General features: G+C 35.9%; 1 protein-coding gene and 1 long non-coding RNA gene across 3 annotated transcripts; one reads left to right on the top strand and one right to left on the bottom strand.

Moving 5' to 3' along the window:
• Window positions 1-11,767: 11,767 nt before the first annotated feature.
• On the bottom strand, window positions 11,768-74,590 carry LOC133525842 (uncharacterized). The gene is made up of 3 exons (XR_009800640.1): window positions 73,750-74,590; window positions 58,446-58,559; window positions 11,768-11,949 (listed from the first exon to the last, which is right to left on the bottom strand). It is a non-coding gene; the product is annotated as an uncharacterized LOC133525842 (long non-coding RNA).
• Window positions 25,740-27,253, top strand: LOC133525801 (uncharacterized). Of its 2 annotated transcripts, XM_061862190.1 has the most exons (3): window positions 25,740-26,165; window positions 26,264-26,442; window positions 26,613-27,253. In XM_061862190.1, exons 2-3 carry the CDS (start codon window positions 26,412-26,414, stop codon window positions 27,251-27,253), a joined length of 672 nt encoding a protein of 223 aa, XP_061718174.1. In that variant the 5' UTR covers window positions 25,740-26,165; window positions 26,264-26,411. The 2 variants fall into 2 exon arrangements, with proteins under 2 accessions (XP_061718174.1, XP_061718173.1); XM_061862189.1 differs by having other exon boundaries at window positions 25,740-26,442.
• Window positions 74,591-126,978: the final 52,388 nt, after the last annotated feature.

Here is a 126,978-nt window from a genome sequence, read left to right as displayed (position 1 = left end):
TGGGGATGTTTTTGTGTCTAAAATACATAATAGGTATATTCCTATCATAAAAAAATACATCTAGAATACTACTGTCTCACGGTTACGGAAAATTATCGACGTTGTTGAAGTTGTTTTGTTTACCAATACCTTAATCAACTTTCTTGAGTCATAATTTTCTATTTTTTTTTATTTGACGTACAGCCTTAATATTTCCTGCTAATTATAATTTGCTAAGCAAAATTATTTAATAGCGCCAGCCTATCCTGACCCAAATATTGAATAGCGAACAACTTTTATCGACAACAAAACTATCGATAACCCCCCCAACTCGAGACACCATCATCAACACCGCATTCGGAAAATCTACACTTAACCGAAGAGCCAGCCCACCCATTTATCCTTACACTCGTCCTGGGGGGAGGGGGGCTGACTAATTCGGGGGGCAAAGGGCAACGCAAGCTAAGCGATGTAGCTCTTATTGCCTCTTTGTGAGATTTTTGTACGATTTACATATTTGTTTTGAACTTTGATTACAAGAGCGGGATAATTAAAAGAAGAGTCAGTTTTCGTAGTAATATCATAATAAGGTATCATACGAAAGTTTTTGTATTTTCTAATTGCTTAATATAAAAATAACGATAGCTATGTGCGAAATTAAATATTCAAATTGCCATTTTTAAAGTATGTTCGCTTATTTAAGGGTTAAATAATCGCTTGATGTACAATTTAAAAAATCTAACCTTACCCAACTAAATACTAAATAATATTAGAAAACAGAAAAACTGGGTTTAAAATAATACAGACCAGTTTTTTTTAACCAATTGACCACGGTCATTTAAGTTTATAATAATAGGCTACCAACTCTCACAGCGCAGCGTTGGCTACCTTCTTTATATAATCATTTTAGTAGACGAACCAAAGTTAACCCAACACCCTCTGTTTTTAACCGTCAAAGGTCCACGGCTCTCAAAGTAAGGTTCGAAATAAATTACAATCAGCCTTCATACATACCCCCCCTCCCCCCAGTAGGAGGGGGTTCCGGGCCATCAGTTTGGCCACGGCAATTCAGATGATGAATTAATCCACCAAATGTGACGGTATCACTTAGCCCTAATGTACGGGTATAATGTTACCCGAAAATTTCGCCCAACCGGGCCTTTAAAATCCCGGTTTAATGTTGTCTTTTGTTTTCTTTATGTGGCACCTTGTGCATTGTTTTAGTTTAGTTTGAACCGGATTTTTCAGGGCGATTAAGAGGCTTAGAGTGACCAGTATAAATTACTTTCTAACATACTTACATAATTTCAAATTAGACTTAATGTTAGACGTAAATCTGTTTCTGGTAAATTATTCAAAATGTTTTGTTTTACAACTCAGAACACAAATCCAAGATATACGCCAATAAAATCCATGTTTTACCTTACTGACTTCTCATGTGGACTAATACCTACATAGGTACCTATAAAAAAACCTCAGACAAGATTTTTTTTATATTAGTTTGTAAAATTCTAACAACAAAATGATGAGTGTTAATATTATACACTTTGAGTAATTTATACAGATGACATGTCTAATTCTACCAAAAAATGTATTTTTCCCTAAAATAGGTCAAAAATCCCTAAAACAGAACATCTCCATCGCGGCACAGTAACAGCGAAGTGTTCAGAATAAAGGTGTTGTTTTAATTACATTATCAGCGCGGCACACGCGTGGGGGTGGACCCTACTCACGGGCTGAAAGACATTCAAATAATAGTCTTTGGAGAAAAGTGGGACGTGAGGGTGGTAGCGGTAGGAACTGGTATTTTGAGGAGTTTTTAGTTAGGTAATTATGAGTATGTGTAAGACTTTAACACTTTCGGTGCCGGGCGTCCCTGCTTCCAGTAGGTACAAAATTAACACACATACGTGTTCTTAGCAGTGAATGTGTTGGAAATAGGAAAAGGTTTACTTTACCCAACAAAATATAACAATTAAAACAATCATCATCATCACCATCATTTCAGTCGAAAGACGTCCACTGCTGGACATACCCCTCCCCAAGGATATCCACAACGAACGGTCATTTGCTGCCCTCAAACAACGGTTTCCCGCGACTTTACCCAGATCGTCGATCCATCTAGTCTGGGGCCCTGCGCCTTCCGGTACGTAGTCGCAACTCGAGAACCTTTCTGCCCCATCGGCCATTGGTTCTGAAAGCAATGTGACCGGCCCACAAACATAAAGAATACAGTTTAATTATTAAAATATAAGAAAACTGCAACTTAAAATACCGGGAGTTTCCTGTAACAGGAGCAATAAATTAAACTGTAGGCTGTACTCCTCAAACTGACCAACATTTGTCTAACAACTTTGAAAAATAACTTACCTAAATATATGTTTTGATTTTTATTACACATTGATGTTAATTCTAAGACGCAATGTATTGCGAATTTTGTTATGTTTAAAGCGTGACAAGCAACGTCAAACACACTGATGTCAGCGTCCATTGAAAATAATATAAAAGTTGTAGAAAAAGTTATATCGTTTTAAGAGTAGAATATATGGTTTAATTATTTGCTCGTGTTACAGGAAAGACCCGGTATATCAATAACTTTTATTGCTGCGCTACTGTGTTCGTAGCAAGTAGTAGCTACGACGGCTACAGATAAAAAAACAGCAGCCAAATAACACTAGACCCTACTCATAGTGTTGTGTTCCTGCCGGTGAGTAAGGTTGCCAGAGCTCAACTAGGGGGGGCGGGTTTAGGGTCGCCAACGCGCATACGTAACTCCTCTGGAGTTCCAGGCGTACATAGGCTACGGTGACTGCTTACCATCAGGCGGGCCGTATGCTTGTTTGCCACCGACGTAGTATAAAAAAAAACTCCATAAATTATTATACACATTGATAATTTTCTTAAAATTAATTTAAAAGCTACATTCGAAGTATGTTATGAACTTATTTATTAGACAATACAATATATAGTTCGTGTCATCCACGATAACGCGCAGATTTGTCAATCTAACCTTTAATAACATGACAATACGATTCAACGCACGCGTCTTCGTGAATGGCACGATATATACCTACCTAGAAATAAGCGACTTCATTATTAATAAATATATTTTTATTATGGTTATAACAGAAATCCCAAGTAATACAAGTATTTTATTACACAAAAATACTATTCCTAAATACTTATCCTAACCAGTATTTCGTACGGAAGACCGCCCAACAAGTATTTCGTACGCTCAACCCTTCCACACAAATGTCGGGTACGCAAAGGAAGTTTTGATTGCGCCGACTGTCACGGTTGACGTGCCCGATGAATTGGTACCTTCGCGAGTTCTGGACACTTTTAATAATGTACCCGACTGTACGTACCCACTTAGTGTCGGGGTATTGATGGGCGCACAATGTTTTGCTAATGTTACCTATCTATCAGTTATTACACAACTGAGTGATACACGGTGTTTTAAAAATCCTACCTTTTTATGATCTTAAGCGAAAGGATGGAATTTTTAGAATACTTTCCAACCTACTTTCCCTTTGAATGGATGAATTGACGGTTTATGAGAAAAATAAAAGAAAAATCCATGAGAATGTTTTTTTTTACGATTCTTTTTTGTGACAGAGCAACATGTTATTTAAACACATGTAATAATTATTATTTACATTACAACATACAAAAAGGATTAAAATATCATTAATAGCGATGCGGTCAAACTTACCAACAACTAATAGAATAAGGAAATAAAAAATATAATATTCCACAGTCACCTTACAAAAGCACTTCATCAACGTTCACACACACAACCTTACTCACACTACCACAAAAGTAGGGGTCGCGTTGACCAATCGCATGCATTTAACCCTTTTATGAGGATTAGGCGAGCATTGTTTCAAATCTCCGAGTTTCCCAACGTCTGAATTCGGAGCGGCCGCCATTTTGTTCATTTAAAATGGACGCTGTAACAATGAGTCGCCATTGTGCCCGGATTGAACGAATGTAACCATTGTTTTAGTTTTCTAATGCTTGCATTTTTTATTTCGCAGGGTCTTTCATTCGTGTTTTCATCTGTTAATTCTTTTATCACGAAGTGTTTAATGGTAAGTGGAGGTGTTATTTTTCCTTTAACGAGTTGTCTACATAGAAACGATGTTGCTAGAGTCTGTTCGGAAAGTGAAGAGTCGTGGAATGTATGGGGCCCAATACATTCCACGACTCTTCTCTTTCCGAACAGACTCTAAGCGCATTTAAAGCTAATATTTTTTTATTTTGCCGATGGGCAATATGAAAATAGCCATAGAAGATAGAAGTTATTTGTAAGTTGTAAGTTGTTATGTTGATACCTACATCATACATATTGGTTTAATTTATTTTCTGTTATATTAATAAATGATGTCACTATAAAATTAATGTCACAGTAAATGTTGTATTGACTTATTCAAGAGCCCTTAAGAGTACTTAGCCCAAGAGTACTTACAGGATTAATTTTTGAATTTAGAATTTTTTAATTGAGGTTGAAAAGATGGTGTCTATTTTTTATAAAGATTGCGTAGTTGGCGTCGAAAGGCGCTCACAAATATCTGAATACGAAAATTTTTTTGTACTATTATTTTATTAATTAAATTTAGAAGCTTTACGGAAACAAAAAAAGACAACACTTATTTTTTTTTTTGTATATTAAATCCAAAAGTTTCTAAAAAAATACTTAGTTCACTACATTGTAACCAAATTACTTACCTTTCACCATTTAATTTCATTCTATTACATTATTATAGAACCCTAAATACAAACCAGAAATTCTAGTTCTCATTGTCACCTTTCAAAGCGGCCTGGGGTCACAGAACTAGATCATTCCATTGAAACGAGCGACCAACTGCGCGGTAGGCCAACAAAAAAAAAAATTACCCGATTTGGGCCAATATTGTCTAATTTTCGGTAATAAAGTTTTGTCAACACGAGGCGCGATGGGTCGCGAGCAGTGGAGGGTTAAATTTGACAAATTATTACTGGCCAGTGTTGATGTTTGGGTTTTTGAATCATCGATCATTATTTTGTTTATGTCATCCGTTAATTTTTGTCATGTATTCAATGTGATGTTTTGAAATTACCTTTCTTCTATTTTATCGCTTCTGACCAATACGGTCTGCCATTTTTATTTTATGATTTGTTTCTTCAATACGGGGTTTTGATCTATTTTAATCAAACAATAATGAATTTAATTCACATAATACATAAAACAAATCAATTTAGATTTTATATCGCATGTGTTTATGTCTGAATTATTTGTTTAAATATATAATTAATTTAATCACTAAAATAAGTATGATTCACCCTATTCATTAAAAAAATATACTGAAATAAAACTTTACTCAATATGTATGTAAAAAGTTTTCATTTTTTTATTTATATTTAGCCATCGCAAATTGTGGACATTCAAGCGTGCTAAATCGGCCAACAATCATATCAAACAAACTTACCATTTAAAAGAAAATAAGACTGTAATAATAAAATTACCCATCTTTACTGAAGCGATGACCCATCCCCAAAGACATCTGTGGCCAAAGCATTCGTGTAATGGTCATATTAGTATGGAGATTGGGCTCAGGTGCGGCAAGCTCGCCTCAAAGCAACTATATGACTAGAAAATTACGTCGAGCGGGTAGGTGGTACTCACTTATACAAACACATCGTTAGGTACATTAAAAAAATCACGTAAATAGGTAGGTACTCACATTTTATGATGACTTGTTTTTTAATGAAACAAAAATTAGGTTCTTGAATTTGCTATAGTTTGTCATTGTCGTTCGAATTATAAAATTGTTATTTGTAAAAACTACATTTTCGCAAAGATTTTGAATGATAACACTTAACGCCAGTAATTAAATATTATTTAAATCCATCGTCATATCACGTATGAATCACGAAACAATACTCAGCATGTACATATACATAAAAACCCCTGCGACGCCGAAAATATATTCCTATGATTCTTAGATTTATCAACGTTTAAGTTAAAACGATATTATTGTCGGACTGACGCGACAAAGCATGGAGTGTCATAATAAACGTCACACAGTGTGTTAAAAACCATAATTTTGTCGCAATCCGCTTTTATTTGAAAAATTCATGGTTCTCATCGTCTTAAGCAGCACACAAAAACTGCGGCTTGCCACAGCCTTCTAGTTTTTATGTTATCAAATATCAAAGTTAACCTCCTAAGACCCTGAGTACAAATTTTTATACATATTCCAAAATGTATTTTGAAGTTTTATTATGTAACTAAGGGTTCCAAATTCAAAAACAAAACAATTGCTTCTGGGTCTCAGGAGGTTTAAGCATATTATTTATATAATACAAATTATATACAAATATGACGCGTTATATTTTCATAGGCATTTTGACGATTACACATTTGATGCTGATACTTTCACACTTGCTTGAAGCATTTTCTATCACATATCTACGTAGGTACTTTAGCTTTAAACACAATAGTTACACATACAGCTACATTGTAATTGAGAACATTTACCTACAAGCTTCAGGCTCGGAAGCTGCATTGAAGCCTCCCTTTGAATTTTTACCCCGTGTGCCTTTCATCTCACGTGATGAGAGATGACGTTGATTAGAAATGCGCTCTCATGCGTACCGATAGCTGTTGTAATAAGTATAGGTTTATCAACATTTTATTTACAATAACAATTTCCATAATGGATATACACAGAGGATTACTGTAACTAGCTTAAATCTAAAATGGACCTTTGGGGCATTGTACTAAGGATGCTGGTGGCATTTCCTTGTTGTATCGCAATTCTGATACGATGTGCGAGGAAGCTCTTCGAACACGCTCTTGTCAACCAGACGCTTCGCAATTTCTGCGAAAAACTTGTGCGTAGTGTTACCCCATGGACCTAGTTTCAACGCCAGACAGCCGTATTTAATTGTTTATATATATATTTGTTCCGTATGTTTAGGTACTTGAAAATCGTGTCATAGGTATTGCACCTTATTATTATATCAGGGGCCAAACGTTAGTCGGAAAGTAAAATATATCAGTATCCCTAGTGTAAATAAATTCGATTTCGAAACGTGACGTACGCGTTTGCGTTTAGTCTCATTTTGTATTGGATTTAGAAAGAGCGCGCCAAGCGGGACGTTTTGGAAACTCAAAATCCTATACAAAATGAGACTTAACGCAAACGCGTTCGTCACGTTATGATGTCGATCAAATTTACACTAGGGGTACTGTACCCCTAGTGTAAATAAATTCGATTTTGAAACGTGACGTACGCGTTTGCGTTTAGTCTCATTTTGTATTGGATTTAGAAAGAGCGCGCCAAGCGGGACGTTTTGGAAACTCAAAATCCTATACAAAATGAGACTTAACGCAAACGCGTTCGTCACGTTATGATGTCGATAAAATTTACACTAGGGGTACGGATAACAAATGTTATTTCAGATATTAATTAAGTTTCGATTGGCGTTTCCTACAAACCATTGTCACTTGGCTAGGCTTCCTAGTATTAAAATTTCCCAAAAATAATTTCTATAAAGTATTATCTTTCTGGATATTAATCAAGAGGGGAAAATGGGGACTACGTTCGTAAGGAGAAGAGGCCACTTGACTTCGTCCCTTTTCGAATCAATTGTAATCTCAGAAGCGTGTCTAAAAATACGTGAGTTAAACCTTAAAACTAGTTTAATGTTAGCATGACTCACGACAGTTTAAATTCCATTATACTCGTAACATCGTTCTTTGGCTTGTTGTCTTATGTTAATCATAACGATAATTATATTAATACATATAGTTAGTTAAAATTCTAACGATTAGGGCTAAGAGCGACCAATTTTACCACAGATATTTTGGCACTGAAAAGTCCGCAGAAAGCTCGGCCGAATTTCACCTTCACGTACAAATGGAGTTTCGTTCTAATTTTAAAACTGCGTGTTGGATTGTAATGAAACATTGCACATACAATGATATGAGGTATATTTATGCTAATAATTAGTTTATATAGCTCCAGCTTATAAAACAAAGGAAAAAGAGCAGAAACAAGTTTTGTATGAAAAACATAAATTCGCTTTATTTTTTTAACTGTTATATCTGACATACATAGTTATGGCTACATAAAATAATTACAGGTATTCTTATTCCATTGTAAGTGCAAAGTTTCAGAGCAATCTAGGGAGTCGTTTTAAAATGAGAGCATAACTACTTTTGTAAGGAGAACCGATCTTGCTTCGGACTCTAACTTTTATGTTTTTATTTAAAAATTCTTAAACATACTCCTATACCTATTTTAAAATTTAATGTCTGACGTAACATGATAGTTTCAGCGGAACCCCAAACAACTATCATTAGTAAGCCCCACTAGTTGTAAGGGCTTAATTAGCGCCAAGAGCAGCCCTAGATTGCCACTTCGCGTCACGTGTTGCCGATGCCAATTACGATCGCTATTGTAGCCTTTTGAAAAAGTGACGCGAGTGACGCGGTGACGCAAATGACGATGTGACGCGACGCGATGCAGCACTTGGCCCTGTAGCGTCATTGAAATGTTTTGAGTGGGCGTTTCTAGTATTCATCGGTTTGTATAACTCTGGTTATAGTAGTAGTTATATTAGGTTGTATTTTATACATTAATTAGAACACAATGTTATATAAGTCTCCGTAGCCTATGTACGCCTGCAACTCAAGTGACATGCGCCCCTCGTTGAGCTCTAACAACCTTGCTCACCGGCAGGAACACAACACTATGAGTACATAAACTACGGAGACTACTTACCATTAGGCGGGCCGTGTGCTTGTTTGCCACCTTCGTAGTATAAAAAAGTCCCTAAGTAATACACAATTACTTATTATTATTACGTATATATGTACACCCCTATAATGGAACAGGCAAAAGTAATGTGATGGTATAGACAAATCCTGTAAAACAAGTATTTACAATCAGTTTATAATCGCTGGTAACATTTTACCATTAACAAGAGACAAAGAGCTGCTTAAGTTTAATTTTTCATTGATATTTGTTATTTTGAAAAAGAATGGCGCCATACATCCCATGACTGGAGCAAAAAACCAGTTTGAATTGGTTAATAATATTAAAACCAATTGCAGTAGCTTTCATTTAATACATAGAAAATAAAAAGGACAAATTGGACATTCAACTTTTAAACCGTTAAGCGGTAGAAACACACACACACAGGGGTACATATACAGGGGTCGATGAAATATCAAAACACTCCAAAATTTCCCTTAAATGTTCCATAATTGGTGCCGTTAACATATATGTTACATAGTGACGGATTGGTTTGAATAAAAATATTGAATCTTTTTAGCTCATGGGTTTGGTGTTATCTACTTAAAAGTCGAAGGTACCTAAGCAAATAAAAATATTTATTTACAATAAAAATACTCGTATAGTCGAATTGTTGTTTTGGTAAAAATACTTTTAATTAAAACGTTTTTTTAATGATTGCATATTCCTAGAATATTTTTACTATTCAAGTAATGGTGGTAAGTAAGTGATGATGATGTATGTAAAATGAGATAACTATTTTTTCTCAAATTAATAGAAATAGAAATTATTTATTGACTGAATAATAAATAAATTAAATGACATATAATTTACTACCTATATGACAACTAGTATAATAAATAAATTAAATGAGATATAATTTACTACCTATATGACAACTAGTAATTTAGATATTACATATTTATATTCGTTTTAAATTATAACATGATTTATAGAACCCTTTTAGCCGGAAAAATCAAACCATGCCGAAAAAAAAAATCAATTTATCATATTTCCAGAAAGCATTATAAAAACAATAAGTATGCTAAAAAGTCCACTAGGTATTCTTAAAAGAACGGAGATTTGCTTGGCATTTGATTTGCAGAAAGCGTCTGAATATAACATGAGAGCAATCATCGGGAACATTGATCGAAGTATTGTTCCGGCGGTTGTCGATAAAACCACCTATGGTTTTAAGAAGAGAAGCACTTACTGGGACGGTGTTATGCGAGAATTGACTCTGTGTAAAATATTAACTGGCATTTTAATGACAGTGTAAGTAAGTTCAACCGAGATACATATGGATGCATATGGGGTTATTGCGTCAATTTGTTATTTCTCGAATACGATTACACTTTATTTCCGAGTACTGTAGTAGTAGCTCCTGATTTTAGCATTTCAGGACGGGAGCTCTCGTAATTCATGTTGCTGTTATTAAAATAATAACACAAATAGAAACAATAACCCCATAGTCGCATTTATCCCGATCGCCCTTAACCGATTTAATTTCACAATAACGAACTACTTATCACAGACGACCGGTTTGGCCTAGTGGGTAGTGACCCTGCCTACGAAGCTGATGGTCCCGGGTTCAAATCCTGGTAAGGGCATTTATTCGTGTGATGAGCATGGATATTTGTTCCTGAGTCATGGGGGTTTTCTATGTATTTAAGTATTTATAAATATTTATATATTATATATATCGTTGTCTAAGTACCCTCAACACAAGCCTTATTGAGCTTACTGTGGGACTTAGTCAATTTGTGTAATAATGTTCTATAATGTTCTATAATATTTATACATCTAACTGTTTTAATTTAAAAGGTTTACTTTAGAAATATTATTTCCAAAATACTGTTGATTCTGTGTATTGAAGAGTCCCGAGTTTTAATATAATAATAATAATAAATTTTCTTTATTCAGATAACTAGGATCCATTGTGGTTAGGTACATAGTGACTTAAAATCTATTGTTAATATTTTAAATAATAAATTAATTAAATTAATTAAATAAGAATCCGCAATAAATTAGATTAACGGTCACAGTAAATAAATAAATTAAATTTAAATTCACAATAATATAAATAAATTAACTTGAAATGCACAATAAAATAACTAAATTAAATTAAAATGCACGCAATTAAACTACCCATGATCATTAATTTATTAATATGTTTGTGCATGGGAGAATCAGGCTTTCCTACAAACATTTTCAGGATGCCGTTAGAACTGCTCCGCATCCTACTCACTAGCGAGGCAGTTCTTTTGCGTATGATGGCGTGAAACCCGTCTGTGCGCGCCTCCGCAAACATTTTTGAAGCACTACATAAGAAATATAAGAATATAGGCAAACCTTTTGTGATGATCCATACTTTTTAAAATTCGTATGTCTATGATGTATGCGTATAGGTTACCTAAATGAAAAAAAAATGGGAACCATTTATCTGTACCCTATCAAAATCAATAATGCCTACGTCTTCATTGTTCTAAATAGCTATGAAAATTGAAAATACAATTACTGAGAAATGAAGTAGGTACATTTTTATCTTTTCGTCCTCCTCTCATCATCATCCTCTTTACAAGTTTGCATTCATTTGTAACTTATACACGTTACACTGTGTATTTTTAATTTGATTAACCAGACACTTAAACTAGACGTAGTTTTTAGTGCTATAAAACGACTCTGAAAGTTTTTTGTAGCATAATTATTTTTGGAATTTTTTTCAATTTTTCAGTTGTGTTGTGAAGTCGCGTCATTTCAAGCAACGTTTCGAGTTAAAACAAAGTATATTTTATATGAAAAAAAAAGTCGTCTATTTCTTTTATAAAACCTATGAAAGTGTTTTCAATAAAGCCTGAACTAACTACCCTTTGATTATGCGGTCATATCAAAAATACAAGCTGTACCTGACATTTTTTGTATCTATTTTAAAAATTATTAACATTTTAATCTTTATCCTAATTGACATTGTAATTTTTATTTCATTTAATTCTGAATTAACTTTTCCTTAAGTGACATATATGCCAATGACAATGTATGATTATTACTGAACAAATGATATGATATATATTAAAATTAAAATAGTATTGTTGAATCCGTATTGCAGACAGCAGTCATCGCCGGAGGCAGGCGGTCGTCATTAAAAGGCTTTTAATTTTTGATGCAGCCCCAACCCATCTGGAATCTGGAACAAATACAAAATATTACAATGACTACATATACAAACTAGTCGAATATGCCGAATTACTTGTTAATTATTGATTGGTGTGATCGGATATCATAATAATATATACATAGAGGCTACTGCAGTATTGCATGTAATTGTTATTAATATCTTAACAATGAGACTTTTCAAAGTATGTTCTCATATAGCAACAATAAACTTAATTACTTAGTTTAAATTCGGATGAGTTTTACCATCTTTTATACGTGTGCTTATAACAGATGGATGGTTTTCCAAAAAAAAACCAACCGCGAAGCCCAACAAGCATTATAAGTGCGCACGGCTTTTCCGTTTTAAAACCTAATATAGTAAAAAAAAAGAAATTAAAAACAAGTACACATAAAAATACAAATACAAATACTTTATTCGTCGAACATAGGTGTATACAACATGATATTGCATATGATGGTTATACATTTGCTTGTTTCACTATGTCGTACCCGGGCATACGAAATTAGGTTTCATTGATAATATCAATTAGCATGCAACATGCACTAAATTACAACAGAATTAAATGTCCACAAAATACAATTAACACTTATCAACAATTTTAACTAACAATTAATTAAAACTTCCAGCAATGTCACTATAAAATAATAAGAATTAAAAAAAAATACAATTTCCAAATAAAATAATAATAGTTTATGTATTAGTCAGTCAAAGTTTCCAGTAAGAAATTCATTACAGGAGTAGAAAGCCATCCTGGACAAAAATTCTTTTACAGATTTTTTAAATATAGTTATATCACACATTCTCCTTATATGTTCAGGTAATTTGTTGTACACTCTGGGAGCCATACCGAGAACGCTTTTTGACAATAGAGCAGTTCTTGCCGGATGAGCACAGACCATGTGTTGCAAACGTTGACTGTGCAAGGGTCGAAAGATATCAGGATGAATTTTTACAAAAACTACTAATTCATAGATATACATACAAGGAAGTGTTAATATTTTTAAATTTACAAAATATGACTTGCACGATACCGTGGGCAGCAGATGATGAGTCGCTCTAAGACATTTTTTCTGAGCTTTGAAAGCCAAATACCAGTCAGTCGAATAACCCCAGAAAATAATGCCATATCTAAGAGTAGAAGACACGTATGCATGATAAGCGGTTAATACAACGGACTGGCTAGCAACTTTTTTTAACATAAACAGTGCATAAGAGTAACGGCTCAGCTTTTTACAAACATTGTCAATTTGACCTTTCCAGTTCATGTTTATGTCTAAAACTAGTCCCAAAAATGTTGTGTTGGAGACTTCTTTAATTTGTTGTCCATTATATTTGACATCCAACTGTTCTAATTTGTTCTTCCTTTGTCTAAAATTCATAATCTTTATTTTTTCAATATTAATTATTAAGTTGTTTACATTAAGCCAATTTACAATACATTCTAAAGCATAATTCATTTCATAATTAATGTCAATCTCATCATTATTTAAACATGTCCCAGTAAAAATGGCGGTGCTATCATCCGCAAAGAGAACCATTGGATTCTTAGTAACTTTGGGAAGATCATTTATATATATAATAAATAGCAGAGGTCCTAGAACGCTCCCTTGCGGAACCCCATAAAATGAATCTCTTAACCCTGACATGTAAGTGATTTCTGTTTTAGATTTATGACAAAGCTTCGTTACTACTGTATACTGCTTCCTATCACTAATATATGACTCAATTAGATTTAGTACGTTACCTCTAACACCATATTTTTCAAGCTTATATTATTAAGATCTTGGGATGCACACAGTCAAACGCTTTCGTTAAGTCCATATATATTGCAGTTACAGGCATTCGTTTGTCCATGCCAACTACAACTTTAGACACCAGTTCATATATCGCTTCGTCAATGGAGCGGTTTTTACGAAAACCCTTTTGTTCTGAAGCAAATAATCCTTTTGTTTCAAAGTAATAGTAGATATTTGTATAAATCACCTTCTCGAAAATTTTCGATATAATTGATAACAATGCTATTGGTCTATAATTCCCTAGGTCATTTTTGTCACCTTTTTTATAAAGTGGGACTATTTTAGTTATTTTTAGGTTATCAGGGAAAACTACATTTAATATGCATAGGTTCATTATATAACTAATAACTGATGCAACTATGTAACCAACGCTTTTCAGAATCTTAGTGTCAATATCATCGTAACCAGTGCTTCTTGTATTTTTTAATGAATTGATTATTCTAAGGATGTCAATTGAAGTCACCGGTGGCATAAATAATGATATTCCCCCCTGCTTCACCTGCAATTTGATAATTTGGGTCCTAATATAATTAATTATCAGTATCTTTTCGACAAACGGTGTTGAAGAAATGCAGACAACATACAATAATCATATTTAAAAGCAACCCTTATTAGTGATAATAATAAGCCTAGCCTTGTCAAATCCAATGAGACGCTTATCACATTAGAGATGCGAGTATATTTTCTCTTTGAAAACCAAGTACGTAAAGGCTTTTGTTGGCTTGCAACAGTGACATGCATTCACTCAGGAATCAGCTCATTACGCTAGGGGCTTCCTTTGGACCATATTTCAATCCTTGATCTAGCGTTTTGTTAAGAAATGCCTCGTTATGTTGTTGAATAAACTAAAAGGGAATGGTTGGGAGTATTGTTGTAGCTGGTTGTATTTTTTGTAAGAATAAATTAAAATTTTGGGACACACCCTTACCTACTCGTAAAACATTTACTTAGAGTTACTGTACGAACGCTAGTTAATAAGTACTTGGGTAAAGGTTTTTATCGTGTTTTTGCAAAATATGTTTAAAATATAATATTATAATATAAAGCAGTAAGTATTTATATCCAATTTACTATGGAGGTAAACGTCGTACTACGTCAGTTGACATAGAAAATTAATTCAATATTAGACAGAATAATCAGAATTCCTTCACGATTTTTTAAGTTATATTTTTATTTTATTTAAACTAATATATTCCAGTGGCTCGTGTGGTGTCCTCATATTATTATTGTTGCTAGCGTTGCAGACATACGGGTCATTTAAGTAATAAAGGTGTCAATCTACCTTAATCACTAGTTAAGTACTTAGAGAACTGAATTTCTACATAAGTCCGATTATACAATTTATTTATTATTGTTAAAGTGCATTTTCAATTAACTTAATGCCCGCCGTTTTAAACGCTGCAGCTACGAATCATTTCCAAACATAAAAGTTAAACTCGACCAACATAACCTCAAAAGTAAAAAGCGCGGGAAAGCAACCCTAACCACAGATACGACAACAAACAGCCGCTCCCGTTCCGTTAGACGACACTTTGTACCTCGCTTTTTAATTAGCACATTTTTCTTTGTGCGGCTTCGCGCAAATTAGCCTGTGATGTGAGCTCCAAAGACACGCGAGGCGTGCGGTATTGTGCCAAGTTTTTGTACCTGCTTTTTCGTGCATTTGCCGATTACGGTTTTTTAGGGAAAAAGCCAATTGGCGTTCGTGCGTGTAATGCTCGTGGCACATGACTGTAGGTTTTAAAAGTAGCTCATGTAAAATAATATATATTCTTTGCATTATTTCTCTGTTTACTTAGGATCAATTCCGAAACAAAATGTGGTCAGTCATATTCATATTATTTACTTTTTTTAGGGTTCCGTAGTCAACTAGGAACCCTTATAGTTTCGCCATGTCCGTCTGTCTGTCTGTCTGTCCGAGGCTTTGCTCCGTGGTCGTTAATGCTAGAAAGCTGAAATTTGGCATGAATATATAAATCAATAAAGCCGACAAAGTCGTACAATAAAATCTAAAAATATAATTCTTTTTAGGATACCTCCCCTACACCTAAAGTGGGGGTGAAATTTTTTTTTCGCTTCAACCCTAGAGTGTGGGGTATCGTTGGAAATGTCTTTCAAAACTAATACGGGTTTTCAAGAAACATTTTTTGATTAAGTGAATATATTCGGAGATAATCGCTCCGAAAGAAAAAAATATGTGTCCCATACCATAGGTCCAAAAAATATGAAAAAAATCGTGGAAGTAGAGCTTAAGAAAGATATTAAATGAAAACTATAGCGGACATGATCAGTTTAGCTCGTTTTTGAGTTATCGCAAAAAGTTTTCCCTTCATAGTAAAAAGACTTACTTTAATTAGGTACTGATTATGCAAATTTGCCTATTTGTTTAACTCGGGTGAAAGGTACCGTTTCATCCCTTGGTTAACAATTTACTATACTTTAAGCTCCAGTTTAGCTTATTGTTTATTTATTTAAACACGTTTTTATGAATGACGTATATACTATATTATAAGCCTATATGGTGTCCCACTGCTGGGCAAAGGCCTCCCCCTTCGATTTCCACTCGTCTCGATTTAGAACAATTTCCAGCCAGTCGTTAAGATATGCGTCCAGGTCGTCCCGCCATATCTCCGTCTGGGCCTACCCGATCCTTGCCCTTCTTGCGGCACCCATACCGTGACTTATATGACTTAATAACTGTGGGTCATTTCATAATATTCCATTAAACTTCCACATAACTAAAATTATAAATTAATTGAAACTAAAGTCATATTTAGACTGTGACTTTTATAATATATATGTATGTTTATTTTATTGGTAAATATGAAATAAGCAATTCATTAATTTTAGACGACTGGTCTGCCTAGACTAATGGGTTGTGACCCTGTGCCTATGAAGCCGATGGTCCGGGATTTGAATTATTTATTTATTTATATTCTGATTATATTGCGATCCCGTAAATGCAAATATGCGAGTATAATCAGTGTAAGTTTGATATTGATACTCTAGAAAATCTATTTTGTTAGTAGAAAAGTCACGAATTTTTATTTTATGGGGGAACAATTAACCCTCTGCGAATGCATTTATCTACTGACGGATATGTTTTATAAGAGTATATTTGCATAGACTTTGACCAATGGAATACCATTATATCTACATATTATACTACCTCATCTTACTTTATTACGACAGTTAATCATTATTTGTGACGTTCTCAAGCAAAAGGTACCATATTTTCGCTTACCATAAGGGCGAAATTTGCTCGTATCTTTATAAGAATAACCTGTCAGAGCCTCCTTGTGGCAAGCGACAATGTGGTACCTACCTTTTGATTGAGAACGTCACATTTTTGACCAGATTTTTTAACACTTTGTCACAATGTCAATATTGCTAATACGAGTAAGCAGGTACCGTCGAGTTATTTCTCTTAAATTATTTTATACGCCCGCTGGCGCTTAATTCAATTTCAACGAAACTCCTTATCTTTTAATTTGTTTATTTAATTAATTTTCACGTAATATCATAACTCTCCCTTAATTTATGAGAGTCAAAATTCGAGCCAAAGTGGCACACCAACTGTAACTAACACAAATTAACGAACACTACCCAAAGGAATTCCACATACACAATTTTAAGTTTCATGCGAAGATTAACAAAATCCTAATCACGGGAGATTTGCATTCTCATACCAAAGTTTGCCACCCCTGGCGAGCAGGACAAAAGATGTACCCAGCTATATGTTAGAGTGGGATGGGTGTGAAGTGTGAGGGTTGGCAGTACATGGGTCTGACATAATGATGTATTAATTTCTGTCGCGTACTTCCATTGTTTTGGTAGGTATTTTGCTTGACGTATGGTCATTAGGTTTTCATAGTTGTATAAAGGCTGAGTTTGTATGGTGCTGCTGATGGCAAGGTTTGCGTTTAATGGCGGAATAACATCATCTTGATAAATTGAGCTGTGGGAGGGAAGTCATTCTGAGATGGATTGTTTCGGTTACCATTGTAGGTTATACGGATATGGATACACAATACATATAAGTAATATATTGTTTTATGTAAGTATATACTTTCACGTCCTGTTCATTTGTGTCGTGTTTTGCAAACATGGATCACTCAATTGTTCAGAAATTATCTAAGTGAAGGTTGGAGACCTTCACAGTCTCTTGATAGATAACTGGCAACGATTATTTGAATTCAGAACTATCGCCCTGCTGAAGGAATAAAGATTTGCAGGCGATTTCATTCGGAAAAGGGCAAGCATCTGAGTTAGTCGATATTGCTGTAACTCGTTGTTGAAGAAAAAAATATAATATAAGTAAAATAAGAAATCTACTTCGAGCGTTTAAATTCCCCACCTCAGATAGACCGTATGTCTTTTAAAGTACGCTACAAGACTGAAGATAATATCCAACAACATAGTGTTTTTCTGGATTTCCACAGTAACAAACACTATTAATAGAGTTAGGAAATTCGACTATAGGTACGTATATCTATTTTACTATTTGAAAATTAAATTTATGTAGAAATAGCAAAATATGTACTCTGTAATCGGATCTCTAATACAGAAAATGAGAAAGGATATTTTCATCAAAATGTTAAATTAAAAAAAAACTGCACAGTTCTTGGATACGCCTGAACAAAGCACTTGAATTAAATATGCGTATGTAGTACTTGGTTAACAATCTCTGTTGATTATCAATATTGTTAGTTAGCAATTGACAGTTTACCCCACCCATCATAATAGTTCTTATTTCATATATATATATATAGTAAACACCCCTATAATGGAACAGGCTCCAGTAATGGGATGGTATAGACAAAACCTGTAAAACAAGTATTTACCATCAGTTTTTAATCGCTGGCAACATTTTACTATAAACAAGAGCCAAAGAGCTGCTTAAGTTTAATTTTTCATTGATATTTGATAGTTTGAAAATGAATGGCGTCAAACATCCCATGACTGGAGCACAAAAAATACATTTTTATTTGGTTAGTAATATTAAAACCAATTGCAGTAGCTTTCATTAAATACATAGAAAACATAAAGGATGAATTGGATATTCAACTTTTAAACCGTAAAGCGGTAGAAATTTTACAGGGGTCAGTGAAATATCAAAAATACTCCTTTCTCTTAAATGTCCCATCATTGGTGCCGTTAACATAGTGCGAATTTGAAAGTGCGAGTATCTAGCAATTTTTTTTATATTTTCTCCGTTTGAGAGACCAAACGTGTAGTATTGGTTTTTAAAAATAAAAAAAATTGCTTGTGTAAAAATATTGACAATTCTTTTCGTATGGTGCAACCATATAAGTACCTAGTATAGTTTGTGTCATCCATGATGACGCGCAGATTTGTCAAATCTAACCTTTAATAACATGATGAATACGAGTGACTGACACGATTTATACCTACTAAATTAACATTGTTTAAGTGTCCGAATGTTATCTAAAAGCTTTTCGCGGACTCTAAAAAAATCTGGATTTACCTAAAGGGCATTTTATGAACATTTTTTTTTATTGCATAGGTATAAAGTGGTAATAATTTTTCTAAGGAAAGTGTGCCATTACGGCTAGATAATAAATATATGCTCCATCATTAATTATACGACGTTGAATAATTAAGGACAGCAGTATCGCTATCAAAGCCGATGCCTCGTTAGCGCAACACATTAGCACATTATGTATAAGTACATATTATACTAAAATATTATGTGCTTTTATCGTGCTATACAGGCTTGCCTGATTTCAAGTAGATCGTATGTCCAGAGAAATTCAAACCATTGTATTTTTTTTAATAGTTGTCAGCGTTAGCGGTTTTTTAGCAGACATGGTGATATGAGATATTTTCAACCAAAAGGATACTTATTGTCGGTTGTCAATAAGGCGCTATTTCCATAAAGCTTCAATTTTATATTTCAAAAATACATAAATACCATTTTACATTTACGTGTATTATTTTATCACATATTTTGGTACACACGTAACATATAATTGAAGAAAGAAATATGAGTCCTCTGACGCATGCACTATAAAAACACTTAGGTATTAAAATTTAATATCTGTAGTAGTAGCATTAGTAAGTATAATTATTTATTTTTAATAAATTACCCCATCTTAGATTTTTAGGGTTTATTAAAAATAGTAAGTTTTTAAATAAAAAAATAACCGGCCAAGAGCATGTCGGGCCACGCTCAGTGTAGGGTTCCGTAGTTACTCTTCCGTCACAATAAGCTAAACTGGAGCTTAAAGTATAGTAAATTGTTAACCAAGGGATGAAACGGTACCTTTCACCCGAGTAAGTACCCTAATTAAAGTAAGTCTTTTTACTATGAAGGGAAAACTTTTTGCGATAACTCAAAAACAGCTAAACTGATCATGTCTGCTATAGTTTTCATTTAATGTCTTTGTTAAGCTCTACTTCCACGATTTTTTTCATATTTTTTGGACCTATGGTTCAAAAGTTAGAGGGGGGGGGGGACATTTTTTTTTCTTTCGGAGCGATTATCTCCGAATATATTCACTTTATCAAAAAATGTTTCTTGAAAACCCCTATTAGTTTTGAAAGACCTTTCCAACGATACCCCACACTCTAGGGTTGAAGCGAAAAAAAAATTCACCCCCACTTTACGTGTAGGGGGAGGTACCCTAAAAAAAATAATTTTAGATTTTATTGTACGACTTTGTCGGCTTTATTGAATTATATATCCATGCCAAATTTCAGCTTTCTAGCACTAACGACCACGGAGCAAAGCCTCGGACAGACAGACAGACAGACAGACGGACATGGCGAAACTATAAGGGTTCCGTTTTATGCCATTTGGCTACGGAACCCTAAAAAGTAGTTAGGTAGGTAGGTATGGATGTATTTTTACTAAGGACAATCATTGACAATTTGAAAAACTTACCAGTAAGCAGGCAGTCGAAGCTGCGGTAAAGCTAGTTTTTATATTGTGGTTTTAATTTATTGATAGGTTATCATGTCATAAGTCACCGGGAGCGGACGGTATTAGGGTCGAGGATGTCAAATGTTTTAAGGTACAGTTGAGTCCAATTATTGCTGCATTTATTAATATGTGCGTGTCGAGGGGTGTTTACCCAGAAGAGCTTAAGCTCGCTCTAATTAGGCCTATTTTTAAACAAGGGTGTCATTTAGATTTTACCAATTACAGGCCGATTGCTATTCTTTCTGTCATTAATAAGATTACAGAAAAAATAGTAGTCCGCCAGATAACAGATTTTTTGGAAAAACACAACATCATTTCTGATGCGCAACACGGCTTCAGACGTGGCCGGAGCACCGCCACTGCACTTGCAGAGTTCACAGACTATATAAACGAGTGCCTAAATGAGAAAAAGCAGTTGGTGGCGGTGTTTATCGACTTCAAAAAAGCATTTGACACCCTCGACCACTCTCAGCTCCTGCAGGCTATGCACGAGTGTGGCGTGCGGGGCCCGCTGCTGGCGTGGCTGCGCGCCTACCTGGCGGCGCGCGCGCTGCGCACGGTGGTGTGCGGCCGGGCCAGCGAGTGCGCCTCCGTGCGCTACGGCGTGCCCACCGGCTCGGTCTATGGTCCTGTCGGCTACATCATGCACGTAAATAGTCTATGTAATGTGGTAAGTGACTGTAAAATGTATATGTATGCGGACGATACGTGCATGTTGTATGCAGACAAAGACGTAACGGTTGCAATGCAAAAAGTTCAGAAGGATTTAGAAAACGTAATTAAGTGGGCTCACGATAATGGCATTATTATAAACCTTAGCAAAACTAAATGCATGTATATACGCTCGCCATATTGTAGAACAGAAAAGGCTCAGCTAAGTGTGATTGGGCATGATTATGATTGTTTACATAAAGCGGGGCGGGATTGCAGGTGCAACGAAATCGACTTTGTAGAAAGCTATAAGTACCGTGGGTTGACAGTAGACTGTCACATGTCTTGGTCAGCGCACGTAAATAACGTATGTGACAAACTTAGATCTGTGCTCGGAAAATTCTATCATCTACGAAGTATAGCAAACAGGGCCACATTGTATACATTATATCACGCACTTGTAGATTCCATATTATCTTACGGTCTAAGCAGTTACGGTCGGACTTTCTCCTCGTACCTAGACAGAATTAAAGCAATTCAGATCAGATTTTTAAAATTCTTAGTAGACAAAAAAACAAAACGGTCATGTAAAAACAGTTACGATAGACTTTTTTCGATTTGTAATGTATTACCAGTACATGAAAAATGCTCACTACTCATAGCCTTAGAACAATATAGACGTGACGAGTTCAAAAAACCATTAAATCACAAACTACAAACAAGAAGCGTTACCAAGGAACTAACTCATCGTAAACTATTGATTCCAAAAACTTGTAACTATTTTGGGAAACGGACTAGGAAATACTTGGTGCCCATGATCTTAAATAATGTTACCGATCAAGTTAGATCCTGTCATGATGTGTCTAAAGTTGTGTATAAAAAGAGGCTAAAGAAATCACTATTGGACAGGTTCGAGCAGAATTCTTGACTCGCTTATGTTATCTTAACTAAGTCACTAAGTATATATACTTAACTAAGTAATATAGATCTTTTTTATGTAAGAAAAATGTCACTTCTGTGGACAATATTACTAAGGAAAAGGATTAGGATTACTAAGAGTAACTAATCAGATGGATCCCAGACCCGGTGTGGAGCCTTTCCACATTAAAAACGTCATTAGCATAACGTATATTTAAAAAAGTTAAGATTACTACGACAATTTCTGTGGGAATGTTCTGTGGTGGGTCTATGGACAGGCTTGTTTCGCTTATATGTGTAAAATCATTTATTGACAAGGGTTCTACAGCGACTAAACTAAACCAATAACTAGCTTAAACTTAGCAGTTATTTTAATTTAGGTACAATGTTAATGTTAGCTTGAATTACATAATACAATGACCTGTGATCAATAACAGTATGTGATAACCACTCTGTAGTTTAAGTTTTAACATACCAAGGTTTCAATATACATACGTATGCAAAAGCGGCTATAGTTATTAATATTTACAATACTAGTTGATGGAGGGTAGATTTAGTTTTTTTTTTTCTGCCAACAAACTGTACTGCATTTTGGCAGATTAGTAGTTTAAGGCTTTTTGTAATCTTCTTTTGATTCAAATAAATTAAAAAAAAAATTTAGCTTGTCAACTTAGCTGATTGTAATTTGTTTTTAAAAGCTCTCGTATTTGTCTTTATTTTGTTTGTGCAAAACGCGATATTTATGCATTTTCTGCCAATCAACTAGATAAAAATAATAAAAAGCTGGCCCGAAATATGCGGATGTAAGCTGATGCAGTAGAAAATTTATATTTATCTACAATACGTTCCTTAGTTACGTAAAGTAAAATCAATGTATTCCTTAGTAAAGTTCCATTACTAAGAAACACTACGACGTAGTAGAACTATCCATAAAACTGTTTTCCGACCCATCCCAACCCTTTTAACAACAGTTTCAAATTTCCAACCAATCAAGGGAACCCGTTAGTAAAACTCATCAGGACCTTCATTCCAAGCAGTTCCACCGATAGTATATATCAGCCAGTCTAAATATGACCCCGAATTACTTATAGTAGCTATGGATCTCGAGTTTAGAGTTGAATTGGTTTTGCAGAAGTGCGATGGGATTATGGACACAGGGACTGTAGGCCCGAACTATGATGATTAGCGAGTCTAATCCATCCCTTGCCATATGGTGGTCTTACATCAAAAATAATGATCGTTTTTGGCATGTTCAGGCTTTGAGGTATCGGGTTAAATAATTATTTTTAATTATTATTGTACGTTTTTTTTAGTAGCAATGGCAATTAACAATATTCGACCACGTGCATTAATTAATGGAGGCTGTATTGTAATATTTTAAATTGTAATGTTAAAACTGCATTTTGTAAGCCAAATAAATAAAACAATTTTTTTTTTGCATGGCTTAATGATGTCCCGATAGATATCGTTAGGTGATATTGAAGTGCCGATAAAAAATAATAATTAAATTTTATCATATAATACATATAAAACTTAAAATCTAAATCTAAATAAAACTAATCTTAAAATAAATAATTAAAAACATCCCCCTGCGGCATGGTGCCGTAGATGCTGGCAGCATTTCCTCGTTATATCGCAATACTTATTCTCTGTGCGAGGAAGCTGCCAGCTCTACGATCACCGGTAGCGTCTTCTATTTTTTGGCTACATCCTTAAATAGTGTAGATGCATTCGGACCCCACGGGCCAAGGGTCTCGACGCTAAAAGGTACGAAATCGTATTCGGGGCCAAGACCCCTATATTTGATCTTTTTTAATTTTTCGGCCGCCTCTGCCGCCGCGCCGGGTTTTGCAGTTGTGCCGTGGAGATGAGACGGGGCTAGAGTGTCTACACATGTGGCGTCCCACACCAGCACCCGTCCCATCTTCCACGGAATTAGTGACATTCCGTCCGGTCTCTTACCATCGATTAGATTTTAGAACTTTTTTTATAAGATGGTTAAGTCTCCTCGACTCTCCATAAGATTGCCTATCATTTATTTTTAATCGAAAAAACGGATTAAATAATTGTTTATTGGACGCATTAACGCACGCCCGGGTGCGGCGAAATTTCACCTTCTCCGATGAGAACCAGCCGGGCCCCCCGCGTCGCGTCTTTGTCAATGAGCGCCTGACACGCACGAACCGCCAGTTGTTCCACAAAGTTCGTGAGCTGTGTAGGCAGCAGCAGTGGAGGTTCTCGTGGACAAGGCGAGGCAGAATTTATGCCCGACAAGGTGAAGGAAAATCGGCTTTCCCCATTCGCTCTGAAGCTGACTTGGTGCGTGTTTTTGGAGCAAGCTCCGTCTGAGGTCTGGGTGGCCGTGTGTAGTTTAGCTTTTACTAGTTTATTTTTTTCTTGTTTCGTATCTCCACTATGGCACTCCAATGTATGTTTATTCTTTTTAGATAATTCTTGTTGGTATATGATATATAAGTCGTTTATAATCTGCAGACTATGCTACTTATTAATATGTCAATCTGGTTCTCTTAATAATGTTATTATTATACTTAGTTCTGTCAGTGTAGTGTCAACTGTCGGGTGGTCTGGTATATATCGCTATTATAGTACTCGTAAATAAAACACTAAGAATTGGTTTGTACAATGCAGGTTCTCTTGGAACAAATCATGACAATTTTATAGCGGCTACTGCTCGGCAAGATGTTGATGTGCTGGCGATCAACGAATCATGGTTAAGGGCGGGTGAAGAAGGTCGGGCACCAACACTTCCTGGATACAATTTCCGGCATATTCCTAGACCGCAGGGCGACCGGTCGCGAGGTGGAGGCGTAGGATTTTATATCAAGCGACACCTCAACGCTCGGACCTGGCCTCATCCCGTTGACCCGTTGCATAAGCTAGTGGAGCAGATGTGGATCACTTTTGTTCTCAACGGAAGGAAGCTGGCAATTGGTACGGCATACCGTCCACCCTGGATGGATGTTCAACTGTTTTTAGATGCTGTAAGTGACTCAATTAGTTCAATGCGCAGCTACGATAACTTAGTTTTACTAGGTGATTTTAATATAAATTTACTGAATAGCGGCGACACAAAAACTACACAATTTAATAATTTTATAACTTGTTTTGGTTTAACACAAGTAGGGAGGATATGCCGATTCCAGCTCACTTTAGGTATTTATCTCCCCCTCCCCCCCCCTCCCCCCCTCACCCCCCCTCAACCCCCTCACCCCCCTCCTCACCCCCCCCCTCACCCCCTCCCCCCCTCTCCCCCCTCCCCCTCCCCCCTCAACCCCCCTCCCCCCCTCCCCCCCCACCTTCCCCGCCGCCGCCTCCCCGCCCTCCCCCCCCCCCGCCCCCCCTCCCCGCCGCTGCCCCTGGCCTGCGCCACTTGGTAGTTCGGCAAAGATCCGTTAGATGGCGCCACTAGCCCCCCCCCCTTCCCCGCCGCCTCCCCGCCCCTCCCCCCCCCCGCCCCCCTCCCCGCCGCTGCCCCCTGGCCCCTGCGCCCCTTGGTAGTTGTGCATATATCCTCGCCAGTTGGCGCTACTTTCTATGTTTAAGGTATTTATCTCCCGAGGGAAAACTTCGCTAAAATAGATGGCACCACTTTGTACGTGTACGACAAACAAAAAGTGACGAGGTGGCCTCCAGTGGCGAAGGTCGGATTCGAACCAGCGTCTTTAGCTAACCGGGGCGTCTTTAGCCAGTTAACGTCATGAACCCCTAGGCCACCCCGTCACGGTGAAACTGGTCCTAATTTCTCGACTATATATGCAATCGTAATGAGACTAGGCGTTATGTGAAATTCGCATGTATCGATGCCAATTTCCTATAGCTCGTTGAGCAATAATGTAAATGACTACATTTGACCTCGCTCGACAAAGATGGTTCAGTTTGCACCGAAAGTTGAGGTAAGTACATATATTTATATTTTAATTATTACAAAATAATGTAGTTTCGTTTCCTGTACGATAACTTAACAAACAAATCTTTTCCTCTTTTCATATAGTTCATGAGAACCGTTTCACACGTTTCTTTACCACATGCGCCCCGCCCGCCCGTCTACACCCCACCCCTCAACTGAATTTTTCTGCTATAAAAGAGCATGTTGAACCATATTCCCACTACAGTGTCACAACGAATATTGCGTTGAAATCATGGATCCGCAAGCTTCATCACATACCAAATGTAAGTATAGTTGTATTATACTCACATTAACATTTGAGTATTTCACCTCTGTTCTGTCTTTGTAGTTTAAATAATCTATCACTTTCGACCTATCCCCTATGTTCTCAATTAGGAATACTTGCTTACTTTTAATATAAATAATAACAATATTTTTATTATATTTTCCCCAGCCGACAACAATACCATCACCACTTGGTGCTGCCAGTGCTGGTTGTCCACCACCACAAGCGGCGGCGGCGGCTGTGACGGTGGCTGTAGCAGCTCCACTTCGCCATCGTCACCCGGACCACAACCGATGGCAACAGCAAAGGCACTGTTAAAACAAGACGATGGGGACAAGGGAAAAACAAACTGCCTAGAGAGCGCTTCTGAGAGCGATACGAGCGATGAAATGAAATCTTTTTATCAAGGATGTAAAAGCAAGTGGATAAAAGCGTTCCAAAACAATACTCTGATTAATAGATGGCGCCTCCCCATGCCATTTCACACATTTAGAGCGGAAGTAGCGAGATTGTTAAAACGATTGTATATCGAAGGTCACCATGACGATTGTCATATTTACCCGTTAATTGTAATGTGGGACGATTTAAACGATGACGTAGAAGAGATAGTGGGAGATGCTCAAATCAACTATCAAGACTGGATTGCGTTATTAGGTGGCGTTACAGCGGAACTATTTTCACGCGTGGTGTTCAATACTAAATCTTTTAATTATTTAATCAATGTAATATTTTGTGTGCTAGGTCCAAACATAATAGCTGCCGGTGATTATGAATGTGAACCTAAATGTAAGAATGCTCGTACATATTAAGGTGATGATGCATTTATTCCTTGTCATTGTTTAATTTTAAATTGTTAGCTCGCTGCGAATGTAAATGTTTTAATGTACAAGTATTAATAATAAATTCATATTACTGAATATAGGAATGTTTTATTGAGTGAAACCTCATTGATTTGGAGTAAATGAATATTTATTGAGTAAAATAGTTACACAATGTTATCTTTTTCTATCCAACTTTTTTCATTTAAGCCAAGCCATTTTACATACACTTTATTTCCACGACGCTTTAAAACTTTTTCCACTAGATAAATGTCATTGTGTTTAGTTTTCTGCAACTCTTGTTCATAAAAACATCCAGAGATGGGTTGGTGATTAGCGTCTTGAAGTAAATAGGTCACTGGATTAGTAGTTTGCACTTTAGTTATTGTAAATATTTCCGTAGTCCAATTGCCGGTGTAGCCTTTGGCGAAAGTGGATTTATATTTACTAATTCTCACATGTTGACCGACCTTGAACTTGGCACGTGGTTTGACTTTAATGTGATTGTAGACTTTATGTAACAACTGTTTAGAGTTGTTTTTATTCACACTCGCCGGTGCCATACCGATAGTACGATGCAGTTTGTTATTGTAATATTGTTCCACTTCACTTGTCAGCTGTATCCATTTGTAGGAACCATTCATGCTAAATTGTTTCCAAATCCAATGTTTTAAGGTTCTAATTAGCCTTTCCACTATGGAAGCTTTCATGACACTATAGGTAGAGTAGTGATTGATATGATGATGTTTCATGAGCGATTTAAATTTGACATTGAAAAACTCTTTTCCATCATCTGATTGAATATTCTTGGGCTTTCTCCCGTTTTCACTCAAAATTCTGCTCATTGCCTTTGTAACATCTTCAGCGCTCTTAGACTTTAGCGGTTGCATCCAAGCGTATTTGGAAAAGGTATCGATACACACTAGAATATACTTGTAGTTGTTATTATCCTTGGAGTACTTTTGCATATCAATTAGATCAATCTGCCATGTGTCATCGAGCCCCCTCTGAATGAATCGACGACGTGGAAATGTTTTTCTCGCATACCTGTGTATCTCGTTGACCACTTGAGCTTTACTCATTTTTCTTCAATCGCTTTCCTGGAGCTATTGCCGTTGCTGATGGTGTTTGGGCTGGTTGTGGTGCGTGTGTTTGTGTAGTAATTCTAGCTGATAATTGTTCAACCTTTACCCGTAAATCTTTTATATCTTTAATATTTGCCTTTAGCTTTGTGTTTAAAAATACTACTTGTTCATCCAATTCAGCCCTACAAATAGCATCAGTTTTAAGAAAAGATTTATGAATTCCTGCCACCCGTCTATTTTCAAAATTTACTAAATCTCGTTCCACTTTCAAGTCGTCACGGATTGTAGACTCGCTACCCAAGTATTGTCCAAACTTGTTAAGAGGCATTGTGAAAGTGAACGATGGGGGAGGCCTCATCGGTATTTATAACAAGGTAGCAAGGGGGGAGAGGCTTAGTTACAAAACATGTCTGTTTTATTAGATAACAGCTCAGAACAGGTTTAAAAACAGCTAACAGAAGAGGGTCTGTTTTCTTACTTTAAAATTATACCGCTCTCAGTCAGTTCCTCAACGATTGCATTGATCTCGTTCGAATGAGAGGTGTTGCCAGCATTCTGTGATGCTATCAAAAGCTGTAAACGGCTCACCAGTTCGTTGGGATCATCCCAATAGATATAATCAGTTTTAGGATAAAAAGTTTTAGTTGTTAATACATCTCTTCTACCAGAGTTCAAACATCCACCTTCTTTATGTTTCTTTGATTCTTGTGGTTGTTTAATGTAACATTGATATTTTACACTTCTATCTCCACTCAATTGGCCGTTTGGCGAGAATCCTCTACGATGAGCGTTTGTAATGTCTAAAATATTATTGTAATCCTCTACATCTTTTCTCAAAACTATATTCTTGTTTGGTATTCTTTTAAAGATAAGTTCCAACAGTCCAGGAGTTAGGTTGAATCGTGAATCTTTAATATGTAACACGTCATCAATGATTTTAACCCGACTATTACCAATATGCATTTTATTATCCTTGAGATAAACACCAAATGGTATTTTTGATGTTTTTAAAAGATGTTTCATATATTTATTTTGTAGATCATCAATACTACTATTACCACTACCACCACCACCTTCATCAAATTCAAGAGCCGACTTCATATCTTCAGCATCGCTAAACTCTTCATCTCCCTCTGTTTTTCTTTCATCATCATCATCATTATCAGCATCATCATTAGAATCATCTTCATCATCATCATCATCAGCAGCATCATCAAACTGTTGTGTTTTTGTAAAAAGATTATTACTCCACTTAATCAGTTTACTATTGGGTTCTTCGGTTTTAATCAGATATTTCCTTTTACGTGAATGTTTTGACAATGGTGTGGAGGTCTTTATCAAAGGGAGCTGGGGGTTATTCATTACTGCTGGTTTAGCATTGTCATCATTATTATTATTACCTTTAGATTCTAAAGCTTTAGTCATTAAAACATTGAGCGGTTTTGTAATTGGTTCAAAGGTTTGAGCTAGCGAAGTGTCAAGCAAAGTTTTATCTGCTCGCAACGCTTTTACTTTTCTCTTTACACTCTCAATGGAATCTACGAGTTTCCGTTTCAACTTTTTATTACCAAACATATTTTATTTTATAGTGTATGTGCTGATGCTGCTTTTGCTGCTGCTGCTTTTGGTACGGCCGTTGCTAATACGTAGATAGGATATAAATTAAACGACGTTGTTCTTCAGTAGCTGACAACATAAAACTGATAATAAACCGGAGATGACACTAAATTTTATACAATAATGAAAACGTCAAATCCTTTACGATATCGACCCTTATTAATGTCTCTCTCCTTGTCGATTGTTAAAAAAGTGTACTTTTTCTGCCAACACTCGCGACAAATTTCCTTAAACTGTTCCCAACCCATATCGGTATTCACGTGATCGTCATAGGCATGTTTTAAATTCAACTCGTCCTGTTTGAATAGCAATATAAGATTGGCATTATCACGTACCAACTGTTTAGGTATCCTACTATATGTCTGGCATAAGTAGAAACAATCTAACCAACGATGACGTCCCATTGCAAAGTACTGACGAATGGCATCTTGATCTTCCAAAGCCACATCGTCAAATACAATGACGCTGTCCTCCGCAGCTTCCTCCGGTGGGACGACTTGACTCTTATCATTGTACGTGTGAAACGGTATGTCACCCGCTTGCTCTAAAACGTCACTCAGAAACTTGTATTTAGGTTGATTCAATGATTTCGAATAAAGATAAACATTATGAAACTTTACACCGTTCGGATGTAAGAGCAGAGACAACAGAACATTTGTCTTGCCACAGTTGGAAGGTCCACAGATGAGACATCTAATGTTATTCGCCAGCAACGAGCCATGTTTAAGGGAGCGATGAGTCATTGCTGGTTTCACATTATCATCTAGCACAACACTCCAATCTTTAATAGCCAGTGACGTGTTTTGTTTTTTAAGCTTCATTTCACTGTGATGTATCAAATCGTTAGGACATGTATTTTATACTCACACATACACACATACATGATCAAATTTCAAAGGTTTAAATATTATATAGATATATAGGCCAACTTTATACTCACGTACACAGTCAAGTATAGATACTTGAGATGATAACACACATTGGCGGGGTTAGTGTTAAGCATAATCCCAAACGACCTAGACGACTGCGATCTCATAGTAGCGGTGGGGGTATTATAAATAATTTAATTAATAATCTACCATTCGAAGCGCACATACCCGGTTACAATTATTGCGGTCCCGGTACTAGATTGAAGGAGAGATTGGCTCGCAACGATCCCGGTGTGAATCCGCTTGACGAAGCTTGTAAATTACACGATATTGCCTACTCACGTGATAAAACATTGGAGGGACGTCATCAAGCAGATTTGCGATTGGCCCAAGCTGCTGAAAATCGTTGGCGTGGTAACAATTCAATTGGTGAACGTATTGCCGCGTTAGCGGTAGATAAGATTATGAAATATAAAGTTAAACACGGTATGGGTATGATTCCCATATCTAAAGTCATTAAAGCAAGTCGTGATGCTGTAAAAAAACACATTGCGAAAAAGAAGGATACAGCTACTAATACACTACTAAAAGTGGGTGTAAAAGCTGCTAAACATTTTGTTAAAGGGAAAATTGTTAAGGGACAACAGAAACAGCGAGTCATTCCAATACCTAAGAAAGGCGGTTTCCTACCAGCTTTGATACCGCTACTGGGTGCTTTAGCAGCCACGGGAACTTTGGCCGGCGGTGTTACCACTGCTGCTAAAAATATTTATGAAATGGTCAGGAATAGAAATAATAATAATAACAATGAAAGCAAGATTGTCGGTAGAGGTTTATATTTAGCACCTTATAAACGTGGAATGGGACTCTACATTACACCGGCTAATAACGCAGCAGCAGCAGCAGCAGCAGCAGCAACAGTAACGGCAACTGCAAAAGTGGCGAAAAAAAAAAAAAACAAGAAATTAGATTTACCTCCGATTGGTCAAGCTCTCACCGATGTGGACATTGTGAGATTTGCACGTAGAGAGAAAATCCCCTACTTTAGGGGTGTTTTCATGCGAGATAATCTCCCAAAGAAACCTCACTATTATGAAACTGGTATTATCAATTTAGACTCTCAGCAGGGTGAAGGTACACATTGGTGTGCCTATGCGAAAAAGGGTAATTATTGTCTATATTTTGATAGCTTTGGTGATTTGAGACCACCTCGAGAGTTTATTGATTATATAAATGATTCCGCTAGTACCAAACAACAGCGCAACATGCGAGTAGAGTATAATTACAATCGATTACAGAAATTTAATACTGTAAATTGTGGACACTTATGTTTGGCCTTCCTGTGTACCAATGCTAAGCGTTTGTTTTAAATAAATATAATGAGCATTACATGCGTAGTTTCATTCTTACATTAATCGTCTACCCGTCAGTATCATGTCTATGACATCATTCACAATAAGTCTGAGCGGTAACGAGCCTGTGTTGAATGTAGACTTTCAACCGGCTCTAGAATTGGACAATGATGGTTTTTACGAGTGTGCTCTCGTGTACTTTAAGACTTTCAACACTATTCCTAATGTTGATAAGAGCAATAATATGTTTCACTATGGGGATGATGTAATCGCAATTCCTGAAGGTTCATACGAGCTCTCCAGTATAATACACCTCTTGAACGAGGAAATGACAAAGAGGGCTAAAGGTGATGGTGAAAAATTGGTGGATATCTTTGTAAATAACAATACCTCCAAGTGTATGATATTCTCGCCAAAGTATGATATTCGCTTTGACAAACCAAACAGCATAGGGTCATTGTTTGGTTATTCAGCGAAAAAGCTTAAAGCAAAAACATCACATTGGTCGGATAAAACAATTAACATAATCATTACAAACACTATAAGAATAGAGTGCAATATTGTGGAGGGCTCATTCGTAAACAACAAGCCGTCACATGTTTTACACGAGTTTTCACCTGACGTCCCGCCCGGCTACCAAATTATTGAACAACCTACCAATATTATATATCTACCCGTCAAGAAGAGTAACAATCGCATACAAAACATTGAATTGCGCATTGTAAACGAGCACGGTAATACGGTAAATTTCCGAGGTGAAAGCATTGCACTTCGTTTGCATATTCGTAAAAAGTAAAAAAAAAATGATTATACATAACAATAAAAGCCTTGGTAACAACACCTTCACAACTAGTCGAGATCTTGCTCTCGTCGAGAGAACTACTACAACTCGTCGTATTAACGAGAGACAGCGGCAGTCACTACAAAAACAACAACAACCAAGGAAATTGACTAGAGAAAACAGTACATTTTTACAGAGTATCGGTTTCAAAGTATGTCCTCGTCATCTATCTTAAACATTGGTGAGAAGGTGTTATTCGATGACAGTATAGAAAGTATAGAATTTCACCCATACACTCCGTATAATGACTCTTTCAAAAACAACGATAACATCCACATATGTATCAACCGTCAAGATCTAATTCTACTACCGAGTCAAAGTCAAATATTAGTGGAAGGCACTGTGGAGAAAGGCTGTCTACTGGTCAACAATGGTGCTGCTTTTTTATTTCAAGACATTCGTTATGAATTGAACGGTGTGGAGATTGATCGAGCGAGAAACTGCGGCATCACATCCACCATTAAGGGACTAATCTCATACACCAAGGAAATGGACCATAGTCTTCAGACAGCGGGGTGGGAAGTTGGTGCTAAAAAGATACATGACAAGTTTACATTAACCATACCACTATCTCATTTCTTGGGTTTCGCCGAGGATTACAAGAAGGTAATAATGAATGGGAAACACGAGTTGATATTAAATCGCGCCAGTATAGATGTAAACTGTTTAGATTTAGCACCCGTTGATCCGAATACGGTACCAAAACCGCCGACTCCAAATGGTGAGATTGAAATCACTCGTGTCACATGGAGGATGCCAGTCATAAAAGTATCTGATAAGGAGAAACTGCGCTTAATGTCGTATGTTGAGGGCAGCATACCAGTTCAGATAGCGTTCCGCACGTGGGAACTGTATGAATATCCCATACTACCTTCCTCAGAACGTCATATTTGGTGCATCAAGACTAGTACTCAGCTGGAGAAACCTCGCTATCTCATTGTTGGTTTCCAAACGGCACGCAGGAACGACAAGACCAAAGATATGAGTATATTCGACCATTGTAATCTTACCAATTGCAGGGTGTATTTGAACGCACAGTATTATCCATACGATCCTTTTTCGGCTGAATTTAAAACAAACAACTATGCGCTCTTATATGACGCATTTACCAATTTCCAACGATCGTACTACAGCCGTGATCATACCAGCCCTCAAGTAAATTATGCTCATTACAAGACACACTCTCCATTAATAGTCATTGACACGTCCAGACAGTGTGACAGCTTCAACTCGGGAGCTGGTGCTATTGATATTAAATTGGAAATGGAGTTTAAAGAGAATGTACCTGCCAACACCACGGCATACTGTCTCATTATCAATGATTCACTGTTTGAGTACAACGCTCTCACCAGTGCCACACGTAAAATCATTCAGTAGAGCATTGACCACCCTCAATTGTAAACGTGTCTTGGAACTTTGAAAATACGTTTAAAAAATGAATTATTCAAACATTTTTTTACCTTCTTACACACCGTCGATTGATTGTTCCGGTGCTGGTGATGGTTGCTGTGAGCTGAGCAAGAGTGTCTACAATCTCAAACGCTGTCCTGCTGGTGCAAGTGCTCCGATTGCAAATATCCATGTATACTTGAAGTTGCAGTTTATTCAAGCTAAAATCAGATTACATACCTGTGTCAGTTTTAATGGCCATTATGAACTCACCTGTGAAGAATGGAATGCAATGTTTGCGGAAAAAGTTGACGTCATTGGAAACTTCTTTCATAGCCCAATGTGTGTTTCACCAGAGCTGATTCAGTGCGATCGTCTTCGGATGTGTATCTCTCCTGTACCGTTACTTTTACTCAGCTGTGACAATGAACCGGTGATGAACACACACCCCTTGGTGATAAACCACATGGAATGGAGTCATATCGAATGTGTTATGGAGTGTATTAACGCACGTATCGGATACTTGAACAAAATAAAGTCTACCTACGAAAACCGTCTCAACTTCTTCAAGAAACATTTCAAGATATATCACCCCGCTAATGTTCAACATGCACGCAATATTATAGGTAGTTTGTGCAATGTAAACGATATTGTCGACTCTGAAATCAAGTGTTATGCCACCGATATTTTGTGTAATACCTATATTTTCAATTGAAACGGTTAAAGTTTCATGAAAATAAAAATAAAAAACAATAACTAACCTATTTATTATTTATTTTAACATAGAACCCTTATCTTTCTTCCTCCCCTACACCAATGCAATTGTAGGCTGTACAGTAATAACGCGCAGTAATAATTGAATATTACGTCTTTTTTTTCTACTCACAAAGTGGGTTCACCAGAGTATACTTGAAGATATGTAATCATTCACTTGTGTTTGGTCGACGGGAAATCCCCGTTTTCTCTAACCATTCTCAGTCAAGCCCGATGATGCAATAATGAGTCACTCTGTGTCGACACGTGCAAATCATGTGTGGGCGTCGCATGGCGCGTCGCCGGCCAGGCTCCCCTTCCCCGCTTCGCCGCGCACCGCAGACGTCAGCGCATGGCATGATGCAACTCACTTAGTTGCCCGCAGCCCGCCTCACGGCACGACCGTACCGTTGTCTGAGCGAGTGAATTGAAGCATCACCATGGCGTTGTTACATCATTGCAACTTTTGTAACGAAGATGTATTATCAAACTGTTTGATATCTCATTCGGAAAGTGACCGCCACATCCTGCTTTGTGCACAAGAAAAGTCTGCCGACGGTGCTGTTTACATTGTTGACAGTGCCTTCAAGTGCAGAATAATTACATACCGGATTAATGGGAGTGCAGACATTTTGGATCCTAAAATGTATTTGTTGAATATTGGAGAAACGCTTGAAAAGCTGATTACCATTGAACTAAAAACACATAAACATGTAAAAATAAATGTTGAACTCTTTGGTACTTTTGTGAAAACCAATGCTGAAGGTGAAGTGATACGTGATCTAAAGTCATTCAACACAAAAAACGTGGCTCTGCATAAAGACTGTATGGATTTTCCATCGTATTTTGAACAAATATCCTTGTGTATTTCCAAAAAATGTGAAGATTTCGACGAAAGGGACAGCGGTTGGGGTCTCGAGAAGATTGAGTTTCTCAACGTCAACGTTAACAAATATCAACCACTCAAAGGATCTACATATATACCACTGCCACCCGAGGTGCAATCGAAGAATGCATGTGTTAACGTGAAAAATCGTGATAACAAGTGTTTTTATTGGGCCATCATTAGTGCTCTCTATCCAGTTGATAAAAACAGTGATCGTCCCTCATCGTACCCACATTATACAGACATTTTTAACGTGACAGGTATAAAAGATCCGGTTTGTCTCTCGGACATTAAAAAGTTTGAAAAATTAAATAAAATCAGTGTTAATGTATATGGTATTGATACAGATAAGAAAAGGGATGACAGGGGTCTGACTATTGTACCTCTACGTATTTCGAAAATGTCTTGCGAAAATCATGTAAATTTGTTATATTTTGAGAGAGGTGATGTTTCACATTATTGTTGGATTAAAAATTTGTCTCGTTTAGTGAGTTCGCAAATTAGTAAGCATGGAAAAACAACATGGATATGTGATGGGTGTTTACACCCCTTTGCAAATAAAAATAAACTAGATCGACACCGAGCAATTGGTTGTGGGGAGACACTTGTAGAGCTACCTAAGCCTAATAATAAATACTTACGTTTCAAAAATTATAAAAATAAAATGAAAGTGCCATTTGTAATTTATGGTGACTTTGAATCGATTTTAGTTCCGTTAGATAATGAAAAGTCTACTACTACAAGTGCTACTTGTAACACCCATAAACATGTGCCATGTAGTTTTTCCTATTATATTCATTGTGAATATGACAATAATTTATCCAAATTTGTTATCTATCGCGGTGAAGATTGTGTGGAGAAATTTATACAGAGCATTCGTGAAGACGCTGATAGAATCATAAAAATCTTGCAAAAAGTCGTACCACCAAAAAAAAATTACAGCGACAGCACCGGTGCTAACACATCCTCCAATATATGTCATATTTGCAAGAAAAAAATTGGAGATGATGAAGCTTATGTAATTGATCATTGTCATTTAACGGGTAATATTAGAGGCAAAACACACAATTCATGTAATTTGAATTACCAATTACCAAAGTTTATACCAGTCGTCTTTCACAATTTGAGCGGTTACGATTGTCATCTATTCATTAAGGAATTAGCCAAGATTAAGGGAAAGTTAACCTGCATTCCCATTAACAAGGAAAAATATATTTCATTCGATTTAAGGATTGACGAATACAGTCTAAGGTTTGTCGACTCGTATAAATTCATGTCAAGTAGCTTGGATAAACTAGTTTCAAACCTTTCACAGGACCAATTCAAAATACTACCAAATTTCTTACCACCATCCGATAATTGTTACGAACGTGAGAAATATATGAAGTTACATACGCGTAAGGGAGTTTTCCCTTACGAGTATGTAAGTGACTGGAGGCGGCTTGAGGAAACTGCGCTACCCCCTCAGGCCGCCTTCTATAGCAGCCTCACGGACTTAAATATTTCCGATGAGGATTACCAACATGCAAAAGATGTTTGGGATGCGTTCAATATTACAACTCTGGGTGAATACTGTGACTTATATTTAAAGACAGACGTTCTATTATTGGCTGAAGTGTTTGAAAACTTTAGACAAGTGTGTATAGGTGCGTATGAATTAGATCCGTGTCAATATGTCACTGCACCCGGTTTGAGTTGGGACGCCATGTTGAAACATACCGAAGTATGCCTAGAATTGTTTACGGACTATGAAATGATTCAATTTATAAAGAAAGGTATAAGAGGTGGTGTCTGTCAAGCGTCAAACCGCTATGCTAAGGCCAATAATATATTCATGCATGATTATGACGTGAATCAGGACAGCAGTTTTATCATCTATTTGGATATAAATAATCTTTACGGTGATGCCATGCGACGCCCGCTTCCAATCGATAACTTTAGGTGGATGAGTGAAGACGAGGTTAAACTGTTTGATATATCAACACAACGGATAGACTCTGATGTTGGATATATATTGGAAGTAGATTTGGAGTATCCACATAGCTTACATGACTTGCATAATGATTACCCTTTCTGTGCTGAAACCAAACTACCAATTGAGGGTAAAATTAAAAAGTTATTGCTAACATTCGATAACAAAACCAATTATGTTGTGCACTATGCTAACCTCAAACTATATATTGAAAAAGGGTTAATTTGTAAGAAAATTCATAGAATTCTCACTTTCAATCAATCATCTTGGCTAAAATCATATATTGACTTAAATTCGCAAATGAGAGTCCAAGCTAAAAACAGTTTTGAAAAAGATTTCTTTAAACTCATGAATAACTCCATATTCGGGAAAACTATTGAAAATGTCGAGAAAAGGGTTGATGTCAAGTTGTGTAAACAGTGGGATACTTTGCACAGCGAACATAAGCAACGAACAAAACCTACATATGGTCTCGATCGTTACATTTCCAGACCAAATTTCCACAGTGCCTCTATTTTCTCTGAAGAACTGGTAGCTGTGCAAATGAACAAAACCATAATTGTATACGACAAACCTATTTATGTAGGTTTTAGTGTATTAGATTTGAGTAAACAAATCATGTACAACTTCCACTATGATTACATGTTAAATAAATACGGTGATAATGTAAGCCTTTTATACACGGACACCGACTCTTTTGTTTATCATATCAAAACAGATAACTTTTACGAAGACATTAAACCTGACTTGCAAAGCAGATTTGACACTTCAGATTTGCCTCAAAACAACGTATATAATTTACCACAAGTCAATAAAAAGGTTGTGGGCATGATGAAGGACGAAAACAATGGAAGAATAATACGAGAATTTGTTGGGTTAAGGGCAAAAATGTATGCGTATATATTAGACTCGGATGACAATAACGAAATTAAATGTATAAAAAAAAACAAAGGTGTTAACGCCGCTGCTGTACGTAGGTTAAATTTTAATAAATACTATACCTGTTTAGACTTGAGTAAAACTCTCTATGATAACATGTATAATTTGATTAGTGATAAGCACAATATGTACACTCAAATTAGAAGAAAGAAAATTCTCTGTGGTAAAGATGAAAAGAGATTCATTTTGAACAATGGTAATAAAACCCTTGCATGGGGACATTGTAAAATAGCTAAATTATTGGTAAATAAATAATTACTCATTCACTTTTAAACTTTTTTTTTTATTTCAGTATACCTATCTATCTACACACCTGCGCATACATGATCATTTCTCCACATTATTGTTCAACGAGCTATAGGAAATTTCCCATTCCCAATTCAAAAAGCAGTGTATAGGTTTTTAAAGTGTTGGCAATGCGCGTGTAACAATTCTAAAGGTGCAGGCATCCATAGGCTACGGTGACAGTTTATCATCAGGCGGACAGTATTTGCCACCGACGTGGTATAAATAAGTTCACCAGTACCAGGAATCGGAATTAGGTCAGCTAAAAAATACCTATTACATAATATAGAGTGGTTACAACCGGATATAAAAATGTATTTTTCTTGAATACCTGGATATTCGATATTTATCTATTATTCACATACAGATATACTCGACTTTGCTAGTTAACGACATACTTAGGTTTAGAAACTCCCTTTTCTAAAAAGTGTGATGTAAATGTTACCAGATGTAACTAGAAATAGTTACAACTTTTAGATTAACATGAAACATCCCGTAATGTAAGTAAAAACATGTATGTTTAACATTACGACTAGTACCTGGATAAATATCGAATACCCAGGTATTCAAGAAAATATACATTTTTCTATCCGGTTGTAACCACTCTATATTATGTGCTCTTGCAAATATGCCCGTATGCATATTTTAAAACAAACTTATTGGGCAGTTGGAAAAGTACAAAGTCCATATATTTGTTGACCACAAGCTCCAAAACCAACCGCACCTGGAGCAAGCCGATGCCATCGACCTGGACCTTGACGCGTACACGTGCTCTGTGGCGTCAGATACATACAAAGTAGCGCCAATATATAAACATATAAATATATATATGCATATTTTAAATCTAACTTATTCTCTCTCTTATCTCGATCGACCTCGACGCCCACGTAGGAATTTGCAGGTGGCCGTCGGCGCCACGGTGGCGGCTGATGCAACACGTCGGGAGATAAATACCTAAATTGAGCCAGTAACGAGAAATTAGGACCAGTTTCACCGTGACGGGGTGGCCTAGGGGTTCATGACGTTAACTGGCTAAAGACGCCCCGGTCAGCTAAAGACGCTGGTTCGAATCCGACCTTCGCCACTGGAGGCCACCTCGTCACTTTTTGTTTGTCGTACACGTACAAAGTGGTGCCATCTATTTTAGCGAAGTTTTCCCTCGGGAGATAAATACCTTAAACATAGAAAGTAGCGCCAACTGGCGAGGATATATGCACAACTACCAAGGGGCGCAGGGCCAGGGGCAGCGGCGGGGAGGGGGCGGGGGAGGGCGGGGAGGCGGCGGGGAAGGGGGCTAGTGGCGCCCTCTAACGGATCTTTGCCGAACTACCAAGTGGCGCAGGCCAGGGGCAGCGGCGGGGAGGGGGGGAGGGGGGTGAGGGGGAGGGGGTGAGGGGGAGGGGGGAGGGGGGAGGGGGAGGGGGGGAGGGGGAGAGGGGGGAGGGGGGTGAGGGGGTTGAGGGGGGAGGGGGGGGAGGGGGGTGAGGGGGGGGGGGGTGAGGGGGGTGAGGGGGGGTGAGGGGGGGAGGGGGGGAGGGGGGGGAGGGGGAGATAAATACCTAAAGTGAGCTGGAATCGGCATATCCTCCCTACTAACACAATTAGTGTCTCAGCCTACGCATTTCACTGATACCAGCCAGACACTCATCGATGTTGTCTGTACGGACATGCAGGCTAACAGTACAGCAATTGATCACGTGGGTTCCCTGTATGGTCATTGCCTTGTTGTCTGCAATTTCAATGTTAAGCGCGAGAAAGTAAAGCCTTACCACGTTACGTACAGGCCTTTTAAAAATATCTGCGACAAAGTTCTAGATGTGGACTTGCGGAGCGTGAGGTGGAACTTGATAACAAACCTTGGAAATGTCAATGACATGGTAACAGCCTTTAATCAACAAGTTGTTAATCTATTTAATGTACATGCCCCTCTCAAGACAACCGTGATTAAAGCTCAATCATACCCCTGGATTACTGACACCGTCAAATTCATGATGAGGTTGCGTGACAGTGCTGCGGCAGATTTTCACAAAAACCAGAGTGATGTCAAAAAGCAATACTACAAAGACCTTAAGTCTATAGTAAATAAAGCTCTGTATTTTGAAAAGGTAGCATATTTCAAACATAATATAAATAATAAAATTAATGAACCCAAAACTTTATGGAAAAACTTAAAAAATACAGTGTTGCCTAGAAAGAATAATGAATTACCTATTATATTTAATAATCCTGATACCTTGAACAAACACTTCCTAGATCTACCAGGAACTTCAGGTGTCGCTATATCACAGTTGACCTATTTTGAGTTTCACAAGTTCAATGACTCTGTTTTCCACCTAGATACTATTAGTTCTAATCAAATAATTAAAGTAATTAAATGCATAAAATCTAATGCTGAGGGTATTGATGGAATAAATCTAAACATGCTTATTTTAACCTTTCCATACACAATTGATTTTATTACAAGCGTAATAAATACCTCCATTCTTACATCCACCTTTCCGGATATCTGGAAATTAGCAGTAGTCAATCCTCTGCCTAAGGTATCGAACCCGTCCATGCTCACAGACCTTAGGCCTATAAGTATACTACCTTGTCTATCCAAAATAATGGAAAAAGTTGTATGCACACAGCTAACTGCCTACTTAGAAAACAACAATATTCTACCGGATGTCCAATCAGGTTTTCGGAAAGGACGTAGCACTATGACTGCTTTACTCGATGTCTCTGATAACATCTTGGATGCTCAAGACAAAGGAATGTGCACTCTTTTAGTCCTCCTTGACTTCTCTAGGGCTTTCGATTGTTTGAATATAAACCTGCTCCTATCCAAATTGAGCTATTATGGTTTTGATTATAAAACTGTAAAGTGGTTTGAAAGCTATTTACATAATCGATCACAAATTGTTAAAGTGTGTTGTAGTGACGGTTCTTCACATTATTCTGAAAAGGTTCAACTGACAAGAGGAGTTCCTCAGGGATCGGTAATCGGTCCGCTCCTGTTCATATTATACTCTGCAGATATAAGGTCTCACATCACGCATTGCAAATACCACATATATGCAGACGACATACAAGTATATATATCATGTAAGCCAGCCGATATTGACAGTGCAATAGATAAATTAAATCAAGATCTCACCACAATAGCATCATGGGCCACAGAAAACTGCCTGCTGCTTAATCCAAACAAAACTAAATACCTTGTGTTTGGCAGCAGGCAACAACTGTCTGGTGTCAGTATTACAGCGGATGTTAAGTTGATGAACACACCGGTCGAGAGGGTGTATGAAGCGCGTAATTTGGGTCTCATAATGGATTGCGGACTACGTTATGAGAAGCATGTTGCTGCGGCTATTAGAAGTTGTTTTTATAAGCTTAAGGTTTTATATACAATTCGGCCATATTTAAGCGAAAACCTGCGATGTCAACTAGTTGAGTCACTTGTCCTATCAAAGCTGAATTATGTGGATGTAGTGTTTGGGCCTCGGCTTCTTGCTAAAACAAAAAGGCTCATTCAACGTGTTCAAAATGCCTGTGCTCGTTTTTGTTTTAATATTCCGTTGAGAGCTCATGTGACTCCATTTCTGAATAGCCATAATATCCTTAAAATGCAACACCGTCGTAAACTTCACTTGGCTTGTCTGCTCTTTGGTGTAATGAAGTATAAAACCCCCCCATATCTCTTCAATAAGCTATGTTGTATTAAGCTTCGCGAACGTCGTAACTGTGGGATTCAACTGTTAACGCCGCGCCATGCCTCAGCTGCTTTTCGGGGAAGTTTTCGCTACGCCGCGTCGAAGGTCTGGAATAACATCCCTCCCCCCTTGAGAAACCTGCAAAGTATTCATAGTTTTAAGTCAAAGTTGAAACAGTATTTACTTAATCACCAACTTAACCAGGAAGCCTACAGACTCGATACTAGCTGCCTGTAGTTTGTACGCTTTTACTTACGCTTACCACAAGTTTTTTGTTCCTTCTGCAGAGCAATAGTTCACCACTCCTGTTATGCCATACATGTTTGAGTATTATTATGTTAGTATTCGTCTTCCTCTGATGCTGTTTTCATAATATAAAAATCTTGTAAATTGATAAAATGGACGCTCGATGTTGGTCTGGTCTGTCATTGCGTTTTAGTTCGTGTAGCTACCGTTGGCGCTTGTTGCGTATGCAGCTGTAATGTTCAGCCAAGGTATGGTTGGACCGGACCGATACAGTGTTATGTTTACGATGCTTGATATAAAAATAATCTTTACTTAATTTAGTCGTTATCTTTTATCTATTTTTCAATTTGTTCACTCTATATTATTTTGTCTTTTTCCTTCTTGTCTGTTACCTTTCGTGATTTTTCTCACTTGATGGTCTCATCGGAAGATCAGCGCTGGAAGCCACCAGCAACATGCTGAGATGAGGCCATTTCGTGGCACTTTATACTTCCTTTGTTTTTGTTATATCATGTAATTTAATGTGTCTTGTTTGTGTCTACGAATAAAAAAATATTCTATTCTATTCTATTCTATTCTATTAAGAAGAGTTCCACACCTTAATACGATAAGGAAAAACATATTAAAACCGTTTCATAACGTATCTAATGATTGGATTGTTTACCCAAAGACAAGTTTTCCACTTTTAATCATATTTACCTACCTACGGAGTGCCCCTTCTAAAACTTCTAATATAAACTAAGTAGCGGTTCACAAAAGACACTTATACTACTTATACTTATTACAATTTTTTTTTAGTTTTGTTGTGTCTTGCAATTATACAAGGTGCCCGCGAGGAAACAGAAAAAAAATTAACCACGTATTCCTATGGTCATAAGAAGGAAAAAATCTTATATAAATTTTAGTCAATTCCGCCAAAAAAAACATTTTTGTGTTTTTAGGGTTCCGTACCTCGAAAGGAAAAAACGGAACCCTTATAGGATCACTTTGTTGTCCATCCGTCCGTTTGTCTGTCTGTCAAGCAAGACCCTTTTTGTCATGGATGCGTGGAGGTATCAAGCTGGAATTTATATCAAATTCTCAAGTCTACTGTCCCTTAGAGCTGTGGAAAAATCAAACTTCTAAGCCAACGCAATCAGAAGATACAGCCGTTTATGCTGCAAATTTCCGCAAATTTTCGACACTCGCAAGGGAATTAAAACCTACAGGGTACTTCCCGTGAACTCGGAATCTTGAAATTTGGTACGAAGCAATACGTACGTCTTATAGCACAGCTAAAGGAAAAATTGTGAAAACCGTAAACTTTTAGTTCACATATAATAAAAATATTTTCATTAATTGATATGACTCGATTGTCGTAATGGGTGAATTTTTACTAATATACCTACAGGTTTGTACGGAACCCTCGGTGCACGAGTCCGACTCGCACCTGGCCGGTTTTTTTATTTACTTTTTGTATGTTTTTATACATAATAAGTACATGTTCTTGGAAAATTTATGGATTAATATGAATTAGTACTTTTTTTCGTAAAAACTAGTCTATTCAAAGTGTTCCTTGTCACTATGATATCTGACAATAAGGACGTCTAGACTAGCTCCCATAGTGGCGACATCACCATCAAAAAGGCGTTATGACTGAAACAATAAATTTTTATTTTTATTTTTTATTGGTATTACTTAAAACTAAAATGAGGCGAATTAAAAAAAGTATATGTTACATTTTCGTCTCTAAATACGATCCGGGATACACTGTTAAAATCTTTCCGTTTCCTCGCGCGTTACGTGGTACATCACACATCCTTATATTATATTTTCAATTGTTTCGGAATACCAGACCCATCTTGTGCTACATAAAGATCACTGCGAAATTGCGGACCTCCGCATACCTCGGCCCTAATGACTCCAGACACGCGCTTGGACCTCGAGGGGTGACCAGCAAGGGACGAAATTTTCCTAAAGGGTTGCCCTAAAACTGGGGGCTGAAGGCGTAATTAATGCTCTAAAACGACTGTGTAACAATCTTAAAAAACAAGCCAATCTAAGCTTTATTTTAAATGGTTAAGAGTTGGCTTTAGAAGGGAGAGAAAGGATTGGTTTGGTCCAATTTTATAGTGCAGGGTGGCAAATAATAAGAGGTCCCGTACATACAAAGTTGGAGCGAGTTCTTGATGAATGACACTCCAAGGGCCCATTGCCCTTCGGTTGTTTAAAGTGGATGGGATAAGAAATGTCGAATATCCAGTGAGTAATTCCGCCATATTGTTTACTTATTGTAATTAATATGTTAAGTTTGTGTTTGTTTGCGTTGATGGGAGACTGGAGATCGTTTTTGAATAATCAGGTTTAATTGAAGTTCTGAAGTAGATTGGTGTTATGGGTACTTAATCTTTTAATTGAAATATATTAGGTATTTACTTGAAAATGACGCACTGACAAACTAACTTTCACATGCGTTATACATTTGCAGTAATGACAAGAGGTTTTCTTAACAAAAGTGCGAATACTATTTTTTACCCGGCTGCCGTGCCTGCAGCCCACATCGTTTAACAGATTTCTTTACATTCGTCTTCTTATGAAAGTGTAATTAGATTACTCTCAGTTGAAGATGGAATATCCGAAAGTAATATAGGGTAATAACTATAAAAACGAAATGATGGATCTGGCGCCAAATGTAAACAGTACATTTATTTTTGTATTTTATTAAATTCTACTTGTTTAATTTTGTTTAATATTGTAACTGATTTCCTGAGCTTATTATTATTACGAGCCTATTGTGACTTACTGCTGGGTAAAGGCCTCCCCCCTCTTCTTCCATTCATCCCGGTCCCTGTCGAACATGGTTCAAATAATTGTTAATAATTTTCCACGCGGCGACGGTGGCCACAGTCACATGCTAATGGAACAAGCACGCGTATGCAACCATTTTGTTTAGGCGATTTATGATACGTCAAAATACTTAACACTGCCCGCATAAACTTATATGTTTCGATTTCTGACTAAATATAAAAGAAAATTCAGATTAATCATCAAAATGAAGATAATAACATTAATCGCATTTATGTAAGCATGTCTATTGGCACAATTCATATTCATAACAACAATTGGCAACATTACCACCAGCCATCGCACCTCGCTTCCTGCCTAAAATGAATCATCACTTCCTCACAGACAGACACATAATATGTAGATACGTATTAATAAACATTAGGCCGTTACACACGAGTGTATTTATGCAAAATTAGTTTTCCGATACGAGTCCCCTCGGCGGGGATTGGCTTATCTTTACACTTGGCACGCTGTAAATTGGTCAGATCTTGTTGGCTTCTCACGTATACTTAAGTTGTAGTGTAGCCATATTTAAGTTGGGGTTGTTGAGGATAAAGTCCGATAAATATCAATATAACTTATGAAAATTTGCTCTCTGTATTCTCATCAATTCTCCAATTTTTTACTAGAAAAGTTTAACTCACTCGATACATATTGTAATTATTTGACGAAACCTGAGGTGGATGAGCTTTCTGTAATGTGACGAAGCCTGCGCTATGGATCTGATGGAATGCAATTTTTTGGTTAATAAAGGTTTTTTACGTAATATATTGTTTGGTTAATAAGAGATATCTATTTAAAATTGGGATTTTATTGATCGTCTCAGAATTATAAATAGCAAAATATTTAATACTTTTTAGCATAGCCGCATTGCCGCTGTCTGAGCCGCCTGGAGCGAGCTGTGTGGACTCCAATAATTATAATATGTTTTATGTCATTTTTATTCTAATTACAACCTATTTAATAATATTTTTGTTTTTGTATATCCTACCCTATCTATGAGACACTTGTGTTCCAACTGGGTTCTTACAATTGTATTGTTATAAATGTCCACATCGCATTGCTAACATAGCCACCCCACCACCAAAGCTAAGAGTGGTATCAGCATTTGCCTACGCCCGGCTAGAAAGATACCATCTCGGGAGCACAACTAACAATATGCTCCATTATCGACTCCGCTTAGATTAGTTATGTGCTTCACTGTACATTATTTATCGTCGAGTGTACTTGGGGTTAGACAAAATAGGAGTATGGGGTGTTGAATCATTTTATTGGTTCGAAGCATAAGGTACTGATTTAACATTCACGGACGGCATTTTACCCGTGGTCTCGAAGGAAGACTCCTTCAGTGCCATCCTTGAAACGTTGGGGGTAATTTTAAAAAACCTACGCGATAAGGCCCCTTTTTTTGTAAATAATACTGTACGAAGGTACCTTTTGATATCTTTTGATAACGTTACCATGTCATCTAAAACGTGGGTTATGATATTATCTAAACATAATTTACATGACGAATTTTAAATTTTGAGCACAATGCACCCTACACTACGCTTAACGATGACAACAATTTACCTATATACATACCTACTCGTACATGCATACATACTCGACCGTAATAATGAAATGTATGAAAAACATAATAGGTAATACGGTTATTACGCGAAAATTAGTTTCATAAAATATCATCAAATCATATTTGCTTAAGGCAATTGACGAAGCCTGTCCCTTGCCTATATATTAGATATTATGTTATTTATTATTTTATTTAAACTTTATTGCACAATAAAAATAGGTACAAATGGCGCAGTTAATGCCTTAAGGCATTCTCTACCAGTCAACCATACCATACCATACCATAATATATTATGTATTCATTTAAAATAATTCTTTAGAACTATTACTAAACTTTCTAAGGAGAAGAATATTTTGTTGGCAATGAACATTTCAGGTATAACATCGATCGAAAAGCTGGATTAAAAAGAAAAAAAATCGTTCAAATTAAAATATTTCTACATCAGTGACAACCCTACAAACCTATTTATATATTTTTTAATTGCTAGGGTTGAAACATACAGATTTTTGCGCTAATGTTTCACTAACTGTATCTCAAAAACGGTTAGAAAAATTAACGTGATAAGAGAAAAATAAAGTACGTAGCCTAAATAAACCTTTCCCCGTTTGCATAAAAGTCCCTCATTCTGTTCCACCCGATATATCTCGATAGTTCGTGTGTCTGCATTAAAATTATATAGGTAGAGACATCGTTCTTTTTGTTAAGTTATAAGAGAATGGAGGTACCTTTGACATCGTGTCAAAACGTAACCCTCGTGGTTCAAAAATCATCAAATTTCAATCACATCCAAAACCCATCTGACCTCACACGCTAATGAGTTTTAAATTTATTACAAGCAAGAACTAAGACAAAACTTTAAGATAAGGCCACCTCCCTCCATACAAAGTAATCTTTACTCGCGCTGAGCCCCTAAACTCCGGAGTGATATTCTGATTGTGGCTAAATTATAATGGGGTCGGCGTTACTACGGTAATTTTGACACCTTCGGCGTGAATCTGGCGAGTATTAAGTCCGTGGTATTTTTTGTTGAAATTTTAAAATAGAAAGTGGAAGAGATTATTGTCATACCTACATTATTTTATAAATATGTCTTGTAGATTTGAAATAATTTTACTTTCAAGGACGATCAATTAAGGTAATATAAATTCGATAACAGTCCAATGTTATTTGTCAAATTAGATGTAGGTTATGTAGAATATCGTGAGTTAAAGATCTACCCACCGCCTACTTAACTATGGAATTATCAGGGTCAGCAACGCGTCGTGCATGCAGCACCTCTGGAGTTGCAGGCGTTCATAGCCTACGGTGACTGCTTACCGTAGGCGTTAGGCGGGCCGTATGCTTGTTTGACACCGTCGTGGTATCATATTATTTAATATGTACCTATAAATAATCTATCACAATAATCAATTGGGTACCTTTAGTAAAACAGCGCCACTTAGTTTACGAAGCTTATTTTAGCGACATCAAATCAATTTTTAAAGTTATTGTAAAATACAGTTGCGCGCCATTTACTTTACACAATTTATTGTATATTAACCATAGCATTATATATATAATCAAAAAATCGAAAACTTCAAAGGACGGCTCTTGAGTCAAGGAGCGATAAACAAATTCCATATATTTTTTTAAAAGCCCCTAACAATCCTAACTCTTATACTTATTAAGAAATTGAAACAAAAAACAAACAAAGGGGCATAGCTGTCGTTAATATATATCAAATTGCGTAAAAATATTTTTTGCAATGATAATATCCTGAGAGGAAAATGGGGACTACGTTTGTATAATTATCCTGAACTAGTTTATTTCGTAAAACTACAATCGCGAATGTAGATAATTCCAATATTGGAAATATTATATAATATCCATGTCCTCTAAATTCTTCACATAGCCAAATCTCCAGAATAGGCCCTTCCAAGTTGGAATAACTTTAGAAGACCAAAGGCTGTTTAGAAAGGACCCCAACTTGTACCCGGGCCCTGAAATATTAATGTAGTTTCACAGAATCATATATGACTGGTGTATATGCTTTTGCGATATTTGCCCACAGTTTTGGTCGATGGGTATGTCTAGAATTAGTAATCAGTTGGCTATTTCTAGCTAGTTATACGTGATTATACAGTCTAGAAACTTGGTCGTATCATACCTTTGATTTCAGCATGGGAACACTACTCAATAGGTAGGTATAGGTATTTCACCATAAGAAGAGGCAACGCATGAAAGATCGCAGACATGAAACTATTAGGTTATATTTCAATTTAAAATTGATTATACACGCAAGTTAGTAAATAATCTCTATACTGTGTTTACTTGCATGTGTATTGTATATAATCCACTTAATTATTAATGTAATATACCACAAATATTTATCTACGTACTTTTGTAAAAAAGTCACTATTCGTGCTGTCAAAACAAAGTTGAAGATGTCAATCATTTGGGAAAACAAGAGTGCAGTTCACCTTATCTACCAACAAGCATGATGACAATGAAATCCAATAACCAACCGTTTACCTACAAACTTACAACAAAAAATCCACGTAAAGTAACAAATCAGACACCCAAATTAATCACCCAAAAACGCACTTCGCAATTTCCATATCCACGAAATCGCAGACTTACCAAAATGGACGCTCACTAACACCCACGACCGCACTCACACAAACGCAGTCGTCGGGCAAATTTTCAGCATGGCAAAGTTAGGGTTGGACTACACTCGTGTCCTTCTCTTTTGATTGCAATTAATTCGGGACTAAGGGGAGGGTTCGGCCAATGCGCAGGACCAAACTTAGAAATGAAATGTTGGCAAAGTTGTACAAGTGTTCGGTTTGGTTAGTCGTTAGTGTTGTGGCTTTGTTTGTTGTTTAGGATTAAATATTGTTGATATTATTCTTTAATTTGTATTGTTTTACCTACCTAATAGCTGTAAATATCAATGCATCAACCTATACGTAATACGTTAGCAGGTATTACGATACATTAGATATGTTACCTATGTATCTAAAATTACATGGTTAATGATATTTTATAATTTCTTAAGAGTTGTTTTTTTTTATATATCTGATAGTGAATTAGTGACCAACGACAGTGCTATTCAACAAAGATACTCGTACAATTAATATTTTACTGTAGTATTTCCTAACAAAATATACAGCATAGGTAATTACATGCGCAAAGATCGTGTTATTTACAAAGACGCGCCTTGGGCTCGTATTGTCATGTTATTAAAGGTTAGATTTGACAAATATGCGCGTCATCGTGGATGACACGAACATACTTTATTGAATACCTACTTTTTTACTTTTATTACCTATTTTATTTTATAAAAAGTAATGATATCCCAACAAAAACATAAATGTGAAATGAGAGCCAAGTTCAGTATTAAGAATACGTATCGTTGTTGACTTGCCGACAAAAGAATTGAGATCTTGGCTAGTTAGTACGTATAGACTATTATAATTGTCTGTGTTACTTTTCTAAAATTTGGTTTATTGGTAAAAACTAGCCAAGTTATATCCTTTATAATTTCAGGATTTTCTACACAGCACAAAACCTGGCACCCATGTAGATCGCAATTCTTTTGTCGGCGACTCATCAACGATACGTATTCTTAATACTGAACTTGGCTCTCATTTCACATTTATGTTTTTGTCGGCGACTCAACAATGACACATATTCTTAATATTAAACTTGGCTCTTATTTCACATTTATGTTTTTGTTAGGATAGACTTTACTCGTGATATTTCGAGACTAATACACCGGTTGTAAAACTTTTCACCCTTTCCACTTTTCAACCAACAGAAACAATTAAAATTAATCCATTATAATAGGTAACATCGCCAGTCCGTCTCTAGCTCTGCCCGACGCTATAAAATGCTCAAACATTTTAGTGCTACGACCTGTAGATTACAATTTTCTTTTTTGTATTTAATGCCTCGGTCTGCTTAGCAGGCGGAATCGGATGACCTGATGATAATAGTCCGGCCATTTAGAACTAGAAAGTATAGTCTGGCAAGCAAAGTATGTCAGTAGCAATGTACAGCAAAGTGAAGTAGGGCAACACTCAAAAAGCAGTATTGCGTTGGTATTGAACTTAAAAAAGCAGCAATGTACATCGAACCAAAATATGTAACTATCATAACCTCAAATTTTACAAATATTTACGATCAACGTTAGTGATTGTAATGCACAAGCTTATTTAATATATTGGTATTTAATAGTGACAGCAGAAATTTCTCTTGAAATAGCAACGATTCAAAATGTAAACAAACATGATGGCTGCCATTCACTATCCACATTCCACAGATAAAACACAGATGACACGCGATTTAGGAATTATTCGAAAACAGTGTTGCTAACCCGCGATTCCCCCTTTGCCGCCTTTTGCTACTGACAAGATTTGCTTGACCGAGTAAGAGCTTAAGTCAAATACATACTAAATGTATCTTCCGAAGTCTGTTAGTTATACATAATAAATACAAGATGCACTTTCATATAGGTACCTGCATAACATCCTTGTTAGAGTCTGTGCGGAAAGGAAGAAGTCGTGAAATGTATGGGATCCAATTTATATATTCTACGACTACCTACGACTACGACTCTTCTCTTTCCGCACGGACTCTATACCTATTTTTTATGAACTTAGCGATATACCTATCAATATTTTGTCGTTGAATCTTCTCTAGGTTACTAATAATAATAATAAGAAAAGCAGAGCAAAGAGAAACCGGATAGAGTTAGATGCACTGTCACCATGAATGGCTTTGGTCAACCTGACTGTTGAGAGTTTAGAATGGATAGGATATGTACATTACATAATATGAAAAAAATCTCCGTTGATGCAATTTAATCCGGTATTTTTAATAACTTTTTTAGGTCGAAGTTTTAGAAATACGTAAGTATAATGAGGAGTATGAGCAAGACTTACCTAATGAATTTTACTAAAACAATAAATTCTTTAGTATTTTGTGGAATGCAGTTCTTTGTCATATAAACTTTATTACTGCCAAATAAGTTGCATTTTGAAGAGAAACACACAGTTGCGAACAAGTTGGAGCGAAGAGTTGGCAACTAGCGTCGAATGAAGTCCGTATACGCAATTAGGAAGTTTCTTACAATGTTCTCTCGACGTCAAAGATATGTATACATTATTCGCCGTATTACAATGGAATACGGTTCAAATGCATGTACATATCTTTGGTGTCGAATATTCAATGCGCATCAAGGCGTACATGGACTGCACTATATGGACTTTATCAGATCTAATAGTGGCTAAATGTTACTGAGGCAAGTTTAGAGTGTGTTTGATATTGCAAAGAGCTATCTATATTAAAAGTGAGATAGCAAAATTAATTATTGTTGACTGTTAATAAATGATAGGTACCTACAGTCTGTTAATAATGACCGGTCTGGACTAGTGGGTAGACTAATGGTCCGATTCGAAGAATGAAATACGATAACGATAAGTTCTGGTTTAGATAAGTTCTCATTTAGATATCGTTTGTATGTCGTATAATTAATATTTAGTATAACAGAAGCAGCTCGATTCGGGCACCCAATGTCACATTGACGTTAGAAATATCGTAGATAGATCTTATTGGGATCACATCGGAATCGAAATAAACGTCAATTTTGACATATCGTTTAGTTATCGATCTTTTAAAGATCTTTCCAAGATCTTAAACGTGTCTTAATCATTCTTCGAATCTGGCCGCCTGCCTATGAAGACGATGGTCCCGGGTTCGAATCCCGGTAAGGGCATTTATTCCTATGGGTCACATTTATTCCTGAGTCATGGGTGTTTTCTATGTATATACGTATATATTTATACGAGTATATACGTATGTATATAGTCGCCTAGTACCAATAGTACAGTCAGCTGCAGAGAAAAGGTACCCTATGCATAGAAATTTTGTATGCAGGGGGGTAATTCTTCTCTGCAGCTGACCGTACAAGCTTTGCTTAGTTTGGGGCTAAGTCGATTTGAGTAAGATTATCCCCAAACATTTATTATTATTATTGTTTATTATCTTGCTCGCGTTTATCCCGGCTTTTCGTCACGGCTCATGGGAGCCTGGGGTCTGCTTGGCAACTAACCCTAGGAATTGGCGTAGACACTAGTTTTTACGAAAGCGAATGCCATCTGACCTGCCAACCCATTTAAATTTACTGCCTATATAAACGGTTAGAAAAACAAATGAAATAAGTACTGAATTAAGGGCCTGTTTCACAATGTCCAAGTAAAGTATTGGATAGTGTTGCGAATGCAACTTATTATTATATAAAAATCAATGCAGTAGCTAAACGCAGCCGTCAGGCACGGCTAGTATTCGGAGGCTTTTTAAAAGCACCAATAGGAGCGCTCCACATAATCTGTATCGCGGCCAATTGGAAGCATTTAAATCTAAACCTTTTGTACTGATCAAATCAAATATTGCAAATCACTCTTTCATCATCCTCCATATCAACACCTACTTTTCTACATTGAACCGTTTTGACAAGAACCCTTGTAAACCAGTACCCTTTGGAAGAATATACTTTGGTTCATTATAAATCGAAGTTTTATTTAAGTCGTCGAGATTCTGACCTGCACGGCGGCTACAGATAGCTAATTAACAAATAAATTAACTGTCACATAAAACTTCCTGCAAAACTTAGCACTTTATCTACCAGTTAAGCTTATTCGAAGATTATGAAACGCCAACGATGACTTTATTCGTCAGATAAGTGGCAAGGAGCTTATTCAGGACTTTACTTGGACATTGTGAAATAGGCCCTAAGAATTCAAAGCTACTTAACGCAGCATATTGTGACGTTATTATGCGTTGCGTTTTTTCTAGTTTATTTTGTCGTAGTAAACGACGCATAAACGTATTTTAACCATTCTTTTGAGGTTTTCATATGACTTCAATTGCAAAAGATAATATTAATATTTATTTTAGCCACTAACCAAACTGCACTAGAAACTTTTACTTCTGTTTACCCCTTCACCCAGCTTTATTTAATTTAACAATTCCTTTGACCTTAATCTACCCAATCAATGACGTCACAGCATCCCTAACTGACCCTACTGACCAGATCGACCTTACATTATATGATCTCTTAAAAGGCCGCCCTTTGACAGGTTAACACACTGTGGTCCTGGGAGGCTGGTCTAAACCGGTTTTATCTCGTAAAAGGGGTTCATAAACGTGATTTTTTGTAACTTAGGAATATCTGAATATTATTAACAAAATAAAAATGTCATTTAGAATTTTAGCAAGCATGTTTTTTTGTTTTAGATACCCACTATAAACTTATGCATGTTGTTGGATAAAACTTGTAATTAAACAGGCTAATTCTCTGTATTTTGTTGGATCATTAACCATACACCAAAAATACAGATAATGTTTTGATTGTTTTGTTTAAGTATAGAATATGGAGAACTCGTATTTACTATATTTTTAACAACTCTATGTAAAACGTATTCCGCAAATAACATTCATTAATTCTTTCATTCATTTTCCTAGAGACTTTATACGTATGCCTCCTTCATTAAAAAAAAATGTGTCAGAAACTAAGTGGTTTTCGCCTACTTATACATTATTTAATATTATTCTTTTTAGGAATCTATTGGTATCTAAATAGTTGTTCGGGCCCATCAAGTATATTGCCAATTTTCCATGATACCTTGCTAACAATAGCACAGCGTTCTATTATGTGAGTATACCTAAATTGTCATAACTAATAACTTGTTTTAAAGACAAAGTCTGAATACCTAAGTCCTATATTTAGTATTGTAAGTTGTCGGACGTGACGCATGCTGCTTTGTTTCTAGGAACATTAATTGGTCTACGTCTGTAAAGTTATTACTTAAGATTGTTCGTTGTATTTTGTTATAAATGTATTAAGTTAAGACGTAAAAAAAAGTATATCATGTAGATGGAAATTAAATATACTTTAATGTTCGCTTAGCAATGGTTATGCATTCGAACAATAATATGATGGGATGGTATGGACATTTTGTCCACACATTTCATACAAAACATTGTTCTACTCTTTATTTCTCGCACATTTGAACCATATAAAGCAGGCAAAGGTTTACGTTAAACTATCACACGCATGCAATGATAAAATAAAATTGGCTGCATTATCGCTTAAGAGAAAATATACCTTTTTCTTTATAAATAGGTACAAGATTGGTATTTTATTTTATTACATGAACTAACAACCAGAAATACTCACAAATGCGCTCTCAAAGAAAAAGCATATACTCGTAATGTACAAAAATATACTTCCATCTCTGTTCAACTCTCAAAATACATAAGCGCAGTTAAGAGCTTGTGCGACAATGCTATTGTCCAGCCCAGACTACCCCCGTCCCGCTCTAACTAGCTAGACCCTAACCGCACGGGTAGGAACAACATTAATATGGGCTCTAACCCTTCAGGTCCATGCGGCAATTATTCACAGAGAATAGTTTAACAGAAAGGATTGTGAGGACTTTTGATGTCCACGACAAAACGGCCCATATTACAATACCTTTCAGACCAATTTAAACCATAAGATGCTAGTTATAGATTATGATTTTGATTGTAGTTAGATGTCAGTTAGCACAGTGATTCTTGCGACGGTATCTACTAGGAAATTTCCGTATATTTAGAATATTTATACATTTGTCTGAAGTGGGTTTTGGGTGCGGATGAGGCATCTATAAGCACATAATAGGTACCGTGATTTAGTACGGTGCGGCGGAATTAGTCTGGCCAAACGTCGGCCCCTTTATGTTGTACTTTGTCAAAAATGTTGGGCCATATATCTTAGGAATATGTGGTAGATTTAATAATTTCATTCGGGGTCTGGGTATTCTGTTTCATATTATAATTAAGGTTCTTAATATTTATGCAATTAACTAAGATTTTGAGGATTACAGGTATTTACACTATTTACAATAGGGTATTTGACTGTATTTAAAATAAATTATTTCACACCATGCACGAAACAAAGCAACACAGCATTAATATAGAAACGTAGACAGCAATTATTTTTAGACACTATTTCTATTTTATAATTCGTATAGAACTGTAAAGAGTAGGTGACTTGACCGTGACGTCATTTGCTAGTATTTCATATAAATTCCATAGTAGTAAACCGTTTTGACAGTTCGAAAAAGGAAACTGATTTGACTAATAGTCAAAGACCCTATACTCTATTTCCGTGTTTGTAGTTGGAATGCACAGCAAAGATTGATATTATGTATGTTAATTTTTTTTTGTTTTGTCAGCAGTAGGTATAAGAGTTATTTATAAGATGAGTAACTTTTTTACAATTGACTTTACATAATGTATAGGGAGGTAGGTAAGGAAAGATTTTTTGCGGTAATGGCCCTTAGGGCCAATACACATGCCCACGATACGACTTCGTCTCACGTTGCAGTGTCGTACAACGTCACGGCGTTGTATCGCGGGGCCCACACACATACCTAGAATACGAAGTCGTATTCACGATACGACGCTGTATATCGTGGGTATGTGTGTTGGCCATTATATCCGTTCCAACACCATGTGTATTTAATAAGCCATCAATCCCACCATCAATTGACTAAAAACAACAAATAGGTCTAATTACTACTACATATAATTCTTTTGATAATGCAACGTTTGTAATCAAGATGGTAATAAAGGGTTAAGTTTATAGTCAAAATTACCACATTAAGGCTAGAAAATGGAAATAGAGGCAAACTTACGTAATTACTACACATGATATTTATTCTTGCAGCGTGTTACAGCCCCTTAAAACGAGTCGCGTAAAATATCAAGTGAGAGCCACATTCTGGGCATTTCTGGATGCTTCGTATAGAAACGGACTCTTTTAAAATAACCGCGTACTGTGCTTAAAAAAATTAATATTGTATTCTACTGATAGTAGTTTATGTGACTGTTACATAATGAAAGGCATTCAAATACTAGAGGGGGTTGATTAAATGAGCTGAAAGCGAGTTTCATAAAAAGTAAAAACATTACACGAGTGTTTTAATGCCCAATTATGAACATTTACATATACCTACTGCTTTATCAACACGCATATTATAAAAGCTCCCTATGATTGTATACATGAACCGCATGGTACGACCGCCATTGCGTCATTTGATCACACACTCAATAAAACGTCATCATTTATGTTTCAGAGTTGTTCGAAATTTGAGCGTCGATGTTAAATCGATATCTACGTTTTTATTACGCAATCGCAAATTTAACATTTTCACAGATACATATGTTGTTGTAAAAAAAAAAACAATTTATCTTTATGCGGTCCGTAATTTGCGGTTTTTTAATGCATCATAGAGGGTTTATACTATGTGTAGATAAATAATTTCGGGAAGTGAGAGATAACGCACCAGTTTCAAGTAGATAATCAACATAAAAATATAAGGTTTATTCTAATTTTAATTATAGGATATAAATTCGATCAGCGGGCTAAGCACGGTCGCATTTTTATCGCCTGTCACCAATTAATATGTGATCTTGTATTTCTAACAAGTAAGTAAGTGCGAAAGTGACAGAAATGCAACCATGCTGCCACCGCTGGATTAGATATGGATCGGATCTGTCAGTGTCCAAAGTGAAATTACTTCATCTAAAAACGACACTTTTGACATTGACAGATCCGATCCATAATTATCTAATTCAGATCGAATTCATATTCACAAATGAAAATTAGAATACTCCTGTATGTTTGCTCCACATGTGTATGCTTGGTGCCCGGGGTCGGCGCATACCCGCTGCCGCCAGCCTCTTTGCTGCAAATTCCTTGGAACTCGCGCGCATAATACTGTACTTACCTACTCGTTATTATCGAACATGTTTGATTGATACGAACCTTTTTTTCTATTGTTTATTAGTTTTTGCAGGTGGCTGCGTGAGTTCAGTTTCATCGAGCTAATAATTCTGTCGTACCTCCATTGGTATACATATACCATATACTTTATAGTATCTGGAACAAATTAATTTCTTACATGAAATAATCCGTGTTATAAACTCTTAAAATACAAAATGTAAGTATTAATGAAATTTGTAATTTCTGAAAGGTATTCAAATAAGCCCGAAATCGTTTTTCCGAAGTCACCTCTTTTTAGAGTTCCGTAGTCAATTAGGAACCCCCCTTATAGTTTCGCCATGTCCGTCTATCGGTCCGTCCGAGGCTTTGCTACGTGATCGTTAGTACTAGAAAGTGCTAGATCAATTTAGCATGGATGCATAAATTATGCATGATGACAGGATGGTAAAATAAAAACTGCAAGAATTTTTTGTAGGGTACCTGCCATACAAAATTTTAATGCGTTAACCCAATAATGTGGGGTATCGTTGGAAAGGTTTTTTGAAACGAATATGGAGCTCTTAAACAACCATTTTTTGATAAAGTAATTTTTTAGGAAGTAATCGCTCTGAGAGATAAATAATTTGTGCCCCCCCCCCCCCCCCCCCCCGCCTCTAACTTTTGAACCAAAAAAATCAATCGTAAAACAAAAGCTTAATAAATATTTTCAATAAAAACTATAGCGAACCTGATCGGTCCAGCCATTTTTTGAGTTATTGCAAAAGGTCTCTTCTTAGTTAAAAGACCCATTCTAACAGAATGGAAACTACGGAACCTTACATTGAACATGGCCCGATATGCTCTTGGCCGATTTATTCTATCTTCGTCATCAGCTTCGTCTAGCTCAATGATAAAGTGTTTATGTAATTAATATATAATTAATAAACATATAGACGGATAAAATAAATAAATATTAACGGACATTCTGACACAAATCGGCTAAGCCTCTCAGTAAGCTCAGAAGGCTTGTATTTTGAGACAGACCACGATAGACAACGATATATATATGATATATAGATACATAGAAAAAAACCGCATTATTTAGGAACATATATGTCCATCACACTAATGGCTAAAATAAAATATTGTAATAGTCCCATCCCTCCATTGTCCTAAACAGCAATAGAATTTAAAAAACAAAAGCCTACTCCACATCATCGAAGAAGCGCGGAGGAGTGAAATTGTGAAAACGGCAATGACCAGACGGAACTGTACGCATCAAAATTCCGCGCATAGAGCACTACTTTTCAGGCCTTATGTACGTTTATTGCGGCGTAGTTTCACGGACAGCTTGGGTAATTAAAAGACTGGTAAATGGGAAAATGCACCATAAAACCACTTTTTCACTAATATTGCATAGTTATCGAAGCTGGTGCGGGCATCATCGAGCGAATTCGCTCAAGGCTGCGGTGATCGGTTAGGTATTTGTTATTTTCATGCTTCGTCCGAGCATAGTCATGAGCATGAGCATGACCATTTAACTTTGGCCATTGTAGTACAGTTTTAGTAGTAAACCGCAGTAGGAAATACGATTTCTACAATTTTATTTTTCCACGTTATATTCGACTACAGATCTAGGTGACCAAATATACATCATGCTCTTGAGGAAGTAACGATTTTCTCAGGGTTAGATACTCAATAGTTTCTACTTCTAGTCATTAACTCACTGCCTCATGTCTAATATCTAATAGGAATTCAATGGCATAAAACATGTTACATATTCTAATTAGATTTTATAAGGACCTATTGGACTCGTATTAACGTGTAGTATAATTCAAGGCGTTAAGTTTGTTTATCCTTTTTTCAACAGTGGAATAAAGTTTAAATAAATAAATACTTTATTTCTTTATATACTCATTCACTTTGTTACGAAATTCTAATAATGAGATAAAATTGGGAATGCTAATTTTCTGACGCAAAAGCAAAGGACTCTGTATAGACGTATGAATTAATAAATTATGCTTAGGTAAAGTCGGGAGACAAAGAACATAACTTAATAGGTACCATAAGTGTGCACAAATGACACAGCAACCAGTATTTGACATACCTACTCAACTTCCCCAAACCCAGACTCCAAAGAACTCAACCAAAAAACAATTACACGGGCTCCTGTCGCCCTAGAATTATGAGTCGAAGGATGACCAAGCAGAATGCAGACCGCCCAAATTCCAGCGGGGGGTGGGGGGTGTACGGAATGCAATCGTGGCTTTAGTCAGGAATAAACGCGTGTTTGCAGTTGCATTTGCGTTTTCAATTTGCGGGGAGTATAATTACTTTTAAGTAGTGCACTTGGATAACTTTAAAATTTGGTTATTTTAATATCGTACTGAAATATCTTTTAAATTAAAATGCTTTATTTTTTGCAACTAACTTACTTCTTTAATGCTAAACTGAGGCGTTTCATACTGTCACCAGACTATAAGATGCTTCTTTCTAGTTTAGTAGATATGTAGGATTTTTTAAATTACCTAATTTGAAGCGCTGGTGGCCTAGCTGTAAGATCGTGTGACTTGAGCGAATGAGTTTTTCGGAGCTTGTATACCAAATATAATTTGATATTTACCAGTCGCTTTTCGGTGAAGGAAAACATCGTGAGGACACCGGACTCATCCCAATAAGGTCTAGTTCTGGGTTAGAAAGTCAGATGGCACTCGCTTTCGTAAAAACTAGTGCCTACGCCGATTCTAGGGTTTAGTTGCCAAGCGGACCCCAGGTTTCCCATGAGCCGTGGCAAAAAATGCCGGGACAAGACGAGGAAGATGATGATGATTAATTACCTAATTTGCGAAGTTAGCTCAATGCAAAAGGTGGCATAATTGGTATTATGAAACCACTGACAAGTTAAGGTTAGTTTGGAAAAAGATACAAAACACATGTAGAAATATTTTCGTTATTAATAATTATAATGAAATATTACTAACTACCATACGCACAATTTCAAAAAACTGTTCTTTGCTAATAATGCTTTTCCCTTATTGGATTGAATACGAGGCAATCATGAAAAATTACAATAAATACTACAATGTTGCCGAAAAATAACTAAAATCTGTAAAAAAATCATAGCTTAATAAACAACAGCTATCTCAGTCCGCAATCACACGTGGGTACGTATTAATCATGCGACAGCGGCGCTCGTTAATCTCTCCCCCTCTCGCCCCCGCAATCTGAACGAGACGGGCTTTTTGTTAATTAATCCAAACTTGTGTAGTATGGACTATGTGCGAAGTGGGTGTGACAGTTTCTTGAAGATTATACCTAATGTAAGAGATTTTTTGTAGCAAAGGATTAAGAAATAGTTTGATTGCGATAATATTAATCTGGAGCGTATATTTTGTCATTAAAAATGATCTCTAAACTAATACATTTACTGAAGAATTTAATTCTGAAAAAAATTTAGAAATTTATACCTATAAAATGTATTTTTCTATCGAAAAAATCATGATTCATATTTTTTATATTCTAATTTATGAATTTTGATTTGTAATATTATTTTCTTCCATGATTACCTAGTTATTTTCATCATATTTTTTGCGTTCCTCGTATTTCAGAACCTACTTACAAAATACATAATAACATAATAATTACACAATATACTCCATATTGTGTAATACCTAATTATATCAGGTACCGGTCATTCATTTCATTTTACCGTAGCGGTGAGCAGCGACTTTCTGAAAGAGTTTACCATAAAATCTCGTCAGAATCGATGTTTACAAATATTATCTCTCCGAATAAAATAACCTTGTTAAACACAACATAATCTCAACTCGGACGTAAACGATTACGAATCATAGCCATTCATCATGGAAATAAAAGTATGTATGTACATCAACCCTTCCGCACATTAATCATCCGCGCGGGTCATTTATTGTACAAATATGTAATTTGTATAAATATACAGAGCGGTGTTGATGTGTTTATTTGGTGTTGTTATTTTATAGTACATATTACTAAATCCATTTTTTGGGCAATTGATAAGTAAAGGTCTAGTCATGTTACTAAAGGTCAGATTTAACAAATCAACACGTTAACGTAAATGAAACGAACTATATCGTTGCTGACTTTAATGTGACGTTCTGTGTCAACTGAAATATAGCAATCAAGCAAAGTAAGTAGAGCAATCTATGTGTATAAAAATTGTCCATCAAAAAACCTTAAATAGGTAGCGCCAGGACACATCGCGAACAAATCTATGACTTTGATAAAAAAAAAACACTGACCGCGCAGTTCACTCCGTCAATAACGTCAAGTTCGTGTCAGGTCCTAGTGCAACCCTAGCGCCACCGGAGAGATTTCGAGCTATTATTTAGAGCTGTCACCTTTAGCCACAGTTCTCCCATAAGAGATTGTTCTCCTTACCTCTACCCTCCATAAACTACAGATTTAGCATTAGCATTTGGTTGCGGCGTTCTTGTTGTGGCCGCTGTCTGTCAATATGCTTGAGTGACGTTCGCCGCTGCGTTACTACCGCGATGATGACGTTCATTCCGTCACTAATTTCATAGATCGTGTCATTCACGAAAACGCGGGACTCTACTCGAATTGTCATGTCATTAAATGTTAGATTTGACTAATCTGAAAGTCATCGTGGACATGAACTATATCAAGGAAAATAAAAATTTATAAATGTGTGGTGTTACCAGATTTCGGGTTTGTCCTCAGAAGTCAAGAAGATGAAGGTGTTATTAAAATAAGACATTATCATACCTAATGAAAGATATCAAAATCTACAACAGTCCAGTGTCTTCATGTCAAAAGTATTCCCTATTCTTTTGTTCCACACTCAAACAAGCATGTCAATAACACCGCCATGTTATGAGACAATGACGTCACCTAATGTCCGTTCATTAACGATCTTCCCTCTCCCTCGAGCCTATTGTGCTGACCCTCACGGGGTGGCATTGCGTAATATACATTATTTCTATTTTTACTCGTATGTATGTGACGCCTACTTCGCGCTCACTGTTTTCGGACATAGATGTAAAAAGCTGAACCTTTTGCTGCAATATATAAGCAGATATAGTGAAAAGATAAAAGTTCCACTATTCATTTGTGTTTTTTTCCGTAGTAGTAAAATTATGAAAAAACCAATGATCATGAGGAAAAAAGAACATCAATATTATTTAAGGAAAAAAAAAAAAAAACCGACTAAAAATAATAAAATGAAATATAACCTCTTTACATATATGCGCTAGCAACTGATTGAAATCGGCACCAAGGCTCAATTCCCATCATCAAAACTGGATTTCATAAAATTGGGCCTAACTTGGAACTTATACTAAATAAAAAAATACAGTCGAATTGATAACGTCCTCCTTTTTATTAAGTTGGTTAAAAATATTTTTTTTGCAAAACAACAAATGTATTACGAGTGGAATTCACTTCCTGCAAATCTATTCCCAGTCCACCATAACCTGGATATTTTAAAAATCGCGAGTGAATACAGACATCATTTAGGTAAGCATGTTCCATCCTAGTTGGCACTTACCATCAGGTGTGATTGGTCCAATGCTTACCTTTCTCCAATAAAAAAAAATGTAGATTATACACTGCATCAGCTTTCAACTCGAACAAACCAAATTAACTGTGATCTGTAAATTCCTAATGCATATAAATGAATAAATATTATGGGACACTCTTGAACAAATCGACCTAACCCCAGAGTAAACTCAATAAGGTAAGGTATAAGGTTTATATCGTGTGTTGGGTATACTACTGGTATATAATCATTGTTATATAATAATAAATTAATTAATATGTACTTAAATTGACGGAACTAATAATGATCTATATTAAAACAAATTTACGCCTACTTAAATTATGTAAACGCTGGACTTTAACAATCTGACTTATATTAATGTAATGTAAACTTGAACTTAAATTAAAAGGCTTTTTTATTACATTTGGTTTTTAAGAACACGTGCGTTACTTTTCTCTGCATTTTGTCTATACGAGCTTACACGCGCATACGCGTAAGGTAAATTATACTGCTAGTCTCAAACGGCCCTAAATACCGTTACCGTTATTGTATGTACCGTTAACATTTTGTAAGCACGTAGGTAGAGGGATCAACTTTTTGACTAATTACATAAGCAAAAAAGCGGCCAAGTGCGAGTCGGACTCGCGCATGAAGGGTTCCGTACCATTTAAGACGTATTAAAAAAAAATCTACTTGCTAGATCTTGTTCAACATTTTACCACTTTGGACACACATTTTACCACTTTGGGACTGTCTCTCGCGCAAACTATTCAGTTTAGAAAAAAATGATGTTAGAAACCTAAATATCATTTTTGAAGACCTATCCATAGATACCCCACACGTATGGGTTTGATGAAATTTTTTTTTTTTTTAATTTTTATGACGTATTAAAAAAAAACTACTTACTAGATCTCGTTCGAACCAATTTTCGGTGGAAGTTTGCATGGCAATGTATATCATATATTTTTTTTAGATTTTTCATTCTGTTATTTTAGAAGTTACAGGGGGGGGGACACACATTTTTTCACTTTGGAAGTGTCTCTCGCGCAAACTATTCAGTTTAGAAAAAAATGATATTAGAAACCTAAATATCATTTTTGAAGACCTATCCATAGATACCCCACACGTATGGGTTTGATGAAAAAAATTTTTTTTTTAAATTTTTATGACGTATTAAAAAAAAACTACTTACTAGATCTCGTTCGAACCAATTTTCGGTGGAAGTTTGCATGGCAATGTATATCATATATTTTTTTTAGATTTTTCATTCTGTTATTTTAGAAGTTACGGGGGGGGGGACACACTTTTTACCACTTTGGAAGTGTCTCTCGCGCAAACTTTTCAGTTTAGAAAAAAATGATATTAGAAACCTCAATATCATTTTTAAAGACCTATCCATAGATACTCCACACGTATGAGTTTGATGAAAAAAGATTTTTTGAGTTTCAGTTCTAAGTATGGGGAACCCCCAAAATTTATTGTTTTTTTTCTATTTTTGTGTGAACATCATAATGCGGTTCATAGAATACATCTACTTACCAAGTTTGAACAGTATAGCTTTTATAGTTTCGGAAAAAAGTGGCTGTGACAGAATCGGACAGACAGACGGACATGACGAATCTATAAGGGTTCCGTTTTTTGCCATTTGGCTACGGAACCCTAAAAAGGACAGTTTAGTATATATGTAAAATATTACAATGTAATATTGAATTACTTTAGGGAATTTCGCAGCAGACTAGATAACTTGAAAGTGAGCAGATCGCTTACACGCGAGAGAGCAGGAATAATGAGATACCAACTACTTACTCGCTACAAAGAAAATTTATTGAGACGAGAAAAAATGCGGCAGGACACAGTAACAGCTCGTTATATACCTACTCGCAGCTGCAGCGACTTTGTCTGCGTGAAATGTTTATGATGATTGTTAATAGCTATACTGTGTCCTTCCCCGGACCTCAAGCTATCTCCATACCTAATTTCATCTAAATCGGTTTAGTGGTTTAAGCGTGAAGAGGTAACAAAGAGACAGAAAGAGTTACTTTCGCATTTACAATATTATTAGGGATTTATTAGTTAGTGTAACTTAAAGATGTAATAATTGAGATAAGTAGACATATACGTATAAAATACTTTACATACAGCTTATATTGCACAATTATATTGAATGAACGAATATTGAAACACAAACACCTCACCACCACAGGAGTGTGAGTGTGAACACCTGGTGACTGCTTACCATCAGGCGGGCCGTATGCTTGTTTGCCAACGTCGTGGTATAAAAAAAATTGAATGGTACTGAATGGCAGAATAATAATTTAAGAGGGAAATCTTTTTGACGTTTTTGATGTGAAGGTTCGATTTTAATGCTGGTTGATGCTTAAAATATTATTATTTTACCTTATTTCCTCGCATGTTTGGAGAAAAGCACTAAGGTCACTGTGGGCAAGACCGTCTACAAGGCAAGTCCGTCAACACATTATAACTCTTGAATTAGAAAGCGTTTGCCGCTTTGGCGTCGAGTTTATAAGTCAGTTTTTCGCGCTAGTTCCCTCACTCTAAAACAGATGGCGCTGTGACAACGAACTTCAGAGCAATCCGCGTAAACAAGTCATTACGTGTATGGAACTCGAAGTGATAGTGCGACAGTCTTTGCAAATAAAATTGTTAAAAATAGTTTGTGACAAGATTTTGCACCAGAACTCGACTACGTAAGTAATAAAAGACCCGGCAATCTTTATTATGTGTTTAAATTATAAGATATTGGCTTAGTTTTGTAATTATACGTTCCATCATTCATCACATTAAAATTTTGCTAAGTTGGAAAGTCCGTCTACTATGCACAAGGCAAGTCCGTCATATGCCGGACTTTCCTTGAATCAGAGGTTACCAACTGTTAAATGGCTTCAATATTATTTATTACGATTTTATAAGGTTACTACAGATACGCATCTTTACGACATTGCGCATGATGTTTGTGTTTTGTATTTATTAACAATTTTAATCTCGAAACTAGTAAAGAAATGTGTTCTTTATCCTCAGCACTATGTAACCGAAAATACAAATAAGAAAATACCTATTAAGTAAATAAATGAATAAATATTGGCCGCAAGCTAAGCATAGCTTAGCTTTTACTATTGATGCTAGGCGACGACATATAGAAACTCATATAGATAAATATATAAAAAACAAACATGACTGAAGGAACAAATATCTGTGTAGATTATACAAGCAAATGCCCCTCCCGGGATTCGAACCCATGACCATCGCCTTCATATGTTATATTATTATACCTATGACACATATTATTACCCTTTTTACTCCTCTTGAATTTTAGAATACGGTTGTACAGTCATATTTTCTTGATAGTTCCGAAGATTAAAATCACTGCAGCCATACGAGTCCATACTTAATTTTTATTTCGGAACATTTATTGTACTTATCGTGAATTAGGCGATTTGCCTACACCGTGATACAAGGTTACGCGCCACGCCAACGCTGTACCGCGCGTGCCACGCCGCTATGTGACGTGGGTTCTTCGCCTTACTTATCTTGAAAATTTACGTATGTAGGGTACCTACTTGTGTTATGGAGTTTGATTTGCCAATCACTATTTGATTTAAACTTGCTACTACTATGAGCTTATTTATGTAACCCTCTTTGATCTCCGTAAATTTAAAACAACGAGTAAATTTAAAATGACTATTGGTATTTTATTTGAGAAGAAAAAAAATAAGTACGTATAATTATTTTCCAAAAAAGGTTTACCACCCCATTTACGTAGTATATGCCGGACTTACCTTTTAATAAGAAAAAATGTGTTTATTTCGAATCTAAACCCTATATTAACAAGTTTAGAGTACACTTTTCATTGTCTGGTTTCATTCTTTGTAAGGATTCTAATACGAACACATAAGCACCCATAGTATGGCTGATAACGTTACTAGACGGACTTACCTTAAACTACACGGGAAGTCCGTCTACTCGCCGAATTTTTAAAAATACTATTGTTTTTGCTTAATTAATGATTAAAATGATCTGTCACTATAGCTTAATTATTATATATGAAATTCTTCATCGTATGTGATTACAAGCGGTCACGTAAGTGAATAATTAACGGAGCTAGAATACTCCAATGTAAAAAATAAATAAAGTATGCCGGTCTTGCCCACAGTCACCTTATATATGCCTCGGAAAATCATCAATTCGTGGATTCGTCTTCTTTGACGACTCCGCTTCGAGTAGTTCGACAAAATCGAAACTCATCCACGAATTGCCCTTTCCAGGCCTCTGCAATAATGTAATATGTATATTATATTATAACAATATTAAAAAAAAATTGTAGATTGTAAATTGTAATTACTATTCTTGCTCGAAAATTATTAACCCTTTATCACATACGAAGCAATATACGGCAGATATGATATTCAACTCTACTGACATCTACTAAAGTTCAGAACAAACATTTTTTTTATTACATGCAGTAAAGGTAAACTTACTACTGGTAGATAAATACACATAAATCATAAAGATAAATATACATATTTGAAGTTTACTTACTTAACAAGAAAAACTAGAAACAAGAAAATTTCTATTGTAATTTTTAGTAAGAAAAGAAGAAACTTGAATTTTTTTAACATTATACAATAACACACATATTATCACCTGCTACACTGCTTACGCTGCTAAAGTAATTAATATTCATGGGTATAGGTACCTATATTTTAATTACGGCACTCAAAAGTTATCTCATTGATAACGTTCTGTTACAATGGTTTATAAATAGGGCATTAAATTCTTGGTCTCTTTGTTCAGTGCATTGTCGACTGAAGCTATTAAGAACTGTAAGATTACAAGCTTTAATACTCAAATATTTAGTTCCATGTAGTTGGTAGGTAGGTTAAAGTACTTATGTAGCTACCTATTTAATGTTTTATTCACGTGAGTAGGTATACCGTGTTATAAACCCACTCTTTCACTCAATTTTAAGTCGTTGGTTGTTTAAACTTAGGCCATGATATCCAGTGTTGAATAACAAAAAATGTTAAAACTTTGAAATAAAATTTAATGAAGTACATAATTAATGTACATAGGCAATAAAAAATAATAAATATAAAATAAATTTCCATAGCATAGGAATATCATAAGCAATAACCAATAACAATCCTATTTTTAACAAACCTACCTAATAGTAAGATGTTAGTATGACTCGCGACAATTTAAATTGAATTATTTAGGCAGTTTATTCACCGATTCGAGATGTATTGTACCTATATGTTGCAGTAAAACCCATCTTTTGTGAAAATGCGAAAGTTTTTACCAATTATTCAAAATTACTTTCTGACTCACCGAGAGGCCGTATGGAAAACTAGTTTTAACCAGCGAAAATGCGTTTTTACTGAGGCGATACAGAAATCTGGTTTTAACTAGGGAGAACGCGTTTTCACTAAAAACCGGTTTTTAAGATCAAATATATAGCACCAAATAACACCAAAGAAATTAATACTGATAATTCACTCAAGCAAACGAACCCTACAAATAAATAACGGGTCGGGAATAGTGTTGGTTAAGACTGAAGTCCTTTGAGTCCTCTACTTTAAGACTCAAGTCAGTTTTCCAGACTCTAGTCACTAAGCAGAAACTTGAGTTCTTACTGAGACCCGAGTCTTTTGTAAAGACTTGAGTCTTTTATAGAGAAATGTAGTTCTTATGTGACAAAAGTTTTCTAACACATTGTAAATAAATGAAATGAAAATTGTTTCCATACGAAATTCATGGGTATGTACTTACACATTATGAAATAACGACTATTTTTCTTGGTGATAATTTAGATAAAACATATTTAAAAAAAGATGTAGTCTTTATCCGAAGGCGAGAGTCATTTTAAGTTGTTTTTATTTAAGAGACAATAAAGGATTCGACTCGAGGCTTAAAAGACTCGAAGGTTTTTTAAGCGCAGTGTCGCATAAAAACGTCTCAAGTTCTTTAAATTAAGACTCGAGAGACTCGAGCTCCTACCAACACTACTCGGTAAGAGAGTTAAAGAAGGCGTATACTCATTACCGGCTGACGATCTAACGACATTTCAGTACGTATTCGACATTATAAATATTTAATTGAGTTTTCTTTCAATTATTTGAGGGGAATGCCGAAAACGAATTTAGATGTGTGGAAGAAAAACGGTACAATAGCTAGGTATTATAGTAATCATATCAGTCGTTAAATAGTTGCCTTTTCTAACTTTTTAGTAGTTGAAAAAACCCAAACAGAAACAATATGTATATAGGTACAGTCAGCATCAATAGTAGTGGGTGAAACCACGTGTCAGAAGAATCTGCCACCCTGGAATACTTTTCCAAATAGGGATATATTTCTACAGTTCGCATTCCAAAATATTTGTGACAGACTAATTGGTCTACATATAGATACATATCCCTTTTTGTTAAGCTATCTACTACTACCTAATAGCGAATAGGAAGTCGCAACTTGTAACCACTCATATATATACCAAGTAATCTTATACATAGGATTCCTGAAACCCTAAAATATATCAATTCCTGAGCAAGATCTGTGATGCCAGCAACTAAACTATCAGCCCGATTCGAAGAATGAGATACGATAACGATAAGTTCTGGTTTAGATAAGTTCTCATTTAGATATCGTTTGTATGTCGTATACACGTGACAGAAACAGCTCGATTCGGGCCACTAATGTCACTTTGACGTTAGAAATATCCTACGTAGATCTTATTGGGATCACGGTGGCATCGAAATAAACGTCAATTTTGACATGTCGTTCAGTTATCGATCTTTTAAAGATGTTAAGCGTGTCTTAATCATTCTTCAAATCGGGCCGTATCAGTATTTGCCCAAATAATCGTTTTGCATCTCTTTTAGGGTTCTGTAGTCCACTAGGAAACCTTGTCAATAGTTTGTCCGTATGTCTGTCCGTCTACGGCTTTGTTCCGTGATCGTTTTTTTTTTTTTACTTTAACCCAATGGTATGGGGTATCTTTGAATGGGTCTTCAAAAGGAATACGGGTCTCCAACAACCATTTTATTTGATAAAATAATATATTTTTGAAATAATCGCTCTGAAAGAAAAAAAAATGTTTTTATTGTTTTGTCAACAGAACAGACCTTTTTCTCAAGTGTGTTTGACTAGACCAGTTACTAAAAGTTAAGCACAACTTGAAGGTCTGGCCGATGCACGCTTCCCGTGAAGCCATATTCCTAAGAGCACATTCATCACGTCTATATTGACGAACATCATCTGTACACACATCAATCGTGATCAATCTGCGCGCCACCGGGCGGATATGGCCCGCCGCGCCGCCCGCCCATTTTAACTGCAGCTAAACGAATCAGACCCGGAAATAAGTCTAGGCTGGCTCGGCCAGGCTTACAGGAATTGTATTTACAACCTTATTTGATATTCAGTAAATAAGATTGTACGTAAATGCAACACGAAAACTTTTTTCAAGTTTACTGATTAAAATTTGCACCATTTTATCCGTATTAAGTCAATTATATAACAAGTATACAAACTGTAAGTAACAAAGGCACATTTTATTTTTCGTAGTTACAGTAGTGAAACTCAACTATAGATTTTTCATACTTGCAGGACTTGCCAGGACCCAGCCATAAAAATTAACTAATTGGATCCGTTTTACTAGTTTTGTACAAACAACATACAGTTATAATCTAAATAATTTAATATCACATTATGTACAGTAAAACTTTAATTTTAGCCTTGCGTTGCTGTAAAAAAAAAAATATGACTCGTATTTCTTTTTCGCAAAGAACTCACCACCGTTTCAAATAAGTTTTGAGTTTCTTATTGGTGATGGTGATTTCTTAGATATTTAAATGAATCCATCAGAAAATCACCGTATTTAATCATTTTATGGTAATATTTTAAAAATACATCAGTTATCGCGGACGGCTACTCATCCACTGCTAGTGCTAGAAAATAAAGACCTACGCTCTCCGAAACATGTCGCATGGGTGACTAAAATATGTGACTTAAACCGTATAATTAGCTTAGTGTTAGTATGACTCACGACAGCTTAAATTCGATTTTTCTCAATTTTCAAGCTTAAGAATCGTATTAAGCTGTTTTATTTTTATTTTGTCTGCTGAAGTAAAAACCATCATTAAAATCTAACACGAAAAATTGCTTAAATATCTAACACGATTTTAATATTCGGGCCGTTAGGGCTGGTGACATATTTATGTAAGTATAAGTGCTTTGCCGTGTTATATAAGATGCTAACAAATTAAAGCCTAACCAGTAGTAATAGATGATCACGCGCCATATTGCGGAATTTCATTGGAACTAGATTTTTCATACTAAACTGAACTGAGTAACAGCGCCCTCTTGACAATGAGTATGTATTTCTGGTCGGGCTTTAGATATCAATATTTTACAGCTGGAGCTCCGCTCCTGGAGTATGTTTAAGTATGAAACATCATAATGTTTCATAATTTTTTTTTTTACTAATTTGGAAAACAAGTTTGCTATACGTAAAAACAGAACCTCTTTTACCTAACTCTTAACTGGCCACTTCACATTGTTAAATCAAATGCCTCGTTGATTATAACATTTAAGACAACAGCCGCCACAGTCTCCTGGCCGTCGTGGCAGGGAGATGGGACAGTGCATTAATTAGGCACTGGACCTCCCAACATCTTAGTTTAGGTACTAACATAGTAATATAAGTATAATTGTAACTAACAAAATAAATGATTTTTATTTTATTTTATTTTTATATTTATTTAATTAATTGTTGACATAACAGAAACTGTTGAACAGGTTAAAACATCTTGTCAGTTAAATGCACATGATGATTATTTTTAGATAGATTAATCATTTTTTTGTTCGGTAAATGAAAAATAAATGATATGAAAAATTAGCCACCATAATTATTATTAAAGGTGATTGCACCGTATTCGCAATGTAAATAAATAGATATATCAGTTACAACTCCAAATCCTTAGATAGATGTCCGCATTAAGTAGAAGTTCACCCCAGAAGTCCGCTCTCACTTTCAGTAAAGTTGCTTGCATTTTTCACTCCCCGTCCCGCTAACTTTCACTTGGCAAACTTTAAGATAAAGCTTTCAGAGCTTTCGCAATATTTAAAAGTCGGCAAGTATCTGTGTTTATAAACAAGATGACAATACTTTCTCTGAAAAATCAGTGCTTTATTTTCGATTAGTATGTATTTAAAGACTAATACTTAGTAAAATACTTGGCATTGGCTCCGCACACGCTTTCCAAATGTCTGGAACACCATTGTTCCGTAATATGGGTAAAGAAATAAATACCTACTTGTGTACACTTACGAAATATGCATTATAATAAGCGATGCAATATTTAATTGAAATAATTTTATTGTACAAATATAAAAATAAACAAATTAATATAAAAATGTACTTGCTTAAGTTGTACGTAAATAGTCTTGAGTTATGCGACCCTTGGAATAAATAGCTTGCTAGCGCCCTCTGTGGCAGCAAGCGCCAACAGAAGTTCGTGGGGTGCAAACTTAGAAAGTGCTACTCGCCACGAGGCGGCGCTGTATCAACGCTCACCATTCTTATTAGACTTGCGTAATCAGATGATGTTAGTGAACGACGCCAACTTTAAAAACAACAAATATTCTTATAGGATATTATTCCAATAAGTTGTAGGGAGCCGATAGAATAGTCTAAGAATGTATCTTAGCTTCCAAAGTTTCCCGGAAACGTTACTTTGCTTTTAGAGTGAAGTAAAAAGTTTTGTAAAAATAATTGTAAAGTTGTTTGAGCGGGGTTTTCGAGAGGAAATGTACCTATTTGTGGCTGAGCGGGGTAAGCGGCCGGACCCGCTTTACGCTGTCACGGTTCGAGGTCCGACATTGCCGGCAGTTCAGTCATAAGCGGCAGCGGAAACCTCACCCGGAGTGATTTCTATAATGTTGCCATGGCACGTTCCTTGCGTCCCTGCTGTGTTTTTTATTTGTATTTTCTTTTGCAGTTTTGAGTTCCTGCAACAAAAATATATTAAGGTTAATGAAATGCTGACGAGTGTTTTTTATGAGAGACAGAAATGAGTACTAGAAATGTGCAAAATATTTTGGTCATAACTGCACTAGTGAACGAAGACAGATAAGTGCAATAGGCAAAAAGATTGAACCTTCTATTAAAATTTAAAAAACAATTTTAAGTTTTGTCCATAGTTATATGGACCTATTTTTAAACATCGATCTTTTTCTATAGCTCTTAAGTCCGTCAGTCCATCCGTACGGTGTAACATTTTAGTCAAAGATATTAGGGTGCTTAGCCAACGTGCCATCGTTAACGCTCCGTAGCGTTGTGTAGTCATCTCTCTCTATCACTCTTTCATATTATTGCGATAGTGACCGTTGCGTTTCGTTCGCTACGAAGCGTTAACAAATAGCACCTTGGCCACATTCCCAGTACTGGTATGATCGTTGTTATTTGTCTGCGTGACAGCCTTAGACAGCATATATATATTTTTAATTTAGTTCTTTTATTTAAAAAGTGACACTTATTTTATCACACGGGTAAAGCCATCCATAATACGCCTGCTGATATAGAAACAGAGATTTATGAAAACGAAAATTAATGATGATGAAACAGATACGATAGGTTATTGTTTTTTTTTTACTCTTACTTACTTCTACTTACTTCTCTTACTTTAATAATTCGGTAAGTTAATTCGTTCAAACACCAAACATTTATTCAGCAAATAGGCCACAGGGGCACTTTTACATGTAATTTTTTTACAAACAATAAAAATAACAAAATACAATTACAAATATGGAATCAATGAAATATTAGATACTTATTAGAGATGTCTAAATGTCGAATTACACAAAAAAAACTATGTTAAAAAAATACAACCTACAAATACTAAAATTCTTTAGAGATGTAAAAGTCTATAAGTGTCAGAGATAAAATGTAATCTAAAAAAACACGATCATTAAATTATTCTTAGAGATGTAAAAGTTCTCCAAGACTTGAATTAATATAAAATAACAAATAATTAAACTAAAGAATAAATCATTAAAAGACAAGAAATTAAATCAGACAGACAAAATCCGAATGAAGTGTCTCGCGTTAATGCCACTCAAAATTAAAGTTACATACTTATAAGATAACATGAAGCCCGTGTAAGCTTAAAATCTTACTTTAAAAATGTACCACTTAATTCAAATACGCACTAGCCCAATGTTTTCAAATTGTCGTTTTACTTTTTCTACAAAATAGCGCTTCAATATAAACAGAAAAACATTTACGGAAAGATAAAGCATGAGTTTAAAATTATAGTTAGGTCGGTTCGAAAATACTTATACCTATACCTCGTTAATACGCTACAAGTTCCCAACTTGCAAGTACCCCAAAGGCGAGTAACACACGCGGGGATATTTCTTCGTGTCGGGGCTAGCTATGTAAACAGTGTCACTGTCAGGGCAGAAAAACGAAGCAATTTCCAGCGTGTCGATGGGAGAATCAACTTTTTAGCGTCACTCGTTGCCATAGTTACGATTAGTTGTCCAGGGGACAAAAGTTCATTGAAATACTGATTTTATGGTACTTAAATGTATTAAACTTGCGTTTTTGTGGTCGTTATAACCAATGTCCATAATGGGCCCCCTACTAAGCATGTTAATAGAACGGCATACGACGTCTCTTCAAACAAACTGTGCCACTGTTGTCCCTTGGACAACGGGACAGGATAACAAAACAAAAAAAGTTGATTCACCCCGATACAAATGGTCACGTTTTGCATTGACAGCGGTTTGAGGGTTTTGCGGGCTGCAGGAAGTGTGCAGGGTATACTTTTTTAAAAATAGATTTTCACCTTCCATGTGAATACCTACTACTACGTCAAACATTTGCTATAGATACGATATGGATTAGATATGTCAGTGTCAATAGTGACATTTCTTCAAACAAAAACGTCACTTTCGACGCTGACATATCCAATCCATATCCTATCTTTACGATTTTTTGACGTATCTAAAGTTCGAATCAGGCCGATACTTTTGCGCAAATATATCAAATTGAACCAAAACAGTAATCGTGTTATTCTAATAACAAGGCAGATTTGGATGCTTTTCTTATTTCAGCTGTAATAATTAATTAATAATATTAATTTGTTCATAATTATGACAACATTATTATCCCTTGATACTCTTCGTAAGGATTGATTTATTCTTAAGTCAACTATACGTCATAAAAAAGATACTTATTACTAATAATACACAAATATAAATGACAATCAATCATTTAAGAAGGCTTTAAATAATTAGTATTATGAAAATAGGCATTATATGATTTATTCTGTATTTACAGTACTATACTGATTAAAACTTTCATAATTCTTACTCATTATTATTTACTACGACGGGACTAAATTGCGTAAAATTAAGTTTTTAATTTACCTCCGACGTTTCGAGGACGGCGTTGTCCCCGTGGTCTCGGAGAAGACTAGCTAAAGTTGACATCAACATCTTAGCCACGCGAGTTTTTGAACAACCCACACTTGGTCTTGTTTATCAACTTGAACATTTTGCGCACTAGGGAACATCGTGAGTGTTATGTGTCGACCCGGTGACATCCTCAGTTGATGTCAACTTTAGCCAGTCTTCTTCGAGACCACGGGGACAATGCTATCCTCGAAACGTCGGAGGTAAATTTTAAACTTAATTGTTCGCGATGAAGTCCTGTTTATTTTTTATTATTTTTGCAATAGATTATTGGCCTGTGCCTACTAATAGTCGAGTTCATGCCATTATTAAAAAGTTTTTAAACGGTAAAGATAGAAGATGCTTTATTATCTTATTAAGTCGTTCATAGATTTCAGTGGTGGCAGCATGGTCCCATTTTCATCGCTTGTCACTATGCCCGTCACTTTCGCACTTACATACTTGTTAGAACGTGACGGGTATGGTGAGAAATGATAAAGAGCAGACTATCTTAGCCCTACAGGTCATAATTATGTCCTAATTCACTAATACGAGTACAGATTGATGCTCCAACAATAGGTCTCGACCAGTACCTAAGTCAAAAAGCAAATCAGCAAACTTTCTTTCTCAATCATACTTCAACTTTGCTCGCCGTCAATATTTGCCGAAGCAAAAAGGTAAGTTTAATATTCCTTAGCTAACAAACAGAATGGAAATCAAAACTACGCAATCGTACAGTAGCCACGGGTCGATTCGACCGCCCCCTGCCACTTAGTCCCTACTGCCCAATAACTTTATAATCACACAAAAACGAACCTAACGAAGTAAACAATAGGGTTGAATTTAGATATTGTTGTGGATCGAGTTACGGCGCTCTAAAGTACAAAAGGTTGTTTAGAGGGTGTACTGCCCACAGCTAGGGAGAACTGCCCGCAAAGGGTCGGCCGGTTTGTGCTGCGTTTGAACGGGTGAGCCAAATGGTTTGGGCAAGTTACTGCCGCGTATAGAATATGAATACAACATCCTATTTTATAAAGACTAAGAATTAAATATTGAAAAATCAAATATATGGCAGATATAAACAAACTTGTTATAAGAACATTAGTTGTGAAAATATATCTTCTTCTTCTTCTTCTTCCTCGCGTTGTCCCGGCATTTGCCACGGCTCATGGGAGCCTGGGGTCCGCTTGACAACTAATCCCAAGATTTGGCGTAGGCACTAGTTTTTACGAAAGCGACTGCCATCAGACCTTCCAACCCAGAGGATAAACTAGGCCTTGTTGGGATTACTCCGGTTTCCTCACGATGTTTTCCTTCACCGAAAAGCGACTGGTAAATATCAAATGATATTTCGTACATAAGTTCCGAAAAACTCATTGGTACGAGCCGGGGTTTGAACCCGCGACCTCCGGATTGCAAGTCGCACGCTCTTACCGCTAGGCCACCAGCGCTTCTAGTTGTGAAAATATATATTAATAGAATATTAGAAATTTACCGACGTATCTACCTTAAAGTGTTATATTTTGCTAAAAAGTAAATCACTTTTTTAATTATTTAGCCTGTATAAGTTTGGATTTGTATATTTCTAATAACAATACATCCGTGTGGCATTACGGTGTATATTTCTGATGCTATCTAACTCTTCATATAAAAATATACTTCGATCTTAACACACTTGCTCGCTAAGGACTGTTTAACTTACCTTTTTTCAAGCCACACATAAGAGTTTGCACCCAGAACATTAACGTGCAGTTATCGATTCAAGTAACTTGCCTGTCAAAGGGTTGAAAACATTTGCAAGCCCACTTGAAACCCAAACGCATTTCGAAGGATACATCCGGCTCGCATACATTAGGCTCAGATATCCAAAGCTTTTCGTAACGATTAAATAGCCAACCTTATTTGCGTATTTAGTTAGCTACTGGGCAAATTCAAAGGAACGCTCTGTATCTGCTGTACCCATCCATTGTTACGATTGTTGGATTGAATTAACAAATTGTTACGTTTTCTTGAATCAGCGATTTAGCTGAACAATGGATTGGTTTATAATCTTAATAATTCTTTACATCTTCGTAACGTTATGTTTCACAATAATAATGGATGTATTTAATAGTAAGATCATTAATATAATTTGACATATTTTTATCAATTTGAATAAAAAATTGCAGCTAGAACAGGTATTGTTCACTGGCCAAATGGTAAAATTTAAATGAGAACTGAAAAAATAAACTTTTATCTTATTAACGCTACTTAGATTAGATGTACTTACACGGTAGCTAGGAAAATGTCAATTAATTAGTATATAAAGAAAATAAATAAATAATATATACAATTTAGTCAAGTCACACTTGCACAATTTATAAATAAACATTGATTAATAATCAATCTCATAAATAACATTTTCATTTTGTTGGACTATCCAACAATCGTTCATATATGCGCATTCGAACCATTAAGTTATTATTACCATAGAGAAACCATACCAAACAATGCAATCATCGCAATCGCAACCTGTACCACGCGACCAAAACGTCGTAAGCGCCGTAAAATTCATGGCGCTTACGCGTTTACGTCGCGAGATTCACGCTCCTCTTATGATTGGTTGTCAAAACAAGAACTCGTTCTCTATGCCGGTTCTATACGATTACTACGTAGTAATCGTAGTTCAAGGATTCGAATCTGCCCGCAATCATTGTCAGGGTGCTTTTGGAGCTGCCGGGTCACACGGCGCACCAGGGAGATAAAATTTTCTATTAGGAATGAATAATAAACTTATCAATAGAAACAATGTTTTTACTCAGCATTACCTAAAACATCCAATCAAGAGATTGCCCTTGTTAAGAACTTCAGTCCCTTTGTTGACCCAGTTCTAAACAACCCTTGCACGTCATAACATTGTAATGGTGTCCAATTATCTTACATAAATACTTACAAACAAGAAGCTTCATAGCTTCAAAAGAAAGGTTTTCTCCAAACTAACGCGACTACGTAACACGTACTACGTAACCAGTGACAGTAACAATATCGACAACTGTAACTGTCAAATTGTCAATTGCCTTATTTAGGACTTGCCAACTAACACGTAGTTAACAGTTAACTGTTTAACTGCACTGTATAAACGGTTAACTGTACAGTATAAACAGTTAACTGTACTGTATAAACGGTTATACTACGGTAGTACAGTTAAACAGTTAACTGTACTGTATAAACGGTTATACTGTACAGTTCAACCCTGTATAAACGGTTAAACCATAACGGCCCTAAGTTTGTTTGTAAAAATGTAAGTACGGGTCGATTTGCATCTCACTTTTAATGCAGGTAGGACAAATCACGAGGTCTAAAAAAACGTGATCATCAAACACGCACACAGATTTTTTGACATTTTACAAAAAAGACTATAAGTAGACAGAAACTGCCTTGGATAATTTCTATTCGTCTACTTTTAATACCAGAATTTGAAACTTACTGAAGTTTTTCATCCTCACACCCAGAACCTAAATGGTCGTGCACTAGCTGTGCGGTTTAAGAACTTCCTCCCGCGGACACTCCGGCTGTGGAATGAGCGACCTGCCAAGGTTTTCCCGAAGATCTACGATATGAGGTTCTTCGAAAAAGGAGTGTACAGATTTTTAAAGGGTGGGCAACGCGCATGTAACACCTCTGGAGTTGCAGGCGTCCATAGGCTACGGTAACTGCTTACCATCGGGCGGGCCGTATGCTTGTTAGCCACCGTCGTGGTATTAAAAAAATGCAGTTCACTGGTTCAGTAATTAAGTAAGGTAAGTCTTGAATAAATCCCGTTGTTGTATCTCATAGTATTAAGGAATACACTCATACACTGACAATTAAAATAAAAATTAAAAAAGAACAAGCAAATGACTTCGTACTTTTAAGGCGGTCAACACACTACGGTGTTTGTTTCAACTGTTTTAGCAAAGTTTCTTCTGTTTTTACTAATAAGGAGTTATCTCTGGACCGGTAATGTAAATAACAGAAACGTGGTCGAAACAAGACGTCCTGGCTTTTTATTACAGTTTGAGGGTAAGGGTACAGTAATGTACCAATATTTGTTTCTGAGGCGGGCGACTTTTGCAAGGGTCGTACAGTCCACGAAAATATTAGTGTGCCTAGCTATTTGAGTAATATTAATGTTTTGTTGGTTTATTATTTAATGCATTTTTTGTGCACTGTAGAACGAGATTTATTTGGATTACCTAAATTGTTATTATACTTTGTATCTTTAGGTGTTTAAATAAAAGTAAACGAAATTTACCCTCAAATGGCTCCTAGACCAATTAAGGGTAGATGAAAATATTACGCGATCAAATAATATAGGTTAAAGTCAGATCGTTCAGTGACAGATCCAGGCGGTTTTGTATTTGGTTAGTTAACCAATAAATGTTATAACTACCCGAAAATGTACAAATTGTTAGTTTTCTTTTATTTAAATACCTAAAGATGCAGAGTTTATTCGTAGATATGAACCTGTATCATGTGTCTATTGTTCTTCGAAGATCTTTGTACAAATCGATAAAACGCATTCATGAGCAATCAAATGAATAAACAAAGTTAAACAATAAACCACAAAGCACCAAGTAATGAAATAAGTAAGCTTCTTGCTATCCACTGAAAATCTAAAACAAGCATAGGTAAAGAACTGACTAATTTCAAATGGTGTAGCTTGAGGCACGAGGTTTATGATTAGAGAAGAATTTTATAAATTTTATAAAAACCGGACGAGTGCAAGTCGAACTCGCCCACCGAGGGTTCCGTACTTTTTAGTATTTGTTGTTATAGCGACAACAGAAATAAATCTGTGAAAATTTCAACTGTCTAACTATCACGGTTCATGAGATACAGCCTGGTGACAGACGGACACACGGACGGACAGTGGAGTCTTAGTAATAGGGTCCCGTTTTACCCTAAAAAGTGTATTATTTAAATCCTAATTAGAAGTAACTGTTTCGGTAACTTTTTCAACTACCTTACAGTTCCAAGTTGCGTACCCATCTTGACGGTTAATACATCAAAACTTGACACTTCATATTTTACATCTTGATGTTTTGTCCAACACCAACTTTTATTTTATTTAAAAATTTGCAAATACCTACAGTAAAAGGCTAACTTCGGTACAGAATAACTAGATAACTATAAATCTTACTACTTTTATGTCCTATCTCACTGGTTTTACGTTCCCGTTAAATTAAATAGAATGTATCGTATTGAGGCGACAGTACCAGTAGGTACGGACGCTCGGGGTCGGGCCGGACCGCGCGGGCGTTATTGTATTGAGGTGCCCGGCCGGCCTTAACGCGCTAACGTAGCGCTATGATCAGATAGAGGTGTCCTTTTGTTTTTTGTATATGGTACCGAGGGCCGTCGTACGCTTAAGCCACTCTTCTGTTTCACCAAAGTCAGCAGCGCTATTAAAACAGCTTTCAGTTTCTTCTTAACAGAGCGCCGCCATGTACTGGTATAGTTTGCACGATCATGTCGATCATTGCGTTGACTGCAAATTTAGTGCAGTGTACTTACAGGATAGTAAGTTAATCTCGGCGAACAGTGTACCCGATCGACCTTCACTTTTTTTTGTATTTTTTTTTATCTAAGTGGTGTAGATGACCTTTTATTTATTAGAAAATAATTAATTACCTACACAATTTCCTCATTTTATCACCTTATCTTATCTTTATTTATCCTCTAGTTTAATTACGACCAATTCTTGGTGATTTTATTTCAGAAATAATTGTTTTAAATGTATTATAAAACTTCTGACATACAATAATTATAATATAATAATTTTTACAGTACATATGTTGCTACTTTACCGCACTATTGCGATAATTAGCACATTACGTCGAAAATTTAAAGGGGCCATATATGTACTGTGAAACTTTGTACGATACATGTGCGAATTTCCTATTTCACGCACTGTAATAATTTTGAAAGTAAATATTGATTTTCACTGCTATTTTTCATATTTATATAAGTTAAAACAAACTGACAGTCACAATACATATAAATTCCTAAGAATTTACCATTAACTTTAAGTGAATTGCAGATTGTGAGACAAATAGGAAGGTAAATTATATCATATCATATCATATCATTTTACCGGTTGCGGTGCCTGAGGACATTTGCTGACCTTCGCTAAAGGATTGATACTTAGTACTGCACTCCTGCTTATATCCAATTTAAGTCAATCACAAAGTGTAGTTTCTTAATAAGGTTCCATTAATTTATAAGAGTTTAATATAAGTATAAAAAGTAAATACAAATATTGAGGCACATTTTCGTGGATAACAGTATAATCCTTGTATCCACGGTAGGGTATAATTACCGGGGCTTAAACTATTCATATATATTCATACTATAAAACTCTTTTGGTAAGTTTTACCAAAAAAAAATGGTCACTTCTATAAGATTAATAGGTCTACAGGGCCGCATTTGCAAATACCGTCTGTAAGTGTAAGCGTCCCTTCGTCCCTTACCCACACCGCGGCAGAGGTCACCGGCCATTCTTACATTTGTTTAAGACGCGTATTGCGCCCGGACCCGTATTTTACAACCCTTTTCTGTGTCTATGACCGTTGGGGTTGTATTGGAAAATTCGCTTTTCTTTTTTTACTCTGTTCAATATACAACACCGTAACCTATGCAGTGTGTAAATCCAATACGGGCGAATATTTAATTTATGGTAAGCATAGGAGCTAAGAAGTATATCGAGATAAAATTTGTTTAGAGATACAATTAAAATATTAACCATACAAAATAATTCGGCCGCAATGTAAAGCAACACACAAGTCACGAGCTTTTTAAAGTAATTATCAACGCTAGTTGGCAGTACAAATAGCTCGTATCTCGTAATGTCATGTTATGTCTCGTTATGTTAGCGCCCGCGTAGCCAACGTGCCTATCGTTCACGCTCTGTGGCGAACGAAACGCAACTGTCACAGGCTCACTAATATGGAAGAGTGATAGAGAGAGATGACTACGATACGCTACGGAGCGTTAACGATTGTAACGTTGGCTACGCGGCCAGTATATTGCTGCTCGATAAATTTTCAAAACTTAATGACGGGGTCATAATTAAGCGTAACTTAGAAAAACTTCTTAATTGACAACATTTCAATTTTCTGACCCTATAAGTTTATTGGTTCTCTACATTTTAATTGAAACTAGGAATAACCGTGAATCATTCAAAACTGTTAAGCATAAACGTCTGTTATAAACGTTAAGCAGAAACGTCTGTGTTACAATTAAGCTTATAATAAATTTAAAAGTGGAAAAATGATTTGCCTTGGGTGACACTTGAACTCACGGCCTCTGGATCGATACTCCAGCGCTCTGCCAATTGAGCCACCAATACCTCATCCATAGCCAGCGAATCTTTCCATAATTTGAGTCTAAGGGACCCTAGCGACATCTACCTTACAAGCATTACACTTCTTAAACGGCTACCGGAGTTCCAAGTCACATTGGAAATTCACCAGTTACGATGTTCTACCCATACTAAATTAATTGTTAACCAGCAGATACGTAGTATTTTTTCACTTTTAAAGTAATTATGCGTTAATAAGAATTTTTCCTACATTTTGCACACCTTAAATACCAACTATATCTAATGTATCTTGCTAAATAATCTAAAAAAAATCTGACCTATCCAAAAGTACCAAGATCACAATGTTTGCTCTCCTTATTATCCAAATTGTTCTAACCGAGTTAAAATAAGGCGGTAGCTGGCATCAAAGCTTAAAACTGCCGATGCTAACGCGACGTGCAAATATCCCCGAAGCTCTGAGGGCCTCAAACGTTCAATCAAAATGATAGGTAATTCAGTTTGTGAACCGCTGGACTACCTAGTACATGTGAGTACAAAAGTGGGAACGTTATGTTATATATTTTGAATAAGTTTCTAAAAGTCGACGTTGTGGAACTAATTGCTAGCATGTGTAATTTTATATTTAAATACTGTATAAATCTCTAATATTTCATAAAAAAGAGATTAAGTTATTTCGCCATTACAGCTAAGCTTTGATTCATTAGTTTGTCAATACCAATGTATTTATTATAGAAGGTTAATTTTTCTCACCCACGGTGAGTGTGACTACAGGCTAAACCAACAGTTAAGCATCTTACAGCCCCGCCCGCAATGTAAAGCAACACACGTAAAGAGTATCGTATCTTTTTAAAGTAACTGTCAACGCTTGTTGGCAGTTACAGAGTTACTATAAAAAGCTCATGACTCGTAACGTTTGCAGTACATTGCTGCTCGGTAAATTTTCAAAAAATAATTACGGGGTCATAATTAAGTGTAACTTTTTTTAAATTTCTTAATTAATTATTATACGCATAAATTCTATAACTGCTTTAATTTGTCGCCCGTCTTAGATATACACACTGTATAAAAACATTAACATCTCTCAAAGCAAAAAGGTTACAAAACTTCGTTCTGAGAATAATATATTATACAAGGTGGCCAAAAAATATGTGCATTCCCGTTGCCAGGGAGGAGAGAAAAAATGTACCCTCCCATAGAAAATGGACCAGCTAAAATGTATGAAACAGCCAGAACATTTATTCGCGATTTTGGGGTTGGTCCCATAATAAAAGTTGCTCAGTATAAGCCCTAAATCTCCCTGGCAACGGGAATGCACATATTTTTTGGCTACCTTGTATATGTTCAAAAACAACCTAGATGTACGATTTATTTGTAATGCCGTAACAGGGTGCCATGTGTTTTCACACATTTGAATGTAACAACTATATGTACCACGGTTTCGCAATAAAGATACTATTCTATTCTAATACAAAAGCCTCAAACGTAACCCTTTCGCCCCCGGCAGTACCGGTATCGCCGACCACTGCCTACACCTAATTAATCCTCCGAGCCTGCCCCCGAAGGATGACCCGCCTTAACTTACTTACTAGGTTCATGTACATACGCTTTTATACATGGTTTTAATTTCGTTATGTGTACAGACAGCAATTTTCGTCGACGTTGGCAAAACAGATTAGTGTAAGTGGTACAGTCTGCATAAGATAGTAAGTAGCAGCGACAGAAGTCAAAGCACACGTCTGTATTATCATAGGATTGGAGATGTACAAATTATAAACTGAAATAGATATAATATACAACGAAAAAAAAGGACCCAGGCCTCCGCCACTGCACTCAGGCCTCGGCAACTGAACAAAGGGCTTAGTGACTTTTTCTTTATTACCTATATGACATCTATTACAGTTTATAATCTAGCTAAAACTCATATAAATATGTGGTTGACGCAACTGGTGACCGAAGAGCTGGCGGCATCCTCGCACAACGTATCAGTATTACGATACAACGAGTAAATGCCGCCAGCATCCTTGGTACAATGCCTCAAGGCCCTATTTTTTTAGATTTATGCTAGTTATAGTAATCTTCTGTATATACCCATTATGTATAGTGGTATTGTAAATCATAAGTTCTGGGTTTAATTAATAACAAACTTTTAAAAGACATGAAAAATCATAATTTTATAATTAGAGTAAAATCTTCACTGTGAGTACCTTTGTGCCTTATACTTATAAACCAGATTATTTCATACTCATACGTTAATATTAATAGTTTCTTAAATAATTCAGTTACTAAATCACATAATCCATGTTAGCAATTAATACTTGGATACGCTATCCCATCAAGAGCCTCTGCCCCCGGGATGACCCTGCCTTAACGAACTGTGGGTAGTCTACATTATTAACTAGAAAAGGTAGGCTTACATACATTACGAAGTATCCTATTGGGTTAAATCGTGGCATGTATAAGTAATAAAGCTTATGTTTCAAAATGGTATGTGGGTTGACTCTTTAAGAAAGAAAATCCAAAATATTCATGAAACTAGGTATTTAAGACGGTAGCATTAACAAACAAATAGATACAAAACTCTTACTTGCGGCAAATGTCATCTTCATTAGTCAGGATGGGATCCACATGGGATTTTCTGTTAAAAAGGGCAGCCAAAAAACAAAAAACTATAAAATTCGACCAAGTTGACTCTTTGCAGACTTTCCAAATATACGGTGTGTAAGTGTATGGTGACATGTCTATTTCTATAGAAATATGACTACACGTACCACTGTGTCATATCAAAGTCGATGCATAATTAGATTATACGGGGGGCACTATTCAGATGGTTACCAGCCAGCATCAACAAATCAATCAAAAAATTCCCACGCATTCGAAAATTAAATTAACGCACGCAACTTAACCCTCAAGAGACAAACGGAAATTTGGCAAAAAGCATCGCTCGGCACTCGGTACAAAGTTAGCCGTAATCGATACGCCCTCAGGGCTTTGGGTATATAAATTAGAACTTCCATCGATCACCGCCCTTTGCCCACCGGCTCGTACTTTATTGATAGTGAATGTTAGTCAGTTCTGAACTATTGGTTATACTGATATGGCGAAAAAGTTTTAACTGGATTTATGGGATATTTCTATGAGTAGATGAGAGACCTTATGGCGTTGTTCATAAACACGTAAGTACGAGCTTCAATTAGTTCGTTTGTCTTAATATGTCATTTAGACTTATGTATTTGTAAGAAACGAGTAAAACATAAATTAATGAAGCTTGTGATACGTTATGAATAAGGTGGTGGTTATTTTTATCTACGAGCAGGAGAATGAGTAGGAGGAGGATATTTTACTACCATTCAAAACGATTACTTTTTAAAGACTACAAATATTTTTACTTAATTTCATTTCATTTCATCGTTACTAAAGGTTATTTTTTCAAAACCGAGAAGATTCTCAACTCAATGCTTGTATACAGAAAGTGAGGTCCTCACTGTACGCCAACTTTTCATATTACGTAGTTCTATCATAGCACACAAACATATACTTAATATGCCTAATTATGAACAATTACTGAAAAAACGCAACTTTGTCTTTCCCTTACCTGCACTTAAGTCACACTTTGCTAAAAGATTTGGTATACACAATCATTTAGCAGTATACAAGATAGTCAACAAAAATTGCGACATTAAAACCTGCTCGGTAAGAGAGGCTCAATATAAAGTCAAAATATGGTTAAGCACTCTAAATTATGTTGAAACAGAAAAAATATTACCATACTAATAGACACACACACACTCACACACACACACACACACACATAACATATTACACGTACTCTTCCTCAAATACGTACTCATAATTCCTCCAAATTCCTTGCCTTGGTTCTTTGTAATTGATTAGCACTAATTTTTTATTTTATTTTTTATTGTTAAAAATACAAGACGAAAATTGTCGTATAATTTTGTAGTTAACTGTAATGTAGCATGCAATTTGTTATTTTTAGCTGATAGTGAATTCTTTAGCGCCTATAATCAATAAAAACTGGCAAACTAGGAAAAGTGCCATCCTGCGAGACAGGCCTAGCCTAGTGCAGGTGTCACGGGCAATTTCTATAACCTGAAACAACATTTAGCAGTGTTTAACTGGAATAAGTTTACTTAACCTTGTTTTAATTATAAGTTTCACTGTATTAATAAACTATTTTGATTTTTTTTTTTGATTTCAAAACATATAAATCGATTTCGGTTACCGCGATAGTTATTCATGAAATAAAACTATGAAAACAGATGAAATCGCGTATAATGAATTTAAAATACATCCCGACATTTCGAACCCTTTATAGCGTTCGCTTCAACGGGTGACTGAGAACAAAAATACCTCTATCATGATTAAAATGTACAAAACCCAAACAAAGTAAAAAGATTAAAAAGTTCAGTTTAAGGCTGGTTATACAATTGCAAAATAGTAACACTATTATACTAAGAATGTCAAACACCATCCAACACTAGGTCTCACAGTCTATGTCTTGCTTGTTCCTTTATTAGATGGACTACTGGATCCCAAGCTGGATAAAGTTTGGATATTTCTCAATCTCAATGGGGGGGGGGGGGGGGGGGGATATATGTGAAATTCATTATACGCGACTTACTCCGTTTCCATAGTTACTGTGAAATATCAAGATAAATAACTCAGTTTCTAAATGATTTTGAATAAATATGTGACCGCGGCCGGCGAAACGACCCACTTTGTCGCTTGCTATAAGGACGAGATTTGCTTGTATCTTTATAACCTGACAAGGCGTCCTTATGGTAAGCGACAAAAATGGGACATTTTTGCGGCCGCGGTCACATATTAGAACTTCATAGTTTTTTTTTTAAGTATAAAATATTTGAAATATCGTGTTATGACTAATAATGGGTGCTAATAAACCAATTTTAAGAGCTGTCAGCTATACATCTTATCATAACATATTAGCGGACATCAATAGCTACCAAATACATAGCTACAATATTTAGTGGCCATGTTAAGAGCTGTCATTAAAAAGTCAACTACATTTCCTCTCGACATTTCCTTAGATGGCATAGGCAAACTTCACTTAACGTGCTCTAAAAGATACATTATTGAGCGCGGTTCTAAAACAACATTTTTACATGGGACCGACCCGCGTCCTGCGAATATTTTATTGCGCGCAGGATGACCCACGGATCGGCATAGCTTTAGTAAGTACTAGACTGGCCTTTATAATCTGAAGTTGTTAATATAGCTACATAGGACAACACTTAAGTATCTATGTAAATAAAAACACACAGCAGCTATAATAAAAATTGTTGAACCAACTGTTTCTTCAAGGACATCCAAAACTGAACAGGGAGTATACTCATACCGATATTTATTCACAAGTTAAAGACCAGAAAAGCTCATACTAGCCAGGAAATCTGACGTTCTGTCAGCAAAACAATTATGGAAAAGTCAAGCAAAAATGATTGTAAAAGAAACGAATGATTGTCCCACTTAGAATTAACTGAAATTGCAAGTGTAAGTGGATCTTATGCGAAGAAGATCAGCCCTTGAAAAGGAACAAGTCTGTTTGCCGTGCTGGACAAGGTAAGTACAATAGGGAGTAGGGAATGCTAGCGGCGCCGTAAGAACTGAAGGTAAGTAAGAAAAAACATCCATGTATACATCGGAATGATTGCTACGGTACCATAATAAAGAGAGAACTGCCTATATTACCTAAGTTTAAAGGAAGTTTTGGGACCTATGGCAGGTCTCACAATTCCTATATCCAAGTCTACCTGGCCGTCCCACGAGGCCCCTGATGGACGGACTCGCTCGCAAGGGTTAGCCTAAGCCAATATAAATATTTGACGACGCGGCCTACACGCTTGACTTTATGTACGGACCGGTGTAAGTTTTTACGTTGCTACAATTTTCAGTGGCACGTGTTTAAACAGATTAAATTAGAGATATTTAAATACTTCTGTTGTATCAATTTTGTGTATAAATGCACATTTGTTGGTAAGTGATGGTTCTTATGTTGCATTTTAGACTTACATTTTTGTGCACTAGTCTACTTTTACACCAAAGCTAAGCTGCACTACATTGGACCGATTTGTATGTAAACTTGGTTAAGCTTAGTACAAGCTGGGTTCAGCTTAGCTACGGATGAAAAGCAGCAACCAACACGGTTTGGAAGATTCAGATATGTTGTAACAACATTCTAGTAGGTATCTACTTATAGTATCGCTATGATTGCGCTTCGGTAAAAGAACACATCATGAGGAAACCAGACTACCTAATTATGGCGCCTTTTCCCCCTTTCAAACCAGGAAACTGGCAGTGCATACTCAAAATATGTGGATAAAATTGCTATTTGGACCCGCAGTTCCTTGGATGTACCTGTACTTATGTATAAAGAAAAGTGATAAAATGAGGATAAGATTAAATATTATCATCAAGTTTTGGACCTTACAAGCTATTAACAAATTACTCAAATAAAAGTACATAGCAACGGCTATATAGCTACATCTCGATAGGATGCGGTTCACTGACAAATGCGGGTAGTACGTGAGAATTACCCGGAGTTTTATCCCGGCTCGAACCCCACACCGTCCCATGGGTATACGCCGTCCGAAAAGTTTGCCTTTGACCCTCAAGAATGAGGAACCATACGGAGTTGATAACCTCCTGTTTAAAACAATAAACTTGATTATAAGTATGTGAATGTGTATGCGGACCCCAGGCTCCCATCTGCCGCGGCAAAATGAAGAAGATAAGTATGTGTTTGTGTAATTATACCAAAACATCTACCCGTATCGACCTAATTAGGTTGCTAATAAAATTCATGCCGTTTGGATGGGTATAATACGCAAACTATTGTCAATTTTCCAAATAACTAGAAAGTGCATATTACGATGACGAAGCGTGTTGTGGATGTTTTATTTTTTGCTTGTTTACGTATATATTGACGAAGCCTGCGTCGTGGATCTGACATCTATCTTGATATGATTTTAATTGTGTTTTTAATAAATACTTTTACTTCGATATTAAACAAAAAAAAATAGAAAATAAAAGAAACTATCACATTTTGGCATCACATATGTAAATTTATGGCCACATTTATCGCATCAGTTTTACCATACAATATCAGTAGGTTTTCTACTTCTGATAAAAATGCAGCCTAAAACGTTTACTTGATAGTTATTATGGTTTTCCCTAGTGAATTTGTAAAAATAGAATTGTTATGCATATATAAAATAACAATATTGAATTAAGATAAGTAAGTAGGTAAGTAATAAAGTTTACATATATTATATTTTAAAAATTCACGCTTTTTTCATCGTTTGTACTTAAAAATAATAAAGACGCAACTGCCTTACCTGACACAGTAATTGTGTAATGAATCACTATATTTTAAGATATTTATCGTTTGAAACTAAAATTTAAAATCATATTTATGATTAAGTATGATGGTGCATTTACCAACTCCATACCCTTCCACTTCCGTCACACAAGACGGGCCAGTATCTCCAGTTTTCTTATCTACTTACTTCTCCTACATCGAAACGAGCCTCGTGAGACCCCCGGCTCTTTACAGCCTGTCAATGACTACTAAATTTAGAACCTACCAACCATTGATATAAATGTTTTTTGTTCCCAAAACGACCCTTCCAATTGTAATTTAGTGGCCGAATGAGATGTTTAGTTCTGTTTTGTTTTTATTAGGGAGGTGAGGAATTGATCGGAGTTAACTCAGGTAGTCGCGAGGGTTTTTTTAAGTTCATAAGTCGGACGGTTATAGATTTTGAAATTCCCGCCAATTCAGAATTATGTTTATCATTTATTTCCTACACCCTTTTTTATAGCTTTAAGTAGTGAGTTATCAAATAATAGGTCCAATTCAAAAATGATTTTGAAACCTGAGATACTTAAGTGCAAAAGATTAAATTTAATGTATTTCTGCCCTTACAAATGTTTTGCTTGTAGTATAGGATCTAACAAGAAAAACATTTCTCACTAGATCCATTTTGGATCTATCGAGAATGAAGGGTTTATTTTTCTATTAACTTTTAAAGATGTGATTAATTTTTGAAATAAGTTATCAATTATGTTATATTATATTTTAACTCAAATTCATCTATCTTCTAATAAAGAAGAAATTTTTCGTACTAAAATAAATACGCCACACTAAACTCGCCGCAAATAGTCAAATAAACTATACCGACATTAGCTACAAAGTCAAAATTACGACTACTATTCAACTATACCTTATACTTTCCATATAACCTTACCGTAGCATTTTATTGACCTCTACCTAATAAAAGCTACAAGAAACCCCGCTACAATGTCGTATTTCTACACAAATGATACGGCGAAGTCTTTGCACGTATAAAATCGATCAGTATCTTCAGTAGGCGACGGTCGGCTGCATTCGTGCATGCATATTTGAACGTATTCAGTTTGCTACATATTAAATTTCAAACGGATTTATTCGCATTTGACGCAAGCCCTGGATGCACCCCCATGCGAATATAAATTACATCGGCATCGATTTTAAAAGAACGCTTATTGGGAAATAACCGAGATTCCCTTGTAGTTTCGGAATATAGACTTCAAGTATTATTGACAGTTCCATTTTTATTCACATTTGTTACACAGCAAAGGTATGTGTAACTGATAATAAATCTGTACATACAAATGTCCCTAATACAAATACATACAGTTAAAAAAAATAAACAAAACGAAATAAATAGGGGTAAGTACTTAATAAAAAAAAATCTCGATTAAAATTCAATAATCATTCAATTGGAAGGTGTGCCTTGTAAAAAATAAATCTCATAAAATGTTACATATGCACATGCTTTAACTACATTATAATCCGAATACGCAAATCATAAAGAATATAGAAAGTATTAATCTCGCGGGAAAATGCAATCATTTTCCAAATTTAAATCCAACGTATTTTAAGCTGCACTTCCAAATTCAAAATTAGCACCTGGCGAATTCCACGCAGCCAATGGCCTCATTTAACTCCCCTCGCTGACCAATGGGCGACCGGTTCTTTCCCTACGGCTCGTGTTGTCCGGTTCGGCCATCCTGACAAAGTCAAAATGGCGTATGGCACTATGTTACTCTCATACACATTCGACTTTTTATTTCGGCGTTGTTTTCCATTTTCAACGGAACATTGTATTGTCAATCATGGCGTTACGGTCGATACAATCAGGTTTCCGATGGACCTCGGATGTTGATTTTAAGGTGTGGATAAACATCCCTATTATCATTTCAAGACAGGTACTCGTGCCACAAAGGAGGTTAGGCACGGGCCATTTATTTGACCACTTAGTGGCCAATGCTTGACAGGGGCTAAAGTGATACTTTTGTGAGATTTTTCTCCCTAAATGGTTAGTTTTTGTCGTGTGCAGACCTGTTTGGGATGAAAGCGTGAAATGTGTGAATGGTATGGTTTATTACCCATTTGTGTGATAAGGGTAAATGAGATTAAAGGATGAAATATTTTGTTTGCAGTCATTTGTGATATTGATACCTATGGTGCTCTTTAAGTATTTAAATTATGTTATTATTGAATACTAACTAAGCCAACTGCACTAATACAGATTGAAAGGCCTAGATTTATAATTAAGTGTAATTTATAAATGCCTAAAATAGTAGGTATTACCATTATTTTACTAAGCCGAAAAATATAATATTTGATAGCAAAGTTCTAAATACTACAGCTACAACGCCTTAGGTATTTAATATTACCATTATTACCTTAAAAGTCTTTTGCGCTAATACTTAACAGTTAAGGGCATATGTATATACGTCCTCTGAAATCAAGCATGCGAAACATTTTAATATGCTAAAGCGAACCAAAAATGATGAGTAATCCTCCGCATTACTGGCTGGTATATTATGTCGTGTATACTAGATGTCTAATGTATACTATTTTTAATACATCTACCTATCAACTCGCATTATGGACGGGAGAGCACGCACGGTGTGCAAAACAGGCGGGAGAAATGGTTTTGGATTTTTATTTTTTTTGTTGGTTAAACTGTTTGAACAAGTTATTGGTTTAAACTTCTAGCACATTTGTGTAGCAGTTAATTACATTTTTTAGGGAGGCAGAGAATATGCATTTACGATTACTTGAGAGCCTTTTTCGCTAAATTTACAGCGTAATCGACAGAATGGCTTATGTTACATTTTTTAATTTATTTTGTAATACCTGTAAGTATTTGTTAGCTTTTAAATTATTTCATGAAAATCAACGCTTTAAGATCTACTTAGAAACCTCTTGCCTTACTAATTACAAACTTCTATAAAATTTTGTCTCTTTCTAACAAACATAAATGTCAAATTTACAGACAGGGACAACGGTTTGTTAGATTATACGTTGATGAATAAAACCGTAAAAGGCCAAACGAACGTTATAAAAAAACACTATCGCATAACTTTCAAAACTTTCTAACTGCTATCCCCCTTATTCATAAAACTTCACGGGCCTGAATTAGTTAAATTATGTTTTGTCCCTTTCTTACAAATACAGAAGTCAAATTAACAGATAAAGACAAACGATTCATAACTAATTCAGGCCAGTAACGCGTTTATGAATAACGCTACAAGTACCCAGCTTCACTTCATTACCAACCATATAACGAAAAGAAACGACAAATGTTTTCGTTTTTTTTGCCAATGGTACCCAGTTCACCCGTCGGCAAATGTTGTGGTGAATTTCATATTTTTGTAAGTATCTACTCCGTCTGTTTATTCGCCATGTGTTTCGGTTCACATGGAATTTTCTTGATTTTTTATGCTCTCATAGGCTTATATGCTCGTCTGAGCGTTACACATGGAATATTATATCACAGCACTTTGCCTCATTTAGGTTTTTGCAAAAAAGGGTAATTTTATTTGAATATTTTACATACGCGGTTTTTTCTAGAAATCTAGACAAACATTTTAACCGGAACATTATAAATTGATTTAAACTTACATGATTTTCAGTCATACTTCAAAAACTGAAACGTCAGGTCAAATAATAAGTAACGGCCCGATTCCAAGTTTAAGCTACGTCAAATATTAGGTCTAGAATCTAGATTACGATATTAATCGGATATCTACTCTTTGTTAAAAGTGACGTTTTTGTTTGAAGAAACGTGCGTACACTTACACACAACTTATTTTTCCTTTATAAAGTAATACTTTGAAATACCTTCCTTTTAGATATAAACATTAAAAAAACTTTCGTCTGACAATTGGCTTCATTAAAAATCATTACAAACATCAGTATGGTCTCGTTACTAAAATAAAACACAATTAAACTGGCAAAGTATTTGAATCTAATAGTGACTTTTTTGAAAAATGACCTCTAAAGCCCCCAGATTTACTTTTATCCCGAATGTCATTTCACCCCCTTTGACAAAACCTGCCTCTGAAGCAAACGGATTGCCGCGTACATTGTCTAAACAATTCTTAAGTGAACTACTGAACCTAAAACATCTTAAAATGCCCGATAAACTTTCAAAATCAAACTTTAAATTAGATACAAATAAGGTTCGAATTAGAAGAGACATGTAAATACTCCACTTTTAAAATATCATATTTTTCAAAGTAAAAAGATTTAAAGCGTACTTTTACGCTTAATGCAAATAAGACCCTATTGTCTTAAGCAAAACGTCGGAAACCGTCTGACAGTATTCATTTTAAAGCGTCCGATGAAGCAATTTCTTTAAACAGAAGCATAAAACAACAACCACCGAACTCTACCGCAATGCGTTTTGAATCATGTACCAAAGTGGCAAAGTCGGTTTTTGTTTGTTAATAAGAGACAAATCCATGCAATTTAGATTGGCGCAACCTCGCCGGCTGTCGGTCCATAACAAAACACATAAATTAAGTGCTCAATAATAAATGGAAATGTCCCTTGCAGAGGACAGGGCATTAGGGCGGGATTATGAGCGTCCTGGCCCCGTGCACTCTGCAGACCAAACGGATTCCGCTTACGTCCCATTGAGCAAATGGAAACTATTTTGAAATTGGAATGGTCCGTATTCTTTTGTTTCTGTTATGGCTGCATTAAATGAATCTGTACAATAGTTGTTAAATATTACTCAAAAATAGTCTAATGAATTTAACGGACTATGTCACATTTGATTATACTAATATAATGTCACAATTGTTTAGAGAATGTCTAACCTAACTAAAAATAGTACATAGCGTCTAATTAAATTTTAACAATTTGCTAAACATAAAATTTAAACGTAACCATCTCTTTACTTCAGCTCCTCAGGGCTGATTATACTGGTTCTAGTTACTTATGGCCATAAGGGTGGAAATTTATAAGGTACGTGTAAATATCCTATATTTACGACTGCGTCAACTAAGACGCCCCTAATTTTTCAACTCTATCACCACCTACCCGATACCCCTAACTAAAACCCGCCGAAAGACCAGACAAATCACCGTAATAAGACTAAACCCAAAAAACTGGACCCGTGGAATCACCGCTATTTGTCAGCTCGGGCTAACCCAATGCAAGTCCTAAGTAAACTCCAGCCAAAGTTAAACTGAGTCCCTCCGCCACATTCTAAATAAATAACATCTAATGGGGGACATTCATCAGTGTTTCCACGTTTTTAGGTAGACCTCACTCCCCAAACTGTCTCTTGTTTTGGACGCAACCTTTACGAACAGATCCATTTTACTCCCATTCAAAATCCAACCTTGTCCTTTGAAGCGGACGTTTGATAATCGTTTGGATTTTGTGAGGTTGTCGGTCCTTATTGTTATGAGAAGATTAGCGATGGCGAGTGCAAAGATACGAGGGGGGTCGTGGGGGCGGGGTGGGTCCACCCAACACCCCTTTTTTGTTATTTTTGGTGCATTTTTTGCGTTAACGTGTGGGGTGGACTGCACAAAGGTAAGGGATGTAATAAGTTATATAATTAGTTAATGCTTTTACTTTATTTGGCCAAGTACGTGGCAGTGTTTTCATACTTTTCGTTTTTAGTGAGTTGGTCTGGGTAAACACGAATGTAGTTTAAATGTAGTTTAAGTGGTTACAATGTAGTTAACGTTTCGTTTCTATTTTCTTTGAGGTTGCTCGAGACTTTTGTAAGACAATTATGCTACATTGTTTGGTTTTAACCTATAAGTTAACATAACTGTAATTTAAAATAACCAACTGTAAATATTCAAAGTTCTTTCAAACAACTCGAATAATTTAACTTCGTGTAAATAAAAAAGGGTTAAATATTAATAAAATTTAATAAACAAATAGCCTAAATCGTTATATTTATCACATATTTGTCAACTAGTCTCACTGACTAGGGTGACAATGTGGGTGAGCTTAGCCGTGAAAAGTGTGACACATAAGAATGACACAACGTTGTCACTGGACCAGATAGCGCGTGATGAGGGTCACCGCGCCAAAAATGTGACGCAGCCCATGTCATTACACGGAAAATAACTATTTTGTAGGTAGTTTACGGTATCTTGTTGGTACTATTACGTAAACCAATGAAGTAGAAAATACCTAGTTGAGCTCAGAATCATGCCGCAATATTAATAATTAGAAATTCCGAATGTCGGTAATAAACATCAGAGACGATTATAAACGTTATCATCTAAATTGCGAATTAAAAGTAAGCTCACACACAACACACACACACGTCACACACTTGACGTAAGACATTTGAGGAAAAAATATATTAAAAGGCTGACTACCTATTTTTTACAAGAGTACTCAAAAAGGCAGCATCATTTTGATTAAAAAAAATACAAATATCAAATTGTTATTTGTCACCGAAACATCCACCCCCACCCTCACCCTTTTATAATTTACATTCTTACTAGGCAGGTAATTTTCAAAGCGTTTTAATATCGACTTGCCTTAAACTTAGTAAACGCGTTGGTTAAAACTTACACCAATAGTTTCTAGATCTGAGTGGGGGAGCAAAATTCGTAAGAGTTAGGCAAAGGGGGAGTATTAGCAATTTGTAGTGCAACCGACCGGTAGCAACTTGCGCTGTATTTCACCAAGTTGCCGATCGTAAGGGTGACCATAATGTAAGGATACATTGTTTTTTTTTTTTCATCGAGGTCTGGCTAATTCTCGATTAAAGCTACCTTATATAATCCACAAATTTTTAAAAATTTGGGTGCAACAATAGCTTTCTATACGCTTTTAAAAAAAAATGTTTTAAGGGACAAACCCTACGTACCTTTGATGCTAGCCTAGTCGGTAGCCTTGCCTATGAAGCCGATGATCCTGGGTTCAAATTCTAGTAAGGGCTTGATTTTTGTGATGTGCACTACATTATGTCTTATAGAGCTTATTGTGGGGCGTAGACAATGTGTGTAATAATAATAAGTAATATGGGAAAACCTTACACAAATCGACCTAGTCCCACAGTAAGCTCACTAAGGCTCGTTTACGACTAGCAGCTTTACATTTAAGCAAGCACTGACGATTTGGATCGAGCTGTTGCTAATCTAAACGCGAATCTTAACTTCATATCTACCTGGTCACGTTGTTATGGCATTGCAGTGAACCCCGCCAAATGTCAGGCCATCATACTTGGTAGTGCGCGCTTGCTGTCTTTTACGGACACGACGTAAGTACTTAGCCCGTATCCAGTCGTACAAGCAAGTAGATATACCTTTTATGAAGTGAAGAACCTAGGGTTGACCATCGACCTGGGATCCTTAGGTATCTGATGTTTGTCGTAGAGTGACCAATACTCTAAGAGCACTTTATCGGTTTAAACATTTTCTCCCGACCTGCACCAAGACTCTTCTTGTCCAAGCCCTCTTTCTGCCCATCCTCAATTATGACGATGTCATAGGACTCCAAAAATTCGACCATATCTCCGCTTATCGCAAAAAACTTAACTGGCTCCCTATTCATGAACGTTGATCCTTGCGTAATCTCTGCACTATGTTTTCAATTCTATTTGATCCTTCAGCGCCTGATTACCTTCGTCCCAAATTCAAATTTGTTACTCTGCACCCCGGCACTGATCTCCGAACCTCCCGTAGCCTTCAACTTATTGTCCAGGTTTCATGTCGAATTCCTTCACCATTCAGGCAATACGGCTGTGGAATGATTTTCCTCTCTCTATGAGACAAGCCCAGAACAAATTCTCCTTTAAGCGCATGTTGCGCGAGCATCTGTTTGACAAGGTTCAAAGGTCGTCCTCATGATGTTTCACAATGGGTATATATTTATATATGTATCATATTATTTATGTATATATGATTTTATATAATTTTGTGATTTTTTTTTTTGTCAATTTACTCTGTATTCGGACCCTGCACCAACTAAGGTCTTTCGGTTTGGCTCTTGGTTGACTGGTAGAGAATGCCTTCTGGCATTAAGTCCGCCATTTGTACTCTTCATGTATTGTGCAATAAAGTTTAAATAAAAAATAAAATAAAAAATATTCATCAGACGTGAAAGTAACAAAGTCGCACGATGTGGGTGACATTTGTCCCGACTAGAAATCAGTGTGGTCACCCTACCCGCCAGCCGACAAAAGCCGGCGCAACTGAACGGAACTAAATTCTGTTTGGCATTTTATTTGTCCTAAATACTGTCCCAACTAGAAGTCAGTGTGGTCCCCCTACTCACCAGCCGGCAAAGGCCGGCGCAACTGAACGGAACTAAATTCCGTTTGCCGCCGGACACGCTCGCGTGCGGTTGCTAATTTTATTTCGGAAGCGTGACTGACTACATGAACCAGGATGCTGTACAGCTAGCACATAAAAAGCATAAATTTTGTAAGGCAAATAAATGTACATTCATATTATGTTTGAGCCATACATTGTAATTTTTTTACAGTGGCTTATTGTTGATAATTTTAACAAACGTTTGTATTTGCTTATCAAAGCTAATGAACGCGGCGGCGACGTGTGAGGTTAACAATTGACAACATTTCATATTTTTAAGTGCTACTTTTTATTGTCTACATCGAAAGAACGCACTAATTTAAGGTCCCGTATTTTTTTTATTTTGCGTAAGTCCTATATTTTGGTCACATAAAATCTATTTATATTGTTACTTGAAACAAAAGGGCGTATGTAACAAACGTCATTTGTGAGAATCGTGACGTCACGGATCTGTTTCATACACTGGAAAAAACGTTGAATTAATTTACGTTTGAGCATAGACAACAGTGCGAGTGACATAACCTCAAACGTTAAAAATAAAATCACAAATTAACAAGTGTCACAAACGTCAAAACTCAAGTGAACTGTTAGTATAATTGTCAAGTGTCACTGGTAGTGAAGTGACAATGACAATGTCAACCCAATCGGAAGTCATTTTTTTGCTTGTAGTGGCAGAACTGAAGGAGCTGGGTGACGTCAATTTCCGTTTTAACTATTTTTAGAGATTTTGTGTAGGATCTAAGTCAATTTTAAGTAGTATGTAGTATCATTTTGAACTAAATTCAATATGTAGGAGTAAATTTCATCTAAATCCGTTCAACGGTTATTGATTGCCCATACAAACCTACACCTTCCTCTTCATTTTCAAAGGTAAATGTTGGGATAAAAACTATCTTTTGTTCTTCCCCGGGACTCAAACTATTTATACATCTAATTTTGACTAAATTAGTCCAGCGGTTTAAACGAAAGCCTCAACAATTAAAGAAAGAGAGAGAAGAACAAATAGTCACCATAACAAGCTAACTCTGCGTGGCAATTACAATAATTGTGTAGTAATGTCATCATTTATGTAATTTCTTATGAAAACTAGTCACCCGCCCCGGCGTCGCAGGGGTTACACAAACAAATAATACAACTAAACCTTCGTCTATTGATTGGTGAAAGCCGCATGAAATTCCGTTCAGTAGTTTTTAAGTTTACCGCGAACATGAGTTTTTTTAATAAAATATATTGAAGACTGGATTCCCACAGATTCTAGTGTTTTTGGGTTCTTTCAGCTCAGAATCACTAGCATATTCAATCTTGATGCTAAAAAAATGTCCCAATTTTTTTTATGGAAATTGTAGTTTCCACTACGTCACGCTCAATACAAGTGGAATTAAAAAATTCACTTGAAATCGTGACATAATGGAACGGACATTTTGGCACATTTTTTTAAGGATAGGATGGCAAATGCTAGAATGAGCCCAAGAAAGTCCAGATTTGTAAGAATCAGGTTTTTAATATTTATCTTAGAAAACGCCCACGTATAAACGAACATAGACAGATGCGGCGGGGGACTTGGTTTTTTAAGGTGTAGTGATATGAAGTACTCCCTCACATTGTTTTATTCAAATCGGTGCAAAGTTAGCTTAGACCGACTCTATACTGAACACTACAGATTGGAACATCGTAAACAGATCAATACGCAGCTATAGTTCGTGTAATCCACGATGACGCGCAGATTTGTAAAATCTAACCTTTAATAACATGACATTACGAGTGAAGGCATGCGTCTTCGTTAATGACACTATCTATAATGAGCAGGCACATTGATCGACTCCTAACGCCTGCCTTGTAAAACCAAAGGCACCTTAGCATACATTAACATTGCATGTTTCAAGGGCGGGTTAATACGGTCGCGAATAATTGAAATGCCTGACATTCGTGTGTAAAGATATTTTTCAAAGAAAACCGGGCAAGTGCGAGTCGGACTCGCGCACGAAGGGTTTCGTACCATTATTTATAAAAACGGCAAAAAAAAATATGTTTGTTGTATGGGAGCCCCCTTTAAATATTCATTTTATTCTGTTTTTTGTATTTTTTGTTATAGCGGCAACAGAAATACATCATCTGTGAAAATTTCAACTGTCTATCACGGTTCGTGAGATACAGCCTGGTGACAGATGGACGGACGGACAGCGAAGTCTCAGTAATAGGGTCCCGTTTGACCATTTAGATATGGAACCCTAAAAAATGGGTTATTCCAGACTTATTTAGTCATATGACACAAGTAGATAAAATTTAGGCATCATCATCATCATCAATATTTAAGAGCTATGTTCTTGTCGGTGGAGTAATCACCACTCTTCTCTTCGTTGGGCTAGCCTTTTAACTTCCTCGTACGACACGACACAAACTTTATCTTTTATTTGGCTGAGATATGTGACCCTGGGCCTTCCTCTGCGTTTTTTACCCTCAATCTTGCCCTCCAAGATGTTTAAAAAGAATCTGTCGTGCCGTATCATGTGGCCAACCATCTTGTTCTGTTAGCTACTGTGTCTAACAGGCATCTTTTCTCTCCTGCCATTCTCAGTACTTCTTCGTTCGTCTTCCTTTCTGTCCAGCTAATCCTTAGAATCCTCTACCAACACCACATTTCCAAGGTCTCCAATCGCCTTCTGTCCCGTTGTGTCAGTGTCCACGTCTCACACGCATATAAAGCAATGCTCCAGATATTTACACCTTAAGTAAGCGTTTTTTTTACATTCTTCGAGATGTGTGCTTTGAGCAGGTGTTTTTTGCTATTGAATTCTTTTTTAGCCATTGCTATCCTCTGCTTGATGTCCGCCGTGTATCTTGAGTCATTGGTAATAATACTTCCAAGGTATTTATATTGAGGAACCTGTTCTATTGCTGTGTGCTGTAGTTTTATTGGATTGTGTAAAGATTGGTGTTTACAGATGGTCAGAATTTTCGTTTTCTTGCAGTTTATTTTGAGTCCGAATTGTGTGAAAATATGATCTATTTTTGAAACTAATAGTTGTAGTTTGGAGTTAGTTTCGGCAAAAGCCGCAATGATGTCAGCAAATTTGATAAATTGAATTTTCTCCCCATTAAATGTAACTCCCCCTAAATCTGACTCTACTATTTCTTGAATAACTTGTTGTATGAAAATATTAAATATTAGCGGTGAGAGTGGACACCCCTATCTTACTCCTTGGTATATTTTGGCTTTTTCTCTCTCTTCTTCCACTTCGATGATTAACTCCTGATGTTTGTATATTTGGAATATAATCCTTCTATCTCTGTAATCGAGTCCAACATCACGGAGGATACCCATCATCTTTTTACAGTCTACCTTGTCAAAAGCCTTCTCCAAATCTATAAAAGCTATGTGAGTGTCTAGGTTGAGATCTAGTCGCCTGTTTACTAATAATCTAAGAGCTGAAATGGCCTCTCTGGTCCCTCTATTTTGTCTGAACCCATATTGATCCGGTCCCAGGTGGTTTTCAGCTATTGGTCGTAATCTGTTCTGAATGATTTTGACTAGAATTTTGGAAGCTTGTGAAATGAGACTTAAGGTCCTATGCTCTTCACACTTAAGAGTGTTAAGTTTTTTCGCAGTGCAACTGTTTTAGTAATTAGAAAATCTGTAGATAATTGTTGACGACCGGTTTGGCCTAGTGGGTAGTGACCCTGCCTACGAAGCTGATGGTCCCAGGTTCAAATCCTGGTAAGGGCATGTATTTGTGTGATGAGCATGGATATTTGTTCCTGAGTTATGGGTGTTTTCTATGTATTTAAGTATTTATAAATATTTATATATTATATATATCGTTGTCTAAGTACCCTCAACACAAGCCTTTTTGAGCTTACTGTGGGACTTAGTCAATTTGAGTAATAATGTCCTATAAAAAGAAAAAAAAATATTGTCCTTTGACATATATGATCTCTATTAATTTGAAAATTTCTTGTGTCATGGGTTCACGTACAACGTATTTGATCATTCCTTTATAAACACGATCGTCCCCCGCTGCTTTTTCATTTTGGATGCTATTCAAGGCTTTGACAAACTCTTCTTTCAGAATAGCTCGACCTAACTCTTCGTTTTCTGCTAATTCTTTTCTTCTATATCATATTCTTTCAATCCCTCCCCCCTATAAAGTTCTTCTATGTACCTTTTCCATCTTTTGACTATATCACTGTTGTTTATTAAAATGGTACCCTGCTCGTCCAAAATAGTTTTCGTTCTTGTAGTATATTTTTTTATCTAAAGATCTAATCGTTTTATATGCTTTATCCATCTGGCCCTTTCGCATATATTCATCAATTGTGTCACATACTTTAAATGTATCCTTTTCCTTACACTCCCGGCATTTACATGTAATTTTATTGGATAGCTTTTATATTCCTTCACATTTATTCCTGAGTTTCCTTATTTCATTCATCAAATCTATAATTTCCTGGGTGAGCCAGTGTTTCCTTGGTACAATTTTCTCCATTTTTAAACATTCTTTGGCTGATGATGTTTAAAAGGTCTTTCACTATTCCCCACTTTTCATTAATAAATTTCTTTTCAATAAAGTAGCCGAAAAAACCTCGCGTGATTTATGCACAAGCCCTAACTTCCAATGTCACCGGGCATATGACGTCCGACTTTCAATGTGGAGGTCGCGGGTTCAAATCCTGGCTCGTACCAATGAGTTTTTCGGAACTTATATCCGAAATATTTGATAATACCAGTAGCTTTTCGGTGAAGAAAAACTTTGTGTGGAAACCTGCATATATCTGCGAAGAAATTCAAAGGTGTATGTGAAGACCCTAATCCGCATTGAGCTAGCGTGGGGACTATAGCCCGAGCCCTCTCGCGCATGAAAAGAGGCCTGTGCTCAGCAGTGGGACGTATTTAGGCTGAATTATTATTAATATTAATGTTTTTATTACTTTTATTTGATTTTGTAGAGTTAATTGCAGATTATTTTGTAATGGTGGTTATAATGTTACTTTGAGTAAAACGTAATTTACATACCCATCCATAAAACATGAACAAACAAAAACTAACTTAGACAAAACCTTTTTATTACTATTGTAAAGATTGCGCCTAAACCCTGATCCATTAGGATTAAAATTATCGTTAATATTTTTTGCCACTTCACAAACCTAATATTTTTCTTTATATGTAAGCCGTCTTCCACAAAAAGGCTTGAAATTAAGCCACCGCCTTTTGTTTTCATTGTCAGCCTACCTCAGACGTGCGACTAACAAAAACAAAAGAAAATGGCTCTATTATGTGAAAACAAGCCGAAGACTACCACGGTTATATTCACCCGTGGGTTGAATTTATACGATATATTCAGTATTCACTATGCCAGCTTAATCAGATACCTATCCTTGTTAGTATCTGTTCCTCACGCGCCTAAAATTGTTCGGCGCGCGCGAAAGATGAGGGGTCTCTAAACGCTGGTTGTTAGAACATATTTCGAATATCCAAAAGTATAAATTCCAATGGTAAGCTATCGACTTACTTTTTATATTCCACGACGCCGTGGCCGGAACGACCCACTGTTTTCAACACAAACATGTGTTATGTAGTTTTAGATGAGATGTTTTTACGAAATCCTATCCTATCTTGTGGAAGTATTTTTATGGAGTAAATGTGTTTTTAGGCATGTTGTTTTTTCTTTAGGCTTTGGATAAACTCTTTGGAAGCGCGGCAAGCTTTTCTGAAAGTTACTTATTATTTATTTTATGTTGGTAAGTACTTCTTTTCTTGGTTACGTGAATAGCGTAGGTAAGTTAACTAACAAATACTCGTCTTTTATGATATGGGTTGAAGCCTTATTTTCGATATCATAAGTGTCCAAGTACCTAAAATTTCGTATTACCTAATTTAATTTCAGAAATTTATTCCCCACCCACGTATCTATGTTTTTCTGAAATTATCATTAAAAAAACTAAAAAAGTCGTCTCTATCTAATACTAAACAGCTAATTGCTTCCTAAATTATAATCCAGACGTCTCCATCTCGTTTCCTAACGTTACATAAATTCCCGAACGCACGTTGCCAAGCTAAGTTGCCAATACCAATAAAAACACCCATAACGTTACTACACACGTATATAAACATATAGTAGTATACCCTTAGACCGTCCGCCTTAATGCTCACGTCCTCTTGCCTTAATCTTTTTGTACCTCTAATTAAATTAACAAAACCCAAGCGCACGGAAACTGGACACGCACACAAACGCAGAAATCGTTGAACAGTTAAAGACCCACGCACACGAACGAAAGTTGTAAGGCGGCGACGATGTGTGGGTGAGATCGTGCGTGTATGTGTGTGTATTAGTTAAGGGTCGTCATTTCTCTTGGACCCTCCCCCGTAGTGTCCGCAAAAGGTGAGTTGAGGGGGAAGTATATAGAGCTGGGTTTGAAATGTATTTTTTTTTTCTTTGCACTGATTATATACAGAATCTTTATAACATAATTACAAGTAGGTAATGATTATTTTGTCAATAAAGCGACATAGTTTTGAGTTACCCTTATAAAATTAGTTGTTCGCAAATAGCCTGAACTCAACTTATAATAACTAATAGGTGCCTTATTGATTCCCCGAGAAATAAATACGACGATTTTCATTTCGCTGAAAACGATTCGTAGGCGGGCAGAGTATCGTTTGTAACTAACCTAACCTATATTCATTGCAAACCATGCTGTTGGACGATTATCATCACAATGGAATGGACAGAAGTTTTATTGTATTATAGTTTTTGAAATCATAAGATCCTGAAATTCACTTGCTCCGAGAAATAAATACGACGATTTTCATTTCGCTGAAAACGATTCGTAGGCGGGCAGAGTATCGTTTGTAATTAACCTAACCTATATTTATTGCAAACCATGCTGTTGGACGATTATCATCACATTGGAATGGATAGAAGGTTTATTGTATTATAGTTTTTAAAATCATAAGATCCTGAAATTCACTTGCTCGTTAAAGACGAAAAAAATTGTAAAATTTTAATGTATGAGCAAGTTATTTTTATTAGTTTGGTGGTTTACATTAACAAGTTGAGTGATGGGTCCTCTATAATTTTGCTACGTGTAACATAAATTTGTTATGTTATTACCCATGTTATATTTCACATTTGTTATTGAAAACAAGGTTTAGATTTAGTTTTCGTTTTCGCATAATATCAAATAATTCAATATAAATAAGTTTACATAGCCAAGACGAACTCTTTTGAAAATATTGGATCGGCGGTATTATCCCCTCTTAGCACATGCAACAGACAAACAGACATCCCCCAGCATCCTCCCTCGGACTTTAATATTGATCAGTGTCCGGCCGCGGTCAGGTGGTCTGGTCAGCGCATGCGTCACCTGCGCTTTGTGCACTATGGGGATTAATACACATTATATGTCTGTGGCTACATGACGGTGCGACCACATCGGTGTGGCGCAGTTCTTAAAAAAAGGATAGTTTGATAATTGAATTGCATTTACTGATATCATCTATTGTGTGTCCATTGGTGAAAATCTGAACTTTTAATTTTTTTTAATTTTAGCAGAAATATACCTACCTCTTTCTGTAACGTCTCGTCGATCGTTGACTTATGCAATGTGCATTTTAGCAATTATTGTTGTGTAGAAAATCATCAACGAAAAGCTATACCTAATTAGAGCAATTAGTTATCTTATCAATGGGTTAGTAGTATCAAAATTTTTCTTCAATTGATGTAATTTGCATTCATTAATTTCAAAGCAAGTTTCATAATAGGTTTGCTCCCACACAATAAAAGGACAGAGGAATTTCTTATTATTTCTTTTCAAACTTAATATAATGTATTATGTAATATAGATATACCAATAAAACATATTATAAAAACCTAACTTAACCCTAGTTATTATAAATATGATTAATATTTTCTTATAATTATCAAAGTAAATTACTTAATTTAAAATCAATAAGCCGTAATAATAATCAAACGGTTACTTGTACCGAACACACGGTTTAATGATTATCTTTAAAAAACCCATATATAAACAAATCAAAGTGTTTAACTAAAAGCACTCCAGCCTTTTCCACACCACAGACAAAAGGCAAACCTCTGCCCACGGACAATATTGTAGAAATAAGATTTCCCTCGATTTAATATCAGAAAGAAGCCCCTAAATTCTATATCATGTAGAGGAACACTTTCAATATCAGGATTGGTATCCCTTTGGCCGTAACAAGGTTTTATTAGATCCCACTAAAGGGCATCCCCACACAAAGCTAGTACAAGAAACCCTTTTTCTACCTTACTTCAAATATATTAACTGTCCCGCTACCTTTGCGGATGACGGAACTAAAGTTTGCTGGAAGTGAACTTGAATTAGACATACTTTCATACGCTTTAAGAGGAAACGGGACGGCCGCTTCTCCATACAAACGTAATCCCCATTTTCCTCTGTGGATTTTGACATTATGGAAAATATATTTTCATAATTTGATGTACATTAACCATAGCCACCCACGTCATTCTCGAATGCCCAGGGGTGGCAGAGTACCGGGCACAACAGCTCGGTTCGCCGGGGTCTCTCCTAGAAGTCGTCGGTAACATCAAGGGTCTGCTAAATAGGCTTCTTGGTAGAGTTGGGTTGGCAAGAGTAGTGTCGACAACCCACCACGCAAAATAGGCGCTTTTAAATGACATCCAGTTGCGAAAACCAAGCCCGCGAGTACCTATAACCTAACCATAAGTACAGCGTAAAAGTCAAACGTAGGGGACGTTTGACTTTTTTCGATTATTTGATTACTGTAAAAATAAGGAGCGAACGGATTTCATACAAATTTTTAAATACTCTTACCTTATAACAATTAAAAATTCGAAAAATATAAATCGTAGTGACAAAGCTGTGGTTGATATATAACAAACTGTGTACAAATATTTTGAATAATTTTAATATCCAGAGAGGAAAATGAGGACTACGTTTGTATGAAAGAGCGATTTCGCACGGGTCCTCCACTTTCGTCTTAACATACAAACTCTGATTAATATTATGGCTATCTGATACTTACCGTGACATAAAACCAAAGGTTCGAGCCTGAGTTAGTGCAATGCATCGAAAAAGCGATATAATACAGTGAAATCTTGATAAACCGGCACTTTGATGGTCCGGCACACAAACTAATCCGGCACTAATGGCAATAGGGGTGCCAGTGATCACTATATGTCCAAGTTTACTATATACACCCACATTATCACACTGCCTTCTCTTTGTAAATGGTTAAAAACTAATTAACGGCCCGATTTCTTTTGAGTTCCTTTGTTCTATTGTAGTAGGTATTTATAAATATCTGCAGATTTTGTCTAATATCTAGTAACCTAAATTCTCCATGAATTCAGCTTTTTCTTGAGTCAGTGTGCTGGATTTGAGTGATTGTACAGTATATTGGGTAAATTATTATTATTTCTAGTCACCTACGTGATATCAACTGTAGAAGTTAATACCAGTTGTGTTGACCGTCACCATCGAACAATTTTCTTTGTTTGGAATGTAACTACCGTGTACATTTTTAACAGATACATCATATACATATTTTTGTCATGCAAAATAGGCGGGAGTCATCGAATTGCGGAAAATCACCCGAGTTACAATAAAATACAATATAATACATATTTATGTTTGTGTCACTAGCTACATAGTACAAAATAAAAGTATGACGCATAACACTTGCAATTCAATTTGTAAAGAGTAAAACCGGCGGTGAACATAAGTGCTTTTCAGATCAGAAATCAAGTAAAAATATTTCATTATAAAACACCTTCCAGTAACTCAGTAAACAGTTCCATGTAGCTAAGCAGCTACTTCTTCCCAGTGCATCTGTCAGGGGAAATCATACCTTATATCCATGGATGTACAGCCTAATCCCCGTTGCCTGGATACGTCGCGATGGTGACCGGAGATTATCTATATGAGCTCATCTGTATGTTATTATGTAAGCCAGACGGTCTAGATACTTATTTTTAGTAAGAGGTACTTATGAAGGAGCACGAGCGTATATTTCCAGTTGGACGCCATTTTATTATGATTCGTGTATATTTTATAGTAACGACTAAGTAACGGTTATTTACTATCCTTGTCTTTTTGCTGTTTTGTCCCGTTTATCTCAGTCGAGTTAACCTGTCAATTAGTAAGGTAGTTATGGTCACTCGGTCGGTCAAAAAGGTAACATCATAAATAAGTGGTCATGTCAAAGTTAATCCATAGATATGACTTATTTAACACATTCACCGCTGAGCTACGGTCGTAGCGCTACGTCGTAGCCGATAACATGGGTTTCCCGTTATATAGCGAAAATGCTTCGTAGACAAAAACGACAACGTGTCGTGACTAGCGCTGAATGGGTTAACTTTCTAAATTTATTTTAAACTAAGAATTATGGACAATGCTGCTGCTCCTTGTTTCAACAACAAGTGTTGTGTTGTGTTATTGTGACAAGTTTTCGGTTTTAAAATAGTATCTGATGAAACAACGCTGCTAAAGTATCTGCTATCCTGGAATTTATTCGAGATACATTTCTACAGTTTGCGTTCTAAAGTGTCTTTCACAATATAATTGTTTTATATACAGGAATATATATTCTATTCTTAAGCTATGCAGATATCGTTTAGGTACTGAACGCCAGTAATATATGTAGTAGAAATTAATTAAAAATTTAAAATAAAATAAAAACTACCAAAAACGCTGTTAGTTGCATCTGGCAACACTAAAATTTGTCAATTCAGCCGCGGCCATGTTTATTTGGTCAGTTAACATTCAGAATGATTAAAAAGAGCACGTGGCTGGTTGTTGTATGTTATTAATTTTACGAGATAAGTTCAATCATTCTGTTACTCTCGAGGGTAGTTAATATTGTTACATACAGTGTTGTGCATAGTCATAGATTCAATTAATAAATACAAGCTCAGGATATATTTTTAAAATCATTAACCACGTATTGAGTTATTTCCTATTCTGTTACTTTCGTGTTGTAACATATCAAAGAAAACGAGTTACAATAAGAGGAAAATTATAAAGGCTAGTTTTCATTGTATTACAGGGCTACTAAAAGTCTCTAGCCATAACTGCAGCCGAAATCACAACATTCTTAAGAGGCTGTCAATACCTAAAGCGCGCACACTGTCTATTTGCATCGGAGTAAATGAGATAGCACTGTCGCATGTTACTGGGCCTGGGCAAGGGAATAATAAGAAAAATATTTAAATAAAAAAAAGTGGATTATTAGTGTAATATTTTACTCAACAGCGGTTTAGATATAAATGTTTTGAAATTGTGATTTTAATTGCAGACCCATAAGTCAAAACAATAAAGACATAGAACCGTTTAATGGTGATTTTAAGACCAATCTTTGCAATTATTTTCTATCGAGCCGATTTCGTTCAACCATGTATCGAGTACAACCACGGTCTTTGAAATATAATTAATATGAACATATATTTTTCTTACTTGACTAAAACAAATAGTCTTTCTTAAAAAAATGTTTAAGTAACATCAATTTCAAGGACATTGGGGGTTGACAGCCTCTTAAGCTTTTAGAGAATGGCAGATATTTTTGACGCGTAGTCTGATCCGTTACTTTTGATGCTGATTGTTCACCTACACTTAATTACCAAAATATGACATTTGTAATAGATTAATACTAATCATATCATTAAATAAATACACACGAAACTTCTCATATAACCAGAATCCAAGAGAAGCGTATGTTCCCCAAGTTTTCTTTATTACGAAAATAATAAACGCATAGAGTCGCCAACTTTTGCTGCAAGTACCATTAGGATGTTTTATTCTGTAAGTTTGCCAATTTCTAAACTGTATGTTTGCTATATGTAACTGGTAACTACAGTATTATATAATCTGTTGGTGTATCAGACCTGACAAACAAGGTGCTTCTGAGAAGTAAATATATACTATTGTATTATTTGCTAGTCAATATAGAAATAATCTAAAAGCGCAAGTTACTCGTTTTGGTTTACCGTTACTGTACAGTACTGTGCAGTAGTTGAACCAATTTAACTCTGCGTTAAGTTTATTGTGACCAAATCTGGTTCACGTCATATTTTCGTAGATATTTGACGTTCATGCTGACATTTCCGACCCCATTCTAACTTTAAGATACATCAAATATTATGTGTGGATACGATTCAGTTTACTTAGTCTCGAGTGGCCAATCTTTTGTCTAATTTATATTAGGCATATAATGCCTAAGTAGGCTGCAGTAACAACGTAATACCACCTTACAGAAAACCGCAGCCAAATAACAATTTACAATTTATTACAACAACAACACTAGACCCTACTCATAGTGTTGTTTACTTGTTTTCCTGCCGGTGAGTAAGGTTGCCAGAGCTCAACGAGGGTGCACAGTGTTAGGGTCGGCAACGCGCATGCAACTCTTCTGGAGTTGCAGGCGTACATAGGCTACGGAGACTGCTTACCATCAGGCTGGCCAAATGCTTGTTTGCCACCTACGTAGTATAAAAAAAATCTTATAAAATACCGTTATAATATCAAATGCAGCGGTATTCTAATTATAATAGTAGGTGTTAAAATTGTATAACAAAAACTATATTTAGCCAGAGGTGTTACATGCGCGTTGCCGACCTTTTAAAAACCTGTACACTCCTTTTTTGAAGAACCCCATACTGTAGACCCTCGGAAAAACCTGCTAACATATTTGTAATATAACAGTAATTCTCTTTCCGCTAGCGAATATTCTAGTTCAAATAAGTACATAACACAGGTCGTGAGTCGCCGAGTCGGCGAAGAGATTCGGCCAACGAGAGATGAATGGCCGAAACACACCGAGAGCAAACACGCTAATAGCCTCGTAAAGTTACGTATATCCGTTCAATCTATCTTGACCTCCCCCCTTTTCCACCTAGAGGAAAAATATCGCAACGTGGGAGGTTTTATTTGATGTATTTATATACTTACTTGGAACGGGTATTTTAACTTAGTATTTAAGATTAGTTCTGTTTGGATAGTATATTAACTATGGATGGATATGATGATTAGGATGGATGGATAATTGGATAGTGTAAATGTATATAAGTTATTTTCAAATATGACCTGACCACTATCAAGTTGTGAAAATTGACTTACATTTTTCACTGTAAGATTAGTGACATAAGTGAAAAAGAAGCGAGGATTTTTTACGAGTGCAGGTAAGCAGGACTTTTGAATTTGTTTTTCCGTAATGGGTACTTGACACATGTTGAATTTTATTACAAAAGTTAGCTAAATGGATAGAAAATGAGTCATTCATTATAAAAATTGGAATTTAAAAATTTATATGGAGATTATAAAAAAATACAAGGGACCAAAGTTAATTTTTTTTTTTTACTTCATAAACAAAAAAGAAAATGGTACCATTCGATCCCTTACATTTTATTGAAAAATAAATTGTATAAAAACTATATACATAAACGCAATATTTCGGGGTCAAAATAGCAATTCTTGATCTTTCATATATTTAGGACAGACTAATGTAATGCGTTTCGATCGTCGAGTGCGAGCGTCAGACTTTAACTCTCATTTTTGACCTTTGTGTTGCTTCAATGCCATGAGTACTATATAGACATTTGATCCTCAGGGAAATCAAGATCGATTGACACTATTTACAAAAAACTGTCAAGTAGCCCATTGTTAGTTTTCTTGGCTAGCGTTATTACGGAAGGTGTGTAATTCATATTTGGGTCATTCCCAAAAAAATGTGACGGAGTGGAGCTGCTATGATGAGATTAATTTTTTTTAAATTGTAGTTATGTACTCATTTCCTATCTGACGTTTATAATTCAAACATTTCTAACATTGACAAAAGTCACATTCGTTTTACGAACCGAGAAAAAACCTAGTATAAAATACCTAGTACCGGTACTCAGTATTTGTAAGTACCGAGGATGGATACGTAGAGTTGTAACAACGCCGTTTCCCTTTATTGGCCATTCGGCCAGTTCGGGTCTGGCTCTAATTGATTGAGCCATGTAAACAAATTGGCTCTACATCAATACTTTATTGGGAAAAATCACATTACATGATCCAAAGCCTTTTTCTACTGTCTTATTGTTCAAATTAGTCTAAGTACTTATGCTATACGTCCGAGTGCATACCTAGTTATAGATAAATATACACAGTCCACATCGATATTATGTTAGTATAGCATCCAGATTCTGGATGCTTCATTATTTGGTACTCTGGATTCCAGAGAACACGTTGTTTAAATTTTAAATTCCCGGCTCAACCAAAAGCATCCTTACTGTCTGAACACTTGTTTTGTATTGTTGATGTTGGCACAGTTTTGAGATATTACAAAAATGTTTGAATGGAAAGCGGACGACTACTCCTCCGTAGAAACGTAGTCCTCATTTTCCTCTCTGGGCTACGTTTGTATGGAGAAGGGGCCGACCACTTTCCTCTTAACGACTATTAAGTTTCTAATGTAAGTAAAACTCATGCTAACCTAACTGTTTTAGTTATTTAAAACACTGTGATTTAGTTAGTAATAGAGGATTAAGTTTTCTAAATATACTCTATCCCGATAAGTCTGTAACCCGTAGATAATTGTATTCTTTCGACATTTAACTATTTATTTTTAAGTTACAATTAATACAAGTAAAGAAGACGTTGCTATTTCACCAAGCATTATATAGAAATAGCATCCAAATTAGTTTCAACTTCAATTTAAAACAGTCTACCCGTAAATGCTAGCACATTTCGTAGCGGTCGTAGCACCGGCTACGGCGTAGCCCGTAGTGGGGGGGTGGGGGACTGACCGCGACATTTGTAGCTGTCCCTAGCTCGGCCCCGTTACGTGCGGCCGATTCACAATAATTCCTAAGCGCGTGATTTCGTCCCAACCAGTATAAGGAAACCCATAATTGAGAGAGATTTCGAGATCAAGTTATACTGGATTTGAGATCACAGTAGACAAAATGTTTTATGAATTATGGCCGATGTTTGGGCTAGCGACAAAGAGTTGAATCATGGTATAATCTTCAAGGTACTTACACTTGTTTTGCCATGGAGCGTGGTATGTGAATTTGTGTCTAATTTTAAAGTACAAGGTTCTGTAAGGAATTGAAGAAGAAGGTTTTAAGAGTCTATTTGTTGTTGATTTTTATTTATTTTATAGATTGTATACTCGTAACACAACACGATGTTTTTATTTAACCAGTACAGCTTACTATTGACTAAAATTATGAAAAAGGTTGTTGGTGGTCATTAGCAACTCGTGCAAGGCTCTACATCTATAGTAAGCAAAGTACAGCAAACATACGCATTCGAGGCACACTGCACTTTTAAATCAACTGAGTAGCACTGACTGAATAAATTGGTTGTTAATTATTAATATTATTTTAAAATATGATACCAATTAATTTGTTGATCTTTTTGTGTCCCTTTATTGTAATCATCAATTAAGAAGTATTTTTTAAGTTACACTTTTTAAAAATTTACCGTGCAGCAATGTACTGCAAACATTACGAGGCAACATGACATGACCTTACGAGATACGATCTTTTTATAGTAACTGCAACAAGCGTTGACAGTTACTATAAGAAGATCGTATCTCGTAACTTGTGTGTTGCTTTACATTTACAATGATTGCGGGTTGAATTATTTTTTATGGTAAATATTTTCATTGTATGTCTAAGAAAAAAATATCTCAGCATACTTCTTAGGTCTTATGCTAACCACTGTCTAAATATTCGCCCGTATAGAATTTACACAATGTATAGAAATCGACAGTAAATTTCACTTGTTATATTTATTTTTGCGTGTTATTCTGCCCAAAATAATTACTCCCTTTTCACTCTCTAAACTTAAGTCCCTCATTTCACAAAATGGGTGAACATTGTCCTGAAATGTCCAACATTATTTGGCGAGCAAAAATGGCCGCAACTCTTTGGCTATTCACACCCCCGCGCCCTTGCACCCGCGCTGACCGCCCCCGCAATATGGCGTCGACATTGTAGTTTAATTTTACCAAGATTTACGGCCTGATTCACATTTCAATATACGTTAAAAATTAGATCTGGATACGATATGGACCGGATCTGTCAGTGTCAAAAGTTTCTTCAAGCAGGCTTTTTTTTTGACGTATACTAAAATTAGAATCAGGCCGTCTGTTTTCGTAGGTATCTTGTTAGTCACAGTAACAACCTTGTGTCGGATCGAGGTGCTGAGATTGTGGAAGTGCCACCATAAACGTGTAATGGCTATGTGCGAACTTAGTGGTGGGGGAAATACAAGCGACGCCAATATTGTGTCTAGATACGATATGGATCGGAAAAGTGACGTTTTTGTTTGAAGAAAGTCTTTAAGTTCGATACGGGCCGAAAGGCGTGTTAAAATATATAGTTCGTGTCATCGACGATGACGCGCAGATTTGTCAAATCTAACCTTTAATAACATCACAACACGAGTCAAGGCACACGTCATCGTACATGACACGATCTATATTTGGCAAATTTGACCGTCACTATCTATTTAATGCTGACTGTCTCTACTACTACAATAAAATACTGCCAGTACAATGAATGTATCTGAAATTAACTTATTTAGATCGCTTCTAATAATAAAATTAGCTACTCAAAAGTAACGAGCCGCTGAATTTAATTTAGTACCCCAACACAATTCTAATAAAACAATTTTACTATGTACAATTTTGAGTTACAAATTCTATGAGTTTTACATTTGTAATGAATATAACACTTCATTAGAAAGAGTCCTGCTGTAGTTCACCAAATTAATACCTCCCCACGTCACCCCTCATTAGATGAAGCGTCATTTGAGCACACTCCACCCTCTGGCCACTCAGGGGGTGCGGGGGCATTGTTGACCACCCCCACAAAATGGCCGATAGGTTATTTTTTATTATTTTAACGTGTCTAGGAAAATATATCGAAATCCTATATTTTATATTAGATTACGTGCTCACGTAGGTATATAATTATTTTTTATTCGATATTTTTGTATTAATATTTTAATTTTGATATGAAACACGTAACATTGTTTGTTGCTTTTTACTCTTTTTCATTACTCTTTAGTGACATAATATTTTCGTCGTCCAGACTAGTCATCTTTGGAATTCACTTCATCAAAATATCAGACAAGCTTCATGTAAGTATTCCATCAAGCGAATGTTACATAAGCATTTGCTAAAACAAGAATTCAAATAATAATAATACCAACATTATATTTATAGTATAAACCGTGGGTCAATTAAACCCGACAGATTTTAACCACGCATTCTTAGGTTATAAAGAGCAAAAAAGTTATAAGGGTTTAGGCCAAATTCGACAAAAAAAAAATATTTTTACACCTTGGTGAAAAACAAAATTACAACGAATACCTAACTAAAGTTTTTTAACAGATAAAAAATGCGAGTTTATTTTAAAATGTCTGTCAGTATGTATGTCTAAATCAAGTCACATAGTGTCACAGCTAAATGAGTTTTCCACTAAGTTATAAAAGAAACAAATTTTTACAAAAATTGTCATCACCTCTAATACAAGATCGAGTTAAGGAATCTTTGTATGACATTTTAGTCTCTAAATGCGGTCAGGAGTACACCTTTAAAATTTGTCGGGTTTGATTGGCCCATGGTGTATATTTTATATGTGATAGTTATACAGCATATTATACACAAAATATTTATTTATGTAGTTATTTATACGCAGATTATAAGTACAGTTTACCGTTTTTTGTAATTCATTCATTAAACTTTTCACTATGCACCAATTGTGTATATCTCTGTTAGGGTTGGAATTATAGTCGACTTCTAGAGCCATTTGGCATTAAGTTCGCCATCTGCACATTGTCATACATATTTTATGTAAAGTTTAAATAAATAAATAATTGAGCATTATCATATAAAAATCCATGTTTCTCGTCGAGCGCGCACTCAACTAAGCTTCACTAACGACTCATAGGAACATGTCCCAAATAATTGGATACCAGAAAACATCCGTCTCAAAATACTCCTAGAGTATTGTCCTTTGAAAAGGGAATATCGCATAACGAAGTTGAGTTCTGACTTTATATCAAATAACACGCATGACGCGACTGCCCCCCTCTCCCCTCGGTGGGTGGGTAATAAAAAATAATATATTGGAATATGTTGCAAATAACAGGGTATCATCCTTTGCCGGGATACCGTCGTGAGGGCATTTTGTTTTGAAGAGTCCGGTCTTTTTATTGCTGACGTTGCTCGTGTTTTGTTTCTGTCGGCGTAATTTGACAAGTGAGTAATAAGGAAAATAGGAAGCAGTGTGTGTGTGTTGGCAAGGACAAGTTTATTGGTTTTTCTGATTATCTAGATAAGTTACATCACACTTAGATTTTTTGTTGCTTCTTACTTAATGTTGCAAAAAAAGCTCAATGGAATAAGTTACATCTGAAATGAATGTCATATAAAATGCTAAATGAAAATTGACAAAGCCCACCGCCGCGTAATTTTTATCACTTTTTTTATTATATGACATCTATATCAGTTTATAATTTATATAGTAGTTTGACTAGATACTTAAAAGATACAAATGAAATATTTTATAAAATGTTTTAATTTTCCCAAAGTTGAATGGAATAGGTATTAATCAAGACACACACATGATTAAATTACTAGGATTCTGTTTATTCCTAGTAAACTCATTTCAACTTATAACCGCTAGTTATAACCATTGGGCGCAATTATTTTACACAATCTAATGATATCCATCATCACACAGCAAGATTAATCTCACTTAGCGGCCCCTAGATGAGCTGACAGTTAAATTCATTTAGCATTATTAACTAGAATCACTCAATTCGACGCACTAACACGTTGTTATTTAATTAACGATAGTTATCGCAGGTTAATGATATAGAATGATATGTGCAGAAATAGTTTGTTTAGGTTTTTCAAGATGTTTAATTTTTAAAAATTAAATACTTACTTAAAAAATTAAAGTTATGTAAGTTGACATTATTATTATTACCAATCTTAAAAAATTATATTAATGGCCCTCAAAATAAACAACATAAATTATGGATTTTCATCGCCACGAAAATATTGGAAATATCTGTTGTAGTGTACACTTGTACAGTCAAGTGTGAAATATGGGTGTACACATCTTACTCAAAAATATGTCCCATAGCATCTTATTCCAGTGTAATAAGAGCGTAGTACCATATTTATGAGACGATTCTCTCGATACATATTCTTGCAGCCGACTGTATGTAATTATTTTTTTATTCGATATTTTTGTATTAGTATTTTAATTTTGATATGAAACACGTAACATTGTTTGTTGCTTTTACTCTTTTTCATTACTCTTTTTAATACCTATATAGGTAATTTATCTGAAATTAAAAGTAATTGGACACCCCAATGTAAAGCCTACTTTTCCAGTTAGTAAATTCAGTACGGAAAAAATAAAAATATTATAGTTTATACTAACTAATATTATTTTAAAATCTCACTTACCATATTAAAAAATAACCTAGCACAGTAAACACAGGCACAAAACAATTCACTCTCCACATTTTAAATCGCATTTCAAAAATCGAACACTAACTTGCGCACACGCACTTACGAGACAGTTCGAGTAAGGAATGGATCAGGAAGTAAGGTCAGGTAGAGGGGTTAAGGAAGGGTTAAAAAAAGGTATTATAAGGGTTAAGACACAAAGGCCCTTACAAGGGTTTCGGGTTACGGCCAGGTTGCACGCGTGACTCGGGATAAATTTGATTATAACCGTGAACTCTCGGGTCTGGAATTATCTTTATAAATAGATTTTAAGATTGGAATATAATTAAAATAATTTAACATTTGATGACGAGACATAAAGTATTTTTGGTAAATTAGATGCTTCTCAAGCGAGTTTAGATCAGATACTCTTATTACTAATTAATTTATGAAAGGGTCGGTAAATGATTTTCCTTATTCATGTTTAAATGTGTGTCGTTAACAAATTCAAGACCTTCATTCTCGATAGATCCAGTCCATAGATCCAAAATAGCTCAGGAAATGCACAGTTCGGTACATACTTGTATCGGCCCAATTCGAAGAATGATTAAGACACGTTTAAGATCTTGGAAAGATCTTTAAAAGATCGATAACTGAACGACATGTCAAAATTGACGTCTATTTCGATTCCGCTGTGATCCCAATAAGATCTATCTACGATATTTCTAACTTTAAAGTGACATTGGTTGCCCGAATCGAGCTACTTCTGTCAATTATACAACATACAAACGATATCTAAACCAGAACTTATCGTTATCGTATCTCATTCTTCGAATCGGGCCGTATATCTCAGGCTTAAGGGTCGCCAGCAAGCCCGGTTCGTCATACAAACGTAGTTACGCTCTCATTTAAAAACGACTAGCTAGATTGCTCTATAACTTTGTACTTACATACAATAGAATAAGGCTGTAATTAGTTTATGTAGCCTCAGATAAAAAATACAGCGAATTTAAAATGATCACACAAAACTGGTTTTTGCTCTATTTCGTTTGTTTTATAAAGTGGAGCCATATAAACTAATTACAGCCCTAGATATACCTCATGTTATTCTTTGTGCAAAGTTTCATTACAATCCAACATGTAGTTTTAAAATGAGAACGAAACTCCGTTTGTATGGAAAATTTGGCCGAGCTTGCCGGGGACTTAAGCTGTCAACATATTGCGTCCAACACTTTACATACCTTCAAATGACGCGCATGTCAAGAATTGCTAGTTCCCAAATGCTTGTAGTCAAGCGCGCCGTATTCTTGTCTTCCACCATAGTCACGTATTACACTATTTATTCATTTATAATCATTTTCCGTTATATCACACTCGCAGACTGCCCGCCACATATTCGCACAGACACTGCACTACCTGGTTTTCGCGTGTGAAACAGAGTGTCATCTTGCAAACTAACCCTTCACATGCCATTTAATGTACCTGAAACGTTCCGACCCAATAATTCATTATTGAACAATACCGGCACCAACATTTCGCAATAATAATATCGGACCCCTTTACCGTTGTAACCCTTGCGAAATTTTTCGACATAAATAAAACACCCGTTTCAAACACAAATATTTAAGAAAAAAACGCACTCGCTTTTTAAAAATTGTCTCTGGCCATAAATCAGTTTTTGAAATAACAAACCGTTGCTTTGTGAGTTCGATTTTTGAATTGAAGCGTAATCGATAAAGTTTTAAACCGACTCGTTAAATCTGAACTATGTATTTCATCTGACATTTTCCTTAGGTGTTTTGGTAGTATCGACTTGTATAATCTGTCAATCCATTACCATCAGTAAAAAAAGCGGCAAATTAAAAGTACGCGCGAAGGGTTTTCTTCGCAAAGACAATTTTCAAATCGCGCCTTTTTCTACTGACAAAGTGGTTTGACTGATAAGGTCATTTAAAAATAAATAAAAATAATTTAAAAATATCTCAAAAGTTTACAGATATATATTAATCAAATTTGAATAAGTTCTTATAAATTAATTTTACCAATCCATCATCATTTCTGAAACATAGACCGAACCTAAATATTTTTAAATTATTGTCACAGAATGTATCTTACATTTAAATGTCAAATCGAATAATTTGTCAAAGGTCCGCGCACACCGATGCAAAGATAAGACCATAAAGGCGCGACTACACTTGACATGTAGTGTACTTCAAATTACGCGCCTGGTTGTTCTGATCTCCGATAGCCGAAGAGTGCTTCAACTATGGCTTTTATTTGTTTGATAAAATCTCATATTCTTCAAAGCTTTCATACTTAATTATGCTTCAAAGAACTCGAGAAGGTTAGGCACTAATTTGGCTTTTGAATTGTAAATTGGAAGCGCGTGCTGTTTTCGTACGTCTTTAGATTTTAGCGTTAGGTTAAACTGTACCTACTAAAGCTAGGAGCTTTGCTATTTAGTTACTATACTACCAATCCAAGTAACTAAGTTTATGTTAGTATTAAGACCATGCTCTACGTGCATATTTATCCAATTGACTGTCTATCACTGCTTGGTATATTTGATATGCATAATCTAGAATAGGATTTTAACTTCACTGGTACTTATAAAATATAATAGGTAGCTAAAATATATTTATTAATAACTAAGGAAATATAAACTGGCCTTCTTTTTATTCCAAGGATACAAGAAACTAGAAAAACAAGGTAAATTTAATACCGGAATACCTTTGATGCAAGTTTTAATTAATAATACAAGATATAACACATCTGCCCGTTATACTATTGAGCATTAGAATAGACCCCTATGCAAAACTGAATGGATTCGCGAAACCATTGTCAGATCAGGTAGGAATGGCGACATTCAAATTAATAAAACTCTGATCTATGCAAGGGTTAGCACATTGTTCGGTGTGGTGAAGGGACGTTAAGTATAGTTTGGTTAATTTTGGCAGTTGCATAGGTAATGTAACTATACTGTTCACTAGCAGGGCCGTACGCTTGTTTGCTACTGACGTGGTAGAAAAATAGATGTAAAAGTAAAGTAATTGCGAAAAACATAAGTAATAAACAAATAATTTATGGGTAAGTTTTGTATTTTCTTTGGGGACTGCATATAGAATGCAAGCATTTGTTTGGCTATTTTATGCTATATATTAACTATAAAATATTTTTTTCAATATTTTCTCTTCACTTGGTCAATTAATTGAATGATCCTTGATGCTTTACTGTAAATTAGACACGTTCAAAATACTAAGAATACCATATAACCTTTACAACCTACATAATTTTATATAACATTATAAAATGCTATAAATTCAGTCAGTTATTAAATATCAAAAAAGAAGATAACAAGTCTCTATTCTCGTTACTAAGTATCAGTAATTAATATTTAACAATTGATATATGAAATAATGCTGCAAAGGTCATGAGAACGGAACAGTTTAGTGCGATTTCACAGTGATCACCTCTTGACACCGTAAATATTGTGCTGTCAATTGTGCAAAAAAAACACGCCGAAAAACGGGGTTAAAAAGCCGTGTTTTGGGGTAAAACTGGGTAAAAATAGGGTAAAGTTTATGGGATGTTCGGCACAAAACTAATTATATTTGTATAGATCGAGAGAAGGGTCATTTGTTGCACTTTTTATTTCAGTAATTGATACGGATTCTATTTGCGATACTTCGAGCGCTTATTTGACATTTTCGAGAGGAAATTTATGGTGCATCGTTATGGTGAGAGAATTTAACCGATATTACATTAGGTTAATTTAATAAAATTTTAAAGTGCCTAATAAAATATTGTGTACTTTATTTTAATCAAGAATTGGTTAAGCTCTGTGACAATGAAAGCAGAAAATATAGAAAAGTTATTTAAATTTATTCACTTTTACTTTAGTTACAATATAAAAACTACCTAGGTGCTTAACACAATCCCCAAACAAAATCACATTTTTGCCACTAAAATATTCAAAAACAATACAAGAAAAATCAGTAACAATCTACAAAACCGAATTAAATATTTTACAACAATATACCATCCTTGAATCTGTAACAATTTATAAATGAAAATGAAAATGAAAAATGAAAAATCGTTTATTGGTCACAATCATTGTGTTACAAATTGAGAAAGGGTTGGGACCTCCTAGTAAGTATATCAATACTTGTGACAGGAGACCCCGCTCTTCCAGCAGCAAGTTAAGGTTATATTAAACCAATACAATGCACGTTAATTATGTAGGTACAGAAAGTAATGAATTAAATTATAATTTGGCTTAAGTAATAGTTAAGTTAACAGATTAAAGCAATGTAATAATCTCAGAGTAAAGGGGAAATAATTATTTTAGAATATAGCATAAAGTTTTTAACATTAAGAAAATATGTTAACTATGTTAAACTATGTTAATATTGTGTGTGAGTGTATGTGGGTGTGAGTGTTTCGTGTTAGTTCGTCTGTATTAGTGAGTGTGTGTGTGTGAGAGAAAGAATGTTTATGATAAATACATTTGTGATTAGATTATATGATGATTTGAATTTATGTATATTACCTAGCATTAGAATGTAATAATAACTCTGTTTGCTCATAGTTTAAATTATTTAACCAATCCCGAACTACTTTTTTACATTTATATGTCTGAAGTGGATAGATAGATAGTGTGGCATCAACTAAATTATACAAGTGGGCTGCTTGAGAAACATACTGCCGCTTTGCGAACACAGAGTTTAGTTTAGGAATGGGGGCAGCTTTAGGTTTTCTCCGACGTGTGGTACTAAGTTCTTTGTATTTGAGAGATTTGTGTAATCTTAATATAGCATTTAATATATACAATTTGCGCATGGAGAGAAGATTTGATATTTGATACAGCTCAGTTGTAGGGAATCTGTAAGGTTTCGAGTTCATGACTTTTAGCAGACACCTTTGGCCTCGTTCGACATCAATAAACTTAGTTTTACTTGATCCTCCCCAGATGGTAATGCAATATGTCATAATGGATTCGGCCAAAGCAGTATATATGTGTTTTAATAAATCCAAAAATGCGATTTGTTTTAGTTTTTTAAATAACCAGGTTAGCTTTCTTATTCTGCCGTTAACATATTCGACATGCCCATACCAGGAGAGACGCTGATCAAGAATGACGCCAAGGTATTTAATGGATTCAACCTTGTCAATGTTATTACACTGACAAAGTTGAGTGTTTGTTAGATTACATCCATGAATTTTTAATAATAGGGTGTTAGGTGGTTGCGAGTTGTTGTACTTAGTGAAGCATATGTATTTAGTTTTGGACTCATTTAGTGTAAGTAGGTTGGATCTTAGCCAGGCAGATATCTTATGTAGTCCTTTTTCTGCCTTTGCATACACTTTGTCCCAAGAAATGTCACTGAAAACAACAACAGTATCATCTGCATATGAAATAATGCTACCTCCGTCAATTCCAAGGTTTGTCAGGTCATTGATGTAAGCCAAAAATAAGGTGGGACCAAGGACACTTCCTTGAGGAACTCCAAAAGAAATAGACTTCTCATCGCTAAGATATGGACCAATTCTAACTTTCTGGGTTCGACTATGGAGATAGCTATTCAATAGGTCGAGTGGTTTTCCCCTGATTCCCATAATCTCAAGTTTGTGAACGAGAGTGGGGAGAGAGACAGTGTCAAATGCCTTTTTCAGATCAAGGAATATAGCTAAGCATTTACGGTTTTTGTCAACAGTTTCAGTTATTATCGACGTTAGTGCCAATATCGCATCCTCCGTGGATTTACCTTGTCGAAATCCAAATTGTTTATCGGATAGAATTTCGTATTTGTTCAAATAATTAGAAAGACGTATGTTTATTAATTTTTCAATTATTTTTGAAATAGCTGGGAGTATAGATATAGGTCGGAAGTTATTGACATCATCCATCTCTCCACTCTTGTGCACAGGAATAACAATAGCTCGCTTAAGTAGTCGTGGGAACACTCCCTCAGCAAAGCAGAGGTTTGCAAGTCTACAAATAATCGGGACAACAATGTTCCTAGCCAGCTTTAAGAAGCGGGTAGGGATATCATCCCACCCAGAGGCACTATTAGATTTTAAATTCATAAGTATACTATCTACTTCGGATTCATCAGTATCAAGCCAAACGAAAGAAGAAGGATTAAAGTAGTTAGTTAAGTTAGGGGTGTCGTTCGGAACTGGGAGAGTCAGAATATCTTCCGCGAGGTTTTTACCCGTATTGGCAAAAAATTCATTTAAATTATTGACAGCATCCAGAGGGGTTAGGTTAGAATTGAAGAGTGCTGAAGTCTGATTATTTGTTGATTTATAATAAGTTATGTTCTTAATTGTCTTCCACAGTGCTTTAGGGTTGCCCTCTGTTTTAGTCAGTAAGTCTCTCTCATATTTATTTTTTAGTTTTTTTATCAAATTTGTACAATAATTTCGATATCGCTTGTATGTGATCCTCAGGACTTCGTTATCAGGGTTTCGGCGTAGATTAAGCTGCATCCTATTTCTGTTCTTGATACATCTAAGTACACCTGGTGTAATCCATGGTTTGATAGAGCGTAGCTTCTTAGGAATATGTTTAACCTCAATGCTTTCCATTAGGGATGTTTTAATTTTTTTTATAAGTTGTTCAGTAATAAATTCAGGGTCATTACTTGCAAGTAATGATTCGACATTATTATTACGCAGGTGAAGTAATGCTTTTTCGTAATTTATTTTTTCCACTGTTTTTGGACAATTGACTTTCGAGCTACTGGTGATAAGAGCTAAGAATATCATACGGTGGTCAGTTACCGAAGTGTTTAGAACTGCTATGCGAGCGATTAGTTTACTAATATCTAATTTCAGCATGAAATGGTCTAGACAGTTACTTTCTCGAGTTGGCAGAATATGTCCAGGGAGAAACCCAAAAGAGGAAAGCATATTAAGGTATTTATTTCTATTGGATATTTCATGTGATGGTTCATGTGCACGTGGAATAAGATTTATGTTTATGTCGCCAGTAATAATTATATTGGTGTAAGATTTTATTGTTTCGAGGTACGCGCAGAGTGAGTCTATAAAAATGGAGGCATTACTATTCGACGGTGAGCGATAAATACCCAATATCAACAGATTTTTTATTTTTATTTGCACACAAGAGGCGTGTTCAAGTTTAACCTCTTTGGCCGTAGAATTAAGGTGACAACTTGTATAGCATACGACTCCATCATTTTGATTGAGATTGTTAATAGTAGCTAAAGAGTTAAAGTTTCGGAGGCAAGGTATAGGTTTAACGGGACTAAGTCTACATTCCGATAATATTAGGACATCTATGTTGAAGTTAATGTTACTTAAGGTTAATTGTAGGTCGTCAAAATTGCAGTAAATGCTTCTCATATTTTGTGAGATAATCGTTATATTTTCATTTTGACTAGTTGGAATATTTTTATGCAGATCTTGAATATCACACATAATCGAAGACGCTGTCTCAATACGATCTAGGTCAGCTAAGGTAGTTAGATGACTACTCATAACGTTGCAGTAGCAATATACTAGCAGTTTTTAAGCTAAAAGAGGTATACATTTTATTATTTAACAAAACTGTAGTATAGTATATAATTGTAGATAAACGAGAGCGCACACATTTATTATTTAAGTAGTTGGTGTATTTTGTGTGTCGGTTAGTTAATGTTTGAGAGCAATCATGCGAATACGGCGTAAAAATTACACTCGTTAAGTTAATTACATTATGTACAGAGTAGGATTGGCTTAGAGCAATATTGACATTATAGCAAATTAAATTCGCAAGGAAGGTTGAAAAAACAGTTACCAAACAGATATATAAGTATAGTCAGATTTGGTCAGTGGGCAGCGGCTCGGACTCTGAGGCCCTGGTCAGTGGTTCAGTGGAGAAGTTCGAGTTGCACGGCCACGCGCTAGAGGTCGCGGCAGGCGCTGCGGGGTACAGGGCAGACGAAGCAATGAGTACATTAGGGGTCCTCTTGTCGTTGTTTGATGTAGCTGTAGTTTGAGTATTACCGAGGTTTTCCTTACTTAGTCTCTCTATTTGGGTTTCATTATATATCTGTATAATTTGAGAGTTATCATCTTTACGCACGTACACTCT

Source organism: Cydia pomonella, chromosome 15 (genome assembly GCF_033807575.1).
Source record: "Cydia pomonella isolate Wapato2018A chromosome 15, ilCydPomo1, whole genome shotgun sequence".
Taxonomy (NCBI): Eukaryota; Metazoa; Arthropoda; class Insecta; order Lepidoptera; family Tortricidae; genus Cydia; species Cydia pomonella.
Note: the sequence above shows the minus strand (reverse complement) of the source record. Positions and strands in the feature narration are given on the sequence as shown.

Bases quoted from the DNA above. Each gene is read 5' to 3' on its own strand.
- LOC133525801 (XM_061862190.1), top strand. From the start codon at position 26,412: ATGGATCCGCAAGCTTCATCACATACCAAAT. The intron at 26,443-26,612 runs GTAAGTATAGTT...TATTTTCCCCAG, and splicing joins AGCTTCATCACATACCAAAT to CCGACAACAATACCATCACC.